This window comes from Camelus bactrianus, chromosome 18 (genome assembly GCF_048773025.1).
Source record: "Camelus bactrianus isolate YW-2024 breed Bactrian camel chromosome 18, ASM4877302v1, whole genome shotgun sequence".
Lineage (NCBI taxonomy): Eukaryota > Metazoa > Chordata > Mammalia > Artiodactyla > Camelidae > Camelus > Camelus bactrianus.
Genome location: NC_133556.1, coordinates 13483378 through 13586425, shown reverse-complemented (window position 1 = coordinate 13586425; position 103048 = coordinate 13483378). Strand labels below are relative to the sequence as shown.

General features: G+C 49.5%; 8 protein-coding genes and 1 non-coding gene across 13 annotated transcripts; 5 read left to right on the top strand and 4 right to left on the bottom strand.

Annotated features, from left to right (window-relative positions):
- Positions 1-21728: 21728 nt before the first annotated feature.
- ITGAD (integrin subunit alpha D) lies at positions 21729-46791 on the top strand. Its single transcript, XM_074346866.1, is given in 31 exon segments — positions 21729-21748; positions 26694-26797; positions 26940-27010; positions 27136-27196; positions 27199-27249; positions 30010-30140; positions 31080-31225; positions 33678-33847; positions 33931-34080; positions 34265-34356; positions 35786-35915; positions 36017-36159; positions 36317-36457; positions 36550-36755; positions 37318-37449; positions 37559-37716; positions 38573-38727; positions 38970-39101; positions 39940-39988; positions 39991-40012; positions 40246-40387; positions 42026-42139; positions 42250-42329; positions 42435-42518; positions 44762-44840; positions 45001-45108; positions 45216-45287; positions 45490-45603; positions 45739-45840; positions 46105-46215; positions 46678-46791. Coding segments are annotated over 31 exon segments (3384 nt in total).
- Positions 46792-47998: 1207 nt separating this feature from the next.
- COX6A2 (cytochrome c oxidase subunit 6A2) lies at positions 47999-48681 on the bottom strand. Its single transcript, XM_010972409.3, has 3 exons — positions 48522-48681; positions 48220-48356; positions 47999-48124 (listed from the first exon to the last, which is right to left on the bottom strand). Exons 1-3 carry the CDS (start codon positions 48592-48594, stop codon positions 48041-48043), a joined length of 294 nt encoding a protein of 97 aa, XP_010970711.1. The 5' UTR covers positions 48595-48681; the 3' UTR covers positions 47999-48040.
- Positions 48682-49131: 450 nt separating this feature from the next.
- Positions 49132-59627, bottom strand: LOC105082770 (uncharacterized). Its single transcript, XM_074346024.1, is given in 3 exon segments — positions 49132-57959; positions 57962-58231; positions 58234-59627. Coding segments are annotated over 3 exon segments (1383 nt in total). The 5' UTR covers positions 59027-59627; the 3' UTR covers positions 49132-57639.
- Position 59628: 1 nt separating this feature from the next.
- On the top strand, positions 59629-66820 carry ARMC5 (armadillo repeat containing 5). Its single transcript, XM_074346022.1, has 6 exons — positions 59629-60241; positions 61768-61875; positions 61976-62762; positions 64335-64864; positions 65492-65624; positions 65728-66820. Exons 1-6 carry the CDS (start codon positions 59767-59769, stop codon positions 66545-66547), a joined length of 2853 nt encoding a protein of 950 aa, XP_074202123.1. The 5' UTR covers positions 59629-59766; the 3' UTR covers positions 66548-66820.
- A 1733-nt stretch (positions 66821-68553) lies between these two features.
- On the top strand, positions 68554-74206 carry TGFB1I1 (transforming growth factor beta 1 induced transcript 1). 2 transcript variants are annotated; one of them, XM_010972405.3, is made up of 11 exons: positions 68554-68692; positions 70134-70234; positions 70358-70410; positions 70512-70654; positions 70821-70908; positions 71024-71129; positions 71246-71440; positions 72305-72478; positions 72753-72834; positions 73143-73291; positions 73521-74206. In XM_010972405.3, the coding sequence occupies exons 1-11, from the start codon at positions 68680-68682 to the stop codon at positions 73785-73787; spliced, it is 1371 nt and encodes a 456-aa protein (XP_010970707.1). In that variant the 5' UTR covers positions 68554-68679; the 3' UTR covers positions 73788-74206. The 2 variants fall into 2 exon arrangements, with proteins under 2 accessions (XP_010970707.1, XP_010970708.1); XM_010972406.3 differs by having other exon boundaries at positions 68597-68692; positions 70073-70234.
- A 3261-nt stretch (positions 74207-77467) lies between these two features.
- Positions 77468-84186, top strand: SLC5A2 (solute carrier family 5 member 2). Its single transcript, XM_010972403.3, has 14 exons — positions 77468-77622; positions 78172-78243; positions 78320-78424; positions 79313-79477; positions 79778-79883; positions 80613-80693; positions 80830-81059; positions 81359-81494; positions 81727-81834; positions 81961-82111; positions 82235-82403; positions 82482-82697; positions 83496-83625; positions 83706-84186. Exons 1-14 carry the CDS (start codon positions 77497-77499, stop codon positions 83930-83932), a joined length of 2022 nt encoding a protein of 673 aa, XP_010970705.1. The 5' UTR covers positions 77468-77496; the 3' UTR covers positions 83933-84186.
- RUSF1 (RUS family member 1) lies at positions 82879-98242 on the bottom strand. Of its 3 annotated transcripts, none has more exons than XM_010972404.3 (13): positions 97890-98242; positions 97575-97689; positions 92940-92985; positions 91271-91303; positions 91080-91185; positions 88766-88867; positions 86765-86835; positions 86502-86686; positions 86362-86419; positions 85904-85974; positions 84965-85108; positions 84788-84865; positions 82879-84350 (listed from the first exon to the last, which is right to left on the bottom strand). In XM_010972404.3, exons 1-13 carry the CDS (start codon positions 98187-98189, stop codon positions 84253-84255), a joined length of 1407 nt encoding a protein of 468 aa, XP_010970706.2. In that variant the 5' UTR covers positions 98190-98242; the 3' UTR covers positions 82879-84252. The 3 variants fall into 3 exon arrangements, with proteins under 3 accessions (XP_010970706.2, XP_045364246.2, XP_045364247.2); XM_045508290.2 differs by having other exon boundaries at positions 84274-84399; XM_045508291.2 differs by lacking the exon at positions 82879-84350 and adding an exon at positions 84406-84690.
- On the bottom strand, positions 93157-93229 carry TRNAD-AUC (transfer RNA aspartic acid (anticodon AUC)). The gene has a single exon. It is a non-coding gene; the product is annotated as a tRNA-Asp (tRNA).
- AHSP (alpha hemoglobin stabilizing protein) lies at positions 97149-102410 on the top strand. 2 transcript variants are annotated; one of them, XM_045508292.2, is made up of 4 exons: positions 97149-97221; positions 101488-101557; positions 101734-101808; positions 102043-102410. In XM_045508292.2, the coding sequence occupies exons 3-4, from the start codon at positions 101734-101736 to the stop codon at positions 102244-102246; spliced, it is 279 nt and encodes a 92-aa protein (XP_045364248.1). In that variant the 5' UTR covers positions 97149-97221; positions 101488-101557; the 3' UTR covers positions 102247-102410. The 2 variants fall into 2 exon arrangements, with proteins under 2 accessions (XP_045364248.1, XP_010970704.1); XM_010972402.3 differs by lacking the exon at positions 97149-97221 and adding an exon at positions 98273-98424.
- The last annotated feature ends 638 nt before the right edge of the window (positions 102411-103048 follow it).

Sequence of the window (103048 nt, the reverse complement as noted above, 5' to 3'; positions counted from 1 at the left end):
GCTGGGAGTCAACACATAGAAGGCCATTCCCTGCCCTGGAAAGATCCCAGTGCTGCTGCCACCACCAAGGTGCTCAGGCCTTGGCGATGTTTTAGTGAAAAAACAGATGAAGGATGCAGTTGATCTTGTGATTTGCAGAGAAGCTAGAGAGTGTCCTTCCCCCTCCACTCAAAAATATTTCCCACATCCACCATAGGGTCCCAAACCTTTTTGGATTTGGAAGCTTTGGAATCTCTCGAAGGACCAATTATGATGAAATTGCCTTGAGCAGGGCTCCAGATTATACTCTATGAGAATCAGACTTTTGAGTGCTATTTCTCAACATGTGTGCCACAAGCCATGGCAGTCTCCAGTGGTCTCTTAAGTGCTAAGTTTTAGAGGCAAAAAACCCCCTAGAAACAGTTTTAAACCCATACATCTCACACATTTGCACCCGGTGACCTTCCCAGCAGCCTGCTATATTCTTAATAATTGTGTTCCTAAAGCTCGTCCATGGACTCCAAGTCTTGTCTAACACGCAGATAACAGGTGCTATTTTCACATAGTTTTCCTTTGTGTGTTACTGCTTAATTTCATTGCATTTTCAGGGCTTCTATTGTGTTATACTATATCCCCAAGTCACAAAAATGGATTAATGGCTCAAAAATTATTCACTGAAGCCTAAAAGTTGTGATAAAGAATGAAAACATAATTGCTGTAATTTAGAATAGTGACATCAAAATCAGTATTGAGATTCCACTGCACATTACTATAGAATTAAGTGTATGAATGCTGGGATGAGTGATTGTGAGCCAAAAAATTTTAATGTATCTAGGAAATCTTACACCATTTGAAAATTGGATTTTATCAGGTCAGACATCTATTTGTTCCTAGGCTGTTGTCTATTATGAAACTGTCAAAACGTGCCACGAAACTATCAGATCATTATGCTTTGTTTGAAAATTATGCAAAAGCTTTGATAAAATCCAGGTTTCAGTGAGAGCCACTGGGTTCAAATATATGGTTTAGAAAATGGGAAACTGAGGGGTGGATGATCATGAAAAAGCACTTGTGGGGTCAGGATCTGTGGAAAGACATTTGGGTTTGACTGCAAGAGCTTGAGTCAGTCCTCATTGTTCCTCCATGTCTTGGTTCGGAAGGCACTCACTCCCCCAGCAACAAGGAAGCTGAAGCTGTAGCTCAGGTGTAAGCCCTAGCAACCAATCCTTCAGCTGTAGTATAGTGCCAGAGTGGGGTGGTGCGTTGCCAAGGATGCTGGATTGCCCTTGAAATACAATGACTTGGCTAATGCAGTAATAGCATGTCCTGTATGTTCTAAACAATAACCAGGGCAATTGCCAAAGGAGTCTGGGGCCATCCACCGGAGTTCCCAGCTGGTGAGGGATTGGCAAGCTTAGTATATTGGTCCCCTCCCTCTGAGTGAGGGCTGTAAATATGCCTTGGTTTTTGTGGACACTGCATTTGGCCTGTCCAAGCTTTCCCTTGTTGCTGTGCAAACCAGGCTGCCACCATTAGGGGATTAGAGAAGCTGAGTACCATGGACAGGTACCCTCGTTGAATACAGTGGTGAGGGTCACATTTCAAAGGTGCATGAAATGCAAGACTGGGCAAAGGACGTCGAATGGAGGTTCTATCTCCCCTATAAGCCATAGGCAGCAGCACTGGTGGAAAGGAAGAATGAAATATTAAAGCAGCAGATTAAATTACTAACTGGTAAAACCACCTTGGCTGAATGGACTAAAGTACTGTCCCAGCCTTTAATACATTTGAGTAACAACCAGTAGGGCCTGTTGCCCCATTTGCTTTGCACCCAGTGCCTTAAAGGTATGGAAGTCGAGGGAGACAGGCATTGTCCCGGTTCTCACCATGGATCAGTGTGCTGTGCTGCTGAGAACAGCATGTGCCTCTGTGGCTGCTGTGGCATCAGCCTCCAGGCAGCTGCCCAATGAGTCACCTCCATGCTAGTGACACCCCCTGCTGACCGCTCAGAGCCCACTGTAGAAGAGGGGGCTGTGTGAGATTGTAAGGACTGGTCTCGAGGGGTGGGGGTTGGAGGAAGTCATCAAGAGGACATGACTGGTCTTTGACCCACGAGCAGGGTCCAGATAATCAGAGGCTCCCCTCCCCCTCCCCTGTCCTTGGAATGGGCATTCTGCCCCACCTTTCCCCCACTAGGAGCTGTTTCAAGGACACAGCCTTGAGAGAGTAATATGTTGTAGAGACCACATGGACAGTGCACGTGACTGCACCCCATTAAGGCCTCTACACGAGCGTTTAAGATTCTGGCAGATGGGTGTAGAGATCTACCGCTCTTGCGGCCGTGGCAAGGCAAGTCTCATATGTAAGTTTCCTCACTTGTTACACCTGCTGCCTACCATGCTGGAGGGGTCCGCCTCTTTCTTCCATCTCTCCTTGTCCTCCGTGTACAAGGCCAGTTTCAGATTTTACCCAGGGAGTTTCCAAGATTGCAAACAAGTTTCTCCTCACATCTTCATGTATCAGGGAGGTAAATCTTTTCCACAGATCCTCACATGAGGTCCCTTAAAGTCTCAAGGACCAGGATTGAGTCAAATTCCATCCCCTGTTGCAACAACATGGATAGACTTGGAGGGGATTATGCTAAGTGAAATGAGTCAGACAGAAAAAAGGCAAATACTGTATGCTATCACTTATACGTGGAATCTAAAAAATACAACGAACTAGGGAATATAACAACAAAGAAACAGACTCACAGATACAGAGAACAAAATAGTGGTTACCAGTGGGGAAAAGGGAGGTGGGACGGGCAAGACAGGGGTAGGGGATTAACAGGTACAAACCACTATGCATAAAATAAATAGGCTACAAGAATATGTAGTACAGCACGGGGAATGCAACCAACATTTTATAATAACCGTAAATGGAGTATAACCTTTAAAAATTGTGAATCACTATGTTGTATACCTATAACATATAATACTGTACATCAACTCTATCTCAATTTAAAAAGAATTCCATCCCCTGACTACATGGAGCACTGAGAAAATTAGTATCTGCGTTTTGCAGGCTTGGTAATAGAGGGAGCTGTGCCAGCCAGAAAGAAAGTGGCAAGGATGGTGACTGTTCGGTAGGTTCTACCCCCAGGATCTGACAAATGTTATGCTTGATGAATAAGCTGTGGGAAAATTCTTTTATCAGACAACACTCGCACATTGTGTAATGTCAAAGGTATACAGCGAGGTAGCCATGGCTAACTCATGGGTGACAGTAAATATGTCACTCCACTAGGATGAAGCCCCTGATGTGGAGAGGCTGAATCACCCCGAGGTGTCTTTGCAGTGTGTCCAAGGGGGAGAGGTGCTTGATAAGTTATTTGTAGCTGAAAACCCAAGTAACTGAAAATGAGATTTGGTTGTTTGTAATTAATGTTCATCCTGTGAGTGGCAGAAAAATGCATGGGACCACTCCTGATGGAACCTAGAGAGGCCGATCTGCCTTCACTGGATTTGCAGAGAACAGGGGCCAGTTAACAAGACACATTTCTACCTTGATTTGGTGCTGAAGGAAAGAGCGAGAATTGTGAATGTGATCAAATCATGGGCACTGGGTGTTCATCTTTGCAGGGCTGTGTGGAGAGACGGGTGAATACGAGACTGCTTTTCATACTAAAGTAATGTCAGTGAGAAATACAGTCACTTGAGGTTTTATTTTTAGTTTAAATCATGGTAAAATCCACATAAGGTAATATTTACCCTCTGACTATTTTTAAGTGTGAAGTTCAGTAGCGTCAAGTACATGTCCCTTGTTGTGCAGCTGTTACCACCATCCATCTCCTGAACTCCTTTCATCTTGCACAACTGAATTTCTATAGCCCTTAAACAACTCTCCATCCCCTCCCCCAGCCCCTGGCAACTACCATTCTACTTTCTGTCTCTATGAATTTAACTACTCTAGGTCTCCCATAAGTGAAATCACAACCGTGTTTGTCTTTTTATGACTGGCTTATTTCACTTTGGATAGTGTCCTCAAGGATCATCCATGTTGTAGCATCTGTCAGAATTCCCTTCCTTTTTAAGGCTGAATAGTATTCCGTTATATAAATCACGTTTTATTTAACCGTTGATGGACACGTTTGGCTATTGTGAATAATACTGCTATGAACATGGGTGTGTACAAATATCTCGAGAGCCTACTTTCACTATTTTTTGTGTATATAGCTAGAAGGAGAATTGCCAGATCATATGGTAATTCTGTCCTTAATTATTTGAGGAACAACCACACTGTTTCCATAGCAGTTGTACCATTTTATGTATTTACCGAAAGTGTCAATGGGTTCCAATTTCTCCACGCCCTTGCCAACACTTGTTGTTTTATGCTTTTCTTTGTTGTGGTGGGTTGTATTTTGGGGGTTTTGGGTAATATCTATCCTAAAGAGTGTGAGGTGGTGTCTCATTGTGGTTTTGATTTGCATTTCCTTAATTATTAGTATTACTGAGCATCTTTTCAAGTGCTTGTTAGCCACATGTATATCTTTGTATATACACATATTCAAGTCCTTTGTTTTTAAATTGGGTTGTTTTTGTTGTTGTTGAGTTGCAGGAGTTCTTTAGGTATTTTGGGTATTCAGTCTGTGTCAGATATGTATTTGCAAATGTTTTTCCCCCATTGCATCTTTTCACTCTGTTGATTGTGCCCTTTGATGCACAGAAGTTAATTTTGATATAGTTCAGTTTACCTGTTTTTTCTTTTGTTGCAAATGCTTTTAATGTCATATCCATGAAATCATTGCCAGATCCGATTTCGTGAACTTTTCATGAATCCAATTTCCCCTATTTTTCTTGTAAGGGTTTTGCAGTTTAGCTCTTATGTTTAGGCCTTTGATCCATTTTGAGTCAATTTTTGTATATGGTAAGGGTGTGCGGTAAGAGCCCAACTTCACTCTTTTGCAAGTGGATGCCCAGTTTTCCTAAACTTGTGCCTCTTTTTAATCCCTCTTTCCCCCATCCTCAGGCAACCACTGATTTTCTTTCTGTCACTATATGTTCATTTGCATTTTTAAAAGATTTCCTGTAAATGAAGTCAGACAGGATTTGCTATTTTTGTTAGGCTTTACCTTTTTTAAACTTACCAGACCCCTGGTTTATTACAAAAGGACATAACTCAGGAAGAGCCAGATAGGAGAGATACAGAGGTAAGGTGAGGGGAAGGGCACGGAGCTCCATACCCTCTCCCAGTGTTGTTCTACCTGCACCTCCTTGTGTTCACCAACCCGGAAGCTTTGTTAGGCTCCTTTCACTCAGGATAACGACTTTGATACCATTGTTGTAGGTACGATTCCTTTTTGTTGCTGAGTAGCATTCCATTGTAACCCCATGGGATTTTTCAATGGTTAATGAGATTTAAAGCATTTTATCAGACTCCTTCAATTTCCATAGGGCCACACCCCATATAGGCACCCCTTTAATAGGCCAGGTTTCCACTGACCTACTACCTGACTATATGGACAGGCCATTGGCCACTGCCACTGAGTCATTAAAAACCCAAACGTACGGGCTTTTAACACCATATGATTTTTCCATCATTGTTAGGAAAACAGCATGCAATTCAGCACACCCACATTCAGGCTGATCTCTTTTTACCTTTTTCATTCAGACTGGTGGCCTTTCAACCAGAATGTTGTCTATTAACCTTGGAACTGCCATCCACAAACCAAGTAGCTCTTTGTCAGTGGGGAGTGGCTTAAAGGGCACTGTCCAAGTGACAGTGGAATCCATCAGCTCCGCACACAGTACCAGAGCCAATCCTAGGGGGAATAAGCTCCCTGCTGGTATCTATTTCCTCCTTGCATTCTCCCCAGAACAAGATCCAGTACAATTATATACGGAATTCTTCTGGGTGCCGCCATCTTCACCAGAGTGTTTCAATTCTCTAGTCTAAAAATCCCCGCAGGCATTGCTGGGAGGCTCTCCGAGGCTTTTGCCATAAGCCCCAGCCTGTACTCCACGTAGGGCTACCCGACATAGGGCGATCGCGCAGAGAACTTGTCCCCACCAACACTCTAGCTTCTATTCTACACTCAGGCAATCTTGCTGATTCCCATTTAGCATGTGCAGTTAACATTGCTCGAAGGGTACATTCACATGTCTTCTGTTGTGCACAATCCCAGGTAGGGGAAATGTTCCCCTGTGAGATTCAGTGTCCATCCCCATAAATACAACAGGTAAAATAAATGCAACTACTTCATATGAAGACTTCAAATCTACCAATTCGCCTACAAACTTTTACCTTACATTCCTGACTGTAGCCTCCATGAGGACTTCTCATCTACAGATTTTGGTTTTACAATACTAGGTAGGGGAAGTGTTCCACAGCCAAACCTTATATCCATTCCCCAAAAGTATTCAGCTAAAGGAGGCACAACTTCTTTACATAAAATCTGTTTAAGTATTCCAACTTTCATAATCCTATCCATCAGTACATTTTTACATTCCCCTCATCTAATTGTTGCCCACGTAGGGGCTACACCAATGGGTGTAACTGCTGAATCCAGGAGTCCTGGAAATGTCTCTTCTCCACCCTCTGACTACTTTACCCACTCTTGTGCCAAAGGCTTTGGGTCACCAGTGAGGGACTGAACCAACGTCCTTTTGTCAATCATTAACCTGATTAATCTGTCTAACCACCGTCCCAAGCGATTACTTGTCAGGCTTCTCATTGTAATTTTTGCATTCCAATTTTAAATTTCTCCAAAACCATCTAAAAATTCCCCCCCTGCTGGGGTAAGTTCCATGACTCTCCCCTTTCTGTTTCTTCTTTGTTTTGCTCCTATCAGTATTTCTTTGTTCACCATATTTCTTAATAACCATGAAAGATTTTCCACTTTGTTGGGAAGTCCCTCGAATCGCCCCTCAGCCTCCTCTCGTTTTCTTGTTAATTAACTAAATGGTTTTATTAACCATCTGTGAAACTGAGTCTCCCTAAAACCGAAATCCCTTACCGAGTGCATGATTAATCTCTCTATCCAAAACTTTACTCCCTCCTTGTCCCCTCTGACCTCAATTCTGTGCTAACTGAACACCAATCAATCAGAATCAGATAACTAAAATTTGGCTATTGTCGATAACGTCGTTAACGTACTAAAATTGCTACTGTAGGTATCATTATTAATGTACAAACTCAGGTTGTTTCTCCAGGGCAAGATGAGCTGACAGACCTCCCAAGCCCTGGACCACATGGCCAGAGAATCACAAACCAGAGACATCCTGACTCCCAAAACTATGATTAAGCAATGTCACAAGACAAAAAATAATAAATAAGTAAATAAAATAAAATAAAATAAAATAAAATAAAATAAAATAAAATAAAATAAAGAAATATCACAAGACATGATTAATCCCAGCCTCTTTGTTCTTCCCTTTTAAAAAAAAAACCTCTAACTCCAGGACCAAGCTGGCATGGATCTGAGGCTTGTCTCCCCCTCCCTTGCTTGATGCCCTGCAATAAATTCTTGCCTTGTTGCAAATTCCTGCTGTCAGAGTTCGGCTTTGTGTGCGGTGGGGACGTGAGCCCTTTGCTTGGTTACGTCTGTAAGACCTTTGAGGGGAAGCTGAGACAGGAAATTTGATAAAGCTTCCTGAACTGTTTTTTGGTTTTGCATCAGTAGGGTTACATGCGGTGCCCATGTTGTAACAATCTGGCCACTCGAGGTGGCTGCTCTCCTGCTTTCTGTACATCCCCTCCCTGCTCACTCGACCAGTGCCTGCTTCACCTCCACCCTACTCACAAGACTGACCTTCCTACATACTTGCCCCAGGCCCCAGCTAGTGATTGTTATTATCAAAGGGGTGGTGAGGGATGCGCACCTCTGCTGGTTTCCTTGGTAACCAAGGAGCGTCAATTCCCCCTATAATTGCTAACCTACCTCAGCCCCTGGGAGTGAAGACTGCCTCATGTCCTGGCCACATCCTCCACACACGGTGGGGAGTTGCTCCAGGACCTGGCTTCAGACATATAAGCTCCCCCTACCCATTAAACCATTGACGTCTCTGTCACTGACTCCGGGTTCTTTCTCTGATCTTGAAGCCAGACAAGTACAGGCCTTCTAGGCCTGCGAGGTGCAGCCCAGCACATGTGAAAGGGGCCGTCTTAACCCCAGCATTTACCAAGACCTGGGTAACGGGCATCATCATCAGGTAAACAGCTCAGTCATCACAAAGCCCGAACCAGATGGCCTGAGTCTGAGGCATATCAGCTGCTCCATGTGGGGTGCTCCACTTCGCATTCATGGGGGTAATGGACAGTCCCCTCCTCAGGGTAAACAGACCTTACGGTGGCTTTTATCCAGTCCACCTGGCTGGCTGATCTCTCAGGAATAACCTCCTGTGTGTCTGGGTCACATAGAGCCATCTGTGATTGTTCAGAGTGAGCAGTGTGCCCTGTGTCAAGCCCAAACACGCTCACCCTCTCTGCAGCGTTCACCCAAAGACCAGTCTCACAACCCATTTTAGTGAAGTTTCCTCAGGAAGCTGATGATACCGATCTGCTACCGGTGACCAGGTCCTCGTCTCATCGCAGAAAGAATTCAGAGACAAGACTCGTAGGTTAAGAAAGTAAAGCGAGGATTTATTCAGGGATAGATAGTACACTCTCAAGGGGAGAGCGGGCAGGCTCAGGGGAGCCGCTGCCCTGAGTTTCTCTGGCAAGTTGGTTACATGGAGCGTAAAAATGAATGGGTGGAATTTTCATTGGGGAGGGAAGAGTTTGGGGGTAGTATTTTCTGATTTTCATCCCAATTCCACCTTCAAAGGGGGGAGGGATTTTTGCCCTTTTTTAGACTAGATTGGAAGTGTCATGGTGTTGGTGTATGATGGGTACTTCCAGTATGCAAGGCTAATTTTATTGAAGTGAGGGCATAATGAGCAAAAGTCTCCACTTGAACACTAGAGAATCCTGCCTTTTCCCACCTTCCTTTGTTGGCCTCCAGGCAGCTCATCACCCCAAAAGGTGTGACCACTTATCAGCCCGAGGTTCTTGCACTTCTTTCTCTTTCCAGGGACCCCTGTTGTTTACATGATGTATGCTTTTCTGCATTTGGCCCACGCCCCTCCTTTTTGCCCAATTCCTGCCCTTGGCCTGCATCCCCCTTTCTCTGCTTATATCTAGATATCTGCCTGCTTTAACAGATTTACAAAACAAAATAACTCCTTCACACTACACCCCCTGGTATTAATAGTTTCTTGGTTTTGCCCTTCACAGTGACTACCCTCTTAGAGACCAGAGGTCTTAGAGATACTCTCTGTTGTCCTTTGTTAAAAAAGAAAAATTCAATTGAGTAAATTATAAAGATCTAATTGGCTTTGTTGAACCATTCATGAATTGGACAGCATCCCATCTAGCAAGTAGAGAGAAGCTCTGAGGAGCCATACAAAATGGAAGATTTTTATAGTCAGAGAGTGGATTACCTCATCTTCCTTTGGGGGATGGAAAGGGCCTATGTGGCAGATTACCTCATCGGTGCTGTCCAGAAAATTCCAGACTGACCAGTTGACTGATCAGTTAAAACTACATTCCTGGGAAAGGTTGAAACTGCAATTAGTTTAGATGTTAAGTCTTTGCTGATGTGGGGCTTAGCACAAGTGACTCCATTTGGGTTCTATTGTTCCTTTTTAACAATTTTTCCCTTTTGATCAGACTCTCAGCTTAGCTGAGAGAGGTGGTAAAAATTTTAAGGCATTAGTGCCACTCTCAGCTACTGATCTGAAGTTCTCTGGGTTTTATCCATTCTTTGCGTGGTATCTATAGGTCATAACATTTTTGCTTACTCTCCTGTGATAGTCACAGGTCACAGCTTCAGGTTCACAATCTTTAAGTTAGTCATTCTTTTTCTTCCTTTTTTGATGTCCCAGGCTTAGGGAGATCATTTGCTTGGTGGTTAGCAGCTGTAAACAGGCATTTAAAGCTTTTGAGGGAATACAATGCACCCAGGAAAGTATTATAATTACAATAAGCAGGATAATCCCCCATGTCTGCAGTGCACTTTGGACCATGGTCCCCAAGATCCAAACCAATCAAAATTAAATAAGTCAAAGAAAGACTCTGCTGAAGGAGTTGCTTTTTCAAGCCAAGTGGCTTGCTCAGTGATCTTATCACTCAGTGACCTCATGTAACTGAATTTCAACTTCCCCAGAAGTGTTCATCCAGGTGCAACTCGTGGCCTTGGCCACAGCATAGATACCTCCTTCTTCAGCTGAAAGATAATCAAGGGCTATCCTATCATCAAGAACAACTTTGGAAAAAAAAAACAAACACAACTTTGGCCAGAGAGTGTAAGGATCCTTGTTGGACAGATTCTATTAGAGCAGCAGATTCTGCAATATTTTCAATAGTTAAGGAGAATTTCCTCATTTATATTTTCTCTTAACCAAAGGGAGCTAATTTTGAATCATGAATGCCTCTTGGTAATTTCCATTTGAATCTGTCTCTCAGAACTGGAACTGTGACAGACACGGAGGCTAATAAAAATTTAAGGGTCTGTAGACTGCACAGGTAGTTTTATTCTTTTTATTTTTAATTTAACTTAATATATTATTTTTTATTACCCTTGCCTTGTGTCCCTTTCTTTGAATAAAGCCTGGATTCAAAGTTCTGCAAGTCTAGGGTAGTTGACCAGAAGCAGAGAAAGACACCAGGGAGTCTGTAGCATAATGGAAAGATCAGAGCAGTCTGAAATGTTACCTGCCCCCCTTAAAAATGGCCTGGGAGATATGATCATGTTATTTTTCCAAGTCAATGCCAGAGCAAAGGAGAAAAGAAGAAGGAGGGGGAGGAGGAGGAGAGGAGGAGGAAGAGGAAGAAGAGGAAGAGGAGGAAGAGGAGGAGGAGGAAGGGGAAGGAGAAGGAGAAGAGAAGGGATGGAGAAGAAGGAGAAGGAGAAGGAGAATGTCTTGCTAAAGTATTAAATCTTGATCCAACCACTTGGGAGAAAGCTGTCCACCTCAATGTCAAATCCTTCTCTTCCTACCTAATTTGACTTGGAGGTCACCAGCATCTATCCAGGGCCAGAAGTCAAGTGCAGTCTTCTTTAGCTGTGAGATGTGTACCCAAGGCTGGAGTCCTTGAAGTTGGGCTGCCATTTTTCTGGGTCATGAAGAGGACATGGTATAGTCCCTTCCAAAAATATTCAAGAGCAATCTTTGTTCTTACCGATTCCAAATCAGAAGGGTGGGAGAAAATGGGAAATGTTAGTTTGGAGAATCATAACCGGGTATTTGAGGAAACAAGAAGAATTCAGGATCCAGTCCAGTTTACAGGTACTTAGCAAAACCTCAAAGACAATTAACAAGACTAGAATATAATATCTGCAAAGATGCAAACATAATTTTTGTGTCTCAGCTACCCCTCCCCCCATTTTTTTCTTTTTTTTCCAAGGATAATTACAGAAAAACTAACTTGTTTGTTTTAGACTTGGCCTGATTGTTTACATAAATGCAGCAAGGATTGTGACTGACCATGTAAGTTTCTTTTACGACTGCCTTGCTGGAATTTTTTATAAGGAATCTCAGATTGAACTTGAAAAACACTTGAGGACAGGAAGTCAAGCCAAAGTTCAGGTTCTTCCTTAAAGCTGTCTGGTCATATCTGAGTCTCTACATTCCTCTCTCAAATATGACATCTTTCAATCAAAGCCTTGGTAATAGCCAGTGGTTCCCACTGTGTCCTATTTTGTTACAAGGAGATCAAATGTTTATTGAACTCATGCAAAATAACTAACTATATTGCCACGAAACAATACTCGAGAGTTTTAAAATTCTGGAAAGATTAGGTAGGGAGAAAAGGTATTTATTTCACCTCTGTTTACAAAAGTATGTTCCACCAAATTGCTGTAAGCCATAGGTAGCTTGAGAGAAAACATTTCCTTAAGTCTAGAAAAGCGAAACATTAGAGAACTGGCAATTTTTCAAAACACGAAGTCATAAAAATTACAATCATTCTCCTCAGTTCATTTAGTCCCATGTTACTAATTCTTGTTCTACTTGAATCCAATTTTTCCACTAGTTCTGGAAATTTTTACCCAGTTTAGTTTTATTATCTCAAAGTTATCAGAAAACTGTTCTTGTCGAAGTTCTTTTTCATGAATTCTTGGAGATGAAACACTTTTGCAAAAAGGCTTTTGTAAAATCATCACGGAAAAACAATAACTCTCTGTAATGACAAGAGACTTAACAAATGTTCATTATTGAAGATCTGATGAGAGTTCATTATAAAGGGATTGACAAGGAAATTTGGTTATTTCTGTGACACACATTTTAAGATAATACCTGGAATTATGACTGATCAGGACCTATCAGATTTCCAGGAATTTCACATAATTTCTGAAACACTTATAACATACATATATAAATACAACGTAGAGAAGGCTTTTTATTACTTATCTGACAACGCTTCACACGCGGTTTAACATTTCAGGTAAGCCTAATTTGTTTAACATCTCCCTTTTTTAAAGGGGAGAGAACAAATCTTTTGAAATGTTCCAGGAGCCCTCTGAAAAATTTCAGTTTTTCAATTTTTCAGTTTAATTTGAGGTCAAAAGAGACTTCATTTATAATTAGGGGAAGTTTGTCAAAGAATCAAAAAGTGTTTAAAACACTTCGTCAAAAAGAATTATAGATCACTCTCAAACAATACTTAGTTATCTATTGAAACAAAAAGATAACAGAAAACGTTAAAAGCAAAATCAGAAAGTTAAATAGCTGTTTTTTAAAAAACTAACTTTTTCAATAGAAAAGATTCAGCTTTCTGAACACAGAAAATTATTTTGACAAAACACAGAATCCATGTTTTCTTATCAAATTATTTTAAAAGGTAAAGAAAAGCCTTCCACAATGAAAAGCAGACCAATAGTCAAAGACAAACAAACAAAAAAACTTTGTCTTTCCAGAGAGAAAACCATATAATAATTTTGCACCAGCTTATTTTTGATATTAAAACTCATTAACTTAGTTAAATTCATTCCAATTCTTAGCCAGTTCTGACCACACATAAGATTCCTTTCCCTTCTTATCTCTAGTGGTTTTAATTACATATATTAGAATTTTTACTTTCCAGTGAAAACTAAGAAGTAAGCAATTATGACCTGTCTTTTACAATAGCATTCTGTGGATTGGCAGACATAAATATTTTCCATCATTTCTAGAAGCATGTGCTTTCTCATAGAAAATTTCTCAGCACCAAATATGTTTACTAAAAAGACCCAAATAGTGTTAGTTTCTCTGTAAGATGAAGCCAAAAATAGTGTTCAGTAATTAATGTTGCACTATTTTATCTTATTTGAGAATAATCTAGATATTCAATGGCTAGCCATCATATAATTCAACTTAGAAAACTTTAAGATTTGAAAAAAAGATTTCGGGAAACTACTTGAAAAGTTCACCTAGAAATTTTTCATCTTACTTACGTCCATTTAGTTTATCTGTTTTTAACAATAATGTTTAATTGTGAAAACTTTAATCTCACCAAGTTATTTTTCTTGCTGACAAATTTTGTAATAGAGATAATATGAACTTCTTTGACTAATGAACCCAGGTGGAATCTAAGTTGTATATCTGCATTATATTCAGTGTTGATAACTCTAAAGACATGCTTATTTTAATTAAACCCAAAACCCTAAAGTAGCTTTTAATTTACCAAAGATTAATCCTAGATTATGTGAACTTGAAAAAACATTTGGATCGGTTTCTCTTAAATTTTAATTCTTATAAGCACTCGTTTATTTTCAAGACAATTAAATAGAATTCTTCTTATGAATTAGTTTTAGCAATATGATCCAAAGGTAGAAAATACTACACTTCTCTGCAGCATATGTAGACACACATGAACATACAGACAGAGGCAAACAGAGAACTTAGAAGATGATTTAAGGATTTCCTTGCCCCCCCATCCCCAAATTTCAAATGACCTTCCTCTTTCTGTTTTATTTCTGCTAAAAATTACCTTTCTGAGGTTTGTACTTTAACATTTTCAACTCAAAGCACAGGAAAGAATCTGAGTTATGAGACTTATAAGATACACAAGGAAGGTTTGGGGAACTGGTGAAAAGGAATAGGTGAATTTTGAATTGTCTCTGGAGCTGCATCTCTAGTCTTGTGAAGATTCATACGATAAGGACAGTTGCTTCTAATGTATCAAAAGGTTGAGTTGTAGCCTGGATGCTAGAGGGTAGATAGCCTCATTCACCTATATTGGAATCTTTTTTCTTTCCCTCTGGGTACCTTTAGCTCAGAAGAGAAGGGCTAAAAAGAATTGTTTTTTTCTATCAATCTCTGAATATCAGCTTCCAACTTGGACAAATTTCTGATCATAAAGTTATTAAATCCTTTCACCTGGTTCAGCTCCACGGGCACTGAGAAATCAATAATGGCAGGCAGGTCCCTCTGTCCCAGGTTGTTCACCTGCATGGCGGGCAGTGAGGGCAAAGGTCACGCCAAACCCCACATCCGTCCCAAGTCTCTGGCTCCTGGGCGCCCGCCCCAGCCCATGCTCCTCAGTCGCCCTCACTTGCCTGGTATCTGTGCTGGGCCCCACGGCTGTCCTTCTCCTCTGAGGCCGAGAAGTTGAGGTACTTGGTGGACTCTTCATGGCTGGGGAGCGGAGGGGCATGGGTGGATGTGGAGTTCCATTAGGGCCCCCTGAGGAGGCTCTGGCTGGGAGCTTGACAGAACACGGGTCAGTGGCCCTTGGGCTGCTCTGGAACGAGGTCTGTGGCTGACGTGGGGTAACGGGAGGTTTAGGGAGCAGGGCTGGGCTTCCAGCTGGGCGCAAAGTGCTGGCAGAGGCTGCCCACGGAGGAAGCTGGATGGGCACGGGGACACGGCAAAGGTTTGGGGAGACTCAGGCTGATGCTGTGGACAGAGGTCTCCTGGACCCATTCCCGTCTCATCTCCCACAGGCCTTGTTTCCTTGGCTGCTCTGGGCTTGGGGCCACGAGGTGAGGGAGGGCCCAACACAGACTCTTCTCTGGGTCTCAGTGTAACCGCACCTCCTGAGGCCTGCCAAGGCCCATCTGGAGGCCCCGCGGCCAGCCTGGCCCCTCACCCCTTGGCTGCTCTCACTTCCGCCCCTCCACGCTCCACTCCTTGGGTACCAGTCCTGTGTCTGCACCGTCCAAATTCTAGACCCCGACTCCTACTCTGAAGTCTCCTCCCTCCTTTGTGAGGGGCTCCCCCGAAACATCCCGGCCTTGTCCTGGGGGGAATCCCGAGTGCCCCCACCCACAGACTCACAACTGCAGAGTACAACCAGGCTGTTGGGCCACGCACACCTAGACTTGGCGTGTTGTGCTTGTGGGCCCCCTGCAAGCAAGTGTGAGAACCTCAGGCAACCGAGCAAGGGAGCTCCGAGCTTGCTCCTGCGGGGCTGCCGAGAGCCCCCCGCGTGCGGGTGTGAATGAGGGCGGGAGACTCTGGGCGGGAGGAGGAAACCCAAAGAGGCGTGTGGGCAGATCTAGCAGGGAAGGTTCCCAGGCCAAGCCACTGGAGCCCGTTTCACATCACAAGTACACGGATCTCACAAAGGCAGGGGTTACGTCTGGTGCTGATGGCACATAATAGGGAGGGCGCAGTAAGTCTCTGTTGAATGTGAAATGAATTTACAGAAAGTAACCACAGCACTGTGGCTGGAACATATGATGCTAGGGAGGTATTTGTTGAAGGAAGGTATCTGCTCAAGCCCTTAACTTGACTCCTTAGTGTCAAACAGCCGGTCTACCCCTCCCAGGACAGCATTTTAAGGCCTTTTCTTCCATCCAGCTTTTCCCTGATTCCCAGCCTCTGCCACAAGCAGGTCGTTTCCTCCATCCTTCCCATGGAGACTGGGACAAGGAGGAGGGGTGGTTCTGAAAGCCCTGCAGGGTGAGAATCTGTTCCTTGCAACAAGCAATTGTCCTGCCCAAGGTCTACACTCCAACGTCACGGAGCCCTCAGTGTTTAGCGGAGGTCTCCCCTGACAGCAGGCCCTAGCGCCCACCCCACCTTGGAAACTCACTCAACCTCAGGGTTCAGAACCACAGGGAGGCCCTTGATGAGATTCTGCCTGTGGTCAGGGTAACCTTGCTCCCCAGTGAGGCTGTAAGAACCTTGAAGACAGGGACACGTCTCATACGTCTAGGGAATCCTGGACGATCGTGAGGCTTTTAAGAAAGGTTTCTGAGAACTGTAGCCTCTATGATCCTCTATGAAATGTAGGATGTAATGGGGACAATATGACAATTCTTGTTACCATCAATAGCCCACGATAAACACTGGATGGATCAGTGAGTGCTGCTAGCAGCAGCATCGCCCAATTGAAAAGGTGGCGGTGAAACTTAAATATGGCAGGTGGCCAGCTGCTGCAGAGACGGAGGATTGCCCGGGCCCCTCAGAGTGACAGGGGAGGACCCTTTTGAGGTCGTGGTGTGGCACCTGCTGTTCACGGTGAAGACAGCGTACTTGACCTGGAGCTCCAGCTAGAAAGTTTGTCTTGCTTGTCCTGGGGGTGTTATTCTCACTGGAAAAAGAGGAGGCTCCCAGTTGGCAAGTGCCCCAGGGGAGGAGGCTGGGCGGGACGGGGTGATGCCCTAGGCCTGGTCCAGCTCACCTGCTCACATTGGCGGTCAGAAGCAGCCGGTCTCCCAGCACGGCTGTGGGGGAGACATCAAAGGTGGCCATGAAGGTGATCTGAGGAAGAGGTAGGAACAGGGGGGAGGTCACTGGGGAGTGAGACAGGGTGAGCGCAAGGGAGTTAGGGCTGTGCAGAAGCAAAGCTGACCTGAGCCTCATTTACTTAATTTAATCATTCCAGTCTTAGCCTGTCCTGACCATACACACAATTCTTTTCCAAAGATTCCTCTTTCATAAATCCTTTTTTAACCCAAAATACATCTTACTCTTCTTGCCATTATAGAGATATTTCCTTTATTATTTCTTTTAATCACACATATTAGAATTTTTTAAGCCTTAGAAATCTTTAAATTTTAGTGAAAACTAGAAAGTAAGCAATTACGGACTGTCTTTTACGTTAACATTCTGTGGATTGGCAGACATATTTTTCATCATTTCTAGAAATATGTGCTCTCTCACAGAAAATTTCTCAGTACCAACCCATGTTTACTAAAAGACCGAAATATCTGCAGTTTGTTTGTAAAATGAAGATAAAAGTAGATAAGCCTGTGTTCAGTAATTAATGTTTCAGTATTTTATCTTATTTGGGAATGATCTAGATATTTAAAGACTATGCATCATTAAGCTTAATTTAGCATATCTTTAAGATTTCAGGTTACCAAGAAGATTGGGGACACTATTTTATAAGTGTACCTAGAAACTTTTTATCTTATTTACATCCATTTATTTGTTTTCAACAATTATATTTAGATCACTTATGAAAATTTTATCTTACCAAGTTGTTTTTCTCATTGACAAATTTTGCTTGCGAATTTATTTTGTTAATAAACCCAAGTGGAATGAAAGTTGTATATCTGGATTATATTCAGTGTTGATAACTCTAAAGACAGGCTTGTTTTATTTAAAACAACAACCTTAAACTAGCTTTTATTTACTAGAGATTCATCTTAGATCATGTGAACTTGAAAAGCCTTTGGGTTATTTTCTGTTAAATTTTCATTCATGTAAGTCCTTTTCTGGTTTTAAGCCAATTAAATAGAGCTCTTTTACAAATTAAATTTAGTAATACCATTTGGAGGTGAAAAATAGCACACCTCTACAACACAAACAGAGACTCACATGAATACACAGTAAACTTTAAAGATCTAATTGGCTTTCTTGAACGCTTCATGAACCAGGCAGCACCCTATCCAGCAAATCTCTGAGGAGTCGTACGAAATGGGAGGCTTTAATAAGCAGAAAATGGATTATTTCATCTTCCTTTGGAGGATGAAAATGACCCTTGTGGCAGATTACATCATTGGCACTGCCTAGAAAATTCCAGACTGACTGGCTAAAACTATATCCCTGCGGGAGGTTGTAAGCGTAAAGTTTAAGTTGTAAGTCACTTGCTAATGTGGGGTTTACACAAGTAGACTCCATTTGGGGCCTGCTGTTTCTTAACACCCTGCACAATTTTCCCCTTGGGGCATGGCTTTGAGGCCAGTGGTTAAGCTCAGACTCACCTAAATCTGAGCTTGGTTTAGCATCATCGCCCAACTCAGCACTTTCATTTAATTTCGTTTTAGCAGTTATGGGCAATAATCATCACAGAATTGTATGTTTAGCACGCTTATTACTTTGCATTTCTGTATAGATCCAATAGCCAGCTCCGTGGGAAGCAGGCGACTACTGGTTTTAAACCGTATTCGTAACTTTTATATTTAGTAAGAGCTTGCAGCACGACTGAAGTTCCGTAGAATGGGTGCCATTCAGGGATCAAACGTTTGTGTCATTCTCTGCCCTTTTACCCTTTCTCTTCTTAAACCACATGTTTCCATGAGCCAGGGCTGTACTAGTAAACCCCATTCCTGACACCAGTGAATGTTTTGAGCATCCAATTCCAAGCTATGGATTGTGTTTGGGGTTTTCACCACCACCAAGCAATTTCCCAATACTGGCTGGGTGTTCTACAATTCAACTTAGTTCTGACATTATCTATCCAGAGATAGCATCAGACTCCATAGGGTAAGGTCTCAGTTTTACAAGACTGTCTCCCATCCCCACTTCAGACACCAATTGGAAGCCCAGATTATCACCTGTGTTTCTGACTGACTATAAATTGGAGGTTTCGGTGACCCCCCCTCCTTTGATGCCATTAATTTGCTAGAGCAGCTCATAGAACTCAGAGAAGCATTTTACTTACTAGATGACCAGTTTATTATAAAAGGCAGAACTCAGAGACAGGTAGATGGAAGCAATACAAGGAAGTTCCATGCCCTTTACGAGAGCGCCACTCCACTCTCTGAACCCTGTCCGTTAGGGGTTTTATGGAGGCTTCATTACACAGGCTGATTGATTCTATTGTTGGCCGTTGGTGAATGAACTTCCCTTCTCTCTCCCAGGAGGTTGGGGGTGGGGAGCTGAAAGTTCCAAATCTCTAATCAGGTGTTTGGCTCTACTGGTCACCAGCCCCTATACTTAGTTTCTTTCCAAAAGTCACCTCATTAGCATAACAAAAGACACCTTTATCATCTCATGACTTAGGAAATTCTAACAGTTTTAGGAGTTCTGTTCCATGTATAGGACAAAGATCAATTATATATTTTTTATTATAAATAACAATATCAGAAGCTTTAAAATATTTACCGAGAGTTGGTGCTTCTTCTAAGTGTGGAAGCCCCATTAAGTGCCCTGAGGATGCCCAGAGCTGAGAAACATCACTCACACCAACTGCTGGAGGAGTCAGAGCCTCGGCGCTGTTAGCACTGGGCTTGAGAGAAAGACCATTTCCTGGCTGTGTGTGGTTTTCACAAGTATTTAAATATCTTTTTGCAATTAGCCCTTATTCTTTAAAAATGAGTGGGAAACAACACTTCTGCTGACATAAGTGATAATACAATTGAAGCAAAGTTGGAAATCTTTACAGTTGCTGAAACAGCCAAAATTTAGTTAGCCTCAAGCCGTGCTTGTGAAGGGAAGCCGAAATTCAAGATGATGTATGAAATGTGATCTCATTCAAGATCGTTTCTAAAAGATGAGGTGTGGTGAAGATGGAGGAAATGAAGCGATCTTTCAATTTGGGGGTTAAGGAGAATCGTCAAAAAATCATTCTCTGATTCCAAACACAGAGAAGAGTTCACAGATCCACAGAACTGATGACAGGGTGCTGTTTGCTACTGACCCTTTAACACAAGATGGAGAAGGCTGTTGCTCAACTTGGCTCAACAAAGGCCGACAGCCTTTGCCGGAAGTGGGTAAGTCAGCCTCAAAGTCAGCAATGACAGTCTTCCACCCAGTTCCCTGCAGGAGACTCACTCATGCCCTTCCCAACGTCTAATTAATTTCTTCTGTCTCTTAAGTATCAGCGCAAGTAAATGAAGCTAAAATTTTTGTTTAGGAAGCTATTTTATATTGCCTGTACAGGAGTACCCCCTTATCCATGGGAGATATGTTCCAAGACCCCCAGTGGATGCCTGAAACCTCGGATGGTACAGAACCCTATCTACACTATGGTTTTCCTATACATCCTCACCTATGATAAAATTTAATTTATAAATTAGGCTCAGTAAGAGATTAACAACAGTAACTGATAATAAAATAGAACAATTTAAACAGCTTACTGTAATAAAAGTTACACGGATGCGATCCCACTCTCCCTCTCTCTGAAAATATCTTATTATACAAATTTAACGCCTTTTGCATCTTAACTAAGCTCTTATCCTGCATTGTGGCCATAACTTTTGCAGTTTGAGGTGCAACAGTAAAACTAACACAAATTTCTTTTTCCTTCTTCATGGTTTCACAAATAGAAGATTTGTTCTATTCATAAATCTTAACAAACTCGACATACGATTTTTTTTTTCCTTTCCTTACTAAGCTGAGAACGCTCACCTTTACATTTACAGGGAGCACTTTACAGCTTCTCTTCGGCTTATCTGAATTGCCAGTGTCACTGCTCTTGTGCTCTGGGGCCATTATGAAGTAAGCTAAAGGTCACTTGAACACAAGCACTGGGATTCATCGACAGTCCATTTGATAATGGAGCAGGTTACTAAGTGACTAACAGGGAGGGGGTGGGGGGGTTGGGGGCAAGATAACTGTAGACAAAGAGGTGAGTCACATCAACACGTCAAGTGTGAGCTTGAGTGGATGGTGGGAGATTTCGTCACGCTCCTCAGAAAGGTGCACAATGAAAACTTAGGAATTGTTCATGTCTGAAATTTCCTATTTAATATTTTCATGGAAATTGAAACCAAGGATACAGGGGGAAGGGTACTACTGTGCTTGACATTTAATCTACACTTTGAGGGTTTTATATATCTGACAGAGACATACTTAAAATAATGTGCCAGCCACAGTTAGGGATTTTTGTCATGTATTTTAACTTTCTAAGTCTATTCTTCAGCTTTTGTATCCTTCTACATGGGACCTTTTTGCATGCTTTTGAAAGACATTCATTTATGCTTAAATATAGAATATTTAGAACACACAGAAAATTAGGGAATTAACAATTCCTCTCCCCAATTTAACAAATGTTAAACTATTAGGTGTTGAATGCTGAATTTAACACATGTTGGAAGTTCCCACCCCATCCGACCACTCTTTTGATCACTCTTCTGATTTCTACCTCCACAGATTAGTTTCGCTTGTTCATATGAAAGGACCCATGTCTAATGCAAGCTAGTGTCTGGCTTCTTTCACTGATGACAAAGGTGAAATTCATCTCCATTGCTGCGTATACCTGTAGTCTGTTCTCTTGTATTGCTGGCTAGTCATTGTATGAATTTACGATCCATTGTGTGAGTTTACCAGCTTGGTTGTGCGTTCTCCTCTTGATGGGATCTACTTTCTGAAGCGACACCCGCACCCACACACATACCGTCTGAGGCAGTGAGTGGTCTGCTCCTCTCTGGGCTCACATCCAAGCAGGGGTGTGACGGAGGAAGAGCAGAACTAGCACTGTATTAGAACTGTCTCCCTCATTCTGTTCGGCTTATATATTCTATTACTCTAGCCCTGCACACAAAGAGTAAAATGTTAAAGAAATATTGCTTGTGCCCAAGTAGCTCATTAAGTTCCCTGAAGAAGGTTCCCATCCTATGGTCCAAGCTGGTTATGGCTGCCACTTGTCCTCGGTAAGTTTGCTTTCAGCCCAGAAAACTTTTTAGTGAGCAGAGATAAGAATGGTAGAGTAAAAATACCTGTTAACAACTTGAAGTTTTTGCAGGAGCCTTGTGATCCAGCCTGTGTGAGCAGCCCCTGAAGGCCAGGTGTTTCCAAGACGTCTACAGCCCCCTTTTACCCTTTAATCTTGAACCCTCCCACTTCCCCTTTCCCTTAACATAAAAGAGGCTTGAATTTTATTCCAAGTTAAGAGGGTTCCTTAGGACGTTAGTCCACCATCTTCTCCATCTGCTGGCTTTCTGAATAAAGTTGCTATTCCTTGCCCCAAACACCTTGTCTCTCGACTTACTGGCCTGCCATGCATCGAGCAGTATGAGCTTGGACTCGGTCAGAACGTGGCCTTTCATCTCTCCTTTCCGCCCCTTCCACTCACAGGCAGCCTGATTCCTGAGGCCCCAGAGAGCTACCAGGACTGCCTAGGCTGGTCTCGAGGGCTGGGGAGTGGGTGGTCTTCTGGGACAGCCAGGCCCTGGAGAAGGAAGCCAGCGCCCTGGAGGTGGTGGCGGTGAGAGTATAGGGGCTTTTCACCAAGGTGTCTTTGGCCTTTTGCCCCATCTTTCTGTAATTAACACGTACTTCCTCACTGAACCTTCCTCTTGCTACGTCAAGCCCTGAGTCGTTATTCTAACTACCCCCAAGCCACTGAGCACCCTCCAGTGCTCTGCGGCCTGGCCCTCCTCTTCTCTGATGCGCTGCTCAGCGAAGGCCTTTGGAGTTGTGCTCCTCCTGGGTGGTGAGTGGGGGCCCTCGGGGCTGGGAGAAGCCTTGGGGCAGTCTCTGTCTGGTAGGGTAGGCTGGGGGCTGGTCAGCTCCTTCAGCTCTTAGGAGGAACTGAAGGAAGGAGAGAGAACTCGTGTCCAGTCTGGCATGGAGGGAGGAAGAGTCTGGAATCTGGGGAGGGGCGAGAGCTGAGCAAAGGTAAGGGAGTGGGCTCGTGGTTTATGCTTGGTGGACAGTGAGCTGCTCTCCACATCCCCCATGGCCTCCCTCCCATGGAGGCCCTGCTGTGGGTGCTGTGAGGTGAGGGGCATCTGTCCCAGCGTCCTTGGGAAGGGAAGGCCAGGGAAGCCACCAGGGAGGGGGACAGGCTGCCAGTGCCTCCTTGGTCCTGTGTATCCCCCCAAGTCTTGATTTCTGGTAGGCTGTCCCTCTACTGCCAAGAGAAGAGCCCAGAGGTCAAAAACTGTATCAGGATCACATTCATGTGTCATTTAAAAATCGGTTGTGTGTCTGTTAAAAATCAGATTTCACACAAAAATCCAGATTTTTTTACTTCTCTTGAGAAATGGAAAGATCCGGCAGCTCTGGGTCCTAGAGCCTGAGAATGGCTGTTCCCTTTACATGGTGCTCACTCCCACCCATGCCACTCATCGATGTCACCTGCCTGGCTCCCGAGGCTTCTGAGTTTGGGACCCTTGGTATCCTGCCACATGGCAGACCAGAGGGGCTACTTTCAGACTCAGGAACAGAATCACTTTTCATGAGAAAAGCATGGCTCATGAAGCTCCCCTGCATGTGGCCATAGTAGGGGTCCCAGCATCCTAAACATCTGGCATCTTCCCAGAATCCCAGGGTTCAGGTGTCTGGACCGTCCCTGTCACTGAAGCCTGACCTCCTTAAAGCTTCCCTACTCCTGGGGTTGGAGCCAACTCCTCAATCCAGAGATAGCTGGGAATTCTAGGAGGAAGGGGGAGAAATGGGGAGTGCTTGGGTGGTCAGGGCAGGGGAGTCGGAAAAAACCCTTGAAATGGAGGGGGTCTTCCCCTGAGGCTTTCTAGCTCAGCCCCCCAGAAGGGGAGTGTGATGAGTCAAGGATCAGAAGAGTGAGTTGGAATCCCGGCTGTGCCAGTGACTTGCTGTGTGGTTCTGAGTCGGTCAACAAATACTAAAGTCACCTGCGAAGGGCCAGGCACTGTACCAGGCACCAGGACAAGGCAGATGTAGTTCTCGCCCTCCTAGAGCCTGGCACCAAGGGTGGGTGACATGGGAAACACATAAGGACAAATAATTAATCATAGACTTCTAAGTCTGTTCTCCAACCTGGACCTTAGGGTCTCTGCATAATAAGGAGATGTAACGGGACAGCTTTTTGTTTTTGCTTTTTTAACGGAGGTACTAGGGATGGAACCCAGGCCCTCGGGCATGCTGTGCATGCTAAGCATGCACTCTGCCACTGGGCTGTTTGTCACCTTCCCCCCCACCAGCAGGACAGTTTCTAAGTGGGATGACTATATGCTCTGGTTTGCCTGGGGCAGTCCCAGTGTCCCTGGTGTAATTGTTAATGGCGCCCCTTTCACTCTGAGAAGGTCCCAGTTTAGACAATAAGTTGTAAGGTCACTTGATCTTTAAGGGACATACCAGGAGGTGACTGGCCTAATTTCAAATTGTGGATGTCCTTTGAAGTGTCCTTAAGGGGGCATTTCTCTGGATGGCTGTCCTTTGCATTGTCGTTCAATTGTTTTTGAGAGAGGGTGAGAGACAGGAACCACAAAGATGGCAGTCAGGAAGCAAAGGAGAAGGAGAGAATGTCTTTCCCTCGGGCAGGTAGGGAACGAAAGTCTTGCCCGGCTTGCCCAGTCTTATGAGTCTGCGCTGGCCCTGTGAGCATCCCCGTGTATGAAGGAGTGTGACACTAAACTGCAAATAGGAAACATGAGGACAGGTAGAGGGAGGGGCTGCAGAAGAAAGGCAAAACTTTTTTCCCAAGAACAAGAGGCTCCACACTTTTTATTTTGACCAAGACTGGCAAATTCTGTACCTGTCCCTGCTTCCAGACGCACATGTTCTCAGGTCCCAGAGAAAGTGAGTTGAAGTCACATTGTGATAACTAAAACATAACCAAAGTCTGGGAGGCACAGGGAGGGAGGGATCAAACCTAGGAGGGAATTCCAGGAAGACTTCAAAGAGGAGGTGGCATTGGCAATGAGCCTGAGAGCACAGGGAGTTTCATTTGGCTGATAAGGAACGTACAGAGGTCATTGAGTTCTAAATGTATATCCCTCCTCCTTCTTCACCGAGCTGGCAGACTGGGGACACAGAAGTAAGTACCAGGTGCCAGAGTTGTATTTTTTCTTTATTTGTTTTGAAATATAATACATACACTGAAATGCACAAATCCAAAAGATCCAACTCATTGAATTTTCCATGTGTGTGCCCAGGTAACCACCCCCTAGGCCAAGACGTAGAACATCTCTGGTCCCCCCTCCCCTTGGTTCCCTTGGGCCCCTCCTGATCACACAACACCTAATAAATCCAAAGATAGCCACTGTCCCACTTCCATCACTGTCAATTTGTGTTCAGGCCCTATTTTTCGAAAAATGAATATAAAACTATTGATTGACCACAGTTCACCAGTATTCACAATCAAGCAAATCATGTATATTGGATGACATTCTGATTGCTACAAATGTACTGGTTTTCCTGGTCTCCGTTGAGTCATAACACAAATACGAATAGATTAAGCCTATGTGTAAGGAATGGACTGGGGTAAAGAAAGCCATGCAGATCAGTAGTTTAAGACCACAAGTTCACCCTCCCATTTATGCCAAGAGGTCCCAAACTGCTACATCTCCAGCCACCCGATTCCATTTCATCAGCAGGTCTTAAGAGATGCAAGGCATTCAGGTTTCTGTAAAGGAAAGGCTCTCTAGAAGGAAACTTTTTTTAAAATTTAATATCATATTTTTCACATTGCCCACTGTTACTCACAGTCGCAATCCTGAAATTAAACTCCTTCTGCGTTGCCCTGTGAGACACCAAGAGGAAAGGGCAGAGCTTGCACTGTTCCCCGTAGGGCCAGGGAAGACGCTAGGCGATCCTTACGCGACTGTGGCGGGCACTTCTCTTCCACTTTTAAACATCAAGCCCCAATCAGCATTTGATGAGCCTTTTTAAAACACTCTTGTTGGTTTCGGAATGTATTCGTACGGCATTGCCAAATTATCGTTGCTCAGCGGAGGGGACCATGAGGTCGTATTTTCTGTCGCCCTATACACTACATGCCATCTTTAGAAGGAATCTTTAAATGCCAATTAAAAAAAAAAAGAATTCTTTATTTAAAAAAAATGCCAATTTAACAAGGTTTGCATGACTAATTAATTAAAATGCACTAATATTTGTCTAGTGTCTTCATCTGAGTGGCGAGATAGTTGGTGGTGAGAACATTTTTCCAAATTAAAAAAGTCTCAGCAGGAGGGTACAGCTCAGAGGTAGAGCACATGCTTAGCGCGCACAAGATACTGGGTTCAATCCCCAGGACTCCCTCTAAACATAAGTAGACCTAATTACCTGTCCCCCAGTAAATAAAAATAAATTAAACAATTTTTTAAAAGTCTTTCCTCTCACTTTTGCAATAAATGGTTGCATTTCTATGACTGGATATAGATGTGGATTCTGAAATAGCTGCTTTAAATCGTCCAATTTTCATTGTTTATCTTCTATTTAAATTGTTCAGTTAATTATAGAATTATCTATTTGTTTTGAAAGCATATCACTTCAGGACATTTTTCCATTTAACTTGAGGTGATCTGTTTCTTTAGTGGCTCAGAATGAGGGCTCCCAGGAAACAAGATACATGGAAGCGTGGTTGGGAAATGCTGCTTTTGTTTTGAATAGTTTTATTTTTGGTGAATGTTAAACACACACACACATCTCAAACCATTTGCATACATGAATACACAGATATTTATATATATATACACACATACACAAACAAACAAACAAAAGGCCCAGCGTGTCTCTATATACATGGGTTAGACTTGGTCTGATTTTTGAATAGCCTCACGAGTGGCCAATGCCAAGAGCTCCCCTCACAAAGTCTCACTTCCCTGTGACACTTCTGCCCCGAAGCGCCTTGTGCCCCGACCCCTCCTGTGACTGTCCTGGTTGTGTCTCCAGACTCGTGGTGGGAGCCCCCCTGGAGGTGGTATCGGTCAGGAAAACAGGATGGTTGTACAACTGTGTGGTGGCCACCGGCCTGTGCCGGCCCATCTTGCTGGACAGTGAGTGACTCGCCTCCAGGCATCTGAGCCTTCAACCCTCCTACACCGGAGTGTCCCCTCCCAGCCTGCAGCCCAGACTCCACCACCTCATCACAACTGAGGGTGTGCCCGTGAGTGTGACCATACGTGTCTGCCCTCTCAGCACCCCTAGAAGCCGTGAACATGTCCTTGGGCCTGTCCATGGCGGCCTCCACCAATTCCTCTTGGCTGCTGGTGAGTTTTTCTGGGTTACAGGAGGGTCTCGAGGGAGGAACAGGGGCCAAAGGAGGCTGGATCTGAGGGAGAAGCGGAGGGAGAGTTCCGAGGCGCCCCTTGCCTACACAGACCTCTGCCCTCAGGCTTGCGGCCCGTCGGTGCACAGAGCCTGCAGGGAGAACATGTATGCCAAAGGCTCTTGCCTCCCTTGGGCACCCATCTGCAGATCATCTCGACAGTCCCCGCTGCCCTGCCAGGTAGGTCCCTTAGAGACGGCAGTTCGGTGTGAAGCATATCCTGGTACTGCTTGTGTGCACAGAGCATGAAGCCTGAGTCTGGCCTCCCGTGCACAGGGCCCCTTCCCCAAGGCCTCAGCAAAGCCCAGAGGGGCTGGGAGCACAGTCTGGCCTGCCTGGAGGCGTAGCTCATGGCAGGAGCCATAAGTTGGACGAGCAGTGATGGTTCTGTTGGGACAGGAGGGAGCTGCTGCTGGAGGCATGAGGGGCCTACAGTTGCCACCAGGGGCAGGGGTGCTTCTTGGTTTTCAGAGGAAGGGCTTTGGGTGGTGAAAATTTGTGGTGAGGATGCAGATCCGAGGATCCACGAGGAAGGCATTCACTACTGAGCTGTCAGGACTTCCCAGACTCGCTCCTCCCCTTCTAAGCGGAGCGAATGATCGGACCGTGGGACGCATGAGGCCCAATATTGTCAGCACTTAAGTTGTTCATAGCGAGTGGTGCCTAGGGCCCTGCTACAGCTTCTCTCTGAGAGTCAGTCTTTACACATTCATCTTCTGCATCCTTGGGCAAGTGGCTTCATTCCCTGGGTCTTAGATTCCTCGCTGGTAAATGGCCTTTCATAATTGAGGTTATGAGGATTGAACAATTTGATATATATAAATTGCTGAGTCTCGTACATGTGATAGCCATTGTGACTGATTTTCTAGCTGAAGGCCATGTGTTCACGGTAGGAGGAAGATACAGATAAACTGCCCCATCTATGGCATTGAAGGGAGTAGTGGGCCCCAGTTGAGAGCCAGGGGCCACTCAAGGCACAAGAACAGCGCCTTAGACCAGAGAAACCATGATGCCAGCCATGGTGGGCTTTTAGTCAAAGGTGAACCGGCAGCAGAAACACTCCCCAGACCAAATTGTGGAAGCAGAGTCCACACAAGGGACAGAGAGTGGAAAGGACTTTTGCGAGGACCATGCCCCACCTGGGATGTCTGTGCAGCCAGGGTTGGGGAGGTGACATTTAAATACTAGGAGGTAAATGTCTTCTCCTAGATGTCTCCAGGGCTTGGGAGGTGGGATGCCTGATGAAAATGGGACACAGGTACATAAGCCTGATGCAGGTGAGGCAGGTCTGAGTAGAAGTGGAAGGACCGTGTGCCAGGCAGTGCTGGGTACTGCATGCCGGGTGTGCATCACCTTATGGCATCCTCACAAGATCCTTGTGGAGGCCGGGATGATCCCCACTTTACAGATGAGAAAACTGAGGCTCAGAGAGGTGAGTTCCTACTTTAGAAAGTGGCAGAGTCCAGAGCTTGAGCCAACCTTATTTGATTGGGTTGGTCCTTTTTCAGAAGTGGTTTAGCTGTAGCCAGGTGCCTGCGGTGGGAAGCCCAGTGGATACAGTAAAAGGAACAAGAAACAGAAGTGATGCTGTGAGGGCGCTGGCCACAAACCTAGCCTGAGAGAGGATGTGGGGTGGTTTTGTGATACAGCTAAAAATGTGGACACAAGTACAAGGTGTGGTGACAGGGAACACCAGCTACCCAGCTGTGGGGGATAGATAACGGGTAAGCAGGGGGAGCACCTGAGGGCTTCTTGGCTTGCTGTGTGGGTGCACCTCAGCGCTGTGGTGGCCTGATCTCCCAGCACCCTGGGACCAACACAGGATGTGGAGTGCTGGTGGAGGCACAGACTGGGTTTTGCACACAGGCCACATCCCTCCACGTAAGTCTGGGAACAACCTGTGATGTCTTACTTGTTCATGTGCGTGTGATGTGTCTTTCTGTTATGGTGTGGGCTCCACAAGGGCAGGGGTGAGATCTTTTTTAAAGCTATGTTCTTAGATCAGATTTCCCTGGAAACAGACTCTGAGGCTCTCTTGGGAATGTTCTCAGGAGCAACACCTACTAGAGTGTGAGGGAGGCAGGACTGGGCAGCTGGAGAGGGTGGACTATTGAGAGGCCTCAGCCGACCCACGGACACTTGGAGCATAGCTGGATACATGTTGCCCCCAGGAGCCAGAGGTGTAACCTTGAGCAAGGCACCTGTCTTTTGAATGAGGTGATGCCTAGGGAGGGACTCCACTGGGAACCATCGACAGCCAACCCCCTGCAGCCAGGAATGAGCACCTCCATCCTGATGGGGGCAGCTCTTGGTGGCACACGTTAGCATCCCCTGCAGGTGCGTCTTTGGGCCTAGAACAATGCCAGGCCCGTGGTGATGGTGGTGATGATAGCTTCCCCTTATGGTGTGCCAGGCCCTGTCTTTGCTTTATGTACATATTGATGTTTTTAATCCTTGCAGTGATCCCATGTGGAAGGCACTGTTATTACCCATTTTACAGGCAGGGAGAACCGAAGCCCACTGAAGTTATGTAACTTGCCTGATTCACCACTAACAGGTGGCAGAGCTGGGATTTGAGCCCAGGCATGCTGGCTCCAGAACACAGACTCGGAACCACTTGGCTAAATTGCCTTCCCCTGTGCTCTACAGTATCCCTGGAGTGCGTACTCAATAAATATCTGTTAACAAGATGAATGAAGAGCCCACTTGGCCCCTATCCTCTATTTCTTTCCCCTTTTCCAGGCCTGGTGGGAGGAGGGAGCAAAAGGGACTCCGCTGAAGGGAGAAGGGACTGGGGCAACAGATTTGGGCCTCCCCATGAAGGGTGTCAGAAACTGAGTGGGGATTGATGCCTATGCCAAGAATGCCCCCTTGACTCTGTGGAACAGGAGGTAGCTGGGACCCACACACATATCTCTGGTTCCTCCCTCTCTCTCGTAGAGTGTCCAAATCAAGAGATGAACATTGTCTTCCTGACTGATGATTCTGGCAGCATTGACCCAACTGACTTTAAACAGATGAAGAACTTTGTCAGAGCTGTGATGGACCAGTTCAAGGGCACCAACACACTGGTGAAAACTGGGCTCCCGAGGCCTGGGCAGTGCAATGGGGGAGGGTCTGCCTCTGGGAAGGTCACCCTGGGAGGGAGCCTGGCATCACTAGGCTGGCTCAGTGGACCTGTGCTGTGACAAGGCTAGGGTCCAAGGTCAAGATGTGGTCCCAGTGCTAGCCGATTTGAGTCATGACCCAAGGAGTTTCCTCCACCGTATTTCTTATGTCCACACAGGAAATAACAGTGTTTTTGCTGTTTAGATACATTGAAAGGATTGTCAAATAATTTTGCTGGGAAATCTGACCAAAGGTAACTCAGCCAAATAATTGATGCTTTCTTTGTTATATTTTCCATGTAACTCGTGATTTATCTCATTATTTCCCATTTATTAGCGTTGATGTACAAATTCTTGAGGAGCAAGGAAGTATAGCCTACAAATTGATTTCATGTATTATAAGTGTTTTCAATTTTTAAATTTTTGTTTAAAAACTTTTTGTGACACTGTTGACTTTATTTTGGGTTGGAGATAATTAGGTTTAAAGTTATCTATGTATCTCTATCTATCTATGTGTCTGTCTGTCTATCTATCTATGTATCATCTATCTATCTCTTTTTAATGGAGGCACTGGGGATTGGACCCAGGACCTTGTGTATGCTAAGCACATGCTCTACCACTGAGCTATATCCTCCCCCCATAAAAATTTTTTTAAATCTAAGTTTTACAAATATTGTGGTCAGCAAGGCTATTCTTTGTAAACTATGAAAGAAGCATTATTTGATTTTGACTTTCCTGTTTTCTTTTTGGGCCATTTATTATTTCTTTTCTAGGTGTCAGTCTACGTTTGTCAGGCCTCAAAAACACAGGGGACATGGTTTGTAAGTCAAAAATTATTCCCAAATAAAAAGTTCATTAAAAAGCAGCTCCTAAGCCCCAGGGCCCTGTTCGTGAACTTCACAGTTCTCCCTGATGCATTACTCAAACCTCCTGATAACCCACTTCAGCTTCAGCAAATTTCAGACCAGCCCGCACCCTCAGAGCCTGGTGGATCCTATTGTCCAGCTGACCGGCCTGACATTCACAGCCACCGGCATCCGGACAGTGGTGTAAGCTACCCCTCCTACTGCCTGTGGATTCGCTGCTTCCTCACTGCTTTGTTGGGCTGCGTCTGCAGCCCTTCTCAGAGGCTGAGGGAGGCTCTGGGGAGGGGCTCACAGGGAACTGAGGTGGCTGGGGGCAGAGTCCTCCCCGGAGGGTTTCTTCTGGTCCCCTTGCTCGTGGCTCATTGCGCTCCCCTGATCTAGCACAGGACTCCCCTGCAGGCTGCTTCCCCTTTGCCTGGCTTTGGATTGGCTGGACCCTGAGTCCACCTGGGCTTTGCTTCTGGGTTCCCGACCTAGCTCCCTGTGTGCTACCTGGGCCACCCTTGAAGTTACTGACTCTTCCTAAGTTTCAGGAAACTGTCAAATGAGGATAAACTCACAACTTGGTTGTAAGGATTAAATGAGATAACACGAGCCAGGTGCTTCCACACGAGGTGTGCTACATAAATGGTTGAGGATTTTATCCAAAAACTGGTGCACCCCCTCTTCACCTCCCTGGAAGGGACTCAGGAATTATGGCTAAATGTCTTCTTTGTGCCTTTTCCCCACTCATCTCCCTTTATCCCTCATCCCTCCCCATTCAAACCCTCCACACGTACCATGTGCTTGCTCAGCACTGGCGGCAAGGCGGTCTGGGAAGAAAACGGCTTAGGTGGTGGGGCCAGAATAGAATGTGTGGTTCTCTTGGGGAGGAACTGGGTGGAATGTCTGGAATCCTCAACTTCCTGCATACTCTTTGGTGCTGTCCTGGGCATGGTGCTGGAGAAATGCTGAACAAGGGATGCTGTCTCCAGAAGCACCCTCTTTACTTTTGAGCGGCTTTTCTGCCTTGAACACTGACCCCTTGGGACTGAATAACCGGGAAGAAAGCCTCTGTTCCTTGTGTTGAAAGTTGCATAGGAGCGGCGTCCCTTCCTAGCCCCTGAAGCTCCTTCTCGTAGTGGGTGACGGTGTAGTTCTCATCCACATCTGTCCTGTTCCCATCTCCTCCCTGCTCTCCGAAGCCAAGCCCAAGCCACTGACTGGTGGTGGTGGTTGTTTTTTTCTTTTTTAGAAGTTTCATTACAAAAAAGACAAAAAGTCAAAGCATTAAGGAAATTTTTGAAAGAAAGAAGTATTATTTACAGTCCCTCTAGCCAAACACTTCACAGTATTTTAGCAATAAGAAAGCGTAAGTACAAACAAAAAAGTATATCCTACCCTCAAAGCACACTGTCCTTTCCATCCTTGTCTTTATTCATACGTATTTTATATGGTCACAATTAGAGCAGAAACTATTTCCATCCTGCTATTTCCCCCCTCCCCGTCTATTACATAAACCTGTTCCATGTTTCTCTGCAGTTTTTATTGTTTCCCTTTGAAATGGCTACGTACTTTTCCACCCAGGGGCTGGATCATGATTTGCTAAACCCCTTCCCTAATGTTAAACATTTAAGTTGTTTCCAGTATTTTATTTGGCATATGTATGTTATTTTGTGTGCACATGTGTGTATGTGTGTTTATTCTGGGTTTGTTGAACTACATGAGCGTATAGTTACATTTTTCAGTCGTTTGTAACAGCTACCATAGAATTAATACTTACCTGTTGGCCAGTCACTGTTGTAAAAGCTTGACTAAGCTTGACATAGTTTGATCCTCAGAATAACCTGATACTATTTGTCTCAGTTACCTATTGTTGCTAACAAACCAGTCCCAATATTAGTGGCTTAAACAGCAACACTTCTGCTACTATTTTTCATGACCCTGGGGCTCAGCTGTTCTCACGCGGGGTCACTCGTGTGGCTGTGGCCAGGTGGCATCTGAGGCTGGAGTATGAGAGCTTCATTCGCATGGCTGCTGCCTTGGCAGGACTGGCTGGAAGGCTAGGCTCAGCTGGGACGGCTGGGCCTCTCTCTTCACGTGGCCACTCCATGGGGTGCCTCTAACAGGTTGGCTAGACTTCTCTCATGTGGGCTCAGGGCTCCCCAAAGTGCAAAAGCTACCAGGGCTCCTTAGGCCCATATCTGACACAGGGTCACTTCCATTGCACGCTGCTGATTAAAGGGAGTCACAGGCCAGTTCAATATGGGAAGGAGATCGGGTGTGGCTCACTGGGGGCTGTCTTTGAAGACCAGCCGTGAAACAATTACTCCTCTCATCTTGCACGGAGAGAAGCAAAGGCTCAGAGAGGTGAAGTAATTTGCCCAGGAGTGTCTGACCCGTACTGCCTCCTGGGAGTGGATTCCTTACTGGCTGACACTTTAAGAACAAGGAATACGAACGAGTACTTTTACTGTGCGTCATACTATTTATTGTTAGTATAATTTTCAAGAAGGGCTGAATCGATTTCTTAACATGCCTGACAGAGTCTCAGGGTTACCAAGACTCCCCAATCTCTCCAGATGAGCTTCTAGTGCTGCAAATGATTTCTTTCCAGAATCTCAGTAAAGTCACCCCCCTCTTTCTTCCTTGACAGGGAAGAACTATTTCATAGTAAGAATGGAGCCTGCAAAAGTGCCAAGAAGATCCTCATTGTCATCACAGATGGGCAAAAATATGAAGACCCCCTGGAGTACAGTGACGTCATCCCCCAGGCAGAGAAAGCCAGCATCATCCGCTATGCCATTGGGGTTCATCCCCTTCCTCGTGGCTCCCCCCGACTCAGCCTGCGACTCACCCAGACTGAAGGGCTGGCAGGTTCCTCCTCCTCAGCTGCCTCTCTGCTACAGGTGGGAGATGCTTCCAGAAACCCACTGCCAGGCAGGAGCTGAACATCACTGGCCCAGCGCCTTCAAAGGACCATGTATTCAAGGTGGACAACTTTGCAGCCCTCGGCAGCATCCAGAAGCGGCTGCAGGAAAAGATCTTTTCAGTTGAGGGTAAGTGGGCAGTGAGGTTAGGTCTTGGAATAGAAAGGGTCCTGACTTGGTTGTCCCCCATAGGCCTGAGGATCCATCCCTACTCAGAGCTCATCCAACACTGTTCCCCAGAACCTAAGCTCCAGACCACCTCTCCTCTCTTTGCTCTGAGTCCTCATGGTCTCAAGATCTCCAGGAGCCTGAGTGACCTGTTTCCCTGCTGGAACCCAGTCGAGGACAAGTAGCTCCTTCCAGCATGAGATGTCACAAGAAGGCTTCAGTTCAGTCCTCACCACGGTGGGTGGAGCCATAATATGCTTGATAAACGAGTCTCAGGCACCAACGCTGTGCCAACCCTGGGCTGGGACCTGGGACCGAGAATAAATAAGAAAGCAGACCCTGTCCTCAAGCTCACCATCTAGTCCAGGAGAGACACACGGGCAGTGTATGCAGGTGCTGGAAGCACAGCCAAGAACAGGATGGCCAAGGTTCCTGCTCTCCTGGAATGCATTACTGGTGGGAAGAGATAGCAAACAACAAACAAAGACTCTCAGATTGTGCTAAGCATTGGGGTAGAGAAAGAGAGGTGATCAGAGGAAGCCTAAGGAGTGACAGCTGAGGCTGAATGATGAGAAAGGGCTAGGCCTGGGAAAATCTGGGGAGAGATTGCTCCAGGCTGAGGAAAAAGCAAGTGCAAAGGTCCTGAGGCAGGAATAAGGTTACTGCACTAGAGAGACAGAAGGGCCAGCACAGCTGGAGCAGAGTGGGCTAGGGGCAGCATGGAAAGAGAGCCAGAGAGATGGGAAAGACCTGACCATGCAGACCAAGGAAACCACAACACGGCCTGACTTGCCAGAAAGGACATGTGTGTTCAAAATATCCAGAAGGATTTGCTTCCAAATAATTTTGAGGGTGATTGAGGGGCATGCAGAAACAGAACAAGCTTATTCATGAATTAATCCCTGACGCTAGGTCGCCGATACTTTTGGATTCAGTATACATTTCTTTCCACTTTTGTATATGTTCTAAATTATCCATAATCAAAAGTTTGAGGGGAAGAGTATAGTGCAGTGGTAGAGTGCCTGCCTAGCATGTACAAGATCCTGGGTTCAATCCCCAGTACCTCCATTAAGAATAAATAAATAAACATAATTACCCCCCAAAACAAATGCAAATTAAAAAAAACATATCCTAAAAGTTTGAAAAGGCAATAAACAAAGTATTCAGAAGGGGAAACACTTGTCGCTTCTGGAGGGAGCCCAGGAAGACCTCACAGAGGTGACTTTGAGGTTAACTCTTCCAGAAGGAGGAGTTGAGTCCCAGAAAGAGAGGAGAGAGAAGTGTCCAGGCCAGAGGCTTGGTGTGTTTTGGAGCAGAGGATTTGGTTTGATTGGGAAGGATCCTAGATGCCACCTTCAGGGGCTTGGTGACAGGGAGCCATCTTGGTTTGCTAGCAGGGTGGTGGCTGCACATTTGGGTTTGAAGAAATCTAGCTCTGGGGCAGTAGATGAAGCAGAGGAGAGCAAGTGAGGAGGCAGAAGGGCAGCGGGTGAGGGCTGGGGCTGACTGTGACAGTGGCAGTGGGGAGGGACTGAGAGATACGGGAGTCAGGGACACGGAAGCTGCGGTGAGAGTCTGGGAAGAGGAACTCCAAATGGTGAGTGGAGCCAGCGGCAGGCAGTGCTTCTCCTTCCCACCTGCTCAGCCCTGGAATCTCTCCTCCCAGGATGGACCAGTTCTGGGGGCTGTGGGGAGCTTCAGCTGGTCTGGAGGGGCCTTCCTGTACCCCCCCAAAATGAGCCCCACCTTCATCAACATGTCCCAGGAGAACGGGGACATGAGGGACTCTTACCTGGGTGAGACGGGGCTGCGGCTGGAGGGTCAGGCAGGGCTGCCGGGGAGGGCGGGCCCTGGGAGCGGGAGGGGAAGCCTTTGTGCTGAGGCCTGGCCCCCTCAGGTTACTCCACTGAGCTGGCCCTTTGGAAGGGGGTACAGAACCTGGTCCTGGGGGCCCCCCGCCATCAGCACACCGGGAAGGTTGTCCTCTTCACCCAGGTGTCCAGGCAGTGGAGGCTGAAGGCTGAAGTCACAGGGACCCAGGTTGGGCGTGGAGGAGGGTCTCCAGGGGCAGAGAGGAGGGAGATGAAGTGGGTGTGGGGCGGGGAGGGAGGTGCTGGTGGCTGGGGAGAGCGGGACCTGGCCCAGAAGGGGTCCTCTGGCAAGGGCAGGCAGGATGACTCCGGGCTCTGCCCTGCAGATCGGCTCCTATTTCGGGGCCTCCCTCTGCTCCGTGGACGTGGACAGAGATGGCAGCTCCGACCTGGTCCTCATCGGGGCCCCGCATTACTATGAGCAGACCCGGGGGGGCCGGGTGTCCGTGTGCCCCTTGCCCAAGGGGGTGAGTGGCTGACGGGACCTGGGTTGGGCGGAGTCAGGGTGTGGGTGGAGGGCTTGCCCGGGTTGGTACCTGACACTGGTTTTCTTCTGCAGTGGGCTAAGTGGCAGTGTGGGGTCATTCTCCATGGGGAGCAAGGCCACCCCTGGAGCCGCTTTGGGGCAGCCCTGACAGTGATGGGGGATGTGAATGGGGGCAAGCTGATGGACGTGGCCATCGGGGCCCCAGGAGAGCAGGAGAACCGGGGTGCCATCTACCTGTTTCATGGAACCTCAGGACTGAGCATCAGCCCCTCCGCACAGCCAGGTGAGGCCCCCCGTCTTCTACCTCTTTCTTCTGTTCCACCTTCTTTCCCACGTCTTAGATTCGCCTGATGCTGCCTCCAGTCACCGGCTTCATTGGTGACCTTCCCCTTTGAGCAGCTTAGCAGTCAAGAGATCAGGGCCCCAAGTCAAATGCCTAGCCAGCCCTGTTAGCTGCGTGGGCTTAGGCAAGTGACTGATTTAGCCTCTGTGAGCCTTAGTTTCCTTCTATGAAACATTAAAGGATGAACGAATTCCACTGGCTTCTTGTAAAGATAACTCAGTGAGAGCGCTAAGCACTGCATTCCTCACATAGTTATGAAGGAACAAAGGAGGAGTAAATGAATCTGTGATGAGCCTATTGTTGTGCACTGATGTTGTCATTAGCCTGCACCCTCATGGTCCTTGTTGGACCACAAGTGCTCCTCTCTCTGTCTTGGGACCCTGCTCTCCACTTCTCTCTCCTTTTCAACTTCTCTATTCAGTGTCCTTCCCAACTAAGGTCTTCTCAAACCTCCAATCCCCTTTCTTTGACTTCCCCTCCTCCTTTCTCTCTGGCAGGTGGATCGCAGGCTCCCAGCTCTCCCCCAGGCTTCAGTATTTCTGGCAGTCACTGAGTGGGTGTCAGGACATCACTCAGGATGGACTGGTGGACCTGGCCGTGGGGGCCCGGGGACACGTGCTGCTGTTCAGGTGACAACTTCTCCCTTGTCTACCTGTGTCTAATTCACCAAGCTGTCCCCTCCCCCATTCTCCTCCCAGAGGCCAGAGGCCTGTCCTCAGCCCCTGTGTGTACCCTCAGGAGCCTGCCGGTGCTGAATGTGGAGGTAGCTATGATATTCACACCCCCGGAAGTGGCAAAAGCTGTGTACTGGTGCTGGGAAGATGTGCCCGCCACCCTGGAAATTGGGGACACCAGAGTCTGTCTCACTATCCACGAAAGCTCACAGGATCAGCTCGGTGAGTTTCCTCCCAGTAGACCCAGACACCGCCCCCACCCCCACCCGCTAGAGGTCAGGACAGAATGGGCCCAGAGATCCAAATCTGACCTCCCATCCAACCAGCTGCCCTTCTCTCTGCCTCTGCCCACACCTCAGCCTCCAGGTTCTGTCTCCAGGATACAAGTGAAGTCTGCCCACTTTTCTCCACCAGCCCCAGCTATTGCCTTCCTTGAGGATGCCTTCTCCTTCCTACCTACACTTGAAGCTGTGTCCACGTAGCCTCCACCCCCCAACCCCCCACAGACTGGTCCTAAACATCCCTCACGTGCCCCCTCTTGCATTGATAAAGACCACAGTTCTCCCCTGCAGTGCCCCTGCTGATTTAGCCCCTCTCTGCCCCTCCAGCCTCACCTCATCCCACTCCTCCTTACTCCAGACACTTTTGAATTCATGTGCCAGCCTCTCTCTCCCTTCTGGTCTTAGCTGCTGTTCCCACAGTCTGGAATTCTCTCCTCCCCACTCTTCACCCGACTCCTGCTCATCCTCCAGGTCAGAGCTGAGACAGGCCCTTCCAGGAAGGCGTCTCTGACCCGCAGTCTGAGTTAGCAAGGCCCCCCAGTACCACAGAGAATCCCGCCCTGGCACGGATCACACTGGGATGTTATGTCCCACATGTCCCTCTCCGTTTCTAGACCGTGAGCTTCACCGGGGCAGGGACCATGTTTCTCTGTCTTTTCCACATGCATCCCTGGCAACTGGTCCAGTTCCCGGCCCAAAGAGAGCACTCAACAAATCTTCATTGCATGAATAAATGGAAACAGAAGTCCGAGTTTCTCTTATTAACTTTCCGGCTTCCATTCCCCCTTGTGCTTCAGGTGACGTCCAAAGCTCTGTCAAGTACGATCTGGCATTGGATCCAGGCCGTCTGATTCCTCGTGCCATTTTTGATGAGACCAAGAACTGGACTTTGACTCGAAGAAAAATCCTGGGGCTGGGGGATCACTGTGAAACCCTGAAGCTGTTTTTACCAGTGAGGACTTTGGGTTCCTGGAAAGGGAGACGAGGGGAAGGAGCCCAAGGCTAGCCTCCCTGCTGAGTGAAGTGGGAATGGTGGAGAGGCTCAGGCTGGAGGGGAAACTTGGGACCAGGGAACCTGGCTCCACAGCTTGAATGGGGCACTGGACAGTGGGGAGTGGATGCAGTGGAAAAGAAGCCATAGTGGTAGCAAGTAAGGAGGAAGATTGTGGGTCTTGAAAGCCCTTTCTCCCCCAGGGCTGTGTGGAGGACGTGGTGAACCCCATCATCCTGTGGCTCAACTTCTCCCTGGTTGGGGAGCCCATCCCCTCATCTCAGAACCTTCGCCCTGTACTGGCCATGGGCTCACAGGACCTCTTCACTGCTTCTGTAAGTCTTCCAGTGAAGTCCCAGGGATGTGTTGACTTTCACAGTGGCTCCCTGTGCTTAAGAACCTACAGTGGCTCCCAGTGGCCCAACAACCACATCAAATCTAAAATACGTCCCCCCAGTTACCACAGTCCTGCTTAGCTTGGACCCCTTCACACATCCCAGCTGAGTATCCACTTTACTCCAGCATAAACTCTCTGGATCTCATTCTGCAGATTCTTCCCAACTTTTCTCATTTCTACCTCTGCCTTTGTCCATGTCATACCTCTTACTTGGAAAACATTTTCTTCTCTCCACTTCAAAGATCTCCTCCCATCCCCAGGAGCCCCAGTCTTTACCTCCCTCTCTTTTGAAGACCACACTCAGCAACTGTCACTTCTTCCCTGGCTTCTTACTGCGTCATGGTGATTTCATGCCAAATATCACATGACTGGACCGTGGCACTCTACTTCTACTCCTGTGGCTCTCTTGAAACTGCAGGTTCCTTGAGTTCAAGAACTGTGTCTAATTCACCTTTGGTTCCCACCTTTCCTCACCCTCCACCCAACCCAGAACCTGTTTCGTTACTGATACTTCATAATGTTTGTTGACTAGTTGGTTCAATGTGAGTTGGATTTGACTCCTCAACTAAACTTTATGTTCCTTGAAACCAAGGATCTTGTCCTATCTCTTTTTCATAGTCTAGCTGCCCCTCTCCCATTGCCCCACTCCTCGCCAGTATCTAGCCTGGTGCTGGGTGCAGGTGGTGCTCAGTAATACTCAATGGGATGAGTGCCCACAGTGAGGGGATGGAGATGGATTAAGACGGATGGGATGAGAATATACTGTTTTGCTGCAGCTCCCCTTTGGGGAGAACTGTGGGCAAGATTACCTCTGTGAAGGGGCCCTTGCATCAGCCTCAGCTTCTCAGGGTGAGCTCTATCTCCTTTCATAGCCAGACAGCCAAGCATTTGGGTCTCCCATCCTCCTAGGATGAGAAGTCCTTATGTTTCCCTTTGGCTCACCTTCCAACAAAGAAATGTTTTTGATTGGAAGGTTATCAGCCCATAGCTCATGAGTTCCCACAGCCCTGCCCCTGCCCGTGACTCAGTTCCAACCTACTTCCAATGGAGTCTCTCTCCTGGCCTTGTCCTTCCTCCTTCAGCCTGCAGACCCTGGTGGTGGGGAGCTCCCTGGACCTCAATGTGACAGTGAACGTGTGGAATGAGGGCAAGGATTCCTACGGAACTGTGATCAGCTTCCACTATCCAGCAGGGCTGTCCTACCGACAAGTGTTAGGAATCCAGGTAAACAGCTCCCTTGGGCTCTAGTGGCTGGGACCTCTCCCCTGTCCTGGGTTATAGTAGATTCCTTTTAATTCTTCTATGATGAAATATAAACACATGCACAGAAGTGCATAAGGCATGTGTATAGCTTTACGAATAATATTAAGCAAAGTCTATGCAATTAACATCCAGGTCAAGAAATAAAGCACTGGGCAGAGGGTATAGCTCAGCGATAGAGTGTGTGCTCAGCATGCATGAGGCCCTGGGTTCAATCCCCAGTACCTCCATTAAAAAAATAAATAAGTAAAAATAAATAAAGATAAATACCTCCCTCACAAAACATTTTAAAAACTAAAGCACTGCTAACACCTCCAGAAGCCCTTTCACTATGTGCCTTCCTCATCATAACCTCACACTCTCCCCAAATTTCATCACTATTCTAACTTTGTGATAATCAAATCTTTGTATTTCTTTATAATTTTACCACCCATAAATACTTTCCTAGACAATACTGTTGGGTTTTGCCACTATTTGAACTTTATATGAATGGAAACATGTTGTAAGTTCCTTTTTTCCCTGAAATTAAAAAATTAAAGTATATCAGATGTACAACATTAATGATTCAATATTTTTATAAATTATACTCCATTTAAAATTATTATAAAATACTGGCTATATTTCCTGTGCTGGACAATATATCCTTATATCTTACTTATTTTATACATAGTAGTTTGTACCTCTTAACCCCTTACCCCCATCTTGCCCTTCCCATTCCTCTCCTCAGTAGTGACCACCAGCCTGTTCTCTACATCTGTGAGTTTGCTTCTATTTTGTAAAACTCATTTGTTTATTTTTTAGATTCCAAATATAAGTGATAACAATGTTATATGTTATTTTGTGTCTTTCTTCTTTTCTTCAATATTATGCTAGTGAAATCCATCAATGTTGTGGTCTATAGCTATGGAATATTTCACTGCTATATAGAATCCCTTTGTATGATGATACCACAATTTATTTACTCATTTGACAATCAGTGGTCATTTGAGTTGTTTCTGATTTTGGCCATGACCATTCTTGAGCACCAAGTCTTTTTCTTCTTTTTCTATTGAGTTGTCCATCTTTTTCTTATTCAGTTGTAAGAGCTCTTTACATATTCTGGTTACTAGTTCTTTTCCAATTATATATGTTCCAATATCTTTTCCAATCCTGCTGCTTGGTCGCTTGTCTTTTTAGTCTCTTTGTAGTGTCTTTTAATAAACAGACTGTCTTAATTTGATTGTGGTTGCTTTTTATCTAACTTTCCCTTTGTATTTAGTGTTTTGTGTGTTTATCTTGTTTAAGAAATACTTCTCTAGTCCAAGGTTATAAAGATATTCTGCTATATTATCTCTTCTAAAAGATTGATAGTTTTGCCTCTTCACATTTAAGTCTTTAATCCAGTGGAGATTTATTCTAATGTATGGAGTGAGGTGAGGATCCAATGTTTGTTTGTTTGTTTGTTTGTTTGTTTGTTTGTTTGTTTTGTATGGGCCAATTTTCCCAGGACTATTTACTGAAAAATCTGTCATTTCACTCACTGCTCTGCAATGCCACCACTTTTATATATCAAACCCATATATGCATGTGGGTAAGTTTTTTTAAATTCTCCTCCTCTGGAAGCAACCCCATCAGCGGCCCCTGCACCTGGCATGTGAGGCAGTGCCCACTGGGGACGAGGGCTTGAGTAGCAGCGGCTGTAGCATTAACCATCCCATCTTCCAAGAGGGCACTAAAGTCAGAGCTTCCCCCCAACTTCTCATGACTCTTCTCCCATGTCGTGACCCATTTCCTTCCCTCACTCCCCCATGGCCTTCCCTATCCCCAACCCTTTCTTCTTCCCTCAGGGCACCTTCATGGTCACATTTGATGTCTCCTACAAGGCCACCCTGGGAGACAAGTTGCTTTTGACAGCCAATGCAAGCAGGTGAACCCAGGCCAGGTATGGTGCATCCCCCACCCTCCCATCTCATGCCCTAGCTGGAGACTCCTCTCCTGGATTCCTTCCCAACCAGGAACCCCCCCCCCCAAGTGAAAATAATAAGCCTGCATCCAGCAAGTCTAACTTCCAGCTGGAGCTCCCAGTGAAATACGCTGTCTACACGGTGATCAGCAGGTACTTAATCCCTGGCCCTCCCCCGGACCTTCCTCCAATCCTAGTACCTCCCCTTGCAGGCCAGCCTGCTCTTTTGAAGATGGGTATCTAAGCTAGCTGCCCTGACTCCTCACATGGGACTTCTTGTGACAGCCATATATTTATACCATAATAGCATATTCCATCATTCTTGCTTCTTCTCTAATGAACTGGCCTGGTGATGGGACACATACGCCTTGCCACCATGCACATTCCCTCCTCTCTCTCCAAGATGCAGGCTTCCTTTAGCATGAAGCCAATTCTATCCTTTGGGCTAAACACAGATGTGCTGAATCGAAGCTACTCAATGAAGACTGAAGATTTTCTGAGTACTCAGAGGTGGGGAGTCTGTGCCCAACAGGATATGGTCTGTCACCACACAGAGCAAAGAAAAGATCAGGTTTTCATAAAACTCAGAGGAGAGCAGAGATGTGAGAAATTGTTGGGAGGGCCTTTAAGAAACCAAGGCCAAGGCAGGAAAGGCAAGTGTAGGGCTGCTGCTCTGGGTTCTGAAGGTGGGTGAGGGAGTGGGGGCGGGCCAGGCTGGGAGCAGGACAAGGGGCCCCACATACCTGGCTAAAGTCCAGAGCTTTTAGAATTGGTCAGAAGCTTCTCATATAGTTGTGGGACGGAGTTTGCTGCTGTTGCCGCTGATGTGCCAATTTTTAGGGGAACTACGTGGGGGGTCAAGTGGTGTCATTGCCCTTCCAAACTGTGTGTGTGAATTTCCCCTTCTATCCATGGGAAACGCTGAAACTTATCATAAGAGCTCACAGTTGCATATACTTAACGATATGCCAGGCATTGTTTTAAGTACTTTATATGCATTTACATTCATTTAACCCTTCTGTTAACTCTGTGATATAGTTATTATTACACCCCTTTTTGCCAGCAAAGAAATCCACAGGTTAAATAACTTAGCCCTGTCATTCAGCTGGTAAGCAGCAGAACCAGGAATCAAACCCAGATGGTCTGGGTCCAGAGCTGTGCCCAAGGGCCATATTGTACATGCCTCTCCAAGGACTGGAGAAGCTGAGTGGTCTACTCAAATTTGAAAAGAGGTTTAGAACTAGAAGAGTTTTAGGTGAGAAAACTGAAGCAGAGAGAGAGAAGGGGGCGGGATGGGAAGCAGAAAGGAAGGCTAACATCCTAAGGGGGAAAAAGTAGATTTTAATATTTATGGCACCACTACAAGCCTCATCACCAGTCTGTTACAGGCACTATTATTAGCATCCCCCTTTTAAAGAGGAAAAAACTACAGGGGTCCAGAAAGGTTAAGGAATTTGCCTTAGGTTACTTGGGTAGGAAGTGGTGGACCTGAGATGTGAACCCAGGTGGTCTGGCTCCAGGGTCTATGTTCTTAATCATCAAGCTGACAGTCACATCTGTGGGAAAACCAAGGGGGCCCATGGAGTTCCTTTAGGGCTGGCCTGGCTTCTGCTTGCTAGTCACTCTCCTTGTTTGCCTGATTCCACTGAGCTCTTAGATGTTAAGCTCTGGGATGGCAGGGATCATGGCTTGTTAACTGTTGACTCTCCAGAAACAAGCACACAGCCTGGCACATGGTAAATGTTTACTGAAGGAATCCATGGATGGATGGATGGATGGATGGAAAGCCACCAGCAGTCTGGAGATTTTATGCTCACCCATGGACTCCATGCACCATCTTTCCTCTTTTACATTTACTTAACTGCCCCAGGATAGCCACATCAGTTTCTCCCCATCATGGAAGGACTAGCACCCCATCTTTTACCAAGTGATCCAGGCCATGGTTCCCTGAGGTCCCCTCAGGCTAATTTGTTCTGGCAGCTGCCTCTGCAAGCATTACAGGAAACCAACATTGTACCTACTAGAGAAAGCAATGGGAACACCTTTATCCATTGGGAAATGTTTTGATATTATGAGAGGTGATGTTCAAGTTGGGCCTTTAAGTGAAACTTTCTAGAGGGAGGAGCAGACAAGGACATTCTAAGCAGGAAAAAAAAAAAAAAAAAAGCTTGAGCAAAGTCATGGGGATAGGAAAGAGCAGGGGTATCAAAGGACAAGCTAGCAGTTCTGGGTGACCAGGGCAAAGGCCATGGAGGGGAGGCTGTACAGGTATGTGGGGACAGTCATCGTTCCCCCCGGTCATCTGCTGGGCCCAGCAGAGCTAGCAGGAGGCTGGGGTGCAACTGAGGATGGTCCCAGGGCTGTTTTTCACCAACAAGCCCTCCCTGTCTCTACAGCCAGGAAGACTCCACCAAATACTTCAATTTTTCAGCTTCTGATGAGAAGAGCAGAAAAGAAGCTGAGCATCAATATCGTGTGAGAGGCCAGAGAATACTCACGTCTGTCCCTCCCAAGGGACTGCTAATGGAGGAAGCCAGTGGGGGAAGATGGAGAGGAGCGGAGGGCGAGAGCCGGAAAAGGGGTGGGATTTGGGATGCTTCAAGGACAACAGTAATGTTGTCTCCATTTTCTGCAGGTGAATAATCTGGGTCAGCCAGATCTCGCCCTCAGCATTCATTTCTGGGTCCCTGTCCTGCTGAACAGTGTGGCTGTGTGGGACATGGCTGTGGTGGCCCCTTCGCAGGTGCCCATCTGTCTTTCCTCACTCTCCAGGGTCTGATCTCACAGTGCCTCGTACCCTCTTGCCAGTGAACTGTTGATCATTCTGTGGCTATTGCTCTCCCTCCCTAGAGTCTCCCCTGTGTGTCAGAGAGGGAACCTCCCCAGCATCCTGACTTCCAGACTCCAGGGAGCCTCATGCTGGTGAGCAAGGCCATGGACTCCCACCGCAGGACCAGCTATACATTGGGAGACACAGGGGAATGTACTGCTAGGTTGCAGCACTATGTTTACAACCTGTAATTGTTCATCTGTTCCCCACCCCATATCTGACCCACTTTATTTTCTCCCGTGGTCTCTCCTTAAGTGAAGACCCTGCTCAGCTTCATTCCTCTCCTGACCCTAGGACTGCTCCATTGCCGACTGCCTGAGGTTCCACTGTGACATCCCCTCCTTCGGAGTCCAGGAGGAACTTGACTTCATCCTGAAGGGCAAACTCAGCTTTGGCTGGGTCAGCCAGGTGTGGAGGCCCAACAGTTCAGTCCCTTCCCCGACTCCAGTGGGGGCTAATATGTCTGTGCCCACCCGAAGGCAGGGCATTTTCTAACCCTGAGCCTTCCCCAGAGCTAGTTCCCAGCTCTCTCCTTTTTAACAGATGTTGCAGAAGGAAATACTGGTCGTGAGTGTGGCTGAAATCACATTCAACAGATCCACGTATTCCCAGATTTCAGGACAGGAGGCCTTTTTGAGATCCCAGGTAGTGACTGTATGGTGGGCAGTGGCCAGGCTGGCAAGAGGGCTTCTGATGCTAAATCTGTGGTGCTGGGTGGGGGGCCTGCAAGCCTGGAGGGAGGAAGGATGGAGGTCCCTGGGTAGGACAGTTGTCCCTAAGCCTATGAGTGCTTCTGTATCTCATCCGTTGGAGCTGAGCCTGGTGAAGGAGGGGAGGGAGGTAAAGGTTGGGGACCTGGGAAGAGCCTGGAACGGCAAGAAGCCTGATACTTTCTGATCCCCCGATCAGATGGTGACAGTGCTAGAAGAGTATGAGCTCTATGATCCTGTCCCCCTCATTGTGAGCAGCTCTATGGGGGGACTGCTGCTGCTGGCTCTCATCACAGCTGTCCTGTACAGGGTGAGTGTTTTCATCGCCCCCTTGACACCAACAGCATCCGACCCCAGCCGTCCCACAGACAGGATGGTACAGCAGGAAGAACTCAGACAACGAAGTCAGGCAGGTCTGGGTACACATTTTGACTCCTACTCACTGTTTAATGTCAGGCAGCTTGCTCTACTTCTCTGAGCCTGTTTCCTCATTTTTGAAATGCTAATAATGCCTACATCACAGAGTGGCTGGAATGAGACAGAAAGAGGCCAAAGGATGCAGAATCTGCGCTTTTCTGCTTTGGATTATGTGTATAACTACTGAACTTGGCACACAGTAGGTGCTCAGCACACGAGAGCTGTTGTTCACATACGCGTTCTGGCCCACAAATACAAGTCAGCTTAGTTCCTTTCTTCTGTCTCAGCTTTTCCCTACTCTCAACTTCCTGCCCTGCCCGCCTATCCAGATTTTCTGATTTATTTCTCCTAATAGTGTGGCTTCTTCATACGTGAGTACAAAGAAATGATGGGTGACAAGTCTGAAGACACTGCCACATTGAGTGGGGAGGATTTCACCTGTGAGGCTCCCAATTAGCCTTTGTCCTAATAATCTACTTTTCCCATTTATCTCTACCCCTATTGGTTGATCTTGTCTTAACCTACAAATCTATTTCCATGGCAATAATTTCTGCACAGATCTGGACTGGCCTGAACAACTTACCAGGTACTAAGTCATCTTCCCAAGGTGTTGAAAGATTTTCATATTTTTATATACCTGCCAGAGTTCTTCAAGGATGACCCACATTATAGAAGCAGGCATGATGTCAGCATGAATTCTCATTTGTGTAAGAATTGTGGCATTAAATGAGGATGTTTGTAACAGGTTCCTTGTATGAAAGAGCTCTAATCCAGAGACCTGAATGCTGGTCTAGTAAGAGTTAGGGGCAGGTGGACCTGCTCGTGGGTAAAGAAAATGTTCTCTTTCTTTCTCACGTGACTGGGGAGTGTGAGTATTTTTTCCTAATGGTGCTGTGAGTAATGTCAGGAGAGGAGGCCAAAAGAAGCTCTCTCTGTCTGTGTTGGTCATGGGTTTCAGCTCAGGCTTCAGGCTCCTGGGTAATGGCAAGTGAGCTGACTGTCCTAGAAGGTGAATGAAATGTCCAGAGTTTGCTTGAACCAACATCCCCCTTGAATGGTGTCCCCAGAAACTAGGAGAACCAGACTTCCAGAAAGGAAGCATCTGTTCCCCCAACTAATACAGAAGACCCATTAAAGGTGGTCACAGAGAATGATCGAAATATTCCACATCCAGAATTGGGTCACGAAGCCTCACATATAGGGCTGGCTGTAGAATCTATGTTTGAAATCAGGGTTGTTTCCAGATAGCTGGAATTCACAGATGCCCTCTATGTGTGTCAGGCGAAAAGTGGTACTTCAGGGTCTGCAGCCCTGAGTCCCCACGGGGCCTCTGATGAGCTGCCTGAGCTTAAGTCATTTAATCTCTGAGAATCTCAAATTCCTCCCCTGGAGAAGGGGCAACCACAATTACATTTTGCTCCCACAGTTACTGTGAGAATGCTGTGTATCTGAAAGCTCTTTACAGCCGAGAGCCCTAATTATTAATAGGTGAGAGAGGAGCGACCATCTCATACCTGTTCATCAAGAATGTTCCCTCAAGTCCCTCGCAAGTCAGGGTCTCAGGAAGAGCAGGTGGAGCGCCCACTGCGCCGTGCGCATGCGCCCGGAGAGAGCCATCGACGCCCCGCCCCGCCCCGCGGTCTCCCGGCGCGAGCCCCACGGAGCCTGCGGACACACAGCTTCCACACTTTTATTGTCTGAGGGCATCAGTCAAGGTCTCAGGGCTGTTCATAGCCCGTGGGCAGAGGGTTGACCCGGGGATTGTGGAAAAGAGTGTGGTTGCCGTCTCCCCAGGAGTAGGGCTGTGGAGAGAGGGAGGGAGAGCAAGGAGTCAGCCTGGGGGGCCCCCGCATCCCCTCACCCCTCTGCCCGCTCGCGCCCTCGGGGGCCAGTGTACCTTGGTGCGGATCCGGAGATGGTGGTAGGGGATGAACTCGGGGCGCTTGTGGTGGCCCGAGTGGAGCCAGGAGTTGAGTGTGCAGAGGGCCACGCTCGGGAGCGCCAGCATGAAGGTCAGGAGGCGCCAGGTGCGGGCTGCAGCAGGGGACAGGCCCGGGTGAGAGAGAGAGGTGGACTGGGGCGCGGGGGAGGATCACCGGTGGGGGTGTTGCCAGGGCCCTGAAAGGGCCCAGAGGTGGGAGTTGGGGGACAGATGGACAAGGTCAGGAACCCAAGGGGTCAGGCTCCGGCTGCACTCACCTCCGGCCCCTCCGTGGTCTCCCTTGGCCGCACTGGCCAAGCCCCGACTCAAGGACCCCAGAGGCAAAGACATTTCGGTGGGAGAAGCTGGGGACAGCAGCACTGTCCTTTCAGTCTCCTTCAGTGAGGCCTAGGCTCCCCTCTCCTCTCTTTGGGCCAATCACCTGTTGAGTCTGTAACATGAGTGGCTATTTTTAGGGGGTTTCTATATTTAAAATGAGGCCTGACTGGCAGGAGATCCTTCTCTCCAGACAGCTGCTGTACTGTGCCTCTTACCAAAGTAAAAGGACATTTAAAATACAATATTGTTTTATATATATATATATATAGTTTCAGAGAACTATTTTGTTCAATACTCTATTCCCAGTGGCTAGGTCTTTACTAAATATTTGCAGAATGAATTGTGTCCTTTTGAACTTCAGGGTTTTTTTTTAATGTGTAAAATATATAATAAATTGTACCTTAAATGATCTTTATGAAGTTTAAGTGAAGTAATATAGGAATGTGCCAGCTTAGAGTCTGGCACATAACTGGAGCTCAGTATATGTATTAGTAACAATTCTTTGCAAAGAGCAGAACTTGCTTTGACTAGTTTTTAGAAGATAAGCAGTTGGGAATCTGAGGTAGCAGTATCTCTGGTCCAGCCTGAGAGGACTACCGTCCGCACCGCCAGAAACAAACCGTTCTGTGGGCCAGCTGCAGGGAGACACCACCACAGTTCACAGTGCTGGACACTGGATGCCAAAAACTTCATCAGTGCTGCCCTGGAAAGTGTCATCAAAAATTTAATTAACAGTCAGTCTAAGAAAGAAGAGGAAAACTTGATTCGAGCCAACCTGAGGATTGTAACCGGGGAGACAGTATTTGCAGCAGCATGGATGGACCTAGAGATGCTCATACTAAGCAAAGTAAGCCAGAAAGAGAAAGACAAATACCATATGATATCACTTATATGTGAAATCTTAAAAGATGACACCAATGAACTTGTTTAAAAAGCAGAAATGGCCTCGCATAGAATATAAACTTATGGTTGCCGGGGGAGGGGGTGGGAAGAGAGGAGGGGTAAATTGGAAGTTTGGGATTTGCAGATCCTAGCTGCTGTGCATAAGATAGATAAACAGTGGGGTCTGGCTGTATAGCACAGGGAACTGTATTCAATATCTTGTAATACCCTATAATGAAAAAGAATATGAAAAGGAATATATGTATAAAGTTGTGTCACTATGCTGTACACTGGAAACTAGCACAACATTGTAAATCGACTATAAGTCAATTTAAAAATAAAAATAAAAAAAATAACTGGGGAGACAGTCTTACAGAAAGCTCTGAGGACGTTTCTAAAGGTCAAGGCAGTTATTATAAGTGTTTGAGACAAAGGGTTATACATCAGAATAACATATTGACAATTTACATAGTCCAACAATGCATACAGTGAGTTATTGTGACCTGTTACAGTATTGGGAAAGGAGTGTTATCTCCCAAGGAATTACTTTGCTGGTGCTAGGAGGAAATTGCCTTTTTGTTCTGTTTTGGTTTTTTGGCAAGCAGGCATTCCTGTTCTTCTAAGGGGATCTAAAGTTAATGGATAATGCAGATTCACAATGCACACTAAAGGGAAGGGGTGGTGCCTCAAATGGGCAGAGAATTTTCTGCTTAAAATTTTTCTTGTCCTGCCTTAAAATAATTTTATTGCATCAAAAGCCAGATTCTTCCACCCTCACCCCCTCTTGAAAATGGATTCTTCATGAAACTTGCATCTTTGAGTTGTTCTCTTATGAATCAAAGAATTAAGAGGGCACCAATCAGCAACACTGACATCATTGCCTGTGCCCTGGCTTCAAGAAAGGTTGGAATGGGCTGGGTACAGCTCAGTGGTGGAGCGCATGCTTAGCATGCACGAGGTCCTGGGTTCAATCCCCAGCACCCCAACTTAAAAAAAAATTATTTTAAAGATTGAGAAATTGAGTTCTGCCTTCAGGAGGTGGGAATTGTATCTTGGAGAAAATCCCCCAGTATAGGATGAGTATTTCCAAGGTGCTGGACAGCCACAAATTTGACAGGTGTCTACTGCTAAGTATGTTTTTTCAGTCTGGAAAAAACCTGACTACTTGGAGGAAGAGGAAGAACACACAGGCAGGCCCGTATGAACCTTAGAGGCTCTAGAAATCAGGGTTTTAGAAATCTGCAAGACAGGGCAGGGCTGACATCTGCGGTGTTCGTGGTTCTTTCCTCAGCACCGGCACTGAACTTGGCATGAAGTGGGTGCTCTAAAAATATGTATTTAATGAATGTTTGAACCATGTTACTTTGGATAACTCTATGGAAATGCCTTTTCAGAACTACTGTCCAACAGGATGCCTCCAGTTTTGATCAAGAGCTGATACACCTAATCTGAATTAAATATATAAAAGAAAAATAAGTTTTATGTATCTAATCTAAATATATGAAAGAAAAATGAGGAAGGTATATTTTCAAGAAGGGACTCCAGACCTGTTCTTCCTGGTAATTCTAAACTGGTTCTTTTGTGGGGGAGGGCTTTTTTTTTTTTTTTTAACCTTTTTGGGGTCATTTTTTTTTAGGAAACTTGTTGAACAATCAAATGTTATGTAGTGCTGCTAAATTATTCCTGCACCCTCACTGATCTATGATGGAATTTCTCCTATAGTTGCTTTTTCCTAGCTGGACTTTGGAACTGCTGCTGAGAAGATGGGGCCTTATTCCAGTTAAAGTTACTTGACCTTCTCTGTCCACACACAGCCCCCTCCAGCTCCCTCCCAACTTACGATATGACTCTTGGAGAAAACAGAAATGAAGAAGGGTATTTTTACATGAAAAGGTTCTAAGCGCCCCTCTCTCCGCTCAGAGCTTTGACGGTCATTGCCAAACAATTCCCTGAGAACTCTCTTCCCCAGGTCTCAGCTTGGAAGTTCCCACTAAGAGTTTTTCTGGCTGGTACTTGGTCAGTGGCCTGAGGGCTGCTAGCATCCTCTGCTGCTGTCGCCCCCTTGTGGCGCACCTGCCCAAGTACCCAGAGACTTCTATACAGGGAGTCTGTGCTTTTCTAGGCTGATGGTGGTTTTTGTCTTAACTGCCTCTGTGTAAGAGGCAGTGCAGAGCCAGCTCCTGCTGTCTTTATACCCACTACTGTTTCATAAGTTCTCTCTTACATAATTAATTGAGCTGCTGCCAAAGCTTCCAGTTTCTAGAAGTTTAGGTTTTTCTTTGCTGCAGGCAGAGGGAAGAACAAGTTCACTAGCTGTTAAATAAACCCCAGTGGGCAGCATCCCAGCCCCCCTTCAGACATTCCTCAGCTGTTGGTGGTGAAGGGTGTGGAGGGACGACTGCATGGAGGTCTCTCTCGTGCCTGTTTCCTGGGACGCCATGACCACGACCATGATCATATTTTCCAAAGCAACGATCAATCCAATATGTGATTTACTAAATATAAACTTTGTTTGTGGAGGCCCTAAGACCAAATATTTGAAATGGAATTGTCCCAAAAGACAATTTAGTGATGATACAAGACATGGGTTAGTTACAATGAACAGTAAGGGGAGTTTGAGGTAAGACAGAATCAGGGTAGAGCCCACCAGTAGCTCATTCTATGGGATAATAGGGTCTAAAGAGGGGCTGTTAGCTTCCTCTGACACTGGAAGGGACTAGAAGTTTATTGTAACAGACATCTGTCGTTCTGTGTCATCTGCTCATCATACCTATGTCTTCTTCTGGTAATAACTCCCTGGGTTTTCTTTGTGAAATCACCACCACCAGCCCTACCACCACCATTTTCTGTTCACAGTTCAGGTGGGGTTGACTCCCTCCTCCAGCTCTAAGAGGGGCCACCTGACCCTGGCCTAGCCAATGAGAGCACTCCGTTCTCCTGGCCATAGTGATTGGTTTGGGAGGGGCACAGGTCCATGAGTCTCAATTTGGGGACTTCTTTCTGGAGCTGTTGAGACACAGTAGTACTTCAACTGGACTTAAGAGTTCAACTGGAGCCTTAGATGAAAGCCAATATTGAAGCCATTTTTAGAGCAGACTTGAAAGATTGGGAGAAATCTTGCCTTGTTAATATTATTTGAACCCCCCCCCACCCCGATCAAGATGTACCAGAATTGAGAAAGATTTGTACTCTTAGGCTTTTCAGTTCCATGAAATAACAAAAAGCCAGTATGAGAGGGGGTTTTGAGTCTTCATTGTGTGCTAAATGTTTCTAGTGAAAAGACAGCATATCTCTAAACTTTTACCAACACATTTCCTACTTCTGTTCCCCTGTACTGTGATCCACATTTTATTGAAACTTTTTTGCCTTCTTTCGTAGATACATTATAAATGTCTTTAATAAACATTCTGGAGGATGTATGACTTCAATGAATTAAACTTAATGGGCACTTGAAGTGAAGGGCTCTGATATTTGTTAAAATGGAATTAAGTCAAATAAATCATACATTGAGATATAGTCCAACTTGCTAAGGATTTAATAGGTTGAGTCTTTGTATTTTTATTTTCTTCTTCCATTTCATAATAGTACAGTGTTATTCATCAAAATAAATCTATATGCTGTTACCTGATTTATCTGAAATACGTATCTAATGCTGGGGACACAGAAGACTTTAGCTGAGCCAGGCACACTTGTGCTTAGTTGGCTTCGTGGCTCGTGTAACTCAAGGCCAGACTGCGGCTAGACCACCTGCCACAGTTTGAAATTGCTGCTCCCATATGGGCCCTACATCTCACATCCAAGTGCTGTGTTCACTAGACCAACTAGTATGTAAAGAGGCCTTAAAATGATTACTTATTAATCTCAGATATTTTCTAAACCACTATTTTGCCACTGCAAATGCTGATTATTGACAATACACTTGAAGGCCCTTCTGTACTATCACTGATGATGCTGAAAATTTGATGAGACCATCCTTGCAATTTGTGATAATCTCATCCTTACAGATGCAAGGAACCACTTCCGGTGAAGTGCACTGGATCCAAGTAAACAGCATAGTCTTTAGTTGCTTTTCTCTGTTACCACTATAGACATAACCATGATCTCATTGACTGGCAAGTAAAATGACCAGGAAGACTTCCGATTGGGTGTGGTCAGCTTCGTGGTCACTTTGGTTAACTTCCCAAGTGTGTCCACGTTGTATCTTGGGAGGATGAGGATGAAAGAAACCTGAGTCTTAGCATTAAAAAAAAAAAAAACTCTGAAAAACCAGAAGTGGTTCCTTGATTCAATTAATATTTACTGAGCGCCTACGGTGAGTCAGGCACTAGGCCAGGGTCTCTGCCCTTATGGAGCTCCGTCTACGGGGAAGTCAGACATGTGACCTGGCATTCGCGACGGTTCTCAATGACGCTGTAGCAGTTACCACCTCAGGTGTGACGGGACTGTGGGAAGGCTTTGGGGGCTCACATAATAAGTAGGACAAGTTTAGGTAACAGAAAAGGGGGAAGGTCATTCTGGGAAGTTGGAAATAAAGTTAAGTACAAAAACACAGAGGTCTGAAAGGCCGTGGCCAGTAAAGCTGCAGAGGTAGGGCAGAGCCAGACTGAGAAGACATGTAGGTCATGTTGAAGCATTTGAACACTCTTCTGTAGGCCATGTTGGGGGGGTGAGGGTGGGCACAGATGCTTTTAAGCAGGGGAGTGACATCAGATTCAATGTTGGAGTCTGGGGTTTAAGCTAGTACTATCACTGATGGATTATACGTATGATGAACCAGAATGCAGAGGCTGGAAGCAGAGAAGACTGAAAAGGAGTCTACTGCAATAATCTAGGCAAATGATGGCAAGGACTTGCACTTAAGGCAGTAGAACTGGCAACAGAGGGAAGACAGAGTTGAGAAAACTTTCTAAAGTAGGCGAATAGGATGTGGTACCTGGCGGGACTTGAGTTGGAGGTGCTGTGCTAGGGGAGAACAAGGAATCAAGGACTGGGGTAGCAAGTCTGGAAACTCCATGGATGATGCTATGAAGCACTTCTCTGCCGTCTGAAATTCTCATAGAGTAACATTTTTTCCCCACTTTTTCTCCGCTCCACGTCCTGCTCCGAGAGGGGCGCCACTGCCAGATCGCGGCCGGCAGCCTCCGAGGGGCCTGTTGGGAAATGTAGTCTCCCGCAGGGGGTCCTGGGAGCGGGAAGTGCGTTGACCCCTGCCCCCGAAGACCCGGAGACCCGGATGTGGAGGGTCTCGGGCATCCTTACCCAGCCTCTGGCAGGGGGCGCTCCAGCCCCGGCCGCCCAGCTAGCTTCTCACTTCCTCAGAAAACGCGCCCCCGTCCCCTTGCCTTCCCAAGAAGGGCCGAAACGGTAAGAGCAGTGAGCACATGACAAAGCGCTGCATAGGAACCCCATCCCAGTCCCTAACTAGAACATGAGAGGAATGGCTAGAGGCGGTCTCTTCTCAAGCATGAGGTTTTCGGTACCACGCCAGGGATCACCCAGTTGCCCCCGCCCAGCGATTTTTGAGCCGCGCGCACGCAGACGCGTCGACCCCGCCCCCGAGCCGCTCTCTCCTCCCTGTGCGCAGAGGGTGCATAGGACGCGCTGGAGGCCGGAACTTCGCGCCCCCTAGGGGTAGAGGGAAGTGGCGAGCGGCCGGGGCTGGATGGCGCTGGGTGGCAAGGTTCAAGAGGCTGGCTGGGTCGCAAGCCCAGGCGGGATTAGGGTGAGGCGAAGGCGAGTGAGGCGCTGAATTGTGGTACAGAATTTCACGGGGCGCCTCCAAACTCAGTAATCAAGATAAACGACATTGTAATGCGGTATTTCAAAAAATCAAAATGAATGCAAAAAAATGCGTAGTGAACAAAATATCGACCATTTAAATAAAGACAATGCAGAATCCCTGTCCTCCTGGTGAATGTCGAGGGACGGGAGGAGGGAGGGAATCTTACTTGGACCGGGAGGTGCTGCTCCAGCATCCCCGGCACCCTTCCCCAAAAAGCACCGAAGTCGTCACAGTTGAGCTTCCGGGTGGGCGGGACTGCCAGCTGCCAGACCGTGGCCACACCCACTCCGCGACACCTGCCTCTACACCGCCCACCAGGCTCAGAGGAGGAACCTGAGTCCCAAGACTGGGTGAGATCAGAGACAGATCTGGACGGAATCCAAGCTCATGTCCTGACCTAAGCAGAAGAAGGGCCAGCCCAGGGGAGGCAGTATTACTGAGTTCCCCTCCCTCTCAACCGTCCCAGGCCTTAGTATTTTCAGAGCGCCTCTTAATGTGAGAAACTAGCTTCCAGGTAACTAAAAGGGATTGTGCAAACAAATCCTCCTCCCACGCCCACCTCTGCCACGTACCTAACATCCATCTGCAGGTAGAGATTTTGCAGAGAATACAATCCACCCCTGAGGAAGCTGAGCCCAAAGGCCACTCGGAAGAGTATAAACAGGACCTGATCTTAACAACTATTTATTGAGCGCCTACTGTGGATGTGCCTGGCTCAGGCTTCCAACTCTGGCCCTGGCTTGTGCTCTACGAAGTGCCGTTGATGGGGAACATGCAAGAAACTTTCCCTTCATCAGGGACCCCGTGCCCTGGGGCATATGTTGCTCCCAGCTTCAGGAGACAAGTGGCATTCATTACCTGTCACCTTGAGGAAGCCTCTTATATTTGCTCCAGGTGAAAGTGCCCTTTCTCCACTGCCAGCATCGGTCCTGAGTCCTTCTCCTTCGCGACACAAATCTACCCTGGGACTGGGGCTGTCTTGCTCATTTTTATAACCTTTGGGAGAAGCTAGCAAGTGCTAGCATGTGGTGCCTGCGGACCGATGCCACCAGTGAAAGGGCTCGAGCCTTGAGGAAGAGCGGGGAACTGACATTTACCAAATCACTTCCTTGACCCGAGTGTTTCAGGTAGGTAGTCCCATGAATCCCTTGCCACAATCCTGAGAGGTAACTATTATCATCCCTGTTTTACAGATGAAGAAACTGAAGCTCAGAAGAGGTAGACCTGTCCGAGGTCACACAGATAGGAAGAGAGAAGCCTGGACACTGTTAGAAGCTGAGAGAGGGGTTACTTCCCTTCAGCCCCTATTCTATGTGGGTACAGTTCTAGATGCACCAAGCCTGATAAAAGGCAAGACTGTGGGACAGGGCACCAGATGCATGGGGCTTATGGTTCCACTGGGTGGGCAGTAGGCCTCCCCCAACCTCAAAAAGGCTACAGTCTGTGCCCCTCCCAGGAACAAAGCAAGCTACCAGGAGGAAAGAGAAGGGCCTCACAGCTTAGACTCGGCTCCGGGCACACACTGTGCATTGCTTAAGGAAGCCTCCCTCTGGCTTCCATATACGCTTAAGTTTTACCAACAGAAACACATTTGTTTACTTAGACAGCCCTCTGCAGGGCCCAGGCAAAAGGGCCATGTCCAATCCCCAGTGTCTGGGCACAAGTGAATCTTCACCATTTTTCCTGTTGAGGGATCAGAGATAGAGCCCGGGGAACCTGCGAGGTAATAGGCTAAAGAAGAGGAAGGGGTAGATGACCAACCTCGGGCCTTTTGCCCCTGCCTAGAAATGGCACAAAGCATCCCCTGAAATCAACAGACAGGTCTCCTCGTCCTTTGCTTTGGCCCAGGGCCCCACCAGTTTCACCCTGTTCTTTACAAGAGTTCTCTCAAAGGGGTCATACACCCCAGAGCTCACATAATAGTCCCAAATTCAAATTGCCTGGTCCTTCTGCCACAACACAGCCTTCCTTAGGGTCTGCTCTGGAGGTTAGGGCCCCCTGACCCCGCTCCCTTCTCCACTGCGTTCTTCATGGGGGCTTGCCTGGTGTCCAGCCCTGTTCCTCTGGGACAAGGTAGTTGTTGCTCTGGGTGTGATTAGCATCATCCCTCCCTAGGCCTTTGAAGGGATCTGGCCAGCAGCTGCCAAAGGTGTATCTGCATCTTGAAGCAGCTGCGCCAGTGATGGATAGCACTTGCCAACCAAAAAATCTCCCTCCAGCTGGCCTTCTGTCTCCAGGGCCTCACAGGCCAGGCCTAAGTCCACTTTTCTGTTCTGATTCCTCCAGCCTGGGGTTCCCTGATTCAGCCCACAAACCAGCAACCCTAGAGGAGCAGAAACAAGGTTTGCTGAGAAGTGCTAGTCTGCTCAGGCCTCTTGAGGTCTGGACCCAAGTCAGGGCTGAAGTTGGGGCTGAAACTTAAGCCAGGGATATGGGCTGCCACCCTGGTGTGTCCGCTGGTGCTGGCCCAGGTTGGAGCTGCGGGCAAAGGCCTTGCCACACAGCAGGCCGACATAGGGCTTCTCACCGCTGTGCGCCACCTGGTGGATGAGCAGGTGGGAGCTCTGGCGGAAGCTCCTGCCACACTCGCTACAAGCATAAGGCTTCTGGCCAGCGTGAGTGTGCTGGTGCCGCAGCAGATTTGAACTGTGTACAAAACTCTTGCTGCAGTTGGGACACTGATAGGGCTTCTCGCCAGTGTGCGCTCGTGGGGTTTCAGGAGCTTGGAGCTGTGGTTGAAGGTTTTGCCACATTCTGGGCAGGCATAGGGCCGTTCACCCAAGTGGATACGCTGGTGCTCAGCGAACTGGGTGCGCTCACTAAAGCCACGGTCACACTCAGGACACCTGAATGGGCGCTCGCCATTGTGGGTGCGCTGGTGCCGTAGGCAGTCCGAGCTGTTGGTGAAGTTCTTGCCGCACTCACAGCAACTGTAGGGCTTCTCCCCTGTGTGCGAACGCTGGTGCTTGAGCAGGTAAGAGCTAAGCTGTCACCACACCAGACACAGCGATAGGGCTTCTCACCCGTGTGTGAGCGCTGGTGCTGCGCCAGGTTAGAGCTGAGGCAGAAGCTCTTGCCGCATTCTCCGCAGCGGTAGGGCTTCTCGCCTATGTGCGTCCGCTGGTGCTGGATCAGGTTGGAGCTAACGCTGAAAGTCTTACCACACTCCGCACAGGCATAAGGTTTCTCACCCGTGTGCACCCGTTGGTGTTTAACCAGGTCCGAGCTGCGGCCAAATGCCTCCCCGCACTCTAGACACTTGTGGGGCCGGAGGCCTGAGTGGGAGCGACGGTGCTGGATGAGGTTGGAGTTCAGGCTGAAGCAACGGCCACACTCGGGACAGGGGTACGGTTTCTCGCCAGTATGTACCCGGTGGTGCTTAACCAGATCTGAGCCACGTCGGAAGCTTTTGCCACACTCTGGACAGCAGTAGGGCTTGTCACCTCCGTGGCTGCTTTGGTGGTGAACGACGTCAGGGAGATAGGCTGCAGTCAGTCCACATTCCCGGCACTCGAAGGCTTTGGGGACAGCAGGATAGTTGGTCCTGGCAGGATCTTCTTCCTCCCTAGGGCCAGAGACTGACCTACGTAGGTACTGCAGGCCCAGCATCATTTCCCGAGCGGCCGGCTGCCCGGGCCATATCAAGAAGGGCCGATTGGGTGTAACAACTCCGCAACTGAAGGGGGACCCCGGGACTCCCTGGGATCCTGACGTCCGGTTCTCCCCCTGCTCTGCCCCGTCCAACTTCTCCCTTGCAGCTTCTGGCGCCGCTGACTCCATTGCGGTGAAGAGAGTCCCGTTTTCTAGATACCAGCTACTTAGCTCATAAGCACAACCAGAGCTGGAGACACTTGGGACCCAGGGATCCAGCAACGGAAACGGAAATGTCCACTAGCCCGTGCCATTCTAGGAAATAGCAGCGAACGGTCTCGGTAGGTTTAACCCTCTCATTCACCTGGCGGAACAAGTGCTCCCACTTGCAGCCGCTGTTAGGAACTTGATTTTTTCCGCTTGGCTCGGGGTTCTCAGTTGGTCAGCGCAGACTTCGGTGCCCCGGCCACCGCTGGGAGGCGTCAGAGAGAGCCTGCAGGAAAAGGTTATCGCTGCCGAGGACACGCTGGGGGCGGACTAGCCAAGTCACCTGGAACGGGACGGTACTGAGACTCTGGTCAGATGTCTGGGTTCCCCCGAGGCACTGACCCATCCGAATACCCTGGGAGAGTTTCCCATCCATCCTAAGTTAGGTGTGTTAAGCTTGGCGCGGACTACACAGCCCAGCGTGCACCGCACGCGCCTCTTTGTCTCGTACAACGATTAACCACTACTCTCTACGTGTCTTCTGCGACTGTGCAAGTCAGAGAACTGGGATCGCGAACTACAACTTCCGACTTGCATAATAACTGCGGCGGCGCTATTTAAAAAGCGTCAGAGAGGAGGTGCCTGGCCACGCCCCTCTCTTCCAGTTCCGCTCCCTTGGATAAGCTGCGAGGAGGGGGGCGGAGCCTTAGGCCTGAGCCAAGATGGCGACTGCGAAGCCAACCCCCACGGACTCGCTCTCGTTCTGCCTCGCGCAGCTCACGGCGGCGGCCGGGGAGGGTCTACGTGGGGGAAAGGACACAGCTACCAACGAGACACCCTTGGGCCGTGCACTCCTAGCCCTCCGCACGCGCCACGTCAAGGCAGCGGGGGGAATCGAGCGCTTCCGGGCACGCGGCGGGCTCCGCCCCCTTCTTGCGCTGCTACGGCGAGCGGCTGCAGCGGGTCCCGCCCCGTCCCAGACTGGCCCCGGCTCCGCCCCCTCGTCGGTGGAGTCAGCGGCTTCTTTTGGCCCCGCCCCATCGCCGGGCCCCGCCCCCTGCGCTGCGGCGGCGGCGCCCTCTCCTCCAGCGCGCCTGCGCAAGACGCTGGACTTGGCGCTCAGCATCCTAGCCAACTGCTGTACGGAAGGGGCGTGCCGGGCTGAAGTGCGCAGACTCGGGGGCATTCTCCCATTGGGTAAGTGCTCCGCCCTCATATCCTAGAGGGATTCCAACTACGCCTCTGTCCCTATCTGGGCCTAAGCGGTCTTTAGTTCTTTGTGTTGTATCCTGGAAGAATGCACTTTATGACGGCGCAGCTCCCCCACCTCTCAAGCTGTCATGGCCCGTGACGTCACTGGCCTCTCTATAGATCGTACCCTAGCCTTCCTAGGTCAGATAATTACAGCCAATCATCTGGGTATTGACTGTGGAGCACCTCTCTCGCATCTGGGCTGCTGGAGCCAAAGGGTTATTTGATGACTCTTTCAGATGACTCTTAACCTACATTTATGCTCATAGCAGGCACTCAGTGCTTACTGAGTATCTGGCCTTGTGCAGGGCTCTTAAGTCCCATTTGATGAGCGGGAAATCAGGAGTAGTGATTAAGGAAGTGGGCTCTGCAGTCAGCTAGAACCCTCCCAGGCTAGGATTGTAATATGGGGTAATAGCTACCTCGAAAAGTTGGGGTAGGGAGAAAATGGAATACAAAAATAGAACTCAGATACTCTAAGCATGGTACTGGGTACTTCCAGTTATTAAAAACTAGCACAATAAGAACAAATCCTAATCCAATATTTTATAATAACTATTCATGGAGTATAACCTTTAAAAACTGTAAATTACTGTATTGTATACCTATAACATATAATATTGCATATCAACTGTACTTCAATTAAAAAAAAAAAACAGAACAAATCCTAACAAAAGATGGCAAGGTTTTCTACTCACCAGTTAAATTGGTGCCTCCTAGTGGCAACAATGTGAACACAGTTTACATGTCATTGCCTGCCAGCTATGAAATTATGCCTATTTTGATGAACTCTTAATTTTTTGAATAAAATAAAGCATTAACATTTAAAATTTGCAAAAATGCATGCAGACGTTGATGTATTCAATGAGAGGCCTGGCACATTTATAAATCCTCAATAAATGATAGGTTTTGTTGTTAGTGTATAACCCTGTCATTCCTTGTCTGTTTTATATTTTAAATATCTCCTGAAACCATCACTTCTTTGCGTTCTTCCATCATGTGCCCAGAAAATGGTGCCCATGTGCTGGACTGTGCTGGTAGCTGATTTGGTTCAAGCCATTTTCTCACTATTGTGACAACCTCCGTGTTGCTCCCTCTGCCTTATTCTTTTCCCCTGTAGTCATTGTCCCCATGGCTGCCAGATTATATCATATCACTCCCATTCCTAAAACCCTCTGTTGCTCCCAGCTCCCTCACATTCAAATCGTGATCAAGGCCCTTCATGAGGTCATAGCATAAACACTTGGTCTCACCTCTGGGCCTTTACAAAGTTTACTTCCAAACCTGAAATGCCCTGTAACACTTCTGTCCACCATCCTTCTAGCAAATACCTACCTATTGAACCTTCCAGACCCAGCAAGTGTTAGCCTGTTCTGCAGACCTTCCCTGTCTCTCTCAGGCCACATTCTTGAGGTAATTAATGAGAGAGACAAGAAGAAGTAGAACCCTCAAGAGGCCAAACTCTCTTGCAGTGACCATTCTTCAGTGTGTGAAGACAGACAGCATCCAGAACCGAACAGCCCGTGCTCTGGGGAACTTAGCCATGGAACCTGAGAGCTGTGGGGACATCCACTCTGCTGGTGAGCAGTCTCCGAGGGGGGAGTCAGCTAGGACCTGGGGTGGACAAGGGACTTGAGGGTCTGTCCTCGCTCACCCTCTGTCCTCTTCTTCCCTCTCCAGGTGCTGTCCCCCTGCTCGTTGAGAGCCTGACGGCCTGCCAGGATTCACAGTGCCGGCAGAGTGTGGTTCGTGCCCTTCGCAACCTGGCAGATTCACCCCAGCACCGCCTGGCCCTAGCACAGCAGGGAGCGGTGCGCCCACTGGCTGAGCTTCTGGCCGCTGCCCCAGACCCTGCACTTACCTTGGCCTTAGTCCGTGCCCTCCTGGAGCTGAGTCGAGGCTGCTCCCGGGCCTGTGCTGAGCAGCTAAGTCTGGGTGGGGGACTCGGCCCACTGGTCGGCCTGGCCTCCCACCCCAAAAGAGCAGTGCGTGAGGCAACTATCCTGATCCTTGCCAACCTGTGTGCCCAGGGCCTGGTGCGGCCTGCCCTGGGCAATGCTGGTGGCGTGGAGGTGCTACTAGGTGAGCTTCGGCGGCGCCGGGGCCCCAGCGGGGCCAGCCCCGCCTCCCAGCAGCCCCTGGTGCGGGCTGTGTGTCTGTTGTGCCGGGAGGCCATCAACCGGGCCCGACTGCGGGACGCTGGTGGTCTGGAGCTGCTGATGGGCCTGCTGCGGGATCCTCGCGCCAGCACCTGGCACCCTCGTGTTGTGGCCGCCCTTGTGGGTTTCCTCTATGATACTGGGGCCCTGGGCCGGCTGCAGGCTCTGGGACTTGTACCTCTCCTGGCTGGGCAGCTGTGTGGTGAGGCTGGTGATGAGGAAGAAGAAGGAAGAGAAGCTGCTTCCTGGGACTTTCCTGAGGAGCGGACCCCTGAGAGAGCAGAGGCTGGAAGCTTCCGAAGCCTCAGGTGAGTTCCCAGCTGATGCTGTGGGATGGGGGTTTGTGTCTGCTCCAACCCTCTTCCCTATGCTTAATCCCCCAATTCTGTCTCAGCAAGACTTTTATTGACTCTGACTCCTAATTCTGGGTTCTCACTGAACAAGACCACTTTCTAGTCCTAATTAAATACACCTCTTCTCCCCTGGGGCCACCTTTGACCTTTCCTCCACCCCAGCACCTCTGAACTTTGGGTCCCAGACAGGTTCACTGGAAGGTGGTGTGTGCACTGGTTGTGATGATACACTCTGGAGTCTAAATTCTTATTCTAGTACCACCACTTTTAAGCTGAGTCATCTCAGGAAAGTTAATTAACTTCTCTGAGCCCCAAATTCCTTGTTTGTAGCATGGAGGATAATCATACATACATACCCCATAAAGTTGTAAAGATTAAATGAGAGCACTTTGCACCTTACCTGGCACTAAGCAGCGCTCAGTAAATGTCAGCCTTCTTGTGGACTCTTTGACCTCACCTCCCACTGCTTTCCTGGTGCCCACGATACTCTTGCACGCTGGCCTTCTAGCTAGTTTTTGAACCTGACATGTAAGTACTGTCTCAGAGCCTCTTTGGTTGCTGTTCCCCCTGTGTATGCCTTGATTAGATCTTACCTTCTCAGTGGGGGCCGCCATCAGCACCTGATTTTAAATGTCAGCTCTCCCCTCCCCCGGCTCTTTTCTATTCCCTTTAACTTTCCTCCATATGCATCACTTCACACCACACTAACATACCTTGTGGTTTCCCTATTTTGTTATCCTTTTCCCCTGTCGACAAAAATAATCAATAATAAGAATAGAAAATAAAACTAAAAAAGGAAAAACAAAGAATAGAAGAATTTTATTTGAGCCCCAAACAGGATTAGCCTGGAAGCCTGTTTCCCAGATTACTCTGAGAAACTGCTCCAGAGAAGCAGGGTTTCTAGCAGTTTTATATCTTATCAGAACAAAGAACACTAAACAAGTCAGGGATACATTTCTTCAAGGTTTCAAAAAACTATACTAGCACATACCGTACAGCATGTATAGTATGGCCTTGGTACCTGGGAAGAGAGTCTTACCATCAAAGGAGGACCAGCATTGGCATCCCCGGAAAAGGGGCATTTAATCTTTATTTTTAACATGGACATTCTTGTGGTCAATATGCCCTTTCCTTTAAGAATTAAAGCAGATGTACAATATATGTTTGATAGGCCACAGCAGGCTATTTTAGTTAGCATCAAATTCAAGTTAACTCATGTGTAAGCCAGAATGACTTCCCTATATCTCAATATGTGAAAATTTCTTTTCTCACCCCTCACTAGAATATAAAGGGTAGGAAGACAGGAACTTTTTGCTCATTGCTTCTCCCCAGCACCTAAAACGGATCTTAGCACATAATAGGCATCAGTAATTGCTGAAGGAACCAGGTTTTTCCCCCACCTCTCTTTATCACCTCCCTGGATCCACCTTCTCTCCTGGATTCAGTTACCTCCTTTTGCATGATCAGTCTTTTGGCCCTGCCCCTCCCCTCGGCCCTGGGTTCCATCCCCTCTTTCTTCCCATGCAGGTCCTGGCTAATCTCTGAGGGCTATGCCGCAGGCCCAGGAGACATCTCCCCCGACTGGTCCCCCGAGCGCTGTCCGCCGCCGCCGCCGCCGCCAGAGCCGGCCCATCCAGCCAGCCCTTCCCTGGCCCCGACCTCACTGCGGACGCCCCGCGCCCTGCGCACCCCGGGCCGCAGCCCCGCCACCACCGCCGCCGAGGAGCCCTGGGGTCGCGAGGGGCCCGCGCTGCTGCTGCTGTCGCGCTTCTCCCAGGCTCCCGACCCCAGCGGGGCGCTGGTGACCGGCCCCGCCCTGTGCGGCCTGCTGGCCTACGTGACGGGCGCGCCGGGCCCGCCGAGCCCCCGCGCGCTGCGCATCCTGGCGCGCCTCACCTGCAACCCCGCCTGCCTCGAGGCCTTCGTGCGCAGCTACGGGGCCGCCCTGCTGCGTGCCTGGCTGGTCCTCGGCGTTGCCCCCGACGACTGGCCGGTGGTGCGGACCCGGCCTGCTCGTCGCAGCCAGCACCAGCAGCAGCACCAGCACCGGGAGCTGGGTGGGTCCCTGAGCGCCTTTCCGCCCACATGCGAGGCCCCTTCCCCATTCTGCCTTCCCTGCACCTTGAGGCTCACCCTCTCTCGCTGCCCTCAGCTCACCTTTAAACAACCTCAGCCACTAGGTGGTGGCGGGAGGGACTCCCTCCTGTTCTATCGGGGCTGCACACAGTTCCAACCTTTACCCGAGCCTTGGGGTCCAGAGACCCTGACACCAGACTTGGCCCCAACGCGTTAGAATTATGCCTGTCTGCATCTCCCTATCCAGTCTCTTCTTGGCTCTGCATTATCCTGTCTTCCCACTGGGCTCACTGATTGTGAACCCAGGCTCAGGCAGCATGCCCTCCTAGGCCCCACCACCCCTTCCAACCCTGCTAGGGATGGCCCTGTCTTCTGTGCCCTGTTTCAGGCTTTGAGGGCCCAGCCTCCCTCCCTGACCATCCCACTTCCTGTTCTTGCCCTTGACCTCCAGCTCCTAGTGTCTAGACCTCAGCCTGCTGTCATCCCCTTCTTCCTTGCCCTGAGTTTACACCTTCCTTCCTTTCAGGGGCCCAGAGGCCTGTCTTGTCTATCCCACCCCAGTCTTGGACACCAGCTCCCAACCTGACCTGCTCTGCCCATCCCTGCAGGTGAAATGCTGCTGCAGAACCTGACCGTGCAGGCTGAATCGCCCTTTGGAGTGGGTGCCCTCACTCACCTGCTGCTCTCTGGGAGTCCCGAGGACCGTGTAGCCTGCGCACTGACCCTGCCCTTCATCTGTCGGTGAGGGAGATGTGGATGCCTTGCAGGGGTTGGGGAGGCAAGGTTACTGTTTCCCAGTCCCACCCTCTTCCACCTTCTAGAGGATTCTCTCTTCTCCCTAAAGGAAGCCTTCTCTGTGGCGCCGGCTGCTTCTGGACCAGGGCGGCCTCCGTCTCCTCCTCTCGGCACTCACTCGGCCAGCTCCGCATCCGCTCTTCCTCTTCTTTGCTGCGGACTCCCTGTCCTGCCTCCAAGGCCTGGTGTCTCCCACCATGAGCCCAGCCCTCCTACCTGCAATTCCCTTGGACCTAGACCCGCCCTCCCCTTGCCTCTATGAACCTCTGCTGGGCCCAGCCCCCATCCCAGCCCCTGACCTCCACTTCCTACTGGACTCAGGCCTCCGGCTCCCTGCCCAGCGAGCCACCTCTGCCACCGCCTCCCCCTTTTTCCGGGCCCTGCTAGCTGGCAGCTTTGCCGAAGCTGAGATGGATCTAGTGCCACTTCGAGGCCTGTCACCCAGCGCAGCCTGGCCCATCCTGCATCACTTGCATGGCTGCCGGGGCTGTGGGGCTGCCCTGGGGCCTGTTCCTCCGCCAGGCCAGCCCCTGCTGGGCTCAGAGGCTGAGGAGGCCCTGGAGGCCGCTGGCCGTTTCCTGCTGCCTGGGCTGGAGGAGGAGCTTGAAGAAGCCGTGGGCCGTATCCACCTGGGACCTCAGGGTGGCCCAGAGTCAGTGGGTGAGGTATTCCGCCTGGGCCGGCCCCGGCTGGCTGCCCACTGTGCCCGCTGGACACTGGGGCCAGGGCAGTGCCCACGGAAGCGAGCCCTGGCCCTAGTGGGGCTTGTGGAGGCAGCAGGCGAAGAGGCAGGGCCCCTGACCGAGGCTTTGCTGGCTGTGGTGATGGGGGTAGAACTGGAGGGCAAGGGTCCTAGCCTAGACTGTTGATGTCCCCTGGGAGGAGACCCGAGGATGAGTTGGCTATGAAGGAGATCCCCCTCAGAGTGGCACAGGAGGAGGATGAGCAGAAGGAGTCATCGGCAAGGACCTGTGAGAGGATGGACCTCAAACCTGGCTGATGGTCTGAAGACTCAGGAGTGAGAAGCTAAGGCCAGGGGCTGGGCATGGGGCCCACAAGATGAAGAACAGCCCAGAGCCCCAGACACCTGGCCTGGCCCGGCTTTCTGGAGTTGGAATTAAAAACTTTGGAGATGGGCTGCCCCTGTTGTGTGGTGTCTCTGCTTACTTTCCTGTGGAAGTCCCTCTACCCCCTCACCCATCAAGTAGGGTCTAGTCCAGGTCTGTCTCAGTAGAGTACACCCTTGGTTTAGAAGTTTAATAAGTGAGTATGGGCTGATTCCTGGAGCCCTGGAATATGGGGGAGTTCCCAGGCTTCTCCCAAGGATGTGGTTTTGGGCCCTGGGGGAGGCCTGCTTCCTGCTCACGCTACTTCATTGCTCAAGCAGCCACCCAGCTGGATGCAGACCTTGGTCAGGGCTAAGAGGGTTGTGCTGAGGGAATGTAAGTGTGGGGATATACATCCGAGGCCTTGACATTACTATTTCCTCAGTGCTCTTCCTCTTGTCTTTGGCCTTTAGTCTCTGGATCTGTTTTCATGTTTTGGGTCAAGTGTCCTCCTGCTGTTTTTCTAACGGAAGACCTGTGTTCAAGTCCGTGAGGCCCTTACTCATGCCCAGACAGCCTGAGCCCTAGGCTGACATTCAGGTGAGGGAAGGGCTCATGGTTTTTGTCACCCAGGCAGGGTCTCCATGACCTGGCTCCCAGATCACTGACCATAGGTGGCAGCCTGACTTTGAGGAGAGTGCCTGGACGGGGCCTGCCTGTTAGCTCCTGTGGAGCCAAGGTTGCCACTTGCCACCTCTGTGCCTCTGGTAGTGTCCAGGCCTCTGTTTTCAGGCTGTGCTTTAGAACCACCCAGAAAGCTTTTTAAAAATACTGATGACTGGGCCCTTTCTGACTGAACTGGACTGAGGGGAGGATACCTTGGGTATCACTCTTTAAAAATCTCCTAGGCTGTTCTGATTTGCTGCTGGGTTGAGATCCTCACCTCCCTGCCAATTCCAGGGTTCATACCTGGGCTCAGGTCTGGGTTGAAACCCACAGTCCAGTGGCTGCAGCACTGTTGTGTCTGTCCATACCCAGCTCCAGAGTGTCTCGTTTCCACCTTGATTTCTCAGGGTCTCTGTCCAGGGAAGGCCTCTTGTTCTTTTGTGGCTGGGGTCTTTGTCTTGCTTTCTTCTCTGTTCATCAGTATATTGGGAAAAGGCTCTTTGGGGACCGGTCTGGGTCACCTCAGTGTTGGAAAAGGCTGGCTGGGTCTGGCTGCCTGGGAGTTCTCCCTGAGTCTTCATGGGGCTTGGGCCTGGTTTCTGTTTATCTGTGTCTGTATGTCTGTTTCCAGCTCTATAGCTTATAGTCTGTGGGAGGGCTCATGGGGTCTGTCTGTCTCTGAGAGAGTTCTTTGTGTCCAGTATGTATGCCTTTTGGGATCTGTTTATGTCACTGTCAGTCAGAGTGTCTGAGGGAAGGTCTCTGAACCTGGGATCTGACTGATCCTTAGAACATCACTCCTGCCTCCAATGCAAAAATTTTGTCTGGAGCAGTCTCCCAGGAACAGCCTGGATGGGAAAGGTCTCTGTCTAGGACTCAGGGTGCTAGCTTTGGGAGGTGGGGTGTTGGCTTGGGGGCCTCAGTCTGTGTCTACGAGTCTCAGTGGGCAGAGGATCCCGGGCTTGGTCTGGAAGAGCCACTTTTCTTACCAGGCTCTGGCTGCCTGGGACTCCCTGCAGCTGAGGCCAAGGCTGGGGTGTGGCTGCCTCCGCGGCAGGCCGGCGGGCTGGGCCTGGGTGGGCCGGGGCCCTCCCTCCCTTACAGGCCCCCACGCCGGGTTCTCCCGTTCATTGTGCACCCCCCCCCTCGCCCCAGCCCTAACCCAGCGGGTCCCGGCTTCCTTACATGGTCAGGACCGGGCCTCCAGATCCTGGACTTCCCCCTCCCCCCGCCCCCACCGGACACGGCCCCCGCCCTGCTCGCCCCGCGCGGTCTGCCCGCGCCCCGTCATGGAGGACCTGGGTGAGTGGGGCCCTGGTCCCCTTGTCCCTAGTCCTTCACCACCACCTGGACCCACTTCCCCATCCTGCACCCCCTCGCACTCCCGGCATCTCTACATCCCTGCCTCCTGTCTTCTGGCTTCTGGCTTCTGGTCTCTGCCGGCGCCTCCTTTCCGACTCCACGTCCCCCTTCCTGCCTCTCCCTTCCTGCCTTTCCCAGACTGGCCGCTCCCTCCTTCTCTCGCGCCGCTCCTCCATCACTGGCTGAGGACTGACGGATGGGCAGGGAGGTGCAGCGCCTGTGGGCACCTGGGCTCAGGAGCTCGGGGAAGGGAGGGGTTAACGGGACCTTGAGTCCGGGGACTGGGAAAGTAGACGGGAAGGGAGAATATGACATCAAGTTCTGGAGAAGAAAATGGGCTTTCCCTAGGGCTTTGGGAAGGAAAGAGTTAAGGGCCCTTAAGTATGGTAGAGGTCAGTTCCTTGGGGCAGAAAGTATAATAGATGAGTGCCAAGAAGCCAAAAGGTGGCTAAGGGTTCCACTAAGGTGCTCAGAAATGAAGAGTAAAGGGGCAAAGACTTCTAGGTTCTGAAAGGTAAAGAGTTCAAAGGATCCAGATCTGAGGGCATCTCCCCCTCCCCTTCTCGCTCTCTCTCTTTCTCTCTCTCTTTCTCTCTCTCTCTCTCTCTCTTTCTCTCTCTCTCTCTCTCTCTCTCTCTCTCCCTCTCTCTCTCTCTCTCTCTCTCTCTCTCTCTCTCTCTCTCTCTCTCTGTGTGTGTGTGTGTGTGCGTGCGCGCGCGCGCGCGCGCGCGTGTGTGTCTCGGGGCTGGAAGGAGGGTCCAGGCATCTCATCCTCCCTGTCTGTTGGAACTGAGGCTGGAAGGCTGTACCCTCCGTGGGAGAGAAGGGGTTCCAGCACCCTGCAGTAGGGGGTGCTGCTCAGCAGGGGTAACGGGCACTAGTACTGTGAAGAATTAGCCAATCAGAAAGCAGGTCCCAGCCGACTCACCAATGAGGTGCATAGAGTGGAGCCCAGTGGCGCCTGGAGGGAGGGGCCTGTTTAGGTGTAGGGGGTGTGGCAGAAAGAACATCCAATCAGAAAGCTGGTGCCTGGCATGCAGCCAATTGAGCAATTTGGGATGAAGCCAAATTTGGCTCCAGCAAAGAGCCAATTTGGATTGCATTAGAAAAGATTGAGAGAATAAAAGAATCAGGTAGCTAAGTCTATAAGTGACTCCCAGGATGAGCCATGTGGGATATTATGATCGTACATATTACTTGCTGCTCTTCCACATCTCTGGCATTGTGTTTCCTTCTGATTCTTGACCTCTGCTCTTAATGCTGGCTTCTGTCCTCCTGAAATACTGCCCACTTAGAACACTTATTCTCTGATCTCTTAAGGCCCCGTCTCTGGCCTAACCTTCACCTCTCAACCTCTCACCCTGATGGCCTCTTCCTGCAGATGCCCTACTCTCTGACCTGGAGACAACCACCTCACACATGCCAAGGTCAGGGGCTCTAAAAGAGCGGCCCCCAGAACCCCTGACGTCTCCTCTGCCACAGGTGAGATCAGATGCCGGGGACTGGGGCAACTACTAGGGCCAGGTTTGCCCCGGGGAGGAGAATCTGGGCCTGAGTGGGGCAAAGTATAGGCCTATCATCCCATACATGTGTCCTTCTCTATAGATGGGGTCTGGGGAGTCTTCAGGAGCCTCTGGGGACAAGGACCATCTATACAGGTGAGGGTGCTGGGGACTGGGGGGTGGGGGAGCCATCTGAGACTCACATGAGGAGGCTTGAATTCCCCACCCTGAACCCAGGTTCCTACCTTGTTTCCCAGCACGGTATGCAAGCCTCGGTCCCCGAAGCCTGCAGCCCCTGCGGCCCCTCCATTCTCCTCTTCCTGTGGTGTCTTGGGCACGGGGCTCTGTGAGCTAGACCGGTTACTTCAGGAACTTAATGCTACTCAGTTCAACATCACAGGTACCAGGGTTACTGGGAAAGGCCTTGACAGGATGGGGGCAGAGCAGGGTGGAGACTAAAGGTATAGATTGATTTCCCAGAGTAGCAGCTAAAGGGACACAAGCCTTAACTGGGAGGGAGGCTAGAGTGTGGCCCCATGTCCAGTGCACTTCTCTCCTCTCTGCAGATGAAATAATGTCTCAGTTCCCATCTAGCAAGGACACTGCAGGGGAGCAGAAGGAGGACAAATCTGAGGACAAGAAAAGGCCCAGCCCGTGAGTGTGGCATAGTTGGCAGGGCGGGGAGAGAGGTGATCAGTCCTGGATACCTGAGTTACTGGAGGAAGGGTTACTCTGAGGCTCTGACTGACATGAATTATGTCCTTCACAGGCCTCCCAGCCCATCTCCTGTTCTTCCAAAGCCTTCAGCCACCTCGGCCACCCTGGAGCTAGACAGACTGATGGCTTCACTCTCTGATTTCCGTGTCCAGAACCATGTGAGTCAGGCAGGGGGAGGGGGTGGGCCAGTGTGGGTTTGTGGCTTCCAACACATTTTAGACCCTCCCACTTCTGCTGCCTTGCTGACTCAACTGTCCTGTCCTCCCTGCTACAGCTTCCAGCCTCTGGCCCAAACCAGCCACCAGTGCTAAGCTCTGTGAATGAGGACTCTCCCACCCCACCAGGGCCAACTAACAAGGGCAGCCTGGACACCATGCTGGGGCTGCTTCAGTCCGACCTCAGCCGCCGTGGTGTTCCCACCCAGGCCAAGGGCCTCTGTGGCTCCTGCAATAAACCCATTGCTGGGCAAGTAAGTGGAGCCCTGTGAGGAGGTGGGTAGAGACCCACAGACCCATCTCTACTGAGAGCCAGCCTTTGTGCTGCTCCCTTTTAATAAATAACTCTGGGAAGTGGGTATTACTCTTATTCTACAGATGAGGAAACTGAAGCTCTGAGTCACACAGCAAGTAAGTGGCAGGGGGAGAATTCCAACCCGCTTACCATTTATTCTGGTCCTACTCTGTGCCAGGCACTATGCTAGCTCCTTTACAAACCCCCATCTCATTTAGTCTTCACAAAAGCCTTGTTGGCACCACTTACCATCTCTCAGGCACCCACAAAGACTGTTTCTCCTCTGTCAGAGTCTGGTTCAGGGGCTCTGGTTCTTGGCTTATTGACTGAAAAGATGTTATTGGTGACTGTGCCCAATGGTTGACCTAGATCCTACTGCTAGATAAAGCACCCTACTGTCATCCTAGAATTCCAGTCTCAGCAGAGCAGGGTGGCATTATGACTTTCGTGGGCCCTGAGCACTTTCATCTTCATGGGTTCCTTCCTCCATTAAAAAAATTTTTAATTGCATTTTATGACTGTGTTGGTGTAAAGATGAATATTAATGTTTTATATTAAGTAATTTTTTCTAGCTCGTTTCTTCTCTTAATTTTAAAAGAAATTACAACATTTTTGTGGGCTCCTAAAAGTACCATGGGCCCTAGGCACTGTAAGAGAAGACAGGTTGAATCTCCATCACTTATTGACTGAGTGACATGATTGTTAGATTCTTCATCCTGATCTCTCAGAGATAATATCCCAAAAGTGCCATGTAAACCTTAGCTCACTGGGCCCTTGGCAGCCCGAGGGCCACTCTGACCCAGGCCTTGCCCCCAACTCGCAGGTGGTGACTGCGCTTGGCCGTGCTTGGCACCCTGAGCACTTTGTTTGCGGTGGCTGTTCCACGGCCCTGGGAGGCAGCAGCTTCTTCGAGAAGGATGGAGCCCCCTTCTGTCCCGAGTGCTACTTCGAGCGCTTCTCCCCACGGTGTGGCCTCTGCAACCAACCCATCAGACATGTGAGCCCTGCCTGGCCCACAAGCCCCGCCTCTGTCTCACGCAAGGAGCGGGTGGAATGGGCCTCATCCACTCACAGGTCCCCCACCCCATCTCCAGCCCCTTCCCGTGGCCTAGTCCCGAGGCCCTTTGGACTCTGCCCTCTCTCTTTGACTCCCTTTTAGGTCTCCCACACCTTAAAATCTTACTCTAACCCACTCACTTAGGTTCAGGGCGGAAGAGGGAGGGAAGAAGGAATAGAGGGCCACACTGAGTGTTCCCTTTCATTTCCCGCAGAAGATGGTTACTGCCTTGGGCACCCACTGGCACCCGGAGCATTTCTGTTGCGTCAGTTGCGGGGAGCCCTTCGGAGATGAGGGTGAGAGCTTAACTCCCACCTTGAAAGCCGCGGGTCCACTCGACATCCCGCTCATTCCCTTTGTCCCCAGCCGACTACGACCTCCGAAGTCCCGGGGCGGTGAATTTTCCCCCTGCTCTCTCCCGGCCCCAATCTGTCTCACCTGTTGGTTCCATCCCTTCCCGCTCTGCCCCCGCCACAGACCCCGTCCCTCTTTTCCTACTACTCACTCGGACTGTCCCTCCTCTGGACCCACAGCCTCAGATCTTCTAGGCCCCCAGGGCCACCTCGCACCCTTTTCCTTCCGCCCACTCGGTTCCCGCTCCTAGGTTTCCACGAGCGAGAGGGCCGCCCCTACTGCCGCCGGGACTTCCTGCAGCTGTTTGCCCCGCGCTGCCAGGGCTGCCAAGGCCCCATTCTGGATAACTACATCTCGGCGCTCAGCGCGCTCTGGCACCCAGACTGCTTCGTCTGTAGGGTGCGCGGCTTTGGGGGCGGGGCCTGGGAGGGATGGGTCAATGGCGAGCGGGACTAAAAGCCTGGGGCGGGGCAATTAACCAGAACAGCGTTCTCGGGGGACGGGGCTTCGCGTTTGTGGGCGGGGTGAGGGTGCTGCGGGGGTCTCCCGGGTTATTCAGGTCATGAAACGAGTTATCTGGTCTCGGGGTTGACGCTGACCCCCTCCTTTCGCGGCTGCCCTTCCCCAGGAATGCTTCGCGCCCTTCTCGGGAGGCAGCTTTTTCGAGCATGAGGGCCGCCCGCTGTGCGAGAACCATTTCCACGCGCGGCGCGGGTCGCTGTGCGCCACGTGTGGCCTCCCGGTGACAGGACGATGCGTGTCGGCCCTAGGCCGCCGTTTCCACCCGGACCACTTCACTTGCACCTTCTGCCTGCGCCCGCTCACCAAGGGCTCCTTCCAGGAGCGCGCCAGCAAACCCTATTGCCAGCCCTGCTTCCTCAAGCTCTTCGGCTGACCCCCTGGCCGGCTTGCCACTCCGGGAGAACGCAGTCTCAAAGACCTCGCCCTTCCCGAAAAGATCGGGCTCTCCAGACCCCAAGGCCTTGCTCTTGGAGCTTGGGACTCCCCAAGCCCCACTCCATGAGGCCCCACCCCTTGGAGAGACCCGCCCTGAAGGTACTGTACACTCCCGATGGGCGAGTTCAGAAAAGGCCCAGCCGATCCTAAAGCCACACGCCCCCTAAAGTGGGTGGTACTCTGAAAAGCGACCCCGCTTGAGCCCTTCACTTTATTCCCAGCCTTAAGGGATCTCCCCGACTGGAGGAAGGCCCATGCAATTCCCACGAATCCGAGACCAGGCCCGGACGTCCCTCTCCCCACCCCTCACTGTTTTGTGCACTTTTTTCTACCCACATAAACACACATTCTACTTCACACCGGTTCTGTGTCTCTGCGCGGGAGGGCCTTGCGTCGCGAAGCCCCGCCCCTTTTACTTGCTCTGGCCGCGAAAGGTTCTAGGCCACCGCCCAGTGCCTGGAGACTCAGCCTCAGCTCTTGCAGGCTGTCCACCTATCAGATGAGCCTGAGGCTGGAAAGGCCGGCCACCTAAGCAGGATTATGCAGATGGTGGCCAGCCAGGACAGAAGCTCAAGCTGCGCGCCATCGAACCTTCTAGGCCCCGTCGTCCGGCTTTTTCAGCTCCCTATTACCTTGAAATAAGCACTTAGTCTGTAGTCCCCCAACTCTCTCCCACTCTTGCCACCTTGTCCGGTTTTCATATTTTTTCCCCTCCTTCAAAGACCTTCAGAGATGGAGCTCCATTAAAAAGTGTCCATTTATGCCGACCTTTTAGATCTGGGCATTAAACTACAGCTTCCCTCATACTAATTTTGACTCGTAACATCTCCCTCTAGGCAGAGGATGACACTTGGAGTGGTCAGGACAGTGACTGAGGGAAGCACTGGGGGCTGTACGAGCTAGAGGGAGACTTCTAACTCAGACCGGAAGTCAAGGAAGGCTTCCTGGAGGAGGTGACACCTGAGCCAAGCCCCAGCAGAGAAGGTTGGGCCAAGTTTTTAGGTGTGGAGAAGTTCAGGCTCCATCTGAATCCCCAAGCCCCAGGGGCCTTTCTAAATCCCAGAACCAGTACCTTGGACCCTGTAAGTCCCTAGGGAGGGGGCCTGGATTCCTGGGTCATAACTACAGGGACCTTTGAGGCTGGAAACGTGGATCCTCAGATGCCCTTCCAGCTCAAGGAGGAGCTAACAGCCAAAGAGAACATGTGTGGGCAAGTGACAAAAGTGAGGTTCTCTTCCCTGGCCTCAGGCAGACCCCCAAATCCTCTCCTCCCTGAGGCTCCTCTCCTTGGGTCTTCCTAAGTCTCCTGCTCTTTCCTGTCCACACATTCTCCCTGGTGAATGCTGTCCATTCTTTGACTTGTAACCACCTCCCAGTCTCAAGTCATTCATTTACCAAGTTTTTATTGAGTGTGTACTGTGCCAGGCTCCAGGCCAGGTGCTGGGGAGGCCATAGGGGACATCTTCCTTGGCCTTATGATCTAGTAGGGGAGACAGATGAAAAACAAATACACAGGGACAAGTGTGATGGAGTAAGGGGGAATTTCCCTGATGGCCTGGGTAAGTCTTCCCCCACAGCACCTCCCTGTCCCCTCACTTGGAACTATTGCAAATAGGTGTTTGTTGCTTGTTTATTTCTCAAACAAATGCAAACTCCTGGGAGCTTATTGTCAAAGGGTATGTTTGTTTTGCTGACGGTTGTCTGTCCAGTGTCTAGAATACTGTCTAGCATGTGGTAAGGGCTCAATAAATGTTAATGAAGGAAGGAATGAGGAAGAAGGGAAGGAGGGAGGGTGAGGGGGCAAAACACAGAGAACTAAATGAGAGAAGGTGGGCAAGGGGTTACTTGAACCAGACAGTTAGAGAAGGCCTCTGTGAATATTAATGTCTAAGTTGAGACTTTGAAGGTTGAGGAAAGAACCAGCCAGGCAAAGAGCCTGAGGAGAGTATCCTGGGCAGCAGAAACAGCAAGTGCAAAGGCCAAGAGGTTGTGAAGAGCTTGGACTACTGGAAGGAAGGAAAGAAAGCTAGTGTGGTTGATTAGAGCCAGCAAGGGACAGAGTAGTAGGAGAGGAGGCCAAAGAGGAAATAGTGGCCACCTTACGAAGGGCTTTGCAGGCCACAGTGAGGGCATATAGATTTTAATCACCTATAACCCCAATGTGTCCTCTGATACTTGCCCCTGGATTTCTCTCAGGCACTTCAAATTCATCACCCTCTGAAGCAGATGCCGTGGGTGTCCTGCCCGCATCCACTTGGCCCACCTGGGAAGAGAGTTCCCAGACCCTCAGTCTCCCCAGCTGCTCCCTGAGGGTACTCTCCAGAGGAAGGCGAGTGCTCCTATGCCCAGCAGGCCTGGAGTGGGTGGAGGGAGGTTCTGTAATCTCCAGCCAGTTAGAGACAGGGATTGCTGAATATGCTAGCTTTCTGGACCCTTGGGGGTCAATTCTGAGGTGAGTTCCCCTCAGTGTCTCAGAGGCTCCCCACTGGGATTGTCACAGTGGTCACCTTTTAATCAACACACCCTTTACAGGCTTTTTGCCATTCCTAGTCTCTTCCCCACCCCTACACAGTCCTTACTGGGATCAGCTCCCCAGTAAAGTCCTCACACCCCAATTCTCATCTTAGAGCCTGCTTTTGAAGGGACCAAAATGAAAGCATTCCCTAAACTTAACTCATCATAGTCCCCTAAAATATTGTTTTCTGTTCCCCCATCTCTGGCAAGAACCCAATTACTACAATCAGACACCCAAGTCTGGTCAATTCTAGAAAGGCAAAGGTACAGATATTTAAACCACCCCCCTTCTTGTATCCAAGCCTGTGCTGAGCAATGGGACTCCAGGGATGAATCAGATCGTTTTCTGCTTTGGGGGATTCTCTGGTCTATTGGGGAGACTGACCTGGACCCAGACAAGGACCACAAAATGTGCTCAGACTGTATCAGAAAAGTCAGAGAAGTCTTTCATGAAGAGATGCTATCTTCCCTAAAGAGGCTGGGCAGTAAAGTCTGAGTAGGAGTTGGCCATTTGGGAGGCAGAGAGGCATTCTAAGCAGACAGCGCAGCTTATATAAAAGTTTGGGGCTATGAGAATTCAGGGGCTGCGTAGGGCCAGGGAGCAGGGAGGAAAGGTGATTCCAGTCTAAGTTTGGTATGGATGAGTGAGGGGAATGGTGGGCAGGGGTCAGGGCATGGAAGGCCTTAAACATCAGGCTGAGGAACTTCTGCTTCCTCCTGAGTGTGATGGGGAGCTATGGAGGGTTTCTGAGCAGGGGAGTGACAGTGTCTGATTTGGGTTTGAAAATGATCCCTCTGGATTAGTCAGAAGCAGGGGGTTGGCTCAGCCAGTTTCCCTAGGTGGAAGATGAAAGGTAGGCATTTTTAGTGGGTGAAAGAAGTGATTTTGATCCCGGGACATTGGGGGAGGGGTGGAGCCTAAGGCCCAGGAAGGGGAGTGTTCTTGAACTTGAAAGTGTCCAGCTCCCCAGGACCAGCCTTCGGCCTCGATGTGGCCTGATTCAGCTAAACAAAGCCGGGAAGGGGGGATAAGGCCAGGGGGACTTGTCGGCTCACTGCCCCTGAGGTAACCATTAATCCCTCCCCGGGGGGAATCCAGGGGCTGGCGCCTTGAGGGGCAGATCCTGGGCAGAATGGAGGAACACACAGAGGCAGGCTCAGCACCAGGGCTGGGGGACCAGAGGGCCCTAATTGACAACCTTGCTGACATCCTGGTCATTACGGCTTATTTCCTGCTGGTCATTGGTGTCGGCTTGTGGGTGAGAAATTGGGGACTGCTGCTGGGGACCTGCTTCTGGGACCCAGGGGAAAAGTCTCAGGGACACCCCATGTGTGGTAGAGGAAGGATGCCTGGATCTTTGAGGGAGAAATGGGGTGGCAGAGGGGAAAGGCAATAAGACTTTAATAGTCTCAGGGCAGCCCAGCCCACACTCATGCCTTGTCTGCCCACCTTTGGATTGAGCTAATTGAAGGGGTCAGTGGATTTTCAGCAGGGACAGCACTCTAAATGAGGTCTCTGTTCCCCTGTCTACATAATGGCTGAGTGACCAGAAACCTTCATCCAAAGCCCCCAAGAAAGTCAGACCTAACCCAGCCACACTTGGGGAGTTGGACGTTAGGTTAGGGCCAGGGTGGGTCTGGGTGCCTGGGAAGAGGCTGGAGGAGGTGGGGGTGGTGTGTGAACCATAAGAGGACCTGCACTCTGGTTAATCTTCAGCCTGAAACAAGGCTGAGGAATGTGTTGAGGAGGCTAATGAGGTCCAAAGATGGGCCCCAAACCCAGGTCTCTCCCCACTCCTCTCCCCTAGTCCATGTGCAGAACCAACAGAGGCACCGTTGGTGGCTACTTCCTGGCAGGACGAAGCATGGTGTGGTGGCCGGTGAGAAAGGCTGGGCTGTGGAGTGGGAGGAGGCCTAGAGAAGCAGCCTGGCTCATCTCCACCTCTGGTCGCCCAGGTCGGGGCCTCTCTCTTTGCCAGCAACATCGGCAGCGGCCACTTTGTGGGACTAGCAGGGACTGGTGCAGCAAGCGGCCTGGCTGTGGCTGGATTTGAATGGAATGTGAGCCCCTCTTTGTGCCAATGGCCCCCACCCCCATTGGGAACCCCCAAAGGGTCACACCTCATGAGGTTCCAGGTAGAAGAGGTAGGGATGTGGAACTGGAGGCAGGACTTCAATTGTGAGGTGGGGGCTGAGCTTCGAGTAAAGCTCACACATGGAGCTTGGAGGCAGAGGGATGTAGGAGATGACCGCTTTCAGGGCAGGGGTAGGTCCTGCTCCTGACTCATTGTTGTCATATGAGCTTGGACCAGCCACCACGCTCTGTGGCTTTGAGTTACTCCTCTCTGAAGTAGGTGAACAGCCTTAAAGATCGTGAAGTGCTTGTGCTGATGCTCTTGGAAGCTGTGGCGTGTGAGGATTTCTGGGCCAAATTAAAGCCCCTTACAGAAGAGGGCAGGAGATGCAGCTATGGGACTGAGGCTCGCCTCGGAGAGATGGGGAGATCAGGGCTTCACCTCAGGGCTTCCTGGAGGAGAAGTCCTCTGAGCTGAGCCTTGAGGGACAGCAGGTTTGGAGGGGTGGAGAGGAGAGGGGAGGGGGTCTTTCCTGGCAGAGGCTGGGGTCAGGCTGAGTGGTCTGTGCTTGGATTCAGGCGCTGGGAGGCAGGGAGGATAGGAGTCATCTTGGGAGGGACTGGCCAAGGGTCATGGCCTGGGAGGGCAAGAAGGGCTCTATTTAAGGGCCCTACAAGATATCAAGACCTTGTCCCTAATGCCCAAGGCCCAGGGACATCTTCCATATTTGTGTCCTCTGGACCCTTCATGCGACCTTACTTTGGAGTAGCACGTTCAAGAGGGGAAGGTTCCTCAGACCCATCAAGGGTGAGGACATGCTTATGGCAGAATCTCAGACAGGGAGTCACTCTTAGCTGTCGCGCTGTGCTCGCAGGCGCTGTTCGTGGTGCTGCTACTTGGCTGGCTCTTCGCGCCGGTGTACCTGACCGCGGGCGTCATTACGATGCCGCAGTACCTGCGCAAGCGCTTCGGCGGCCATCGTATCCGTCTCTACTTGTCGGTGCTTTCGCTTTTTCTGTACATCTTCACCAAGATTTCGGTGCGCACGAGCGTCAGGCGGGACGGGATCCTGGGAAGGGTGGGGCCTTCCAGTGGAGGTCCAGAAAGCCCAGAGGGGGCGGGTCCAAGGAGCAAACTGTAAGAAGTGTCATAGAGGCAGAGCCTGGGAGGAATAGGTTTACAGGGCCTCAGCGGGAGGCATCTGGGAAGGCCAGGCCATCAAAAAATGAGGGAACCTTTGAGGCGTGGCCATGTAGTGTTGTGGTCTAGACAGGAGGTAGACCTGGGTCCCTGCCCTGGCCCCTGGGTCCTGACTTGCATGCTCGCTTTTTCTTCCAAGGTGGACATGTTCTCCGGGGCAGTATTCATTCAACAGGCTCTGGGCTGGAATATCTATGCCTCCGTCATTGCGCTGTTGGTGATCACCATGATCTACACTGTGACAGGTGGCCATGGCAGAGGCTTAGGGAAGGGAGTGGGCCCCTTAGCCATGCTAGGAGTGTGGATTTGTGGGTGGGTCTTAGAGGAGTCCCCAGAGGAAAGCAAACAGCAGCAGTTCTTAAGTGTGATGTGATGATCTTTGGAAAGCAAACTCCCCCTCTCTCTCCACGTTCCTTGGATTTGCATTGGAAGTTCAGACTCTGAGCTCCTCCTGGGCCTGGGCAAAAAGGAAGGTTTAACAGCTCTTACCCTTCTTGAACACCTGGGAGGGGAGAGAGGACTTGGCCGCACTCCAGGATAACTCACTAAACCCAGTGCTGGTCCAAGGATCCCGGGATGGGGCCTGGGGCCTGATGCTGGACCAACGTGGGTGGGGCCTGGTGCCAAGGTCAGCTTGAGGGTCCGGCCCTGCATGGGATGGAACTGAGAATTGGGCCTTAGAGAATCACCTCCTCCTATTACACAGATGAGAAAACGGGCTTAGAGGAGGGCGGATAGTGGAGGTCCTGCGCTTGGGCTCCTGGCCAAGGGCACTTGGCATCAGTGGAGTCTAAAACTCAGCCATCCTGTGCTCACCAAGCCCTGCCTCCTGATGCAGGTGTGCATGAGCCCAGAGAATGGGCTATCGTTTTGAAATTTGCCCTCCAGGAAAGGGAACATTTTTCCAGCTCGCACAGAGACACTGTATGTACTAGAGGCAGTCAGTCTGGGCTGTCCCCACTGACCCATTGCAGGAGGGCTGGCAGCACTGATGTACACGGATACCGTGCAGACCTTCGTCATTCTCGCGGGAGCCTTCGTCCTCATGGGTTACGGTACGGGCTCAGTCGATGGGGGAGGGGCGCGGAGGTCGCGAGTAGCAGAGCTCTCAACCTGACGCATCGGCGTCATTTGGGTCCTAGGGAGGTCCTTGTCGCGGGCGCCGGGTCCCCTGACGCCTTGTCTTCACAGCCTTCCACGAGGTGGGCGGGTATTCGGGGCTTTTCGACAAATACCTGAGGGCAATGACATCCCTGACGGTGTCCGAGGATCCGGCGGTGGGCAACATCTCCAGCTCCTGCTTTCGACCCCGGCCCGACTCCTACCACCTGCTCCGGGATCCTGTGACGGGGGACCTGCCGTGGCCCGCGCTGCTTCTGGGGCTTACCATCGTCTCAAGTTGGTACTGGTGCAGCGACCAGGTGCGGGGTCAGGGCTTGGGCGGGCAGCCTGGCGAGGGCAGAACCGGAACCTCCCTGAGAGGAGCTGAGATGGGTGGAGCCTGAACTAGGTGGACAGTGTGGTCCCAGGGGGCGGGAAGCTGGCCAGAAGGAGTTAAACCAGATGGAGCCAGATCCAAGAGGCGGGGTCTGCGCTGGGAGCTGAACAGATGGCTTCGCTGAGCCAGAGGCGGGGCCTGAATTAGAGGCCAGTTGAGGCAACACCGGAGGGGCGGGGTATCCGGGACTGGATGCAGATAGTTGAACGCCCGTCGTCGCAGGTCATAGTGCAGCGCTGCCTGGCTGGGAAAAACCTGACCCACATCAAGGCTGGCTGCATCCTGTGCGGCTACTTGAAGCTGATGCCCATGTTCCTCATGGTCATGCCGGGCATGATCAGCCGCATTCTTTACCCGGGTAACGTCTACAACCCCGCCCCGACCAAGAGTCCTGTGCCCTATCCAGCCCCTTTCTTGTGCAAGATGCTTGTCTCCCATTTCCGTTACCAGCCTAAGATTTGGGCCATCCAGTTTCACCTCACATCAGGGGTCCCATCCCTCCTCCACTGGGATTCCCGGTCCCCATTTCTGGGATCCAAATTTCCAGACGAGGTCCCCATCCTAGGCGCATCGTGCCCTCTTTCCTGCAGATGAGGTGGCCTGCGTTGTGCCCGAGGTGTGTAAGCGCGTTTGCGGCACTGAGGTGGGGTGTTCCAACATCGCCTACCCTCGGCTCGTCGTGAAGCTCATGCCCAACGGTGAGGGCAGGCACCCGGGTTGTCCCCTGCCTGTAGGCGCCAATGGGAGGCGTCACCCCTTGCCCAGCCGGGAACCTTCCGGGGACCCCCTAGTGCCCCAGACTCACGGTTCCCATCGGCTTGCAGGTCTGCGCGGCCTCATGCTGGCGGTCATGCTGGCCGCGCTCATGTCCTCGCTGGCCTCAATCTTTAACAGTAGCAGCACGCTGTTCACCATGGACATCTACACGCGCCTGCGGCCCCGCGCGGGCGACGGCGAGCTGCTCTTAGTAGGACGGTGGGCCAGGGTTCTCCATCTCTTCCCCCATGAGTCAGCCCTGGGTGGGGGTTAGGAGCACCAAGTAGGGGACAAGGGGAGCCGGGGTCCTGAGTGAAACCTCCTGATGGCCACCCATCACAGGCTCTGGGTGGTGTTTATCGTGGCCGTGTCGGTGGCCTGGCTCCCCGTGGTGCAGGCGGCGCAGGGTGGGCAGCTCTTTGATTATATCCAGTCGGTCTCCAGCTACCTGGCGCCGCCGGTGTCGGCCGTCTTCGTGCTGGCGCTCTTCGTGCCCCGCGTCAATGAGAAGGTGAGCACCTGTTTATGCTGTGAGCTCGGGGCAGGACTTGGACACACGAGGAGGCTGACCCACTCTCTCCCCCAACAGGGCGCCTTCTGGGGACTGATTGGGGGCCTGCTGATGGGTCTGGCACGCCTTGTTCCCGAGTTCTCCTTTGGCTCTGGCAGCTGCGTGCGACCCTCAGCGTGCCCAGCGCTCCTCTGCCGCGTGCACTACCTCTACTTCGCCATCGTGCTCTTCGTCTGCTCCGGCCTCCTCACCCTTGTGGTCTCGCTGTGCACACCACCCATCCCGCGCAAGCATGTAAGTGCCGGCCTCTGGACAGGCACCAAACATTGGCCAGTGCAGCCCTCCCCACCCTCACACTGTCTGTCCTGCTTCTGGGAACACTCAGCAGGGGGGACCTGAATTCTATACCGAGGGTTGGTGAGAACAGGCTGGGAGTCCAGTTTGAAGCTTCATTTGCAAAGCAAGCACAAAGCAATGTTTTTATTTAAATGACATTTATTTGAGGTGGTTTGGAGGTGGCTTGAAGATTTTGGGGGAGGCTAAGGCCCCCAGAGTCTTGGCATGGCCTTTGGGACTAAAAACACAGGACCTGATTGGTGGCAGAGAGGGACAGAGTGCCATCCTGAAAGCCCACTTTGGTCTTGCGCTGCTGTAAGGCAGGTGTTCCAGGGCAGAGCCGACTGGGGGGCAGGACAGAGAGCTGGGCCCGGAAGGATGGGCAGGATTCCACTGGTGGAGAAGGGGTAAGGCAGCAGAAGGAAACCCTCTGAGCAAATTCCCCCAGGAAGGACACCATGCAATCGAGATTGTAAGAGTGGAGTCTAAAGCACTACCACTGTGAGTGTAGACAGGGGACTTGGGGTGATGAAGCAGAGGGGCCAGCAAGGCCCAGAGCTTTAAATGCCCAGCTGAAGAGTCTGGGTTTAGTCTGAAGGCAAAGGGCAGCCATGGAAGATCAGCCTGGAGTGAGCCTGGGCTGGGTGTGCGGGCTGGACACAGGCAGGTTAGGGAGGGCCAGAGTGGACAACAGACATCAAGATCTGGGGTGGGGGATGGCACTGCCACTCAGTGCCTGCTCCCACCCTTCCCCAGCTCCACCGCCTGGTTTTTAGTCTTCGGCACAGCAAGGAGGAGCGGGAGGACCTGGATGCTGATGAGCTAGAAGGTCCAGCCTCACCCCCAGTACAGAATGGGTGTCCTGAACACGCAGTGGAGATGGAGGGTAAGGCACTGCCCCGGGTGTCTGGGTGAGGGAGCTGGGAAGTTTCCTCAGACTAACTGTCAGGCCTCAATTTCTCCCAGAGGCCCCATCCCCAAAGCCGGGCCTGCTCCGCCAGTGCCTGCTCTGGTTCTGTGGAATGAGCAGGGGTGGGGCAGGCAGTCCCCCACCCCCCACCCAGGAGGAGATGGCTGCAGCAACCAAGCGGCTGGAGGACATCAGTGAGGACCCAAGTTGGGCCCGTGTCGTCAACCTCAATGCCCTGCTCATGATGGCCGTGGCCACGTTCCTCTGGGGCTTTTATGCCTGAGGCCAACCGTGCTGGACACCGCGAGCCACAGCCAGGGCAGTGCTCAGCCTCACAATGAGTAGGGGTGGGGAGCATGCAGTGGTGAGAAGGGCCTGGGGCAGGAGAGCGGTGGGGGAAGGCCCCGGTACCCCTTCTCTCTGCCTTGTCTCTGCCTAGGGCCCAGTCCATCTGACAGGCAGTCACTTCCTGTGAGGTCCTGGCTGACCGGTCACAGCACTTCCCATAAGTAAAAATAAAACCATCTTTTCCATGTCCTGCTGTGGCCCAAGTGTCCTTGCTCCAGGCTCCTGTCCTGAGACTGGGCCTCAGGCTGGGGCTGCTCACAAGACCTTCTTTTCTGGGCACGGGAGCCATGTGGCCCTCCACTCATCCACCTCTAGCTGGTGTTTCTCAGTCTTCCAGCCCGCATCCTGCAGTCCTGGGGAGAGGTCACACGGTGCTGCTGGGGAGGAGACCCTGGGCTGACCCTGGGGGCGGGACAGGGAGCAGCACAGGCTGGGTGCACACTCTGTGCGCTGCTTGGGCTCCCCTTGCCTCTGCTGGGTGATCTCTGGCACAAAATGAGGCTAAAACCTCACCTGGTTGCAGCCAGAACTCACCGAGCAGCACATGGAAAAGGGCTGGAATGAAGTAGGTGCTAGATGAAAGCACCTTCAGTGATTTGTGAGCCTCGCTCCGCCCCGTTCTCCAGTGCCAACTGGGATCACACAGACTGTCGGCACTGACGGTGCCTCAGACACCATCCTAAGCTCCCCATCCTGCAGACAGGGAAAGCCAGGTAGAGGGGTGGGGAGGGGAACAGGCGAGGGGAGAAGGCCTCAGAGGCCAAGGAGCCATGAAGCAGAAGGATGTTACCTTTCAAGAACTTTGGGAATAGCTTGTCTAACACTTGGTGCGTCTCCTTGACAATGACCCAGCTCTCTTTCTCAGGACCTGGAGTGGGTGCAGAACCAGACACTCAGGTTCTCCAAGTTGAACAGAGTGCTTCCTCTTTGAGTCAGAAGCAGCCTAGATTGTGAGATGGTCACCTACCTGCCCGTGCTCGGTTCCTCAGTTCCTCCAGCTCCCATGGGAGGGGTCCATCTTCCCGCAGGGCTCCAAGCACCAGCCCGTGAGTGGCAGCCCTTAGAACAGTCTCAGGGCCTGCCATCTGGCTCAGGACAACCTGTACCTGGTCTGGAGAGACCCAGGGACAGACTGGTACCAGGGAAGGCCCACCTCCCCAAATACTCTGTAATCCTAACCCTAACCCTACGAGCTTGCTTCACCTCTGTCTGCCCCAAAGGCCCTGGCCTGGCACAGAAGGCCATCTTTCGTCTTTTTTCTTTCCAACTTCATCTCCTGTTGCTTCCAGTGCTCTTGCCAAGCTGAAATACCCAATTCCCAAATACAGCTTCAGAGCAGCTCCCTGAGGTGGGTTTATTTTGCATGCCTTTAATTTTTTATTTTTTGGGGGGGAGGTAATTAAGTTTGCATATTTAGTTTTGGAGGGGGTTACTGGGGATTGAACCCAGGACCTTGTGTATGCTAAGCATGCACTCTACCACTTGAGCTACACCCTCCCCCCTTGCATGTCATTAATGGCTTTAACCTTTTAACACACAACCAGCAGACTAGTAAACTTCAGTACTTGCTTCCTTGAGAGGTGACCCCAGATGGGAGAGGAAAGTGGTTCTTCAGGGATAACCAAAGGTCATAACCTGATTTGTGTGTGCTGCAATGTAAAAAGTGCTTTTACACAATCACCTTATTGGATCCTCATAAAAACACGGCAGATAAGGCAGGTATTGTTAGCTCCATTTTACAGAGTGGTAAAGTGAATCTCACTGGGGCATGCAGCTATAATTTGAATGCATCTGATCTTAGTCTAGAGCCCCCTTCAGGACAGCAGGTAGGGGCCCTGGAGTTGGAGGGATGAGAGGCTGACCCCAGGAAGGTGAGTCTAAAGCTGGGAGAACACAATGAACTCACTTCGTGACTGGTCCCAGCGAAGCAGGTAAGGTTCTCGGTGCCCCTCAACCAGCTGCTGCAGCTCAAAGACACTGAAGGGAAGAAGAGTGTGCAGTGGAGGAGGAGAAAATGAAGGCAGGCGTGAACATCCAGTCAACTGCACAGCCACCTGTTAACCCTAACTGTCCACACTTCATCTGTCCTGCACCTCCTTCTGACCATCCCTCAGCTGTGACCCAGCCCCACCATCAATCCCTCCTTTTTTCCTGCATCCAACAAATATATCCCTTGTATCTAGTCTATGTTATACACCCTGCGGCCGTCAGGCACCCACACTGACCCCGAAGTCTGTTCAGTGGAAATAAAGAACCAGAATGCTAGGGCTTGGCCAGGGGAGGCTAGTGTATGATCAGAATCGGGAGCATGTGTGGGGAGTAGGGGTGGCAGTAGTGATGGGTAGGAGACACTGGGCCACTCACCTGGAGGTCAAGTGGTGTAGGGGGACCCCCAGGGACAGAGACAGAGACGGCCAGAAACCTGTGGGAAGCTGGAGTCAGGATGCCCAGGCAGGGGAGAGACTAGGAGCCACAGGAAGCTTGAGACCAAGGGGTTGGGTCACCTGTCCACAGCGGCTCCATCTGATTGGCTGTTGTGGGGCCAAGTACCTCTCCCCTCTGAAGGAAGTGCTTCAGGACCAGCCAGAGCCGGCCCTCATTCAGGGTCTCTATGACAAGGGCACGGACGGCCCGGTAGTTGGCATAGATGTGGAGGGCAGTGAGGAAGAAGAAACAACCGAGGCTTAAGCTGGGAAAAGAGAGTGAGATGCTCAACAGGAGCAGAGGCCCAGGGGGCACCTCCTCCCTGCCCCAGACCGCGGCTTACCGGGGGCAATCAGACACCAGGGGAAGCATCAAGAGGCTGACCAGGAGCCCTGCCAGGCTTACCAGCGTCTCCTAAAAAATGGCAGAGGGGTTGGGAGCTGGAGGGCTTCCCTCCAGGCCAGACTGAATGTCCTTGAGTGCCTTTCTCCAAATTTCTCCCCGCCCCAGAGGGCTCCATACATTGATAAGGGTGCCGAGTAAATTTTTAATGTTTTTGGTGTCATTTAAGATACCAGCTGCTTCTCTCCCAGAGTGCAATGACCTTGGAATGCCCTTGGAACATATCTTCTTTGTTTTGCAAGAGTTGCTTGAGTAGCTCTACACTCAGGCAAGTAAATTTCCACAGAGTAGAACTACTTTATTTGGTCTTTAAAATGGCCAATCCCCTCAGCCCCTTGGTCTCAAACGGGTCAAGGAACCACCCAGGAAGAAAAGCACAAGATCCAAACTTCCCTTGGGAATCAATGTGATGACCCCTCTGGTGGCCCGAGATGGCCTGACTGAGCTTACCCTAGGGGAAAGACCCCTGGCCACCACCCCCAACTCATCATGACAGAGGCATCTAGACTGGTGTCCCTGACTATGGGGGTCCCGGGAGAATCAGTCCTGGCACAGAGTGGGGCCTAAGACTCAAGAGCTCTTCTTACCCAGCTGCCCTGGCAACGGGAGGTGGGGACAGCTGGAAATAAAGGCTGTGGGTGTGACAGTAAACTGGGGATCAAGGGCCGTGGGAGCTCAGGAGCAGAGGGACCTCCTCTCCCCTGGGTGTGAACAGTCATTCCCAGCAGCCACATCAGCAGAAAGCAGGGGCCTGAGCACACGTCCGGGGTTGTCCCAGTGATGTTACTGCCTCCGGGAGCTGAGGAAGCCCTGACGCCTTGGACAATACAGCCTGGGGGTGGGGTGGGGGCTGCAGGTTAGAAAGTGAGCAGGTGAGAGACAGCAGGCCTGGAGCTGGGAGATCCTAAAAGCAGGGCCTGGGTGTTACTTATTTCTCTTCCCTAACAACCTGTGGAAGGGATGATGGGGAAGAACTTGTCCGACCACCTCCTGAGAGCAGGGACGTGCCCAAGAGTACCCAAGGACTGAACCACTCTGCCTTCTTCCCTCATCTGTAGTGGCCATGATGAACGCTTCCCGTACAGTACCACTGCAAGGATTTAGTGAGTTCATACAAATGAGATACTTGGCACATAGTTAATGCTTGATAAATATTCACTTGTGTTATTATTGAAAGGAGTTAGTCTTAACTTTTTTTCAATGAAGTTCTATTTAACAAAACAATATAAGAGAAGGCCAGAAAGCAGGACTGGATGGAACAGAGGTGGCTGAATTGCTTCAGTGTCAAAGAAAACCATGTCACATTTCTGACCTCCCTGGGTCTCACTTTCCCCATCTATAAAATGGAGGTGATAACAATATCTACCTCATAGGCTTGGTTTAAGAATTAAACGGTTCCCACAAGCACTTAGCACAGGGGTATGGGGGGATCTAATACCTGTAGGGTTCGGCCTCAGGGGTGTCCCCATCCCCAGTCCAGGCTCCTTTGATCAGGTGAGGGGCTGGGCTGGAGGGGCTTGCTGAACTGCCAAGTGGAGGCCTCTGGCCAGTGACCCCAGCCACCTCACACGCTGAGCACTCTTTGACTTGCCAAGTGCTATGACACATGGGGCCTCAGGTGATCAGAACATCCACCTCCCAGGGTGGGGCTCTGGCCTAGAGAGGGTGAGGTCCAGGGCAAGGGCTCGCTCTTCGCCACATGGGCAGTGGGCAAGTGCTGAGATAATCAATTTGGACTTATTGCCACCAGAGTCCATGCCCTTACACCTGACTACCCATCCTAAGAGGCAGAGCAAGGAGCACCCACAGTTCTCCTGCGTGTCTCCCACCCCTACCCCCAGGAGCACTCAGGTGCTTCTCTTCACTCCCAAATCATGACCTGGCCTGATATCCCTCCCCACCCCATGCTCCCCACACCGTCCCTCCACTTCCGGCTGCTCACCTGGCTGCCATCCTTGGCTGACACGTCGGCCATGTTGTTTCTCCGGGCCTGATGCATGGTCAGCGCGGCCCGAGTGGCCCCGCCAGCCACACTCACAATGCACTGGGTGGGGAAAGGGGAGCGGGAAAGCCTCAGTGCACTGGGTGGCAACACAGGTGTTTCTGTGGGTGAGCCAAATAAATGGCTCGAACCAGCTGGAGAAAAACCAGGCCTCAGGCCACCCCACAGCGAAACTCTGAATGCTATCCTCGGTGCGTTGCTCTCACCCCGCACTTCCACTAGGCCTTCCTCCTCTGTCTATTCCCAGGAGAGAACTAAAGGTCTGCTTGCCACACCACCCCGTGGGCCCAGCCCCAAGGAAAGTCAATTTCCTTCCCCAAGGTGAAGGCCCAAAGACAATTCTCAGCCCAGAACTTCCCCAGCCTCCAACTTCTGCTTTGGCTGCAACCTTCCCCTTGCTGAGCTCCCAGGCCCACTCTGGTTTCCAACTTCATGCTTACATTCTGCATGTCTGGAACTAACTCCACTCTTCCTGCCCTAGTCAAGGCTTAGCCGAGACTTCCAGGCCAGTTCAAAACCCACACCAGTGGCCCTGACCTCCCAGGGCACCTGGATCTCTCCCTCAGAGATTGAAAGTTCATTGAAGGGCCACTGTCACCTTCATTCATATTTAGCAAATCTCTTTTAGATGTCAGATACAGACTTAGGTGCTGTGTGGTAGAATTCAGATACAACCTGCCCTCACAAAGCTCATAAATCACTAGATGATAAATAAACTAGTTATTACATAGGCAGAATTTGTTTGAAGGTAAGAGAACTGTGGTACAAAATGAGGCTGGAGTGATGGGTGGGGACCTGATCACATAGAACCTTGGAAGTCTTGTTAAGGTCTTTACACCAAGAGCAGGGAAGTGACCTGATTTGATTTCCACTCTTAAAAGTATTATGAGGACTGAAGAGGCTAAGAACAGATGCAGGGAGATGATCTAGGAAATAAATGTGACTTTTCTGCAAATAAATGTGCTTTTTCAGCAACAAGGAACCAGCAGGTGATACAGGGACGGAGGAATGAAAGGCCTGGAGAGACTTAAGAGGGAAAATAACAGAATTGAATGGAGGTTTAGCTGAGGGTGGCAGGTGAGTGGGGAGGAGGTGACGGCATGGATGACAGCCAGGCTTCCGGCCAGTGTCCCTGGGGGATGGAGGTGCTGGTCACTGAGACTAGAACTCTAGAGAGGGGTGGGGGTGGGGAGGGGGAAGTTCAGGGCCCTGTTCTAGTCCCTTATTTGACAGATAAAGAGACTAAGGCCCCAGATGTGGCATTTAGTGCAAAATTCAGGCAGAGGTCACAATTCTGGGTATACAACGACAGCAGTGATTTTCCCTGGGGTTACCTGCCCTGGAGGGGAAGGGGTGCAGGGCATTTAGTGCCTGGGCCAGGGAATCTCAGTGTCCTCCACCACAAAGATCTGCTGTATCCCAAATGTCACTGCTGCCCTGAGGAGAAACATGGAGTGATTCTGAACAGATGGATGGGCCTCTGAGATGGATCTGACAGGTCTTCTTAAGAGTCTTCACTCTGCTAGGTACTGGACCCTGTGGTGAAGACAGGCTCGCCTCTTTACTGAACCTTGCTAGACTCTGTTTCCTCATCTGTATGAGGATGACCTGAAGGAATCATGAGGGTGAGCAGCCTGGCAGAGAAGAAGAGCTCGGGTTCACTCCGCTCCCCTCCAACCTTGCTTTTCGGTCTGTGTCTGTCTTGCCAGTGGACCTTGAGCCACACTGTTCTTTCTGCTCAGAACGCCCAGCCTGCACCTGCAACTTATTCCTCAGGACCCAGCCCCAGGGGAGACCTTCCTGCATCCCCTGATCAGGCCAGATTCCCTGCTGAATCCTCCTACAGCCTCCTACACTTCTCATCTGGAATACCTCTAGCTATGATTCAATAAATATTTGCTTAATTATGTGTGGTCCATATTCCGAGCCAAACATACAGGAGGCACTCAACAAATATTTCACTGCAGGAATGAAAGGTAGCCAGTCCCAAGATGCTGACACCGGACCACCTCCTCTATCTCTCAGCTCCATCACCAATCCCGTGGCTCCAAACACCACCTTAGACTGACCATCTCAGGCTCTGGAGGCTGTCTGGCTAGAGGAGGATCAGAAAATATGGTTGGGTCCAAGAAGAAAGAGCTGAACTTTTTCACTTCTAGAAATGAACACAGGGCCCAGGCTGGGCTCACCTGCGGGCCCCCAGTGAGCCCAGACCCAGCACCACCAAGGCAGGTATCTTGGGTGTAGTGAGTACCTTGGCCAGGTTGCTGATGCAGATGGTCATGGTGAAACAGATGGGGAATATGGGAGCCATAATCTCGAGGAACATGGCTACATCATTGAGGATGTCAGCAAAAAGCCTGGGGGAAGGGATCAGAGGTCAGAGGTCAGAGACCTTCATCACTGAAGTCTCCCCTCCCCTCGGTTCCAGCCCCTCCTCCTCACCTCCACTGCTTGGCATTACAGTCCATTTTGCTCCTGTTGGGGAGGAGAGGTTGGTTTGCAATTTGGATTTAAGCAGGAAGCATATCCTGTGGGCACTGCAGGCCATCCTAAGGCCTTGGTTAGGAGGGCTCAGGAAAACCCACACCCCAGCCAGACATCTGTCCCGACGCCTTGTCAATGCTGACTGAAATGCCCCCGTTAGCTTGGAGGCCCTTCAGTGGCCACTCAGTATTTCCCCCTTACTAACCCATGAGGTACCAAAGGAAAAACTGTCTGTGGCTGCTCCCCACCCTCTGGCCCTCCCTGCAGAGAGGCCATCCTTGGTTCCTCTGCCATCCCCCCTCTTCTTCCTCCTGCTTTACAGAGGGTACCCAGCAAGAAATTCAAATATTTTGTAAACACTACATGTAAACACCCTGCATATTACAGATAACCAGCCCAGAGAGGGGATATGACCTCCCTTGGATAACACAGAGAGTCAGGGCCGGCGGGGAAGGCCAAGAGAAAGAACCAGGCTCTGACATCCAGGTCTAGGATATCTCTATTACACGACACCATGGATGTCCCCTCCTGTGCCAGGCTGAGTGACTCTCCAGCCTGAGCACAAACCCTGGAGACCACTTCTCCAAGATCCCAGTGGCAGGAGATGCTGCAGCCCACCACCCAACTCAGAATTTGCAGCACTAGCCTTAACCCTTGATTTGAAATGTCCTAGAGGGAAAGGGAGCCTTCCTGGGTGAGGCATGGGACGTACGTGGGGAGCTCCCGAGGGAACGAGTATATGGCGCAGGCAGGACTAGGACACATGGGCCTGGTCTAGGGCTCTGCCTGATGCCACGAAAGAGTACAGGCTTTAGGTTCAAATCCCATCTCACCAGTTACAAGCTGTGGGACTTTGTCTGCTTCACATCTGGAAAATGTACACATTCACTCCTACTCTGCAAGGTTGTTGTAAGGATTAGAGACAACACACGGAGAGCCTGTGAGGCACGGTTAGAGCTGGTAATTGCAGCTAGTGTTTACTGAGCACTTATTATGTGCTAAGCACTTTGCAAAAACTATCTCAGTGACCCTCACAACTGCAATTGATGGCAGATGCTAAATCACCCCTGAGGTTGCCCAGCACTGACTCCAGGAGGAAGCAGGCAACACAAGACTCTCCATCCCTTTGAGACAAATGGTGACGTGGGCCCCACATGGGACAGGGATCCCCAAGACCTGCCCAAGGCCACTCCCCACTCAACTTAGCAAAGTCCAACCAAGTATCTAAGCCACCACAGTAGCCTCTAGAATAAAGTCATTCTTTTTGGGCTAAATACTGTCACATTCAAGTTTCTAACAAGCCAGCAGAGGACACTCAGAGCCTTGTGGCTGTCTGTGTTTTTCCATCATGGGCAGCACAGGGGCACATCAGCGCTCCTGAAGGCAGATCTCATCACAGTAACGTCTCTGTGGCTTCCCTGCTCTGTGACCCTAGGCCGGCCACCTACACTACTCATTAAAGACTCCTTAGCTCTGATGATGTTAACTGCTAAATCTCCCCTCCCCTAGATACTGATAAGAAAGAGGGAGAGCTGAGGGAGCTGACAATACAGCCAGGGCTGAGAGAGACATAACTCCTGTCTGGAGACAATGGCCAGAAGTCTCCTGACCAGGAAGACAAACTCACCCCATCCACCAGGCAAAGACGATGCGACCCAGCATGCCAGTTGAATCTGGGAGAAAGAGAGACAAGGAATCAGTAAGAAACAAGCAAGACCCTTGAGGGCTGTGGGGCCTGGCAGAGCCTGGAACCAAGATGGCTTTTACTTTTTTTTTTTTTTTAACATTTATTTTAATTATTTTTTTTTTTTGAAGGGAGAGGTAATTAGGTTTATTTATTTTGATGCAGGTCCTGGGGATTGAACCCAGGATCTCGTGCATGATAAGCACATGCTCTACCACTGAGCTATATCCTACCTCCTGAGATGGCTTTTTTATCTTGGGCGCTCAGTCTGGTCCCATAAGTTCTAGACAGACGCAGTTGTGTGATGGGATCAGAAGTGCCCAGACATAGCAGCTTCCCACTACGTACCCAAGAGAACTACGTATCCAAGCACACCAAGAGACAGGGGCCAGAAATGTTGTTTGCAGCATTGTTAATAACAGTAAGAAACTGGGAATAATGCAAATGCTCATCAACAGGAAAGTGCATAAATCAATTCTGGTACCTTTACTCAGGGGCATATTAGACAGCAGTGGAAATCCAAGGGACTACAACTGCTCACATCAGCATGGATGAATCCTAGTATTACAATCTTGCATAAAAAAGTAAGTCATAAAGACTACATACAGCACAACATACTCTTCATACAACCCTAAAAACAACTAAAACTAAACAATATAGTATTTAGACAAACAATATAGTGTTTGGATACACACACACACATACATATATATACATACACATACACAGTAAAAGTATTTTTTTAAAAAGCAGAAAATTCCGTGTGAAAAGTTCAGAGGTTACCATTGATAGTCTAGCTCTTAAGTTGGGCAGTGGTTTCCAGGTGGTCATTAGAGCACAAACAAATAAAAAGGATTTGAACTGCAGGTTGGTGACAGAGAGCTGGGGGTGTGGGGCAGAGGGAGAGGCCTCCTCAGGCTGGGGAGACTCAGAGTAATCTCTGGAATCCACTAGATCTTTATTTGCATAACAAGTGCTTACCGGCTACCTACTGTGCCAGGCACTATATGAGGTATGGGGGACACTACAGAGACCCAGAGAGTCACGGTTCCAGGCTCAAAGGCCAGTGTAAAAGCAGAGAGCAAGCACTATGAAAAACACTGACTTCAACCAAGGATCAGTCAGCTGTGATCTGTGGGCTTCCATGCCCTTTTGTAAACAGTTTTATTGGAAGACAGCTGTGCCCCTTCGTTTAGATGTCTATGGCTTTTTTCATAACACAGTGGCAAAACCAAGTTGCCACAACTGAAACTGCATAGCCTGCAAAGCCATCTGGTCCCTTACAGAAAGTTTGCCAACTCCCGATTCAGACCATACCTTATGCTGAGAGTAGTACTTGTTAAGCCCAGCAGGGGGATCCCAAAGGACTGTTATAGACTCAAACTGGGAAGGCTTCATACACTGGGCACTGGAAAGGACAGATACAGTGGGCAGAGGACCCCTAACCTGTTTGAGCTTGAGGGCAGGGACCCTTAAGTATGGGAGGCAAGGAGAACAAGGTTGTGGGCAAGAGGGATCGGAACTTCCCACAATATACAAAGGTGGTGACACAGGCAAACCTTCCCCATTCATTGGAAACGTTCTTCTCATCCTCCCTTGCCACAACCGCCATCCTTCGGCCTCGATGCCTTCTATCTAGACATCTTTACCCAACCTCGGATTTGAAGGAGACCGCTAAGCACTCCAGTGGACACCTGAAATGCCCCCGCCTTTCAATCTTCCCAATGACCCTATGAGCTTGAGAGGGATCATTCCCTTTCACAGATGAAGCAACTAAAGCTCAGAGAAGACAGGTGTACAAAAATGGGACATTTTACCAGAAAATCTGGATTTATAGCTTTCCTAGAAGAACCTGAAGACATGGTAACACGGGGCCTGCCTCCTCTCACTGCTACAATCGGCTGGGGCTGAGCAGCGGCTTCCTCATTCGGAGGCATGTAGACAACACAGTCCCCCTCTGGCCTGCTCTGCTTCTGTACTTTTGTCCCGTCTGTCCCTGATGCAACACTTCCCAGCGTGGCTCCAGAAGCCTCCTCCCTCTCTTACTCACCTACCCTTTTCCTTTTAAGTAGTTCTTATTTGACACAAAAATTTTATTGTTCAAGATTCTTGTACTGGATCATCTTGGTGACTCTGAACGTGGCTCAGATTACTTTTATTGGTTGACAGAGCCAGACTCTATTTTCTTCCCTCTGACTGCACACTCTTCCCCAATCAGTGTGTATGTCCTCCATACAGGGACCACTTGGCAGAAAGGGTGACTGCTTTGTTTTTCATTGGAGGCAGTCTTCAGGGCTTTTGTCAGAACCTGGAAGTTGGCACTAGGATGCAGTCAGGACACACAGCCTCCCTATCATCTGAAAGTCAACATTGTCCAGTCGACTAGGAAACTTCATTTCCACCTGCTCCTTTTTGCCTCACTTACAATTAGCTGAGCTGTAAGACCTAAAAACTCTTTGAGTCCTAGTAAGGGATCAGCTGTCCACAAATTGTACCTGGCTCCACTCTAAAATGCTAACTGGCAAAAGAGTGTGGTGGTTAAGAGTAGGACACAGGAGTCAGTCCAACTGGGTCCAAATCCTGGCCTTATGTGACCTTAGGTAAATTACTAAACTTCTCTGTGCCTCAGCCTCCCCCTCTGAAAAAGGTATTCATAATGGCATCTACCTACTATGGCTGCTGCACAGATTAGTATGCTGCCAAAATACTGGCTGCTAGTAGTATTACTATTGCTAGTTATAACAGTTAACAGCATGTTCCATTAAGAGATCTATAACTAAAAGTAACCACATCAAAAAACTCCAAGGGAGTTTTTATTTTGTGTGTGTAAAGTACTGTCAGTTACAACATGTCAATTTCTGGTGTACAGCACAATGTCTCAGTCATGCATATACATTCATATATTTGTTTTCATATTCTTTTTCATTAAAGGTTATTACAAGATACTGAATATAGTTTCCTGTGCTACACAGCAAAAACTTTTTTAAAATCAATTTTTATATATAGTGGCTAACATTTGTATATCTGAAACCAAGGGAGTTTCTTATATAAAGCTTTGCATAGATTTCCCATGTTTGGTGGAAATAAGTTTGTAATATCCTTTCTAACTAAGGGGGCTTCTTTTAATATCAACAACAGGCTCTAAAGGAAGTGGATATTTTTTCACTTCTTAAAATGGTCTTGTTTTTTCCTTAATAACTTGCCTGAGCTGAAGCCATATATAGGCAATGTGTTGGTGATAAGATTAAAGTGCTAGGAATGATGTGAAACTACTGACCCAAGCTCCTACCTCATTCCAAACAGCCAACAGGAGAGCAAGGGAAAAATTCCAAATTGAGCCCAATGTGGGCCATGAAAATGAACTCTAGAACTAAACGTCTTGAGTTCAAATCCATGCCTTACCACTTGCTGGCTGTGACTCTGGGCAAGTGACTTTTCTGTGCTTCAGTTTCCCCATCTATAAAATGGAGATAATGACAATACCTATCTCACAGCTACTGTGAAGACTGGGTCAATACATTTAAAGACCAGCACATAAGAAGTACTGTCTAGTGAACTATTATTATTAAAAGAAGAGACAACCAGGACAAGAGTCACAGATCACCACCACTTCTCCACTGATCTGCACTCTCAGAATCCAGAGGTGACTCACATTTACACAGTTTGCTTGTCTTAATGGGGAGGGTATAAGCAGGAGCCTCCAGAGTCTCCAAAAGATCCAGGGAGACTCACTAGAGATGTGGCCAGGCTGATGCTAGGAGCAGTATGAGCCTTAGCCTGGGTCTGATTTAAATCCCCAATGGGAACAGTAGTGAAAGACAGCAGAGAGCGCCATGGGCCCTCCTGATGTGGAACAGTTGCCCTTTTCTTCTCTACTTCACTCTCTAGGTGGCATGGTACAAAACTATCTTTTTTTCCCATTAGTGAGTTTTCAAAAAGTTGTACACATTCAACAGGTAGTTACTATAGTTATTATTTATAACATCATCCAGTATCCCAGAGGATCTAAAAATGCCTTTCACCCTTCCCAGAACCTCCTCTCTGCCACTCACGACCTATTACAAAATTGTTTTTGTCTGGAATTAACTGATTTCCTACACCCCAGGCAGCTGGCAGTTTTATTCAATAACGGAACTCTTGGGCAGTCCTCCATAGATTAGGAGTAAAGGGGAGGGGACGGTTAACTTACAGATCGGGGCTTCAGATGATTAAGAGACACTGAACAGTAAGTACAGGGAACAGAGTGCAACTGCGGGGCGGGGGGTGGGAGGGGGGTGAGGTCATTCCAGCCGGGGGTGACTAATCAATCGCTGAGTAAAGCCAATAGAAATCTTTAAAATTACTCAGTTGAATTTTGTTTAACAAGGTACAAGGCACACTATTCTAGGACCTGGGGAAACTTGGCTCCTGGATCTAATGGAATGCATAAATATACTCATCACAGCCCAGAGCTAGATGCCAAAAGACTGATAGAGGCGGAAAGGAGCCGGGCTTCTCAGTCGGAGTAAAAAAAGAGGAAGCCAGAGAGATAGTAGGGCTGAGAGGAGCGACAGGTGAGACTCCAGGAAACCAGCTCACCTTTCACAAGCCAGGTGGCCGTGGCAGCTGAAACTGAGGCTTTTGCGTTGCCTACCCCTATGCCCAGCAAGACGGCGTGGGTGGCCAGGGAGCCCGAGAGGCTGGAAGCAAAGGCCTGGAGAAGAAAAGAAGTGGGATCAGGCGTGGGCACAGGAGTATGGAGATCTATTATCAGCTCTCCTTGGTGTGTGGCCTGGGACGTGTCACAGCTCGGCACTGGATCCCCAGTCTGTATGTGGGGAGGGAGAGGCGGCGCACACTATCTCCCCGGCCCCCGGCTTCATGTCGCCCCCTTTCCCCGTCGGCCGGGCTGACCTGCACGGAATCCCACAGCTGGTAGGGCAGATAGTCCGGGCTGACGCTATCGGGGAAGCCCTGCGGCAGAAACACGGCCAGGAGCGGGGACAGAGGTGGGGAGGCCGTCCCGGGAGCCACCCCTCCGCCCCCATCTCGTCCTCCGGGTTTCCCTGTGAAGGCCCCGGAGAACCCCCACCAGCGCCGCCCCCAGGCCTCCCACTGGAGGCTCCCATCGGCGGCGGGGCGGCAACCCCGGGCCGCCCCGGAGCCGAACTGCTCGGAGCACAGTGGGGCCTCACGCCTCGCGACGTCAGCCATCCCCGATCCCTCCCTTCAGTTCCGCGCGATGAGAAACGTGGCGGGACTGCGAGTCCGACTCCCCTACGGCGGCTGCAGAGGGGCAATCTTCCTTCGCGAAAGGGCCGTCGGCCAGTCCAAGAACTGGATCGTTCCTCTCCCACCTCCCGCCCCGGCCTCGACCTCCCAGGGCTGGTTCCGCCCTGGTTCTGGGTAGCATTTTGGCCCACCAGGCCCTGGAAGTACCTGCATTGCGGTAACCCGCGACTTCCAATTACGGGGAGAAGGGAGGAGGGCGTCCCTAGGGAATCGTTGTGTTGAGACCCCCGTGTAGCCCCAGAATTTTAAGCTGTGTGGCTTTAGGCAAGTCAGTGTCCCTCTCTGGGTCTCAGGTGCCTTCTTTGTTGTGAGGCCAGAAACTATATTTTACTCCTATTCTATCCCGAGTACCCAACACATAGTAGGTACGTAAAAGATATTCATGAATGAATGCATGCATGCACAATGGACCAGGAGATCCCTGAGGCCCTGTTAAGCTTCTCTTTTTGGTTGTGGGTTTTTTTTTTTTCATTTGTTTGTTTTGATTTTGTTTTCCTTCTGGGTATCTCTGGCCCTCCACTAGAAATTTTTTGTCTTTCAGCCCTCCCCAGCTGGAAGAGTATTATTTTTGAAGGGATCCTAAGAACATCTGAGGAATGAGAAAATCAGGGGATTTCAGTTAAAAGTGTCAGAAAACAGGAGAAATAGGCAAGCTCTTGTGTGTTTATTGGGGGAGAAGTTCTACGAAATCAGGGAGAAAGTCTAAAGACAGCGTTTCACTCCCTCCCACCTCACCTCTTTTTCTCTTTCCCTCTCTCCCTTTCTCCTTCCTATCCAGTGCAATGTACTGACTTCAAAGTAGAAATTTGCCAAAAAGCATCCTCTTTTTATCAGGAAATTCAATATCCTGGTTCCTTAGCCTAGCATTCTTGGAGGCCCCCCCCCTCCAGTTTGACTCCCTGCTTGAAACTTCTGACTCTTACAAACTATCACCTTCCTCATGGACCTCAGCCTGGAATGCTCTTCTACCCCACCTCGCCTTATCTAAGACTTATACAGAGTCTCTGAGGCTGATATAGACCCAAGGCATTAAATTTTTTGTGTCCCTTCAATTTTTCACTCTAATGGAAAACTCAAAATTAAATATATGTGTGTGTGTGTGTGTGTGTGTGTGTGTATAAAATATTAGCTTCTGTGGGTGTACTGAATTGAGGCCAACGTCCATGAATGAATTCCATCAGAGGGCCTTAGTTTGAATGCAGGTTCTATCACTAAGTATCTGTGAGATCTTGGGCAAATTTGTCATCATTCTGTCCTTCAGTTTCTTCATGTGTAAAATGGGAATAATGCTAGTACCTACCACATAGGCTTGGGATGAAGATTAAATGAGTCCTGTATGTAAAGCTCTTAAACTACATTTGGCACATAGTACATGCTGTTTAAGTGTTGACTGATATATGGAGTCAGTGTCAAGTATTCAAATGTCAGGTTCTTTGTTCCATATAAGGCAGGTCAAGGGCCCTCATGATCAGCACTATCATATAATGTATTGTCCAAATCAGGATTTTTGAGAGTTAAAGGAGGCACCATTAATAATCACATTGAAATAACAGCCTGGAGCTGTCCTGGGTGAACTGAGATATACAGTCATGCTACTTACCAACCCTCGCGGCTTTACTGATCATCATTGTCCACGGTGACTGTTCCCTGCTCAGAGACCATGGCAACCCTTGTTCACTGTAGCACTTACTTAGCCCTTAGCATCTGCTTTCTGGAGCCAGAAAAAAACTGGGTTGTCTTATTATCGAACTGTAAGAGTTTGTTTTAAATTCCGTATACATGTTCTTTGTCAAGTTGTATTGCAATTATTTCTCCTAGTGGTAACAAATACTTCCTACCCTAAATAAATGAAAACATGTTCACACAAAAATCCTTACACAAACATTTATAGCAGCGCTAGTCATACTTGCCAATAACTGCAAACAATCCAGGTATCCTTCAGTGGGTGAATGAATAAACAAACTGCAGTGTATCCATATGATGCACACTTAGCAGTGGGAAGGAACAACTTACCGCTACTTGCAACAACGTGAATGGAGCATAAGGGCATTATTCTGAGCAAAAGAAGCCAGTCTCAAAGGTTACCTACTATATGATTCCATCATAGGACTGCAGTGATGAGGAACAGATCAGTGGTTGGCAGGGTTTGGGGATGGGAGTGGGAGTGAATACAAAGGGGTAGCTTTAAGGAGTTTTTGGAGCAATGGAAATGTTCTGTATCCTGATAGCAGTTACATGAATCTATGTATTAAAATCCATACATGGTACATTGTACACCAAAACGAAGTTAATTTTGTTGTAAATTAATTAAGGTTAATTAAGAAAATGCTATAAACTTAAAAAACAAATCAACCAACTATGAGTGTATTCACAGCATTGTAAGCTATACTTCAATAAAAATATGTTAAAAAAAGAAAAGTATGAGTGTATAGGTGCCTAGAAATGTTGGATTTTGAATGAAGAAAGATGTGGCAGGAAAGTTTATTTTTAATGCTGGTTACTTTGTCGGGGGAGGAAACAAAAAGGATCAACTTTTTCAGTGTGCATTTTTGTAATGTTTCACTTATTTCAATTAGAATAGGGTGATTTTGAAATTTGAAAAAATCTATTAAAAATGGATAACATTAGGAAGATACTTAAAAAGAAGAAAAAGAGCATTTCTGCTTTGTTGAGTGCCTGAGGATATGGTAGAGAAAAAGGCAAATGTGTCTCCATTCTTGCAGAATTCAGCCTGGTAGAGGCCAGTCTCCCCATCTTCCAGAAGGCTCAGCTGCAAAATGTGGCTATTATTAGTACCTGCCTAATAGAATTTTTTATAAGGATAAATACCTTAATACACACTTAAAACAATGCCTGGCACAAATGAGAAGTATAACATAAGCTGCTCTTAATATATCATCTATGAATTAGGAGAATAATTGCCATCACTTGTTGGGATGATTTTAAAAGTGTGTGTCATGTAACAGGGGATCAGTGACTATTAGTTTTGTTAGCATTTGGAGCCTGATTTCTGAGATGTGGGGCAGAGGGCAAGGATCTGTCCCTGGTCTGGTTTTCTGGGTCTCCCCACTTATCTGTTTTCTTGGCCTTGCTATCTTTCTAATTTCAGGGAAGCCTCGCCCTCCTTCCACTCCCCTGGTTGAGCTATCACCCTCTCTCAGGATCTAAATGCAGGGTGTTTCCCTCTTTGGCTGATATTTGACTCCTTGTCTACATCTAGCTTGTCACAAAAGGACATCCAGACCTTAAGAAGTGTGGGTGAGACACACATAGCACCATTGGACCTGAAGGTGAGCCAACCTGGGAGAAACATGATCTCAGAGCAGGGCAGGGTTGGAAAGATGGTGGAGGAGAGGTGGCCCTGCAGGCCCCCAGGGATCCTAAAGAGGAGTGAGGGAACTGAAGGAAATACCCTGGGGTGGGGGAAAAGGATACTTAAATTCCATCTCTTTTTCTAACCATGCAGATGGCTCTTCTTCAGACCAACAAGGATCTCATTTCTGCAGGAATAAAGGAATTTAAGACTCTGCTCAATCAGCAGGTAAGCCTGCTGCTCTGTTTTAAGGGCAAGCCTGGGGTGTTGGGAGGTGGGTGAGGATAAAGAAGGGAGAAAATTTGGAGCCAGGAGGGTGATGGTGGCATTGATGACAACAACTAGAGATAGGGAATACAAATGGGAGAAAAGACGATGTCAGAGTTTGTGGTTATTCCTGAGTCACGTTGCTGAGCACCATCTCCCTTGCCAAATCCTGCCCCATCCCCACCCTGCTTCCAGGTCTTCTCTGATCCTGTCATCTCTGAAGAAGCCATGGAGACTGTGGCAAATGACTGGGTGAACTTCTACATCAACTATTACAGGCAGCAGATGGTGGGGGAGCAGCAAGAACAGGACAGGGCCCTGCAGGAACTTCGACAAGAGCTGACTACTCTGGCTGCCTCTTTCCTGGACAAATACAGGAACTTCTTGAAGTCCTTGTGAGCACCAGATCACCCACTGTCTTTCTCCTGGCCCGGAGACCAAGGCTGCGTCTCTAAGAAACCCTTAGATGCTGCCTCTGTGTTCTTCAATCCTCAGGCTGTGCTCCTTTGTGGTGTTGCTGTACCCTGACACCTCAGTAAACATCAGTACTGGTTTTGATGGTTTTCCTGGCTCTTCGGCTCTTCTTTGGTTTCCATCCCTGGCTTATGGAGACAGTTGGTCCCTTTTCCTTCAGCCCTGCTTCCTGGATATGATCTTTGAGATCTAATTCCTTAGAGCAGAGGTTTGCAGACTTAAGTAACCACTGAGCAGTTAATTAAAATAGCCTGAAGGAGGGGCCAGCCTGCAGAGAGCAAAAAGTAAGTGCTGGCGGGGGAGAGGGAGGAGAAGGGGAGTCGTAGACAAAAAGAGGGAGGTAGAGGCTCTACAGAAATTGTGGCCCTGTGACACGATGTCTAAAAGAAAGTTGATGGAATCTCCCAGCCTTGTTCTCCTACTATAGGTGGCATCAAGTGTCCTCCCGGCTCGATTTTTCAATCCCCTGCCCTTAGCCCCAGCTTGACAATGTTCTAGGATATTCTGACTCAAAAGACGACCACAGAATACCTCCCGGAGTATCGCTTGATTTCGAGTTGGAAGGGATCTTGAGAATCATTCAGCACATTCCTTATTTTTCAGACGGGAAAACCTTTGGCTCCATCACCCCTCAGTCCCAGCCCCCACCATTGGGAAGTGGAGATTCCTGTCCCTCTTCCCTGCTGCCTCAACTTTCTCTTGTCATTCTCCAGACTAGACCCCCCTT

What these genes read in the sequence shown, in the direction of transcription:
- COX6A2 (XM_010972409.3), bottom strand. Translation starts at nt 48,594, where the DNA reads ATGTCTTTGCCTCTGGGGTCCTTGAGTCGGGGCTTGGCCAGTGCGGCC. An exon ending in AGACCACGGAGGGGCCGGAG is followed by an intron (nt 48,357 to 48,521) that starts GTGAGTGCAGCC and finishes CCCCTGCTGCAG; the next exon opens with CCCGCACCTGGCGCCTCCTG. An exon ending in ATCTCCGGATCCGCACCAAG is followed by an intron (nt 48,125 to 48,219) that starts GTACACTGGCCC and finishes CTCTCTCCACAG; the next exon opens with CCCTACTCCTGGGGAGACGG.
- ARMC5 (XM_074346022.1), top strand. Translation starts at nt 59,767, where the DNA reads ATGGCGACTGCGAAGCCAACCCCCACGGACTCGCTCTCGTTCTGCCTC. An exon ending in GCACCAGCACCGGGAGCTGG is followed by an intron (nt 64,865 to 65,491) that starts GTGGGTCCCTGA and finishes CCATCCCTGCAG; the next exon opens with GTGAAATGCTGCTGCAGAAC. An exon ending in ACCCTGCCCTTCATCTGTCG is followed by an intron (nt 65,625 to 65,727) that starts GTGAGGGAGATG and finishes TTCTCCCTAAAG; the next exon opens with GAAGCCTTCTCTGTGGCGCC.
- TGFB1I1 (XM_010972405.3), top strand. An exon ending in TACTCAGTTCAACATCACAG is followed by an intron (nt 70,655 to 70,820) that starts GTACCAGGGTTA and finishes TCCTCTCTGCAG; the next exon opens with ATGAAATAATGTCTCAGTTC. An exon ending in ATAAACCCATTGCTGGGCAA is followed by an intron (nt 71,441 to 72,304) that starts GTAAGTGGAGCC and finishes CCCAACTCGCAG; the next exon opens with GTGGTGACTGCGCTTGGCCG.
- SLC5A2 (XM_010972403.3), top strand. Translation starts at nt 77,497, where the DNA reads ATGGAGGAACACACAGAGGCAGGCTCAGCACCAGGGCTGGGGGACCAG. An exon ending in TGGCTGGATTTGAATGGAAT is followed by an intron (nt 78,425 to 79,312) that starts GTGAGCCCCTCT and finishes CTGTGCTCGCAG; the next exon opens with GCGCTGTTCGTGGTGCTGCT. An exon ending in CTTCGTCCTCATGGGTTACG is followed by an intron (nt 80,694 to 80,829) that starts GTACGGGCTCAG and finishes TTGTCTTCACAG; the next exon opens with CCTTCCACGAGGTGGGCGGG.
- RUSF1 (XM_010972404.3), bottom strand. Translation starts at nt 98,189, where the DNA reads ATGGCTGACGTCGCGAGGCGTGAGGCCCCACTGTGCTCCGAGCAGTTC. An exon ending in GCATCAGCAACCTGGCCAAG is followed by an intron (nt 88,868 to 91,079) that starts GTACTCACTACA and finishes TTCCCCACCCAG; the next exon opens with TGCATTGTGAGTGTGGCTGG. An exon ending in CTGGTGTCTGATTGCCCCCG is followed by an intron (nt 86,687 to 86,764) that starts GTAAGCCGCGGT and finishes CTCTTTTCCCAG; the next exon opens with CTTAAGCCTCGGTTGTTTCT.
- AHSP (XM_045508292.2), top strand. Translation starts at nt 101,734, where the DNA reads ATGGCTCTTCTTCAGACCAACAAGGATCTCATTTCTGCAGGAATAAAG. An exon ending in AGACTCTGCTCAATCAGCAG is followed by an intron (nt 101,809 to 102,042) that starts GTAAGCCTGCTG and finishes CCCTGCTTCCAG; the next exon opens with GTCTTCTCTGATCCTGTCAT.